The 141,116-nt window shown below is 43.0% G+C and overlaps 9 protein-coding genes and 1 long non-coding RNA gene across 27 annotated transcripts; 7 read left to right on the top strand and 3 right to left on the bottom strand.

Moving 5' to 3' along the window:
• The first annotated feature begins 12,836 nt into the window (after positions 1–12,836).
• On the top strand, positions 12,837–13,899 carry LOC139410034 (placenta associated 8, tandem duplicate 2). The gene is made up of 4 exons (XM_071155463.1): positions 12,837–12,896; positions 13,226–13,320; positions 13,512–13,631; positions 13,790–13,899. Exons 2-4 carry the CDS (start codon positions 13,233–13,235, stop codon positions 13,897–13,899), a joined length of 318 nt encoding a protein of 105 aa, XP_071011564.1. The 5' UTR covers positions 12,837–12,896; positions 13,226–13,232.
• Positions 13,900–16,057: 2,158 nt separating this feature from the next.
• LOC139408859 (COP9 signalosome complex subunit 4-like) lies at positions 16,058–22,662 on the bottom strand. Of its 2 annotated transcripts, XM_071153257.1 has the most exons (10): positions 22,481–22,662; positions 20,778–20,857; positions 20,479–20,630; positions 20,167–20,270; positions 19,734–20,038; positions 19,356–19,526; positions 19,136–19,251; positions 18,580–18,624; positions 17,104–17,188; positions 16,058–16,827 (listed from the first exon to the last, which is right to left on the bottom strand). In XM_071153257.1, exons 1-10 carry the CDS (start codon positions 22,552–22,554, stop codon positions 16,694–16,696), a joined length of 1,266 nt encoding a protein of 421 aa, XP_071009358.1. In that variant the 5' UTR covers positions 22,555–22,662; the 3' UTR covers positions 16,058–16,693. The 2 variants fall into 2 exon arrangements, with proteins under 2 accessions (XP_071009358.1, XP_071009359.1); XM_071153258.1 differs by lacking the exon at positions 18,580–18,624.
• A 20,870-nt stretch (positions 22,663–43,532) lies between these two features.
• LOC139408857 (lin-54 DREAM MuvB core complex component) lies at positions 43,533–56,136 on the top strand. 2 transcript variants are annotated; one of them, XM_071153256.1, is made up of 14 exons: positions 43,533–43,708; positions 45,956–46,738; positions 47,410–47,521; positions 47,738–47,850; positions 47,981–48,109; positions 48,789–48,981; positions 49,135–49,208; positions 49,511–49,699; positions 49,788–49,879; positions 50,595–50,666; positions 50,818–50,920; positions 51,133–51,270; positions 52,652–52,854; positions 53,721–56,136. In XM_071153256.1, the coding sequence occupies exons 2-14, from the start codon at positions 45,989–45,991 to the stop codon at positions 53,914–53,916; spliced, it is 2,364 nt and encodes a 787-aa protein (XP_071009357.1). In that variant the 5' UTR covers positions 43,533–43,708; positions 45,956–45,988; the 3' UTR covers positions 53,917–56,136. The 2 variants fall into 2 exon arrangements, with proteins under 2 accessions (XP_071009357.1, XP_071009356.1); XM_071153255.1 differs by lacking the exon at positions 43,533–43,708 and adding an exon at positions 44,738–45,004.
• A 1,197-nt stretch (positions 56,137–57,333) lies between these two features.
• Positions 57,334–58,870, top strand: LOC139408858 (uncharacterized). Its single transcript, XR_011634326.1, has 4 exons — positions 57,334–57,535; positions 57,828–57,880; positions 58,140–58,318; positions 58,723–58,870. It is a non-coding gene; the product is annotated as an uncharacterized lncRNA (long non-coding RNA).
• A 523-nt stretch (positions 58,871–59,393) lies between these two features.
• LOC139408854 (protein transport protein Sec31A-like) lies at positions 59,394–83,744 on the top strand. Of its 8 annotated transcripts, none has more exons than XM_071153246.1 (29): positions 59,414–59,595; positions 60,252–60,331; positions 61,490–61,613; positions 62,294–62,492; positions 62,773–62,868; positions 63,066–63,206; positions 64,024–64,166; positions 64,533–64,632; positions 64,767–64,928; positions 65,158–65,310; positions 65,534–65,764; positions 65,869–65,943; positions 66,066–66,107; positions 66,765–66,830; positions 67,353–67,970; positions 68,445–68,529; positions 68,641–68,819; positions 69,063–69,189; positions 69,622–69,767; positions 69,853–70,026; positions 70,143–70,355; positions 72,334–72,435; positions 74,207–74,312; positions 75,045–75,344; positions 77,069–77,127; positions 81,472–81,705; positions 81,905–82,024; positions 82,200–82,271; positions 82,367–83,744. In XM_071153246.1, the coding sequence occupies exons 2-29, from the start codon at positions 60,253–60,255 to the stop codon at positions 82,544–82,546; spliced, it is 4,326 nt and encodes a 1,441-aa protein (XP_071009347.1). In that variant the 5' UTR covers positions 59,414–59,595; position 60,252; the 3' UTR covers positions 82,547–83,744. The 8 variants fall into 8 exon arrangements, with proteins under 8 accessions (XP_071009351.1, XP_071009347.1, XP_071009346.1 ...); XM_071153245.1 differs by adding an exon at positions 76,079–76,120 and having other exon boundaries at positions 66,765–67,970; XM_071153249.1 differs by lacking the exons at positions 66,765–66,830; positions 67,353–67,970 and adding an exon at positions 76,079–76,120.
• A 438-nt stretch (positions 83,745–84,182) lies between these two features.
• On the top strand, positions 84,183–88,267 carry LOC139408856 (stearoyl-CoA desaturase 5-like). Its single transcript, XM_071153254.1, has 5 exons — positions 84,183–84,526; positions 85,923–86,053; positions 86,809–87,014; positions 87,491–87,723; positions 87,966–88,267. The coding sequence occupies exons 1-5, from the start codon at positions 84,280–84,282 to the stop codon at positions 88,187–88,189; spliced, it is 1,041 nt and encodes a 346-aa protein (XP_071009355.1). The 5' UTR covers positions 84,183–84,279; the 3' UTR covers positions 88,190–88,267.
• A 12,458-nt stretch (positions 88,268–100,725) lies between these two features.
• On the top strand, positions 100,726–104,682 carry LOC139408853 (transmembrane protein 150C-like). 6 transcript variants are annotated; one of them, XM_071153242.1, is made up of 9 exons: positions 100,753–100,825; positions 100,954–101,007; positions 101,787–101,901; positions 102,010–102,063; positions 102,152–102,184; positions 102,308–102,375; positions 102,680–102,807; positions 103,058–103,235; positions 103,469–104,682. In XM_071153242.1, the coding sequence occupies exons 3-9, from the start codon at positions 101,828–101,830 to the stop codon at positions 103,675–103,677; spliced, it is 744 nt and encodes a 247-aa protein (XP_071009343.1). In that variant the 5' UTR covers positions 100,753–100,825; positions 100,954–101,007; positions 101,787–101,827; the 3' UTR covers positions 103,678–104,682. The 6 variants fall into 6 exon arrangements, with proteins under 6 accessions (XP_071009344.1, XP_071009340.1, XP_071009341.1 ...); XM_071153243.1 differs by lacking the exon at positions 100,954–101,007 and having other exon boundaries at positions 100,726–100,825; positions 101,820–101,901; XM_071153239.1 differs by having other exon boundaries at positions 100,752–101,007; positions 101,820–101,901.
• Positions 104,683–104,796: 114 nt separating this feature from the next.
• LOC139408852 (enolase-phosphatase E1) lies at positions 104,797–117,285 on the bottom strand. Its single transcript, XM_071153238.1, has 6 exons — positions 116,963–117,285; positions 115,064–115,165; positions 112,495–112,697; positions 107,801–107,933; positions 107,382–107,505; positions 104,797–105,671 (listed from the first exon to the last, which is right to left on the bottom strand). The coding sequence occupies exons 1-6, from the start codon at positions 117,044–117,046 to the stop codon at positions 105,532–105,534; spliced, it is 786 nt and encodes a 261-aa protein (XP_071009339.1). The 5' UTR covers positions 117,047–117,285; the 3' UTR covers positions 104,797–105,531.
• Positions 117,286–123,747: 6,462 nt separating this feature from the next.
• Positions 123,748–128,924, top strand: LOC139408851 (heterogeneous nuclear ribonucleoprotein D-like). Of its 3 annotated transcripts, XR_011634324.1 has the most exons (9): positions 123,748–124,026; positions 124,773–124,941; positions 125,119–125,280; positions 125,512–125,643; positions 125,842–125,953; positions 126,200–126,361; positions 127,167–127,273; positions 127,698–127,801; positions 128,560–128,924. XR_011634324.1 is itself a non-coding variant. In XM_071153236.1 (8 exons), the coding sequence occupies exons 1-7, from the start codon at positions 123,938–123,940 to the stop codon at positions 127,235–127,237; spliced, it is 897 nt and encodes a 298-aa protein (XP_071009337.1). In that variant the 5' UTR covers positions 123,748–123,937; the 3' UTR covers positions 127,238–127,273; positions 128,560–128,924. The 3 variants fall into 3 exon arrangements, 2 of the variants coding, with proteins under 2 accessions (XP_071009337.1, XP_071009338.1); XM_071153236.1 differs by lacking the exon at positions 127,698–127,801; XM_071153237.1 differs by having other exon boundaries at positions 127,698–128,924.
• A 4,071-nt stretch (positions 128,925–132,995) lies between these two features.
• On the bottom strand, positions 132,996–137,916 carry LOC139410033 (vesicle-associated membrane protein 8-like). Of its 2 annotated transcripts, XM_071155461.1 has the most exons (6): positions 137,839–137,916; positions 137,684–137,754; positions 137,506–137,602; positions 137,001–137,102; positions 135,701–135,862; positions 132,996–135,501 (listed from the first exon to the last, which is right to left on the bottom strand). In XM_071155461.1, the coding sequence occupies exons 1-6, from the start codon at positions 137,914–137,916 to the stop codon at positions 135,358–135,360; spliced, it is 654 nt and encodes a 217-aa protein (XP_071011562.1). In that variant the 3' UTR covers positions 132,996–135,357. The 2 variants fall into 2 exon arrangements, with proteins under 2 accessions (XP_071011562.1, XP_071011563.1); XM_071155462.1 differs by lacking the exons at positions 137,001–137,102; positions 137,506–137,602; positions 137,684–137,754; positions 137,839–137,916 and adding an exon at positions 136,526–136,660.
• Positions 137,917–141,116: the final 3,200 nt, after the last annotated feature.

The raw sequence follows: 141,116 nt of genomic DNA, 5'->3' as shown, positions 1-141,116 counted from the left end.
TGTGTGCGTATGTAATAACGCAGAAATAAAGGTGTTATAATAGTGTAATAACATACACATGTATCATTGAACCTATCCATCAATGAATGAATAAATCAATCACTTGGTCTATATTTCAAACCAATTACCGGATATTCTTCAAGAAAGAGAGGGTCACTCACTCACACAGCTCATAAACGGCATGCCATACTTTTAGAACCAAGTCCAGGCGAGGTTCCAAGTTTACGTCCAAGTGAAAACGCGTAAATTCCAGTAATCACCTCTGATCTATCGGATGTGCGTAAAGACAGTATGGGTGGTTGTTATCTGTCTGTGGCTAGAATCCAGAGTTGGAAGCGGCGTGTTGCACCTTCTGTAAGCTCTATATAATGAACATCTAGCGGCACATATCCAGACAGCAGCGCTACATCTACTTGGCCACTCCGTCTGACCCAGACATTTGGCACCCAGCCCGAATACATCAGACAACACCGACCGAACGAAATAAAATAAAAAACTGGAACTGGAATATCATACCAACAGTTCAACACTGTTCCTGTGTTAGGGATTACCAAAAAAAAGTATGAAAACGCCGGGAATAATTATTGTTAGCTTTTGTAGAAGTGACAGACACTATCTCGCTCAAGTCATATGGGTTTGTTTGACGCCTTAACACACAGGCAGAGACGGACCGTTCTTGCAGATGTGGATCTGTTTCAGTGAGTTATACATTCTAACAGTGCAGATAAAGTAGGCTATGCCAAGTGCTTAGACATCAAACCAGTTTTAAGAGACACGTGATTTTTCAATAAACGCTGGAAGAAATAGTGGATCCAACTTTAACCAACATTTACTCACCAAACACTGTATGTGTAAGGAATTCCAAGTGCCTATAGGGTTGTACTTTTTCCACGTTTCAACTAGTTCTAATTTAGTTAAAATGACAAAAATAGGTTTTCCAGAAGATGTACGCTACAATGTGAAAGATAAATCATTGCATTTTCTGTTGTTTAAAAAAAAAAAAAAAGATGGTTAGCCTACATATTTGAAAGAAAAGGGATCTGTGGCGGCTCCGTTAAAAGTGCATGAGAGACACACAGCATTCTCTAGTTGTGTCTATGGAGTGCTGATAGACTACAAGCAGATAGTTACCGTCCTCATCTTCATTGTCAGCGGCAAAGCCCAACTGTGTAGAGTAGAGTAACGTTACAGAGTGCAGACAATAGACTTCGCCTGCGCTGAAATTCCGTAGTAGCCAGATGACTTCTCTCCTCTGTCCATCACTTTTCGGTTTATGCCATTTTCTATATCCTCATGATAGAGAAAACATAGGAACATAAATGTCTTAGCAGAAAAGTCTATCCCCAATAATAACTTTTAAACTATCTCCAAAATAAGGAGTCCTAATTCATAGCCCAACTGTCCTCTTTAAAATAGACTTGGTGTGTTTGCTGAGTTGTTATTTTGGATAACGCAGGTAGTATCTGCACAATAATAACAAATAGTCTACATCTAGGACAGTGTATGCAACAGCTAAATTGAGTTGAGGTAGCACCCTTTAATACAGTATACCCGGTCTGGAACCATAGCCAAGTTCTGAGCTGCTTCAAATTGGCAGCTTTTTCAGGCTGGGAGGTTCAGCTGACGTCATTGCAGATGTGCTTATTCTAACATCAGCTGTGCGCATGTTCCGATCTAATATCACGTGCGGGGGGGTACAAATAGGTTTCAGGAACTTCTCTTTTCCAGAACCTATAAGCCCAAAGTGTAGCATAATTGACTGTTTTTGCCAACTATCACAGTAGAAAAAAGTTTGGCATACTTAAAAGTGTTTATTGCAACGAAGTTATACACAGGTGTAGAAAAACATTATTTTTCTGTGGATGTTTGGTTATTAGAGACCTAACTAACATATAGTAGTGAAATTGGTTAACTTTAATAGCCTGCCCAAGACCTTGGCCTCTTATGGTATACCATCTATAGTGTACAATATGTAAAACTCTACAGGTCTAATTTTTGACAAAGCTAACAATATCCTATATTTGTTCTTGTTATGGAAAAATAGATATGGTTTAAATAAAATTATATTGTCTACCAATAAAACAATTATTTGCCCAGTGATGTTGCTGAAATGCAACAGTGACAGTTGGCCTAGGGAAAAATTAGATGAGTCAAATAGCAAAGCAATTTTGCAGAATGTAGTGTGTAACCTACTTAAGAAGGAGAATCACTCTGACGATGAACACAGAACTTTTTGAAGAATTGTTGCGCCTTCTTGTGTTCAAAAACGATATAGCAACTTTTACAATTAATTTTTTATTTCACCTTTATTTAACCAGGTAGGCTAGTTGAGAACAAGTTCTCATTTACAACTGCGACCTGGCCAAGATAAAGCATAGCAGTGTGAACAGACAACAACACAGTTACACATGGAGTAAACAATAAACAAGTCAATAACACAGTAGAAAAAAAATAGTCTATATACAGTGCCTTGCGAAAGTATTCGGCCCCCTTGAACTTTGCGACCTTTTGCCACATTTCAGGCTTCAAACATAAAGATATAAAACTGTATTTTTTTGTGAAGAATCAACAACAAGTGGGACACAATCATGAAGTGGAACGACATTTATTGGATATTTCAAACTTTTGTTTAGCGTTATGTTTAGCGTAAAAGCAGCGTAAAAGCAACACAGCTGAACACACCATCCCCACTGTCAAACATGGTGGTGGCAGCATCATGGTTTGGGCCTCCTTTTCTTCAGCAGGGACAGGGAAGATGGTTAAAATTGATGGGAAGATGGATGGAGCCAAATACAGGACCATTCTGGAAGAAAACCTGATGGAGTCCGCAAAAGACCTGAGACTGGGACGGAGATTTGTCTTCCAACAAGACAATGATCCAAAACATAAAGCAAAATCTACAATGGAATGGTTCAAAAATAAACATATCCAGGTGTTAGAATGGCTAAGTCAAAGTCCAGACCTGAATCCAATCGAGAATCTGTGGAAAGAACTGAAAACTGCTGTTCACAAATGCTCTCCATCCAACCTCACTGAGCTCGAGCTGTTTTGCAAGGAGGAATGGGAAAACATTTCAGTCTCTCGATGTGCAAAACTGATAGAGACATACCCCAAGCGACTTACAGCTGTAATCGCAGCAAAAGGTGGCGCTACAAAGTATTAACTTAAGGGGTAGGCCGAAGTTCAAGGGGGCCGAATACTTTCGCAAGGCACTGTACATTGTGTGCAAAAGGCATGAGGAGGTAGGCGAATAATTACAATTTAGCAGATTAACACTGGTCAGATAGCAGATGTTTAAAGTTGGTGAGGGAGATAAAAGTCTCCAACTTCAAAGATTTTTGCAATTCGTTCCAGTCACAGGCAGCAGAGAACTGGAAGGTAAGGCGGCCAAATGAGGTGTTGGCTTTAGGGATGATCAGTGAGATACACCTGCTGGAATGCGTGCTACGGGTGGGTGTTGCCATCGTGACCAGTGAACTGAGATAAGGCGGAGCTTTACCTAGCATGGACTTGTAGATGACCTGGAGCCAGTGGGTCTGGCGACGAATATGTAGCGAGGGCCAGCCGACTAGAGCATACAGGTCGCAGTGGTGGGTGGTATAAGGTGCTTTAGTAACAAAATGGATGGCACTGTGATAAACTGCATCCAGTTTGCTGAGGAGAGTATTGGAAGCTATTTTGTAGATGACCACGCCGAAGTCGAGGATCGGTAGGATAGTCCGTTTTACTAGGGTAAGTTTGGCGGCGTGAGTGAAGGAGGCTTTGTTGCGAAATAGAAAGCCGATTCTAGATTTGATTTTGGATTGGAAATGTTTGATTCTGAGTCTGGAAGGAGAGTTTACAGTCTAGCCAGACACCTAGGTACTTATAGATGTCCACATATTCTAGGTCGGAACCATCCAGGATGGTGATGCTAGTCAGGCGTGCGGGTGCACGAAGCGAACGGTTGAAAAGCATGCATTTGGTTTTACTAGCGTTTAAGAGCAGTTGGAAGCCACGGAAGGAGTGTTGTATGGCATTGAAGCTCGTTTGGAGGTTAGATAGCACAGTGTCCAAGGAAGGGACAGAAGTATACAGAATGGTGTCGTCTGCGTAGAGGTGGATCAGGGAATCGCCTGCAGCAAGAGCAAGATCATTGATATTTACAGAGAAAATAGTCGGCCCGAGAATTAAACCCTGTGGCACCCCCATAGAGACTGCCAGAGGACCGGACAACATGCCCTCCAATTTTACACACTGAACTCTGTCTACAAAGTAGTTGGTGAACCAGGCGAGGCAGTCATTAGAAAAACCGAGGCCACTGAGTCTGCCGATAAGAATATGGTGATTGACAGAGTCGAAAGCCTTGGCCAGGTCGATAAAGACGGCTGCACAGTACTGTCTTTTATCGATGGCGGTTATGATATCGTTTAGTACCTTGAGCGTGGCTGAGGTGCACCCGTTACCGGCTCGGAAACCAGATTGCACAGCGGAGAAGGTACGGTGGGATTCGAGATGGTCAGTGATCTGTTTGTTGACTTGGCTTTCGACAGGCAGGGCAGGATGGATATAGGTCTGTAACAGTTTGGGTCCAGGGTGTCTCCCCCTTTGAAGAGGGAGATGACCGCGGCAGCTTTCCAGTCCTTGGGGATCTCAGACGATATGAAAGAGAGGTTGAACAGGCTGGTAATAAATTGAAATAAAATAATTAATAAACCTGTTTGAAAAACTAAAATAGACTGAAACTATTATATTTGACTCCAAAACAAACTAAAATAAAATTAACCATGACTGATGTTCAGTTTTAGTTTTGGTTGGGGAAAAATCTAATGGGGTTTTCATTTTTTTTTTTTCTAATTGGGTTTTCAAGCTTCTGAATCTGGCATGTCACATTGAGAATGGACGTGTTTGAGAGCATCAAAACAACTGCAGGCGACTGCTGACTGACTGATCTACAAGTCACCTTGCGTCATAAATAACAACTCATTAGAATTTGAAGATCAGTCAGTCAGTCTAAATGTACCCATGAAACATTGCGGTTTTGATCATCTTGAACATAACCATTGACGTTATCATTTAAATGTAAACTCAACAAAATAATGTTTCTACAAGCAGCACCCACAGAGATACATAAAGGTATCATCTTCACATGCAGTGCATTGGGAAAGTATTCAGAACCCTTTCCCTTTTGGAAATGTTGTTATGTCACAGCCTTATTCTAAAATGTATTCAATTGTTTTTTTTACTCTTCAATCTACACGCAATACCCCCATAACAACAAAGCAAAAACAGGATTTTAGACATTTTTGCAAAAGTATATAAAAAAAAATACTGAAATATCACATACAGTGGGGCAAAAAAGTATATAGTCAGCCACCAATTGTGCAAGTTCTCCCACTTAAAAAGATGAGAGAGGCCTGTATTTTCATCATATGACAGACAAAATGAGAAAAAAAATCCAGAAAATCACATTGTAGGATTTTTAATGAATTTATTTGCAAATTATAGTGGAACATAAGTATTTGGACAATAACAAAGGTTTCTCAATACTTTCTCAAAACACTGTGTACCTGGCCACCTTGGTTAGCGCGCACTGCGCCCGGCCCACCACAGGAGTTGCTGGTGCGCGATGAGACAAGGACACCCCTACCGACCAAGCCATCCCTAACCCGGACGATGCTAGGCCAATTGTGCGTCGCACCACGGACCTCCCGGTCACGACAGAGCCTGGGCGCGAACCCAGGGACTCTGATGGCACAGCTGGCGCTGCAGTACAGCGCCCTTAACCACTGCGCCACCCGGGAACCCGGAAGGAGGTTTACACTCGAAATCTCACGATACATGGCCCCATTCATTCTTACCTTTACACGGATCAGTCATCCTGGTCCCTTTGCAGAAAAACAGCCCCAAAGCATGATGTTTCCACCCCCATGCTTCACAGTAGGTATGGTGTTCTTTGGATGCAACTCAGCATTCTTTGTCCTCCAAACACGACGAGTTGAGTTTTTACCAAAAAGTTATATTTTGGTTTCATCTGACCATATGGCATTCTCCCAATCTTCTTCTGGATCATCCAAATGCTCTCTAGCAAACTTCAGACAGGCCTGGACAAGTACTGGCTTAAGCAGGTGGACACGTCGGCACTGCAGGATTTGAGTCCCTGGCGGCGTAGTGTGTTACTGATGGTAGGCTTTGTTACTTTGGTCCCAGCTCTCTGCAGGTCATTCATTAGGTCCCCCCGTGTGGTTCTGGGATTTTTGCTCACCGTTCTTGTGATCATTTTGACCCCACGGGGTGAGATCTTGCGTGGAGCCCCAGATCGAGGGAGTTTATCAGTGGTCTTGTATGTCTTCCATTTCCTAATAATTGCTCCCACAGTTGATTTCTTCAAACCAAACTGCTTACCTATTGCAGATTCAGTCTTCCCAGCCTGGTGCAGGTCTACAATTTTGTTTCTGGTGTCCTTTGACAGCTCTTTGGTCTTGGTCATAGTGGAGTTTGGAGTGTGACTGTTTGAGGTTGTGGACAGGTGTCTTTTATACTGATAACAAGTTCAAACAGGTGCCATTAATACAGGTAACGAGTGGAGGACAGAGGAGCCTCTTAAAGAAGAAGTTACAGGTCTGTGAGAGCCAGAAATCTTGCTTGTTTGTAGGTGACCAAATACTTATTTTCCATCATAATTTTTAAATAAATTCATAAAAAATCCTACAATGTGATTTGTCCAGATTTTTTTTTCTCATTTTGTCTGTCATAGTTGAAGTGTACCTATGATGAAAATTACAGGCCTCTCTCATCTTTTTAAGTGGGAGAACTTGCACAATTGGTGGCTGACTAACATTTTTTTTTGCCCCACTGTATACATAAGTATTCAGACTCTTTACTCAATACTTTGTTGAAGCACCTTTGGCAGTGATTGCAGGCTTGAGTCTTCTTGGGTACGACGCTACAATCTTGGCACACCTTTCTTGGGGAGTTTCTTCAATTCTACTCTGCAGATCCTCTCAAGCTCTGTCAGGTTGGATGGGGAGTGTCGCCGCACAGCTATTTTCAGGTCTCTCCAGAGATGTTCAATCGGATTCAAGTTCGGGCTTTGGCTGGGCCACTCAAGGACATTCAGAGAAATAGTTCAATCTTGGTTTCATCAGACCAGAGAATCTTGTTTCTCATGGTCTGAGAGTCCTTTAGGTGCCTTTTGGTAAACTCCAAGCGGGCTGTCATGTGCCTTTTACTGAGGAGTGGCTTCCGTCTGGCCACTCCACCATAAAGGCCCGATTGGTGGAGTGCTGCAAAGATGGTTGTCCTTCTGGAAGGTTCACCCATCTTCACAGAGGAACTCTGGAGCTCTGTCAGAGAGACCATAGGGTTCTTGGTCACCTCCCTGACCAAGGCCCTTCTCCCTGGATTGCTCTGTTTGGACAGGCGGACAGCTCTAATAAGAGTCTTGGTGGTTCCAAACTTCTTCCATTTAAGAATTATGGAAGCCACTGTGTTCTTTGGGACCTTCAATGCTGAATAAATGTTTTGATACCCTTCCCCAAATCTGAGCCTCGACACAATCCTGTCTCGGACCTCTACGGACAATTCCTTCAACCTCATGGCTTGGTTTTTGCTCTGACATGCACGGTCAACTGTGAGACTTTATATAGACAGGTGTGTGCCTTTCCAAATCATGTCCAATCAATTGCATTTACCACAGGTGGACTCCAATCAAGTTTTAGAAACATCTCAAGAATGATCAATGGAAACAGGATGCACCTGAGCTCAATTTCGAATCTCATAGCAAAGGGTCTGAATACATATGTAAATAATGTATCAGTTTTTTTGTATAGATATAAACTCCACAAAAAAAGAAATGTCCCTTTTTCAGGACCCTGTCTTTCAAAGATAATTTGTAAAAATCCAAATAACTTCACAGATCTTCATTGTAAAGGGTTTTAACACTGTTTCCCATGCTTGTTCAATGAACAAGTTGATGAACATGCACCTGTGGAACGGCCGTTAGGACACTAACAGCTTACAGACGGTAGGCAATTAAGGTCACAGTTAAGAAAACTTAGGACACTAAAGAGGCCTTTCTACTGACTCTGAAAAACACCAAAAGAAAGATGCCCAGGGTCCCTGCTCATCTGCGTGAATGTGCCTTAGGCATGCTGCAAGAAGGCATGAGGACTGCAGATGTGGCCAGGGTAATAAATTGCAATGTCCGTATTGTAAGACGCCTAAGACAGCGCTACAGGGAGACAGGACGGACAGCTGATCGCCCTCGCAGTGGCAGACCACATGTAACAACATCTGCACAGGATCGGCACATCCGAACATCACACCTGCGGGACAGGTACAGGATGGCAACAACAACTTCCCAAGTTACACCAGGAACGCACAATCCCTCCATCAGTGCTCACATTGTCCGCAATAGTCTGAGAGATGCTGGACTGAGGGCTTGTAGGCCTGTGTAAGGCAGGTCCTCACCAGACATAACCGGCAACAACGTCGCCTATGGGCACAAACCCACCGTCGCTGGACCAGACAGGACTGGCAAAAAGTGCTCTTCACTGACGAGTCGCAGTTTGTCTCACCAGGGGTGATGGTCGGATTCCCGTTTATCTTCGAAGGAATGAGTGTTACACAGAGGCCTGTACTCTAGAGCGGGATCGATTTGGAAGTGGAGGGTCCGTCATGGTCTGGGGCGATGTGTCACAGCATCATCGGACTGAGCGTGTTGTTATTGCAGGCAATCTCAACGCTGTGCGTTACAGGGAAGACATCCTCCTCCCTCATGTGGTACCCTTCCTGCAGGCTCATCCTGACATGACCCTCCAGCATGACAATGCAACCAGCCGTACTGCTCGTTCTGTGTGTGATTTCCTGCAAGACAGGAATGTCAGTGTTCTGCCATGGCCAGCGAAGAGCCCGGATCTCAATCCCATTGAGCACGACCATTCTCCCCAGACATGTCTGGGAACTTGCAGGTGCTTTGGTGGAAGAGTGGGGTAACATCTCACTGCAAGAACTGGCAAATCTGGTGCAGTCCATGAGGAGGAGATGCACTGCAGTACTTAATGTAGCTGGTGGTCACACACTATACTGAGTGTTACTTTTGATTTTGACCCCCCCTTTGTTCAGGGACACATTATTCCATTTCTGTTAGTCACATGTCTGTGGAACTTGTTCAGTTTATGTCTCAGTTGTTGAATCTTGTTATGTCCATACAAATATGTACACATGTTAAGTTTGCTGAAAATAAACACAGTTGACAGTGAGAGGACATTTCTTTTTTTGCTGAGTTTGTATATATACACACATTTGCTACAATTTCAAAAAATCTGTTATCACTTTGTCATTGTGGGCTATTGTGTGTAGATTGATGAGGAAAATGTGATTTAATAAATTTTAGAATAAGGCTGTGATGTAACAAAATGTGGAAAAGGGGAAGGAGTCTGAATACTTTCCCGAAAGCACAGTATATTTATTAATTCCATGATTGTACTTTTAGATGTGTTTATTTTTGTGAATTGTTAGACGCACTGCACTGCTAGAGCCTGGAACACAAGCATTTCGCTACACCCGCAATAACATCTGCTAAATATGTGTATGTGACCAATAACTTTTTATTTTCCTTTCTTTTATTTCAAAACAAAATCTTAAAACTAATAGAAATAAAAACAAATATAAAAACACAAAACCATGAAGTCTTTAGTAAACATATGACATATCATTTATTTGGTTGTACTGCCTCAAGGCACTGTAAAACAACACATTTCACTGCCCCTAGCTGGTGTATGTGACAATCAAACATCAGATTTTACTGTATGTTGACCTTTGAATCACCATTGTTGACACAAGAGGATGGTAGCATAGCATACATAGTAAAACCCCTTTCAAGCAAAATGTGTGCAAACAGAATCCCTTCCTCCTCCTCTTTTGCTCCCTCTCTCTAACACACACACCTGTAATGAGACGGTGTGTATATATATATATATATATATATATATACATACAGTGCCTTGCGAAAGTATTCGGCCCCCTTGAACTTTGCGACCTTTTGCCACATTTCAGGCTTCAAACATAAAGATATAAAACTGTATTTTTTTGTGAAGAATCAACAACAAGTGGGACACAATCATGAAGTGGAACGACATTTATTGGATATTTCAAACTTTTTTAACAAATCAAAAACTGAAAAATTGGGCGTGCAAAATTATTCAGCCCCCTTAAGTTAATACTTTGTAGCGCCACCTTTTGCTGCGATTACAGCTGTAAGTCGCTTGGGGTATGTCTCTATCAGTTTTGCACATCGAGAGACTGACATTTTTTCCCATTCCTCCTTGCAAAACAGCTCGAGCTCAGTGAGGTTGGATGGAGAGCATTTGTGAACAGCAGTTTTCAGTTCTTTCCACAGATTCTCGATTGGATTCAGGTCTGGACTTTGACTTGGCCATTCTAACACCTGGATATGTTTATTTTTGAACCATTCCATTGTAGATTTTGCTTTATGTTTTGGATCATTGTCTTGTTGGAAGACAAATCTCCGTCCCAGTCTCAGGTCTTTTGCAGACTCCATCAGGTTTTCTTCCAGAATGGTCCTGTATTTGGCTCCATCCATCTTCCCATCAATTTTAACCATCTTCCCTGTCCCTGCTGAAGAAAAGCAGGCCCAAACCATGATGCTGCCACCACCATGTTTGACAGTGGGGATGGTGTGATGAGCTGTGTTGCTTTTACGCCAAACATAACGTTTTGCATTGTTGCCAAAAAGTTCAATTTTGGTTTCATCTGACCAGAGCACCTTCTTCCACATGTTTGGTGTGTCTCCCAGGTGGCTTGTGGCAAACTTTAAACAACACTTTTTTATGGATATCTTTAAGAAATGGCTTTCTTCTTGCCACTCTTCCATAAAGGCCAGATTTGTGCAATATACGACTGATTGTTGTCCTATGGACAGAGTCTCCCACCTCAGCTGTAGATCTCTGCAGTTCATCCAGAGTGATCATGGGCCTCTTGGCTGCATCTCTGATCAGTCTTCTCCTTGTATGAGCTGAAAGTTTAGAGGGACGGCCAGGTCTTGGTAGATTTGCAGTGGTCTGATACTCCTTCCATTTCAATATTATCGCTTGCACAGTGCTCCTTGGGATGTTTAAAGCTTGGGAAATATTTTTGTATCCAAATCCGGCTTTAAACTTCTTCACAACAGTATCTCGGACCTGCCTGGTGTGTTCCTTGTTCTTCATGATGCTCTCTGCGCTTTTAACGGACCTCTGAGACTATCACAGTGCAGGTGCATTTATACGGAGACTTGATTACACACAGGTGGATTGTATTTATCATCATTAGTCATTTAGGTCAACATTGGATCATTCAGAGATCCTCACTGAAGGGGCTGAATAATTTTGCACGCCCAATTTTTCAGTTTTTGATTTGTTAAAAAAGTTTGAAATATCCAATAAATGTCGTTCCACTTCATGATTGTGTCCCACTTGTTGTTGATTCTTCACAAAAAAATACAGTTTTATATCTTTATGTTTGAAGCCTGAAATGTGGCAAAAGGTCGCAAAGTTCAAGGGGGCCGAATACTTTCGCAAGACACTGTATATATATATATATATATATATATATATATATATATATATATATATATATATATATATATATATATATATATGTATATATATATATATATATGTATATATATATATATATATATATGTTATTATTTTTTTTAATTACTATGCTCATGGTAGATATGTTACCATGGTAAGTTGGTTTAACCCCCGTGTTGGGGAGTCATGTAGTTCAACTAGTAACTTACCTCCATTTTCAAGTAGTGGTAGTTGAACTCAATTCAAAGCTTGGTAGCGTTTTCAATAGTTAATTCCTTTTTTTTGCCGTGCAGAGGTGTAGCTAACTACTGGAACTACATACTACTTTTTTGCTAAAGGAAAATAACATGTGGGTGAAGTAGGCAATCATTTTCCTAAACGGCATCAGACCTGCCTAATTCTCACTTTTGTGTTTAATTGGCTAATAACACATTCCGTTAACAATTGACCCCGGAATGATCTGTCGTGCATTTTGTAGTCTGTGACATTTCAGATTTAGATATTAGGCTTTTTCATGAAGTAGTTTGGATGTAGTGAACTACTTGTTCAAAGTAACTTTACTTAAGTAAAATGATATACATTTTTTTAAGGGTAGCTTTAGTGTACCTTAACTTCTACTTAAGTCATTTCTTGGTAAACTATGTTTTAAGAGGACCTTCCCCAACACCATTTAACCTTACCAATACTACCAGATCCAAATGTTTATCACAGACACCATCACATGGGATGCAGTAGCTGTTCATGGAAAACTTTGAACCTTGGCGTTAACAGCTCATAATTGTGACTGAAAGATGAATACAGGGATCCATTATTATTGTATAATTATTATTATTATTATTATCAGTTTGTAAGATAAGCCCCCTTTACTTTTTGGGCCTTAAACTGGTGCTTGACCTCATGCCTATATAGGCGTTATACATGTGCATATATGTCTCAAATTGAATTTAGTTATGAGGTATAGAGCCATGGAATTAATGTACAAGAGATTTTCATCTTCATATTCACAAAGTGATTGTGGTTCACCTCCCTTATGGACAAGCCAACATAATAAAATCATTTTAATAATGTTTTTTATACATGAAAAACTGAATGTTCATTTCCTTGTTTGTGCATCTTCGTGTAATAAAGTTTTCTATTGGTAGTTAGTCCCTACTCTTAGTGGCTGTAAAGTATATGGCCATGTCAATCACCTGTCCTGAAACTGTATATATTATGTTCCTTCCCAGTACCTTCCCTCAGTTCTCCACCTGCCGCCACCGAGGATTCTCGCCTCTTCTTCTGAACAGTACTGTCATTCAGCTCAACTACATCATACCGGTGAGATTTATTTCACAATAAGTTATCACATGGCTGGAAATCCTGTTTGTAGGTGAAGTAATAAGTATAGAAACTGTTTTGACAAGGATTTTTCACGAGTCAGGTTTTATCATGTTTTCATGACAAATATGCATGAATTCTCCATGGGAGAATTCTCCATACATTTTGCTTAGGCTCCTGGTAGCTTCTCTTGCATGGTGCAGAGAACTGAGAACACGGTAATAGTACCACAATGTAGGAACCATTTAGGAACAATAAGGAACAGAACAGCTAAGAGCCATTGTTTAGGTCGTACTTAACGATGACCTGTGCCATGTTATCTTCCATAGAGAGACCATGGCTGCCGTAACTCGACAACCAGGGAGCTACCATCCATCAGACTTCCAGACGGGCCTCTGCGACGTCTTCAGTGACTGTGGGACATGTAAGAGGACAGAAATTCCTATTTAACTAAGAGCGGCTGTATATCTTTTGTGCCTCCAGTATTTTTTCTTCATTTCATCCATGACTGAGCTAGCAGAATGGACTTAAAAAAAACATTTGCTTTCTCCTTCTCTCCTGGACTGAGAGTTAGAAACAGTATAATGTACTTCTACCGTACTTTCTCTCTCTCAGGTTGTTATGGTTGGTGGTGCTTCCCTTGTCTGAGCTGTTCTATCGCCAGTGATATGGATGAGTGTTGTCTGTGTGGGCCAACCATGGCCATGCGCGCCATGTACCGTACCAGATACAACATTAAGGAGAGTTCCTTTCATATACTGCAGCAATATAGTTATACGAGGCTCTATAACTGTTACTCGGTCACATGAAACATTCTAACCAGAGGGACAGGCTCAGATGTCTGAGGCTCTCCTTGCCTCTCTGCTGCACTAACTGTCTTGTTCGGTTTGGTGTCCAGGGCTCCTTGTTTGGGGACTTCTGTTCCATCTTGTGGTGTAGGGTCTGCTCTACCTGTCAGCTGAAGAGAGACATAGATCTGAGGAAGGAGCAGGGGATCTTCTGAGCTCAGGTACAAGCACGATTCTGTCCATGTTTCACAGCACAGCTACTTGTTTTCCGATAGGAACGATCTCACCCACCCACACACCTGAGTGCATCTTTTAAACCTTTGTGCTACAGCCAAATAGCTTATTACAAGGTCCCTTGCACACATCAGCGGGTACTGAAAGAGCTGCTCAAATAAGAGACTGATGTAAATGATGCCGTGCCTCGAATTGATGGGAGTGCTGTCGAAACTGTAATGAAGCCATAATGCTCATTGGACCTACTGGCCCCTTCAACCTTATGTAAGCGTAACACATTGAGTCATTTGTGTTCTTTGTGGCATGGTTCATCCTCATACAGTAGAACAGGTGAAGCGTTTTAAAGACAAGATGTACTAGCGTTTACTGGTATTCGTGTCTCTTTTCCTCTAGATGGCGCCAGATGCCTGAAGAAAAAGATTTGAGCTCCACTTCCAGTCTTCTGAATTCGTTTTTGCATTTGAGACAAGAAACAGAAAGCAATAAATGTCCGGTATTCTTTTTACCAAACATAATTTGTCAATATAAATGCTATTAAAACGCTCCAATGCTACAATAGTAGGACATGTATTGTGGCTTGATTATTCACAAATTCCTAGAAATTGCACATCATCAGTCAAATATATATATTCTCTTATTTTTTTTTTATGTTTCTCCCCCTTTACTGCTGGTATGGACCAATTCTATGTTACATTATAATGAATAAAATAAAAAATGATTGTACACAAAACAAGTAAAAGATCATCTGAGCAGCGATATAACTCAAGTCAGTTAATAATTTCTCAGACACACCTCAGGGTGAAGCACTGTACACATGTACAGGTTAAACTGGTCATTAAACTTTAGACCTACGAGTTACCCATATTTTGCAATAGAGATAAAGGCAGTGACAAACCACAAGTCCATTGGAGATTATGGCAGGTAGATTAATCATGTAATTGTCAAACGGAGCCCTGCCATACAGGAAGTGTTCCCCTCTGTTCCCCTCTGTTGTGTGTGATATGCTCATTTATGATACCTGATAAATACACAACCTCTTGGATATCTGTGGTGATACTGTTTGAGATTTTGTGTGTCACTGTCAATAGAGCAGAAGGGGGACTTTGGCCAGACATGAGGTCAGGTCATTGATGAACTGGTTTCCCAAACACTGATAAGAGTATATAGACATTTATTACCAAGAGAATCACTCACCATTACCAGGAGAAATACTCACCATTACCAGGAGAATCACTCACCATTACCAGGAGAATCACTCACCATTACCAGGAGAAATACTCACCATTACCAGGCGAATCACTCAACATTACCAGGAGAATTACTCACCATAGCTGACTACTGCAGTTGTCAATATGCATGGTAAAACCTACTTTTCTCCTTCTTCTCATCTCACCCTGCCTCTCAAGTAAGCATAGCTCTTTACCATTGAAATGTAAATGGTTGTATGTATTGTAAATGTTGTGTCACTTTATCAACGTCAATGTTTTGTCCATCAGATGTGCGGGGGGGGGACTCTAAGAAGGTAATGTATCCAATTCTAGTTATTTTGATACGAAGAGTTGAATCAACTACTTTTTCTTATGCAACTAAACATATCGGCCAATTTAAACAAATTAAAACTCTGGGAGGAAAGACTCACAACATGCAACTCCTCATCATGTGCTACAACTACCAGCTGCCTGGCTGTCCCTTGTAGGTTCCAGCATATTGGACAGAGCTGTGTGTGGATCCAACGGAGTCACTTACGCCAATGAGTTGTTATACAGGGAAACAGTCTGTTTGGATCTGGATTATAGGGGGACTGTGTATAGAAAATGCATGGCTAAATCTGGTTATGTAAAGCATTGTTATTAATTACTACTGCAATTTATCATCCATAAACTATTTGAGTTTCTGTATCACGCTGTAGTCTAATCAAACTGGCACAATGTCATTCTTACTGACGGGGTGTAAGTAAATTGTGATTCAAACGTTCTCTTTCAGAGAAACCAGGGGGAAGACACTAAGTGTCAAACGTGGACCTTGCTGAAGAAGTCGGAATTTGCAACTTCAACCGGATAAAACATAGCAGGAACACAAATTGTGATGAAAAAGAGCAGATTATGCAGAATATATATATAATTTTTTAACACAAACTTCTTTTTCAACTTTTATTCATCTCTTTGTTGATGTTGCACTCCAGGTCTGACAAAATGTCTCCAAACAGAATGTAACAAGATCCTCGCACAAGAGCACACAGCAACAAATAAAGAGTGTCAGTAGGAATTGCCCGTGTGTCTTTCACATTTCAACCTGAATAACAAACACCTTCACTGTGGGACACCAGTGTCTGAATCAAAGTATTACACGAGATGGCAACAACTGGTAACTTGATGAACCAATGGATTCAAGCATCCATTAATTAGTCCTAGAAAGATGAATGGTAACCTCCAAGCATAATCAACAGTAGAGAAACATGCTGGAGAACCACCAGATTGGAACTTGTCTCCAGGGAGAGAGAGCGAGAGAGAGAGAGAGACGGGACACTCGGCGAAGCTCTATCAGCCCATGCCAAAAAAACATCTGGATCTGGCTTCAACTGAACAATTTGGAGTTTGCAGTCCACAGTAGAGTACGGCGATGCACGATCTGGCATACCTTTGCCCAGCCAACCAGCCAAAACCTCTAGGGGAAACAATTGGGGGCTTTGTCCAAAATGGCACCCTCCATAGGGAATAGGGAGATGGGGTGCCCCGGTGTGGGTGATGTGTTCCATGCCAGGGGGTGTCAGTCAGTCTACTGGGTCATCTGAGCCTCTATGGCCTGGGCTGTCCACTCAGGAGCAGCCGCAGTGATCTTCTCCAGCAGGTTGTTCACCTGGAAACACAGAGACTGGATCTGCTTGTCCCAGGTGGGCAGGGGCTCCCGTGCTGAAAGACAGAGCAAGAGAGGGGGAGGGAAAGAGCGAGAGAGAGTTAAGTATCTTATTTAAAAAAGGAATAATGCTGGAGAAAAAAATCTGACACTGAAAAAGACAGTCCTTCCAAAAAAGCAAGCCTAGGATTATAGTCGCTCCAGATAGGAGCCACGGGAACCAGGTCCTAACCTAGAGAGGGAGGCATCTCATCCTCCTAGAGCCGACTGGGCAGCGGGCATAGCCGGAGACTTCTTTCAATAGAGGAGTCTGGGCACAGCTAACTACTCACTCTCAAAGTGGACGATTCCATCGATCTGGTCGATGAAGCCGTTCATGCGTCCCTCAGTGATCATCTGGGAGGCGATCTTCTCAGCCTGGGGGACAGGGACAGAGAGGGACAGCTCACTGGCATCTCCATGCACACTCACACTACACTACTGCACAGGAACACGGCAAAAACAAGTTAATACAAAGGCCCTGGGCCAGAAACACACCCTAGCCCCTTGCCTCTAGCCTTGGTGGACTGCTAGCCATATTGCTTTGCGTACAATCCTCTCAGATCCCCATGAAGTGGCTAGGGGGTAGGGGTTGTTTTTGGACTGGGCCAGTGAAAGATGATCAAATTCATTCCAGGCCAATAGGAGTATGAAGTGGTGTTAGTCTGTGTACATAACTACTGTAATACTTAACCACAACACAGCCAATGGGTATGGCAGCTGTAACGGTATGCATTACCTACAAATTACAATGTATTTCGGTCTCACCCAGCCCAATGGAGAAATGTAGTGTAGCGTCTCACTCCTGTTATAATTCACTAACTCCATCCCACTGTTCTATTTAATATCTACACTGTAAGTCCACTGTAGCAAGACATGCAGTTCATGTTCTTTCAATGATATACACACACACACACACACAGTAAATCTCACAGATTTACTCCTTTTCTGAACGTGGTAGCCTAGTCCATTTACACGTAAACCAATGAGTAGTTCACACAACTCTACAATCCTTTCAATTCAGCAGTTGAAAAAGGGGGAGAATGGGGACAGAAACAGTTGTAGCAACACATACTGTGGGATATAAGATATGCCTGTAATGGACGACTGGGTAACAACAAGAACCCAAATATCCAACAGAGAGGGGAACTCAGATTGCACTGTTCCATGTAGATAGAATAGAAATACTTAGTTCAGGCAAGCTCAGACCGTTCTAATGCCTGGATCATTAAAACCTAAAAAACCATCTCCACTGCTTTCCTGTCATTCCAACATAGGTAATTTATTTGTACAGTACAACATCTTTCTTTTCATTCTTTAATAACCTTCATTTACTACTTACCACAGAGACAATACATGACAGATGTCTTAGGTGGCCCTAAATCAACTTGATCCTTAATCAAGACTACATTGTCACACGGCTATGAGTACTGCGTCCCCAATCCCACTACCTGAAGAAGCCTACCTGGCAAAATACGACACAATACGAGTCTTTAGAATGACAAAAACAGCTTTTACGTTCACAAAAACAGAGATGAATAAACAGAGACCACCGGTATCATGAGGGGAGTGCACATTCAGTTCTGATTCTTTCACGTCTTCAAGCGAGACATTTTGAGAAAGACAAGAAAGAAAGAAAGAAAGAAAGAAAGACGAGAGAGAGACAGAGAGAGACAGAGCCAAACAAGGCTTTTATTTCAATTAATTTTAGTTCTGTATTTTGGGTTTCACACCTCATTCATTAGTAAAGTAGTGATTATGTTCCCTACCAGATTGCATCTGTAACCAGGGACCTCACCATCGGGACAATCGTCCTGCACAACAACATATATATTCAAAATGCAAGCCTTCTACGTAATGCTGCTTCTTTTAAAACTGACACTTCAACGTTCATATTACAATACCTCAAAATATTATTGCATTTATAGTTTGGGATAAATACTGTATGTCTGTGTTAGGGTGTTTTGAAGAAAATACAGAAAATAATTGGGGTTATTTCCCCCCCACTTCAACCTGTCATACTAAAAGGTTCTGGTTATGCCCTCAAAACGCTACTTTAATCATAAATCACATTCCCAATTCTTTCACTAAAAAGTAATTGTTTTCCATCAGATACTAAATGTCTTGAGGAATAAGATTCCTACACAAACTGTCATCCTTGATCACATATTAAAGAACAGTTTAAAAATGGGCCTGATTTTCACCATTTACAAATATAGTAAGTAACAGAACACATTACAAAAACCCTATACATATCCCCCCCACCCCCCACCCAAAAGCAACACTTACACCTGTTGGGGTCTTGTATGTTGAAATTCATCTTACCTTAGCGGGAGGGATCTCCAAAAGCGCTCCTAGCTCTTCAAACGTGATGTTGTTGTAAAGTTTGCTAGCAGACAGTAGGTTGTGTTCAATAACAGCTCTGTCCAATATGCTGGAGCCTACAAACAGAAACCCACAGTCACGCAGCTGAGCATATTTTCTCATGACACAAATCGGTAGAATAACTTAAGGGCCGCGGAGAGAGGGCGAGGCAGAGACTGACCGTCTGCCATGGTGGCCTTCTGGTGGGGCATGAGCATGGCCGCAAACTCCTGCAGCTGGCTCCCCCTGATGATCCGGTCCAGGTACATCTTCTCTAGGATGCCGTAGGCCGCCAGCTGCTGACAGCGCTCGTCTTTAAACAGGGTGGCTAACATACGGGAGCGCTGCTGGCCTGGAGAGAGAGGAGAGAGAGAGAGAGAGGAGAGAAGTAACAAGTTACTACTTGCCGCCCCAATAAAAGGCCAAGGCAAAATCCGGAGTCCCAAAAAACAAAAACAACGACGTAGCAATGGCACAGTCAGAACTGCTTTAACGGCACGCCGTCTTATGACGCTGCGACGGACAACACACCAAACCGTGCAAAAACAGTGGCAGGTACCCGCTGATGCCAGGATGGTGCAGTGGAGAGCGTGCTTCAGGGCCTCCTGACGCTCGGTCTCGTGGACGATGGACTTGTAGGAGAGCTCGTTGTACCGCTGCGCCGCCTCGATAAACTTCCTCCTGTAGTCCAGCACTCTGGCGTAGCACACTTTGTAGTGGACCTGTAGCTGTTCGTTGGTGGACTCGTTCTGGAGCAGAGAGGCCCTGTTGATGTAGGCCTCGGCCTGGACAGGGTCGTCATCCTCCAGGTACAGACGGGCGATCTTCAGGTACGTGTCCAACTTATAGTCTACGTTGTACTGCCTGGACAAGAGGGCAAGAAGGTTGGTTACTTGAATCATACGTGTTAGTGCTGAGCTAGAACAAAATTGGACACTCCCGGCGGGGTCCCCCAGCAATATATCTGGAAACACTGGACTAAAGTGACTTACTTCTGTCCTGTTTCCAGAGGAATGCCCACTAGAACCTGAGCAGCGTTTCTCCAGTCCTCCTCCTTCTCATAGATGGTGGCTAAGTGCTGTCTGATGGAGGCCACCTGGGGGTAGACATGGGATTTAGACATAGGGTAGACATGGGATTTAGACATAGGGTAGACATTTGTATTATTTCTTTCCAACCAGTGTCTAGCCTAGATCTGGGACACCAAGTGTGTGCACTGTGCACTCTGTGAGCAATCAAGTGCCAGACAAAAGAGAAAACCAGCAGAAACACAGGCCCAATGAGTAAAGTATTACAGTACTCACCTGTTCTTCAAAAGAGATGACCCTGGGCTGTATCTTCTCTAGTGTGAAGTGGTAGACTGCCTTGGCTGTGCTGTCAGGAAGACTAGGGATGTTTGTGCAGAAGTCTGTCAGCAGCTGTCTAGAGATCACTAAGCTGACGTTCTCATTGACCACTGCAGGGCAGGAGAGCATTACAGTTAGAAAGGGTATACAGTCATGTGATTTATGAGCTATGGTTGTACAAAGGAAACGGGGGAATGTATGTAGCACCGGTGTGCAGCAGGATGTATTCTATCCTTCACTTTGTGCAGGACACTCACTTGCTTCGACAAATGCTTTTAACGATTCCAATTGTTCTGCATCTGTGAATTGGATGGCCTTCTCCAGAATCTGTCGATATCTACAATCAATAAAAGGGTGGGATTAGATAGCGATCTTAAGTTATAAATGATATTCATGACTTGAGAATTGAACATTATTTTCACAAATGCACTTCCAGAAATGACAAAACGGAAATGGAATAGCAAGCCTATAATCACCAAATAAGAAACAATACACACATTGAAATAACAAGCAAAATACAGTTAAGTGGGTTAACTATTGTTACATGATTTGGTCTATACTCGCCATGGCGCCCCAGTAGCAGCCTAAGCAGAGAGCTCCTGTAAATATATAGATATTTAATCAAGTTTATATTGAATTAAGTTTAAGTGTTTTTAATTGCGTGTTATTTTAAAATCAGCTGTTATGTTTTTGATAACATGGAGTTTTATTGCGTATTTATGGTGGTTTTGACACACAAATCTGCAGGTGGGCTAACTCTTCTTGGCCTGGCTACTTAGCTGGCTGGCTAATTGTTTTTGTTCAAATTATGCATCTGGACACTGTACCAGCTTTTTAAGTTTAACCTGGCTGCTGGTTCCTGATCTTTTGAAAACATAAAGAAAAGACTCACCTGAAGATTGAAAGGAATGGGAGGTGCAGTAAAGGAATGCCATACTGAGGCTGAGGGCTTGTAATGAGGATGACTGGCTAGTGCTCTTATTTATTTTTATTTTTATTGTATTTATTTCACCTTTATTTAACCAGGTAGGCAAGTTGAGAACAAGTTCTCATTTACAATTGCGACCTGGAATTGTGTGTGGTAAGAATTCTGGTGCCCAGAGCTGCTGAGGGCCTCTGAGGCATCACCCCAAGCGGGTGCCATGTGTACATTATGAAGGAGAAGTCCAGTAGCTACATGACTCAGGCTGGTTCCCAGAGTAGCCCTCTACATGATCCTCACCAGACTCTTTCTCACCCATCTCCCTGACCACCTTCCTCTGATCAAGCCATGAACTGTCCCTCTCCATCTTTGGAGGATGCATGCTCTAAAAGATTTGGACTCTATTGGTTGACCTAACTATACTGTTCCATAGCTAGACTACTCATGATAACCTATTACTTGTGTGTTTTATGCTTTTCTAGAGATTTGAGATTGTTATGAAAAGCGCTATAGAAATGTAATAAATTATTATTAAAGGCTAGCTAGCTGAAGTTTATTTACTGTCTGTAGCTAGCTGATCGACTAGCAGTGCACACTGTTGAGAACAAGACCTTTGGCAAGACTTTTAACCACCGATACTGTCTCGCTAGCTACAAACCGGTAAAAGGTATACAACAGAGACGGAAGAGAAAGCGAGACATCCCAACCCCTCGTTGTTTCTTGTACATATAGCATAGTCAGCTACAGACCAGACCCAGCTGCCAATGCATTGGTGCCTATGGAAGAACCACAGTTAAACAGACCGGAACTTACCATTTTTTAAATGGTAAACGGCCTGAGTGGGACATCTTAATTTATCCACCATCTTTGGGTATAGCTGTACCGGTAGCTACAGTTTTATGCTAATTTGAGAACTAGCATAGCATCGGCGGCCTGCTCATTGACGCTTTATAATTCACTCTAAACGTGACACTCGGGTTGAAAGTAATGTATATCTCCATTCACATATATTTTCAATTTTTTTTGCTCAATACATACTTTCCAGCGAGATCTTTGTGGGATCCGCTTGAATTCATAAGCTGTGCAAGCTCCTGTCTCACTCCGGCCGCCATTTCTCCGACGAAGTGTCAACAAGGAGAATTCTCAGCTGACAAGAGTGTATGTCCACTTTACCGGCAGGAAGGTCCTTCAAGACTGGCAACCGACCTGTACAGCTCTCGTTTTGGTTTCTAATCTGGTATTAGTTAGCTTTTTAGACTTTACTGATAATATGATACATTGTTTTATCTGTATGGAACAGTTACAATTCTAACAAAAGTTATACTAGCTTTAGATAATTTTTCACGCCTGTTTTCCAAATAAATATTTTTGATATTATGGTAGTGAGACCAAATGCACGTCTATACTGGAAATGGATTAACCTAAATGAAAATGATATTGTATGATCAGTCGAGTTTAATAACATATTATCAATAAGTTGTTCTTCGTGGATATTAGTTAGCATCAGCACCAATTCCAACACATCCGAAGTGGAGCCAAAATGAAATATTCTTAATATTGGTATGTTGATATTTGTTTCAATTCTATCTCTAACCCTTCGCTGGCCCTAACCCTTCAATGTTCGCAGATCTGTACGGTGGAATGGAAGGATATGGTAAATGCTTTGACACTACACTGCTATACACAGCATTTAGTGGTCTAGGCTACATACATTGAAGTTATAAGTTACATCCATTTTAATATTTTACTTTGGCCAGATGGCAGCATTTCTCCTCTTACCACCACGGTTGCTGAAATGGAAGACACGTTAACAGGTGTGATTCCAAAATATATTGGTCAACCTTGACACAACACCTTTAGATAGATGTAGCCCATACAAGCTACCTGAACAACTACATTTTAAAACATTTATTTTATTTAACTAGGCAAGTCAGTTAAGAACAAATTCTTATTTACAATGATGGCCTACCCCGGCCAAACCCCAACACTGGGCCAATTGTGTGCCACCCTATGGTGACACAACACAATTAGACCCAACCAAATCATGAGAAAACAAAAAGATAATTAATTGACACATTGGAAAGAATGAACAAAAACAGAGCAAACTAGAAGGCTATTTGGCCCTAAACAGAGAGTACACCTAGAGTACCTGACCACTGTGACTGACCCCAAATTAAGGAAAGCTTTGACTATGTACAGACTCAGTGACCATAAAATTGCTATTGAGATAGCCTGTCTTCTCTTGAGAGCCAGGTCTGTCTATGTGCACACTGCCCACAGAATGAGGTGGAAACTGAGCTGCACTTCCTAACCTCCTGCCAAATGTAGGACCATATTAAAGACACGTATTTCCCTCAAATTACACAGATCCACAAAGAATTTGAAAACAACCCCGATTTTGGTACTCCCATATCTACTGGGTGAAACTGTGTGCCATCACAGAAGCAATATGTGTGACCTGTTGCCACAAGAAATGGGCATCCAGTGAAGACCAAACACCATTGTAAATACAACCCATATTTATGTTTATTTATTTTCCCTTTTGTACTTTAACCATATGCACATCATTACAACATTACAACACATAATTTGATATTTTTTTATGTCTTTATTCTCTGGGAACTTCTGTGAGTGTAATGTTTACTGTTTATTTGTATTGTTTATTCAACTTTTGCATATTATCTACTTCACTTGCTTTGGCGATGTTAACATATGTTTCCCATACCAATTAAGCCCCTTGAAATGGCAGACATGAGAAAAAAATAAATATTCTTATTCAATGAGGTTTAACAGCGGTTGGTATCCAATAAATGTTGCATTACCGCCATCTACTAGACTGGAGTACAACTCCCTTATACTGTGTTTGAAATATATATATATATACAGTACCAGTCAAAAGTTTTTCTTTATTTTGATGATATTCTACATTGTAGAATAATAGTGAAGACATCAAAACTATGAAATAACACATATGGAATCATGTAGTAACCAAAGAAGTGTTAAACAAATCAAAATATATTTTATATTTGAGATTATTCAAAGTAGCCACCCTTTGCCTTGATTACAGCTTTGCACATTCTTGGCATTCTCTCAAGCAGCTTCATGAGGAATGCTTTTCCAACAGTTTTGAAAGAGTTCCCATATATGCTGCTTGTTGGCTGCTTTTCCTTCACTCTGTGGTCCAACTCATCCCAAACCATCTCAATTGGGTTGAGGTTGGGTGATTGTGGAGGCCAGGTCATCTGATGCAGCACTCCATCACTCTCCTTCTTGGTCAAATTGCCCTTACACAGCCTGGAGGTGTGTTTTGGGTCATTGTCCTGTTGAAAAACAAATGATAGTCCCACTAAGCGCAAACCAAATGGGATGGCATAATGCTGCAGAATACTGTGGTATCCATGCTGGTTAAGTGTGCCTTGAATTCTAAATAAATCACTGACAGTGTCAACAGCAAAGCACCTCCACATCCTCACACCACCTCCATGCTTCACGGTGGGAACCACACATGCGGAGATCATCCGTTCACCTACTCTGCGTATCACAAAGACACGGTGGTTGGAAGCAAACATCTCAAATTTGGACTCATCAGACCAGAGGACAGATTTCTACCGGTCTAATGTCCATTGCTCGTGTTTCTTAGCCCAAGCAAGTCTCTTGTTATTATTGGTGTCCTTTAGTAGTGATTTCTTTGCAGCAATTTGACAGTTGATGTTGAGGTGTGTCTGTTACTTGAACTCTGTGAAGCATTTATTTGGACTGCAATCTGAGGTGCAGTTAACTCTAATGAACTAATCCTCTGCATTAGAGGTAACTCTGGGTATTCCTTTCCTGTGGCGGTCCTTATAGGAGACAGTTTCATCATAGCACTTGATGGTTTTTGCGACTGCACTTGAAGAGACGTTCAAAGTTCTTGAAATTTTCCGAATTGACTGACCTTCATGTCTTAAAGTAGCGATGAACTGTCATTTCTCTTTGCTTATTTGAGCTGTTCTTGCCATAATATGGACTTCGTATTTTACCAAATAGGGCTATCTTCTGTATACCACCCCTACCTTGTCACAACACAACTGATTGGCTCAAACACATTAAGAAGGAAAGAAATTCCACAAATTAACTTTTAACAAGGCACACCTGTTAATTGAAATACGTTCCAGGTGACTAATCTGTCATCAAGGCGGCTACTTTGAAGAATCTCAAATAGAAAATATATTTTGAAATGTTTAACACATTTGTGGTCACTACATGATTCCATATGTGTCATTTCATCGTTTGGATGCCTTCACTATTATTCTGTAATGTAGAAAATTGTAAAAATAAAGAAAAACCATGGAATGAGTAGGTGTGTCCAAACTTTTGACTGGTACTGTATATAAAACAAAAATAATCAACAAATACCCTACCATCTAACCCTACACTCATTAAAAACCCACCACCCAACTCCACTATTTAAATCTATTTAGTCCTACCTCAGGCCAACAGCCTGAAAGGACAGGACACCACCACTCAACACACCCTGTAACTTTTCTGACGTCAAGTCTCGTTCACTCAAATATTTTTCTGCAGCTGCCACCACAACTTCAATTTTTCTTTGACTTACTTTCCATCCCTGCAGGACAGTTGATAACCATTGCTATAAACACTAAAAATTCAATCTTACTGAAGCAAATATCACTTGTTGGCCTATCCCTCTGTACTGGTACATATCTACCACTCATACCACTCCTCTCAGGATCACTCCACCTTGACCCATCTTCTTCTACTTTCTTCCCTGACTCAGCATACGACTTCTGCACTACTCTCGCCTGAAGTAGAGTATATTGTGATAAACTGCAGACCACACTACTTGCCTAGAGAGTTCTCAGCTATACTTTTTGTGGCTGTTTATTTACCACCACAGACAGATGCTGGCACTAAGACCGCACTCAGTCAGCTGTATAAGGAAATAAGCAAACAGGAAAGCACTCACCCAGAGGCGGCGGCGCTCCTAGTGGCCGGAGACTTTAATGCAGGGAAACTTAAATCAGTTCTACCAAATCTCTATCAACATGTTAATAAATGTGCAACCAGAGGGAAAACAATTCTAGATCACCTGTACTCCACACATAGAGACGCGTACAAAGCTCTCCCTCCATTTGGTAAATCCGACCACAACTCTATCCTCCTGATTCCTGCTTACAAGCACAAATTAAAGCAGGAAGCACCAATGACTCGGTCTATAAAAAAAATGGTCAGCTGAAGCAGATGCTAAACTACAGAACTGCTTTGCTATCACAGACTGGAACATGTTTCGGGATTCTTCCGATGACATTGAGGAATACACCACATCAGTCACTGGCTTTATCAATCAGTGCATTGAGGACGTCGTCCCCACAGTGACTGTACACACATACCCCAACCAGAAACCATGGATTACAGGCAACATTCGCACTGAGCTAAAGGGTAGAGCTGCCGCTTTCAAGGTGCGGGACTCTAACCCGGAAGCTTACAAGAAATCCCGCTTTGCCCTGCGACGAACCATCAAACAGGCAAAGCTTCAATACAGGGCTAAGATTGAATCATACTACACCGGTGTCATGACGTTGGCCTAGGGGGTAGGTTTATGACAGTCATAAATACCTCTTCCCCCCATTTTCCTCTCTACCCTACTGAGGTTACATTTGCAAAACCCTTGGTTAACATAGAGATTCGGGGAACATCAGAAGGTGGGGGGAAATGAACTATATTCTGGTAATGCGACCAATTGAACATATGCGGTGGTACTTAATGAATATGATGTCAGTTCGATTGTCATCTGAGACATTCTCATCAATGATAAGATGACATAAACTCTACAGTGGAAAGTCTACACATCACATGGAATTGTTGTTCAATTTAAATGTTTGAATATGAAATTATTTGTGATGGGATGAAATGTGAATTTAGCTTCTAAAATTAGAGATTTGGATTTTCATAAGATAGGGCTGCTCAATCAGTGGCCAGCCCTGTGAAGGGACATGGGCTATAAAACTTTTCAAACACGCCCTCCTCTCCCTTCCTATATAAGCCCTTGACGACAATATAACTTCCTGTTCCGAGGATGTGAGGACGACGGTCCTATGTCAGAAGGGTTCAAATAATAACTACAGAACGAAGCCAACATCGGCGTGAGCTTTGGTTGCGAATGGTATGAACTTTGAACTCTTAATCACTACAGAAATGATACCTCCTAGCCGTTGAGTTAGCAACAGCAGATACAACGAGGGTTAGGAAGGAACCGACAGAGTATCCCGTCTATCACCCAACGACGTTACTACAACGTATCCAATTGACAACCAGAGACATTCTTCAAAGGACTCGGTTTGGCAACACGGCCTTCCATCTACCACCAACCTACCGAAGCGCAGCTCAGAGTAAATATTTATTGCATTTTCCTTTTCCAAATGGGCGGTAATTTAGAATGCATCAGGTACTGTATTTACGATAGCACAGCTTCGCCTTTGTTCCTCAGTCTTCCCGCTCCTTCACTCAAACCAAGACCCTTTTCTTTTGTGTAACAAGCTGTCATATCTGTTCCGCCCGCTAGGGACGTTTTCCTTTATGACGTAATTTGTAATCAAGTTATGATTTAATTATGTGTATGTGTAATTTTGTGTGATTAGTTAGGTATTTGGTGAATAAATGATTAAATCCAATTTTGTATTGCTGATTCAAATTGTTAACCAGGGTTCGTGCAGATAACCAAGAATTTACAACTTTCAGATGAGACTGAATTAAGGTGACGATTAATGCTGACTGCTATTGATGTAAAATATTACTAGGTCTTTAAGAGTTTATTCGGAAGATAACAGCTCTATAAATATTATTTCATGGTGCCCCACTCTCTAGTTAATTACATTTACATGATTAGCTCAATCAGGTAATAGTAATTACGGAGAAATTATTTTATAGAATAGCATGTCATATTACTTAATCCGGCATAGGCAAAGACATGACACCAGCAGGGCTTGCAAACTATTACAGACTACAAAGGGAAGCACAGCCGCGAGCTGCCCAGTGACACGAGCCTACCGGGCGAGCTAAATCACTTCTATGCTCGCTTCGAGGCAAGCAACATTGAGGCATGCATGAGAGCATCAGCTGTTCAAGACGACTGTGTTATCACGCTCTCCGTAGCCGACGTGAATAAGACCTTTAAACAGGTCAACATACACAAGGCTGCGGGGCCAGACGGATTACCAGGACGTGTGCTCCGGGCATGTGCTGACCAACTGGCAGGTGTCTTCACTGACTTTTTCACCATGTCCCTGATTGAGTCTGTAATACCAACATGCTTCAAGCAGACCACCATGGTCCCTGTGCCCAAGAACACAAAGGCAACCTGCCTAAATAACTACAGACCCGTAGCACTCACGTCCGTAGCCATGAAGTGCTTTGAAAGGCTGGTAATGGCTCACATCAACACCATTATCCCAGAAACCCTAGACACACTCCAATTTGCATACCGCCCAAACAGATCCACAGATGATGCAATCTCTATTGCACTCCACACTGCCCTTTCCCACCTGTACAAAAGGAACACCTATGTGAGAATGCTGTTCATTGACTACAGCTCAGCATTCAACACCATAGTACCCTCAAAGCTCATCACCAAGCTAAGGATCCTGGGACTAAACACTTCCTTCTGCAATTGGATCCTGGACTTCCTGACAGGCCTCCCCCAGGTGGTGACACATCTGCCACGCTGATCCTCAACACTGGAGCTCCCCAGGGGTGCGTGCTCAGTCCCCTCCTGTATTCCCTGTTCACCCACGACTGCATGGCCAGGCACGACTCCAACATCATCATTAAGTTTGCAGACGACACAACAGTGGTAGGCCTGATCACAGACAACAACGAGACAGCCTATAGGGAGGAGGTCAGAGACCTGGCCGGGTGGTGCCAGAATAACAACCTATCCCTCAACGTAACCAAGACTAAAGAGATGATTGTGGATGAAAAGGAGCACCGAGCACGTCCCCATTCTCATCGACGGGGCTGAAGTGGAGCAGGTTGAGAGCTTCAAATTCCTTGGTGTCCACATCAACAACAAACTAGATTGGTCCAAACACACCAAGACAGTCTTGAAGAGGGCATGACAAAGCCTATTCCCCCTCAGGAAACTAAAAAGATTTGGCATGGGTCCTGAGATCCTCAAAAGGTTCTACAGCTGCAACATCGAGAGCATCTGGTTGCATCACTGCCTGGTACGGCAATTGCTCTGCCTCCTGCCTGGTACAGCAATTGCTCGGCCTCCGACTGCAAGGTACTTCAGAGTGTAGTGCGTAAGGCCCAGTACATCACTGGGGCAAAGCTGCCTGCCATCCAGGACCTCTACACCGGGCGGTGTCAGAGGAAGGCCCTAAAAATTGTCAAAGACCCCAGTCACCCCAGTCATAGGCTGTTCTCTCTACTACCGCATGGCAAGCGGTACCGGAGGGCCAAGTCTAGGACAAAAAGGCTTCTCAGCAGTTTTTACCTCCAAACCATAAGACTCCTGAACAGGTAACCAAATGGTTACCCGGACTATTTGCATTGTGTTCCCCCCCCCCCCCCAACCCCTCTTTTACGCTGCTACTCTCTGTTGATCTTATATGCATTGTCACTTTAACTATACATACTACCTCAATTGGGCCGACCAACCAGTGCTCTCACACATTGCCTCACCGGGCTATCTGCATTGTGTCCCATCACCCTCCAACCCCTCTTTTTACGCGTCTGCTACTCTCTGTTCATCATATATGCATAGTCACTTTAACAATACCTACATGTACATACTACCTCAATAAGCCTGACTAAAAGGTGTCTGTATATAGCCTTGCTAATGTCTTTTTACAGTTGTTTTATTTCTTTACTTACCTACACACGCACACACACATACCTTTTTTTTCTTAGAGCCTGTAAGTAACTATTTCACTGTAACCTCTGGTATTCGGCGCACGTGACAAATAAACTTTGATTTGATCTATCCCTGGAAACCTGAACCTGTCTTTCTCGCACCAGACATTTGTGATCCCCAGCCCCATGGCACCCCTACAATTAACACATACCACTTCTTTCCCCAATACTACACATTCCTTTGTGTTATTTCCTTCTGCACGCTTCTCACACCTAAGAACCTCCCTCCTACACACTGCTGCCACTTGCCCATAAGCTTTACACCTGTAACAATGGAATGTATTCGGCACAAAAGCTCGTAAGGGATAACTTATGTAACATCACTTTGTCGGGCAAAGACCCAACATCAAAAAAATCAAAATAACAAACACTTCTCTTTCACCACTCACGCCCTCCTGTCTGCGTCGCCCCAAATGACAAGCATCACAAACACTGGGAATCTTCTCCTTCAGTTGGTCAACTTTCACATTTACTGCTACCCCAGAAATCACTCCTTTCAATGGAGCCCAATTCACATCTCTTGTCCCCATTTGTTTGACATGGAGTGCCAGCTCCCTCTAACCAGCAGAATCACAAACAATTATCAGAAGACAACTTCTGGTTACCTTCACCGATTCCACAGCACCCAACTGTTTTTTACCCACCCTGAAACCAAAAATGGATCAGCCAGAAGGCAAGGGTCCACTTTTTCCTAAAATGTCACTCCTACTGTCACAGACTTATCTTTATCCTGACCCTCGGTGCAAGCTGAGAACTACACAACACCTGCCACCTCCAGTCTTCGATCCGGCGTACAGCTCACTCTGCTTACACTTTCTACCATTCTTCTTTAACAAACCATCTCCCTTTTTGTCAGCCATTCTTAACCGATTCAAGCTCACCCTCTTCCTCCCTCTCTCTCTTCAACCTCCTCTGCCTCTCTTTTTCCCTCCATTCCTCCTCTGTATTCGAAGTATACGTCTCCTTATGATAATATTGTACTTCCCCTAACATGCATCTCGTTCTTGCCCTCTCAAGGGACGTCATTCTACTCGCTACCTGGGGAGCCCAAGTCAAATCGTCTCCTGGTTTAATATTAATATTTGTTGATAAAATATATTTTGGAGCCGGGTGTTCTCTGTATGAAAATGTCTTGTTGAGTTTCTTCAGAATACGGATTTTGTTGGGGTGGCAAAGTCAAATAATGATTTTTACTAAGGTTCATGTCTGTGGGTTTTATTTTGGTATGATTACCACTTATCAGAAGTAGCTAAATATGGTTATCGCATTATATGTTATGACCCTGATGCAGTGGTGTTGTTATGCACGTGAGTGAGGACCCAAAAGCGGTTTAACAAAAACAGAGTCCTTTAATGTCAAAACACAGGGAAGACATAGATCCTCTTCAGATGTATATAATGGCAAAATAGACAACCCGCAGAGAGGGCGACAAATGAATCATAAAGTCCTTCTGATATTTACAGAAGAGTCCCCCTTCTTAGCAGCAGAGGAGAATAGCTGGGTTAGCGGCGACAGACTGCTGGTCTCTCTGGGTAGGCGCGGGTCGTAGAGGACAGAGGTACCTGATCACACGTAGCATCAGATGAACAGGCAGATTCCGACAGGACAGGACAAGGGTGAAGCAAACGAGACGATAGTTTGGTTCTGGCATGAGAAACTCAAACGAGAATCTGACAAAGACAGAAGCAGGAACAGAGAGAGAAATAGAGACCTAATCAGAGGGAAAAAGGGAACAGGTGGGAAAAGGGTGAACGAGGTAGTTAGAGAAAATGAGGAACAGCTGGGGGAAGGAGAGGAAGAGAAGGTAACCTAATACGACCAGCAGAGGGAGACGGAGTGAAGAGAAAGAACAGGAACAAGACATAATATGACAATACATGACAGGTGTAAGGTACTTAAGTACAAATATTGCTGCTTAAGTCGTTTTTGGGGTCTGTACACACACACATACACACACACACATTTTGGTCCAAGAACATCCCTGATCTTCTCTACTGCCTCTGATCTGGCGAACTCACTAAACACAAATGCTTTGTTTGTAAATTATGTTTGAGTGTGTAGTAAAAAAAAATCTCAAGTGCCTTCTGGTTTTCTTAATATAAGGAATTTGAAATGATTTATACTTTTTATATATTTTAGAAATTCCATTTGCATTTGATACTTAAGGGTATTTAAACCCAAATACTTTAAGACTTTTACTCAAGTAGTATGTTACTGGGTCTCTTTCACTTTTAGTTGAGTCATTTTCTATGAAGGTATCTTTACTTTTACTCTCAAGTATGACTTTTGAGTACTTCTTCCACGACTGCCCTTATTCTGTTACTTGGACCAACAGTTTTGTAACCGTTTCGAATGTATTACATTAAAACACGTAAAAAATGTTTTAGAAGCATTCACTGAAAATTATATGCAATATGATTCTATAAATTGTGTTAACATCAAGAAATGTGATTCAGAAAGTATTAGGAACCCTTTACTTTTTTCACATTTTGTTACATTACAGTCTTATTCTAAAACAGTTTTTTTACCCCTCAGATGCACATAATACTCCATAATGATAAAGCAAAATTAAAATTGGAAATCTTGGCTAATTTATAAAAAATAAAACATGTAAATAGACCATTTACATAAGTATTCAGACCCTTTACTCAGTACTTTGTTGAAGCACCGTTAGCAGCAATTACAGCATTGAGTCTTCTTGGGTATGATACTACAACCTTAGCACACCTGTATTTGGGGAGTTTCTCCCATTCTTCTCTGCAGATCCTCTCAAGCTCTGTCAGGTTGGATGGGGAGTGTTGCTGCGCAGCTATTTCCAGGTCTCTCCAGAGATGTTCATTCGGGTTCAAGTCCGGGCTCTGGCTGGGCCACTCAAGGACATTCAGAGACTTGTCCCGAAGCCACTCCTGCGTAGTGTGGCTGTGTGCTTATGGTCGTTGTCCAGGTCTCTGGAGCAGGTTTTCATCAAGGATCTCTTAGTACTTTGCTCCGCTCATCTTTGCCTCGATCCTGACTAGTCTCTCAGTCCATGCTGCTGAAAAACATCCCGACAGCATGATGCTGCCACCACACGTCACCGTAGGGTGACTTGACACTTGGCATTCAGGCCAAAGAGTTCAATCTTGGTTTCTTTCATCAGCCCAGAGTATCTTGTTTCTCATGGTCTGAGAGTCTTTAGGTGCCTTTTGGCAAACTCCAAGCAGGCTGGCATGTGCCTTTCACTGAGGAGTGGCTTCTGTCTGGCCACTCTACCTTTAAGGCCTGATTGGTGGAGTGCTGAAGATATGGTTGTCCTTCTGGAAGGTTCTCCCCAGAGGAACTCTATAGCTCTATCAGAGTGAGCATCGGGGTCTTGGAGTCTTGGGGGTTCCAAACTTCTTCCATTCAAGAATGATGGAGGCTACTGTGTTCTTGGGGACCTTCAATGCTGCAGAAATGTTTGGGTACCCTTCCCCAGATCTGTGACTCGACACAATCCTGTCTCGGAGCTCTACGGACAATTCCTTCGACCTCATGGCTTGGTTTTTGCTCTGACACGCACTGTCAACTGTGGGATCTTATATAGACAGGTGTGTGCCTTTACAAATCATGTCCAATCAATTGAATTTACCACAGGTGGAAACATCTTAAGGATGATCAATGGAAACAGGATGCACCTGCACTCGACAGGGTCTGAATTCTTATGTAAATAAGGTTATTCTGTTTTTATTTTTTAGACATTTGCAAAAATGTTTTTTAAAAATAAACTGTTTTTGCTTTGTCATAATGGGGTATTGTGTGTAGATTGCTGAGGGAAATGTTTTTTTTAATCCATCTTAGAATAAGGCTGTAATTTAACAAAATGTGGAAAAAGTCAAGGTTTCTGAATAATGTATATGAAATTCCATAGGAATGCATTTGGTCCAACGTAGAGGTACAGGTAAGTCATTTTCACAAAATGCCTTCATAATGAGTGCACCAAACTTTACATAAAGCTGGAAAAAGTCTAAATAATAATGCCTAGCTATTGCTGTTTTAACCATAGGCTACACAGTTTCCAATATTTCCACCAACAGGCTCCATTGGTTTTAATATGATTGGTCTGACATTGCCACGACTCTTTCAATAATAGATGGAATATGCCTAATGATAATTTTAAAAATATTATAGTTATGCAGATAACGTAACCAATTTAGTCAGGTTTGCAAAATATATAGGCTAATATTTGTAAAATACTAGCAAAATTGTTCCCAAAATTTGTCAAAAACACTATTCACATAACTGTTTTTGGTCAGTATTTGCATCCATAATTTCTACATTTTATTTTAAAACAATTAAAAATGTATCTATAATATTCCTAAAGGGATCTTTCACTGGTTTGTAGTGATTATAATGATATACAATATTATGCCATATTGTTAAATATGAAATCTATGTCTTGAATCCTGTCATATACACTGCATTCCAACATAACATTCTAACAAATCGCCTGATGATGAGGGCATCAACTTAAATAGCTGGTGAATTATTAAAGCCTTAGGTTTACAGCCTTTATAGATGGTGTCTAGTTACAATATTATGTAAAAAAAAAGTATATTGTAATACAGGGCCTACTGAAATACAGTATGTATTGGTTAGTGACTGCTGAGGGTTGTCGAAGGCAGGCATCAGCAATGGTCTAATTGCTTAAAAGCTACATTTCTTATAACCACCAATTGCATAATTTCAAATACCTTTTTCAACCAGCCACTTAACTAATGACCAGAAAATGATTAGGTAACATATTTCATTAAATAACTTGTAAGGTTAGAGTGCATCATTTTAGGATGGTCAGGGACAGAAGAGTTTATAATCAGCAACGTGCCTTTATAGAGAGAATTTGTATTTACCTAAATCTTTGTGTTAACTTGCTGGGACAACTCAACAAATGACAGAACACCCCTTTCATCTTAGCATGCCGAGTATTGCAATGGAAAATACTATTAGAGGTGGCATCTATCAAACCGAAAACTCTACCTGATTTGGGTCTCTTTGACTTGTATTATTGAGTTAGTCTAAGTAAATCATTGGATCTGATACCAAAGATGTACCAAATACAATGGTTTTTAAGACAAGATCCACCCAATAAAATGTTCCATTGTTGTTTGATAGAGTCACTCTCAATAAGCAACTCCCAACATTCCTTTAATAGCATGTGAACATTGTATTGCATTTACTCCCATACCTTCAGAAAGTATTCACACCCCTTGACTTTTTTCACATTTTGTTGTGTTACAGCCTGAATTTAAAATAGATTAACTTGACATTTCTACACACAATACCACATAATGTCAAAGTGGAATGATTGTTTTTAGAATTTTGAACAAATTAATTCAAATTGAAAAGCTGAAAGGTCTTGAGTCAATAAGTATTCTAATTAAGTTCAGGAGTAGAAATGTGCTTAGTAAATCACATAATAAGTTGCATGGACTCATTCTGTGTTCAATAATAGTGGTTAACCATATGTTTTAATGACTAGCCTATCTCAACTACATAAACCAGGGAGGCTTTCCAATGCCTTGCAAAGAAGGGCACCGATTGGTAGATGTGTAAACAAAACAAAAATAATAAAAAATCTGACACTGAATATACCTTTGAGCATGGTGAAGTTATTATTTAGGCTTCGGATGGTGTATCAATATACCCAGTCACTACAAAGATACAGGTGTCCTTCCTAACTCGGTTGCCGGAGAGGAAGGAAACCGCAGAGGGATTTCACCATGAGGCCAATGGTGATTTTAAAACCGTTACAGAGTTTAATGGCTGTAATAGGAAAAAACTGAGGATGGATCAACAACATTGTAGTTACTCCACAATATTAACCTAAATGACAGAGTGAAAAGAAAGAAGCTTATACATAATTGTTAATGTAACCTTTATGTGTTACATATGTTTTATTGTAACCTTTCTTTAACTAGGCAAGTCAGTTAGAACAAATTCTTATTTGCAATGGCGGCCTACCCCGGCCAAAACTGGACGATGCTGGGCCAATTGTTTGCTGCAACATTGGGACTCCCAATCACGGCCAGATGTGATACAGCATCCTGTTTGCAACAAGGCACTTAAGTAATACTGCAAAAAATGTGGCAAATAAATCAACATTTTGTCCTGAGTACAAATTGTTATTTTTGGGGCAAATCCAACAACACATCACTGAGCACCACTCTGCCTATTTTCAAGCATGGTTGTTGGCTGCATCATGTTATGGGTATGCTTGTCATCGGCAAGGACTAGGTCGTTTTTAAGGATAAAAATAAATCCTATCGGAAAATCTGGTTCCGTCTGCTTTCCAACAGACACCAGGAGACAAATTTACGTTTCAGCAGGACAATAACCAAAATCACGAGGCCAGATATACACTAGAGTTGCTAACCAAGACGACATTGATTGTTCCTGAGTGGTCTATTTACAGTTTTGACTTAAAACAGCCTAAAATCTATGGCAATACTTGAAAATGGCTGTCTAGCAATGAGCAACAACTAACTTGACAGAGCTTCATGATATTAAATTGCAATCCAATTACAATCTTGCCTCATCGCTGCAACTCCAGAACTGGGTTGGGAGAGACAAAGGTCGAGTCATACATCCTCCAAAACATGACCCGCCAAACCTTGCTTCATAACGCTTAACCCAGAAGCCAACCGCACCAATGTGTCGGAGGAAACACAGTTCAACTGACGACCGAAGTCACCCTGAAGGCGCCCGGCCTGCCATAAGGAGTCGCTAGAGTGCGATGAGCCAAGTAAAGCCCCCCCGACCAAACTCTCCCCAATCCCGGACGATGTTCGGCCAATTGTGCACTGCCCTTTGGGACTTCCGGTCACAGCCGGTTGTAACACATCCTGGGATCGAATCCGGGTCTGTAGTGACACCTCAAGCACTGCCCTAGGCCAGACAGAAAAATGGCTGCCCCTACTAGAATAGTCCCAGTAAACAAAATGACGTTGAAAAGACATCTAAATTATGTATTTTTCCAGATGTTTAAGTCAGTGGCGGCTCCTCTGAGGAGGAAGGGGAGAAACATCCTCATCGCTGCAACATTGTAAACTGCTTACTGCACAGTGCATAAAATGTGGTGAGTAGTTGACTAAAAAAGAGAGAAAAACAACAGTTGAACAAATTTTAACAAATCAATTTCTTCACAAAATGAAGGAGAAGCAAAAGAGAGATAGAGCTTTGTAATTTTTTTCTCTTTCATGTTCACTTACTTAGCTAGCAAATACAGCTAGCTAGTTTAGCCTACTCAAACACCTGGCTCAAACAGATGGATGCTATGTTAGCTAGCTGGCTATGACTATCCAACACAACACCGGAACACTTCCAAGTCAAGGGAAGCTTTTGGTTTTACAAATGTATTGCCACTGTGTACCGCCAGTGTAACTGCTAAACTGCTTACTGACTGTACACTGTAACTTTACTTCACGATTGCAGCAGGTTTACTAACGTGATAGTTCTGTTAGCTATGTTGACTATGACGTTACTTTAGCAAATATGGTGACAACGATGTAGGCTGTGTGCATCGGTTATTATATGATTTGGCTTGGAAAGTTTTTTTGCCTGTTCTTATACAGCTGATGTATTTTGCATTGAAGTCCACAAGCGAAGGGGAAAGGTGAGAGGAGGATAGAGCATACAGGCGGGAAGGAATACAACGTGGCTTCTATGAAAGTGAAATGTGTTTACGTGTGATCAGGGGAGTATTCATTCCACCGATACTGTTGAAAAACGCTTATTAAACGGAACAATAGAACAATAGAAATGCTTGTTTGCAACTGTGGACTAATGACTACACCCTATATTAGCTAGATGCGGGCAGAGGGTGCACAAGTATTGAATGTGTCACTGTCTGTCCATGTCTGTCACCTCAATTTGTATTTGAAAACTCTGTGTGCACCTACGTTGTAAACTTTCATTCATAAGCTAGATTGTAGCAACCTCATGATGGGTTTAGGGAAAATTTGAGTATCATGTAGTGGCCTAAACCTATCGATGTTAAATTGAACTGGGTGAATGGAATATGAATGACAGTCATTCAATATGCTATAATAGAAATAAGGCCATGCTCATTAAAAAAAATTGTCCTCCCTCATCTTAAACGTCAGCGACCGCCACTCGTTGAAGTTAAGTTCAATTTAGGTTCTGAATGAAAGTTGAAAAAAAGTATTTCCCGGATGTTGAAAATGCGTATGGTATCCAATTGGTAGTTACAGTCTTGTCTCATTGCTGCAACGGACTTGGGAGAGGTGAAGGTTGAGAGCCATGCGTCCTCCGAAACATAACCGAACCAAGCTGCACTGCTTCTTGACATAATACCCAATTAACCTGGAAGCCAGCCGCACCAATGTGTCAGAGGAATCACTGTGCACCTGGCGACCGTGTCAGCATGCACTGCGCCCGGCCTGCCACAGGAGTCGCTAGTGCGCGATGGGGCAAGGACATCCCTGCCGGTCAAACCCTCCCCTAACCCAGACGACGGGGGAATAGACGTTGGGAATAGACGTGCTAAATATTTTTGTGTCTCTGCCTTTAAATTGTGCACGGCTTATTTATTTATTTTATTTCACCTTTATTTAACCAGGTAGGCAAGTTGAGAACAAGTTCTCATTTACAATTGCGACCCGGCCAAGATAAGGCAAAACAGTTCGACACGAACAACAACACAGCGTTACACATGAGGTAAAACAAACATACAGTCATCAATACAGTAGAAAAATGTGTCTATATACAATGTGAGCAAATGAGGTGAGATAAGGGAGGTAAAGGCAAAAAAGGCCATGGTGGCGAAGTAAATACAATATATCAAGTAAAAAATAAAAAATAAATAATAATAACACTGGAATGATAGATTTGCAGTGGAAGAATGTGCAAAGTAGAGATAGAAATAATGGGGGTGCAAAGGAGCAAAATAAATAAATACAGTAGGGGGAGAGGTAGTTGTTTGGGCTAAATTATAGATCGGCTATGTACAGGTGCAGTCATATGTGAGCTGCTCTGACAGCTGGTGCTTAAAGCTAGTGAGGGGGATAAGTGTTTCCAGTTTCAGAGATTTTTGCAGTTCGTTCCAGTCATTGGCAGCAGAGAACTTGAAGGCGAGGCGGCCAAAGTAAGAATTGGTTTTGGGGGGGACCAGAGAGATATACCTGCTGGAGCGCGTGCTACAGGTGGGTGCTGCTATGGCGACCAGCGAGGTGAGATAAGGGGGGACTTTACCTAGCAGGGTCTTGTGGATGACCTGGAGCCAGTGGGTTTGGCGACGAGTATGAAGCCAACGAGAGCGTACAGGTCGCAGTGGTGGGTAGTATATGGGGCTTTGGTGACAAAACCAATGGCACTGTGATAGACTGCATCCAATTTATTGAGTAGGGTATTGGAGGCTATTTTGTAAATGACGTCGCCGAAGTTGAGGATCGGTAGGATGGTCAGTTTTACAAGGGTATGTTTGGCAGCATGAGTGAAGGAAGCTTTGTTGCGAAATAGGAAGCCAATTCTAGATTTAACTTTGGATTGGAGATGTTTGATGTGAGTCTGGAAGGAGAGTTTACAGTCCAACCAGACACCTAGGTATTTGAAGTTGTCCTCATATTCTAAGACAGAACCGTCCAGAGTATTGATGTTGGATGGGCGGGCAGGTGCAGGCAGCGATCGGTTGAAGAGCATGCATTTAGTTTAACTTGTATTTAAGAGCAATTGGAGGCCACGGAAGGAGAGTTGTATGGCATTGAAGCTCGTCTGGAGGGTTGTTAACACAGAGTCCAAAGAAGGGCCAGAAGTATACAGAATGGTGTCGTCTGCGTAGAGGTGGATCAGAGACTCACCAGCAGCAAGAGCGACATCATTGATGTATACAGAGAAGAGAGTCGGTCCAAGAATTGAACCCTGTGGCACCCCCATAGAGTCTGCCAGAGGCCCGGACAACAGGCCCTCCGATTTGACACACTGAACTCTATTAGAGAAATACTTGGTGAACCAGGCGAGGCAATCATTTGAGAAACCAAGGCTATTGAGTCTGCTGATGAGGATGTGGTGATTGACAGAGTCGAAAGCCTTGGTCAGGTCAATGAATACGGCTGCACAGTATTGTTTCTTATCGATGGCGGTTAAGATATTGTTTAGGACCTTGAGCGTGGCTGAGGTGCACCCATGACCAGCTCTGAAACCAGATTGCATAGCGGAGAAGGTATGGTGGGATTCGAAATGGTCGGTAATCTGTTTGTTGACTTGGCTTTCGAAGACCTTAGAAAGACAGGGTAGGATAGATATAGGTCTGTAGCAGTTTGGTTCAAGAGTGTCCCCCCCTTTGAAGAGGGGGATGACCGCAGCTGCTTTCCAATCTTTGGGAATCTCAGACGACATGAAAGAGAGGTTGAACAGGCTAGTAATAGGGGTTGCAACAATTTCGGCAGATAAATTTAGAAAGAAAGGGTCCAGGTTGTCTAGCCCGGCTGATTTGTAGGGGTCCAGATTTTGCAGCTCTTTCAGAACATCAGCTGACTGGATTTGGGAGACAGAGAAATGGGGAAGGCTTGGGCGAGTTCCTGTGGGGGATGCAGTGCTGTTGACCGGGGTAGGGGTAGCCAGGTGGAAAGCATGGCCAGCCGTAGAAAAATGCTTATTGAAATTCTCAATTATAGTGGATTTATCGGTAGTGACAGTGTTTCCTATCCTCAGTGCAGTGGGCAGCTGGGAGGAGGTGTTCTTATTCTCCAAGGACTTTACAGTGTCCCAGAACTTTTTTGAGTTTGTGTTGCAGGAAGCAAATGTCTGCTTGAAAAAGCTAGCCTTGGCTTTTCTAACTGCCTGTGTGTATTGGTTTCTAGCTTCCCTGAAAAGTTGCATATCACGGGGGCTGTTTGATGCTAATGCAGAACGCCATAGGATGTTTTTGTGTTGGTTAAGGGCAGTCATGTCTGGAGAGAACCAGGGGCTATACCTGCTCCTGGTTCTAAATCTCTTGAATGGGGCATGCTTATTTAAGATGGTGAGGAAGGCATTTAAAAACAATAACCAGGCATCCTCTACTGACGAGATGAGGTCAATGTCCTTCCAGGATACCCCAGCCAGGTCGATTAGAAAGGCCTGCTCGCTGAAGTGTTTCAGGGAGCGTTTGACAGTGATGAGTGGAGGTCGTTTGACCGCTGACCCATTACGGATGCAGGCAATGAGGCAGTGATTGTTGAGATCTTGGTTGAAAACAGCAGAGGTGTATTTAGAGGGCAAGTTGGTTAGGATGATATCTATGAGGGTGCCTGTGTTTACGGCTTTGGGGTGGTACCTGGTAGGTTCATTGATAATTTGTGTGAGATTAAGGGCATCAAGTTTAGATTGTAGGATGGCTGGGGTGTTAAGCATGTTCCAGTTTTGGTCGCCTAGCAGCACGAGCTCTGAAGATAGATGGGGGGCAATCAGTTCACATATGGTGTCCAGAGCACAGCTGGGGGCAGAGGGTGGTCTATAGCAGGTGGCAACAGTGAGAGACTTGTTTTTAGAGAGGTGGATTTTTAAAAGTAGAAGTTGTTTGGGTACAGACCTGGATAGTAGGACAGAACTCTGCAGGCTATCTCTGCAGTAGATTGCAACACCGCCTCCTTTGGCCGTTCTATCTTGTCTGAAAATGTTGTAGTTCGGAATGGAGATTTCAGAATTTTTGGTGGTCTTCCTAAGCCAGGATTCAGACAAGGCTAGAACATCCGGGTTGGCAGAATGTGCTAAAGCAGTGAATAAAACAAGCTTAGGGAGGAGGCTTCTAATGTTAACATGCATAAAACCAAGGTTACAGATGTCATCAGAAGAGAGCGCCTCGGGAATAGGAGTGGAGCTAGGCACTGCAGGGCCTGGATTCACCTCTATATCACCAGAGGAACAGAGGAGGAGTAGGATAAGGGTACGGCTAAAAGCTATGAGAATTGGTTGTTTAGAACGTCCGGAGCAGAGAGTAAAAGGAGGTTTCTGGGGGCGATAAAATAGCTTCAAGGTATAATGTACAGACAAAGGTATGGTAGGATGTGAACACAGTGGAGGTAAACCTAGGTATTGAGTGATGATGAGAGAGATATTGTCTCTAGAAACATCATTGAAACCTGATGATGTCACAGGACGTCATCAGCGCTCACCTAAAAAGCCCATATGCCACTGGTTGAAAGAAATTCTCGTTGGTTTGGGGCAGAATTATGTGTTGTTGGATGTGCGTTTTGGTCAACTTAGCTCAGAAAATCCATCCTCGTCAATCTGCTGACCATAGGCGGCCGCCTAAACCTGCCTTATGAGTAGGCCGGCCCTGTGCCCATCTCTCTATCTCTGTCATAGGAGCAGTGTGGTACAAAGAGCCTGGAGGGCTAACAGGGAAAAGAGGTCCCAGAGCTGCAGTGTCAAATATGGGGGTATAGTGAATTCAGTGTTTGAGATTTAATGATTACATTAAGACTACTCTATTTACATGTTGTCACATCAGCGGAAAAATGTGACTAAATACGTAATTGTTCCTTTATATTCCAAAATCTTTTATTTTTGTGCACTTTGCAGTCTTGCTGAGGGTGTGTTCGTAAATTCACTTTAGAGTGACAGAGTGCGCTCAGAGTGCAGTCTGGGCATTCATAAATTCAGAGCATTGCCAAGATTGTACATTCCTAAATTCAGAGCGTTTCGCACACTGGACTCTCTGGCAGAGGAGTAGGGTTGATCTGAGTGATCCCAGCACCCAAGCTAACTGTACAAAGTTGGCTAGCTTGCTAGCTACTTCTTACCAGCCCTAGCAGAGCTGGTTAGGCTGTTTTGATGTTATCCAGAGCGCTGGTGACCGTAACTGTGCTGCGGGCAACAATTTAATTAGCATTTTTTGCGGACGTTTACGGACACCAGCTATATTCAACGGGTGTTCAGCGTTCATAAATGCATGTTATTCTGCGCTCTGGCACACTCAGACGAAAGTTGTCTGAAATCAGAGTAGATCGCCACATTGAATTTATGAACACACCCTATAACGTTGGTGACTGTAAATGTGCAGCTAGCAGCAATTGAATTACGTTTTTTGTCTAATTTTACTGAAACCCGTCATATTCAACCGGTATTGCGCATTCGTAAATTCATAAATTACTCTACGAACGCACTCCTTTGTTGTAGCGCTATCGATGACGCGCGGTGTGGTTGTCAAGGAGGGCGTGACATTATTATGGGATGTTAGGGGTGAAATGGTGCTACGCGCGGTATTTTGAACAATCGTCTACGTTTCTGTGGGTTTTACCGAGATGTTGCTCCGCCTGTTTGGAACGGCGAAGGAGTGTGTGCGTTAACACGTTTCGTGTCACCAAAAGTGTTGCACCCAGGGGGAAAACAAGCCACGTAAGAATCTATTCGCTGTGTGAAAGGGGCAAAATAATGTTAGCCAACATGCTAATGAGTTAGCTGATGGCAAGGCTTGCTTGCTAACAGCTGATTATGTCCAATTGGCCAGTTAGCTGCATAGGAAGATACCTTATTCTAACTAGCTAATTTAGCATAGAACTGCTGTTGTAGACGCGACAGGAAGTTGGAAAACATGCATAGGCACATAACACATTTATTTACCATTCATTCAAATAAAGGTGACTATTATCAACGTTACATGGCTGCATTTGCTGATGTTTGAGAATGACATTGATTATTCAGACTATAACTTTGTGTGATTTCATATTTAATGACATCAAATGCATTAGAAATGCAGCTTGCTTCCAGCACCCTGACAAATGGAGAGTAATTTTATGATTTCGCTTGCCCAGTTTGCCATTAGGGCTTAGCTTGCAGGGGGGCTTGCCACTGCAGTTATCCTGTCTATTCAATTTTGGCTAGCCGGAAAAATACCCTCCTGGTCTGTCTACTGTCTGCTTGGGGAAATGGCTTGAAAGCAGCTGGGGCTTCGACTGTCAAATGGTCTGATGCTGGCCTCGGGCTTGGTTCCTCTAAGGTTGCTTTTTTTCCCCCAAGGAAGGTCATATCCCCCTTTTTTATATCAAGGTTTCTGGGGTGTTGTTCTGTGACAAATGCCTGTAAAAAAGGTTGTTCTAATGACATTGGATTATTTTACATTAGAATTGTTTTTCTTCCCAAAAGCACAAAATAACAGTTCACCACAGTTGATTACCAATGGACAATAATGTAGATGTATCATTCGTGTCGTTCACTGTGTAGTTCTACACAGAGTACCATGTAAATATTTACAATATCACATGGTTTGTAACGTTATGGTGACAACCCGGAGTACTCTTTTAATATTACTGTGTTGCACTACCCGGTTAGGATCAATTGCAAACGGTACCACCATTACTTCATTGGTAAACAAGATCCATGGCATGGGCGTTCATCTCTATTGCTATATCTTCCTCTCGTCTATTTAGTTAACTGATGACGAGGTGAAAATGGCGGATCTTTCGAAATCCAACCCCGGCCTGAAAATAGAAACGTAGCTAGCTAGCTAGCTGGTCGTTTTCATAGTGCTGCTCCTGTCACCAATGGATGATTTTGACAGGCTGCTTAGTTGAGAAAACAAGAATCGGCCCCCAACCATATATCTTATAGAAAATTGAGAAGATGGAACATCGATACCCCGTAGTTTATCGACTTGTATAGTGTACCATCTGTCTTATTTGGACTACGGCGGAGGTAGGACAAAGATTGTTATTCTCCTGGATGCCCGAAGCGGCCTAGCCAAGCTAGCTACGTTAGCTAGCCACACAATCGATGACATGTTAGTTAGCGAGCTAAATTCTCATTTATACCGTTCGAAATCAGGTGGGCTTTGTTGCAAAGTAAGCGTTTAATGTAGTATTGCAATCAAAGAGTTCGGGTCATAATGTCGTTACATAAACAACAAAAATGTGGTGTTCTCGGTGGCTGGCTACACTACCGCATTTAACTCAACTAGCCAACATTTCTAATGCTATTTAAATAGATACTTTATGATTTTATATTTTTGTAACGTCAGTTACTCGATGTTCCATTGCCTATGTGTGTACCAACTTTTTAATTTCTTATGAAATTCATCGCTGTCTTTGAAACTATTTGGTGGATTTGCTATTGATTCTTGCGTTATTGATAGCAGATCTGTGCATCTTAATATATTTACTGATGTCACACACTACCGTTACATGATTTGGGCTGTATATGACAATGACATCCTTCAAATCAATAGTGATGGGTTTGCACCTTCTCGTGTCGTTGCAGTAGTGTGTGTGTGTGCGCAACATCCACACCGTTATATGCAAACATCAACACATGTTCATATGCAGGAATTGGAAAAAGGTAATTCAGTTTTAGGCATCTCACTTTATTTAACTTTTTTTCCAGATATAAAATACTTTTGCAATTACTCTTGGTTGCCTATCAATTGCTTATTGGCACCAAGCAGGATCTAAAAACCTCTGTTTGGAACTGCATGTTTTGACTCTATCCCAAAAGTTGCTGCAGCTATTTCTGTCGTTTATTTGTGTACGGGTACTTTCCTTGATACGAAAGGAAAGTACCAGAAAAGGTGTTTGATGCTTCTAATAAATTATTTGGACTGCCATTCTTATTGGACTGACATTCTAATGTTCCCCGTTTTGTCTCCTGTAGCGACTGTTTTGAGCTGAGTGTAAACCTGGAGACATGGACGTGGTGTCGCCAGAGCTGAACATCCTCCTCCCTGACGAGATAATGGACACCGAGGCCATCGTCATGGATGACGACCCACCCGCCGAGTCCCCTGCGGCGTCTGGCCAATCACAGCCCAGCGCCGATGCACCAATCCCCATGGAAACAGATGTTCTCGCCGTCCCAGAGATCGTTAGCCTGTGTTCGGATGCCCCGCCGACCCAGCGGACTCAGGCCCTGACCACCTCCATCACCACAGACTCCACCCTCTGTAGCACCACCTCCGCCACTCAGCTCCTCCTCACCCCATCCATAGCTTCATCCTCCCCCCTTACCCTCCGACCCGCCACAGCCTCCACCCTCACCTCCACCACCCCCAAAACCACTACCAGCCTGGGTGGGGTCAGTCTCACCACGGGGGGCTTACAGAAGCTCTCAGCCAACCACCAGATCATCCTCAATAAGGTGGCCTCATCCCCGGGAGCAGACACCACCAGGTCCCCAGGCACCACCACTATCACTCCAGGGGGCCAGAAGTTCATGGTGACGGCCATAGGCAAGTCAGGCCAGTCTATTGTGCTGCAGCTGCCCCACACGGGCTCCAAGCCTGGCTCAGGGCAGGGGGAGGCCAAGGCCAACCCGCAGCATTTCAAGGTGCTGACGATAGGGGGGAGGACAGACCTGAAGCCGGTCATGGTGGGGCAGGCGGTCAGCTCGGCCAGTCAGATGTCCACCCTGCAGGCCCAGCAGCTGAAGACTGTTCAGGTGAGACCTGATCATTTTTGTAATTTTATTAAATTTTTCTCCCCAATTTCGTGATATCCGATTGATAGTTAGTCTTGTTCCATCGCAGCAACTCCTGTACGGACTCGGGAGAGGCGATGGTTGAGAGCTGTGCGTCCTCCGATCACGATCCTGCCAAGCCGCTCTGCTTCTTGACACAACGCTTTCTTATCCCGCAAGCCAGCCGCACCAATGTGTCGGAGAAAACATCGTACACCTGGCAAGCTTGCACTGCGCCCGGCCCGCCACAGGAGTTACTAGAGCGCGATGGAACAAGGACAACCCGGCCGGCCAAACTCTCCCCTAACCCGGACAATGCTGGGCTAATTGTGCGCCGTCTCCTGGGTCGCGGCCGGCTGCGACACAGCCTGGGATCGAACCAGGATCTGTGGTGACAGATTGCAATGCAGTGCCTTAGACCGCTGCATCACTCGAGAGGCCCGAGGCCTGATTTGTTTACTTGTTTGTTGACCTGTTTACTTGTTTGTTGACTTGTTTGTCTGTGCTCAGCTGTGTACACATTTTGTAGTGAGGAGATGAATTTAGCCACGGGTTACCTTTTTGAAGGTTTGCTGGTGATTTGGCCAGCTTCATGTGTAGGTCTCTTTGCTGTAGTTCGTACAGTGAAGGTCAATGAATGTATTTGCCAACAGATTGCAAAGAAAACGCAGGTGTCGTCAGCTGGACCAATCAAGTTCATCATCACTAAAGCTGTCAACAACAAAGGTCTGACCGCCCAGACATCAGTATCCAATGTCATTACAGGTAATCACCGTCACGTGTTTGTCGTATTAACCCCTTCATAGAATTAATGCTTGGTTTGTAATGTGCCACACGCTCAGGGATAAGCTGTGTAATCATTGAACGTACAGCCTGAGTTATAACTGTGTCATAGCCGCTTTGAGCCATAGAAAACTATGTAGACTTTGATCCCTGCTTCTGACCTCATCGTTGTGATTCTCCCCCGACCCCACTTCCCAGGTCGAGTCCTGTCCACGAGCAGCCCAGTGACCCCCCCGCGGACCATCACTCTCTCTGAGACCCTCAGCTCCAACAGCAAGATTGCCATCTCCCCCCTCAAGTCACCTAGCAAAGTCAGACACGCTGCCACTCAATCCCTCTGACCCCACTTTGAGCCAGGGAGAGAGAGACCCATTGCAGTTTTCCCCATTTTCCGTTTGGATTTCATGACTAAACCTATACTGTTTTCTTTTTGTGTAACAGTTGACGATGGTGTCGGTGGCCTCCCAGGTACCCAACTCCCCTCAGAAGTCAGTGTCTCTGCCGCTCAACATGGCCCACCTGGGACAGCAGATACTAGTACAACAGTCTACAGCCACCTCTCCAGCCAAGGTAGTCTCCAGCCATTCTACGGCATAGGTAAAACTAACCTCTCTAACAGTTTCTCTGGCCCTCTGGGACCCCAGCCTCAGGACTGCACATTTTTTTTGTTCTATTCAAGCACTGGATCACCTGATTCAACTAGTCAACTAATCACCAAAAAGTAGCCTTCCGGAACTGCTCATAGGAGCATGAGCCTAGTGTCCTGTCCATTACTCCCCCTGGACAGGACACTAATCTATCGCAGGGCCATCTTCTTAATGCTGTGTGCCAAGCGGAGACGCATTGCTTCCTATCTTAACTTTGGTATGACTCAGTCCGGGGATCGTACTCCTAACCTTCCAATCTCACGGCGGATACTCGGTACTACGGCCTATTTATCGCCTTACCTCCTTACTCCGTTTGCACACACTGTATATAGGTTTTTCTATTGTGTTATTGACTGTACTTTTTGTTTATCCTATGTGGTAACTCTTGTGTTGTTTTTTTGTCGCACTGCTTTATCTTGGCCAGGTCGCAGTTGTAAATGAGAACTTGTTCTCAACTGGCCTACCTGGTTAATTAAAGGTGAAATGAAAATAAATAAATACTCTAACCACAAGGCCGCCAAGTTAATCACCAAGCCCTTGATAATTTGAATTATGCATGCTACTGCTGACCCTGACCAATTCCCCCCCCCCTCTCCTCACAGCCCATGAAGCCGGTGCAGACTGTGACGGTGGGCGGCCCCCAGTTTAAGACCATCTTCCCCCTGTCCACCTCGTCCAACGTGCAGCAGATCCAGGTGCCCGGCAGCCGCTTCCACTACGTCAGGCTGGTCACTGCCACCACGGGCAGCAGCACGGGACAGGCCGGCAGCCACTGCACCAACTCATCCATGACCGGTAGGAGACAGACATCAACAGATTCATTCAGGATTATCTGCAATCATGGTAGCATCCTGTTGATGTAAAATTACGATTATCCATAGAGACTGGCAGGTCCAAACAGGGCCATAATAGAGCTGGTATTTCATATGACTTCTCTTCCTTCCACAGCCAAGCCCATGGTGGTCAACACAGCCCAAGTCAGGATGTCTGTCCCCATCATCCCAGCACAGACCATGAAGCAGGTGAAACACACACACACACATTACTTACAGATGGAATTGTTCCCTTATTGATTCACTCGGCCACAACAGCTACAGACATGCACTCTCAATTAATGTAGTGTAATTTAACAATTTTATTTTACCTTTATTTAACTAGGCAAGTCAGTTAATAACAAGTTCTTATTCTCAATGACCGCCAATGAAGGGGCAGATTGTCAGCTCAGGGATTTGAACTTGCAACCTTTCGGTTACTAGTCCAATGCTCTAACCACTAGGCTACCCTGCCGCCCCAACTAACCTTCATTCCTCTTCCCCTCTCTCAGGTGGTGCCCAAGCCCCTGACGTCGTCGGGCCAGGTGCTGACAACTCAGACCCAGCAGAGGTTGATCATGCCCGCCACTCCGCTTCCCCAGATCCAGCCCAACCTCACCAACCTACCCCCGGGCACCATGCTGGCGCCTGGGTCTGGGAACATGGGCTATACTGTGCTGCCCGCACATTATGTCACGCAGGTATAGGGCTGGGTTGTGTGTTGGAGGCATTTTAAACGCGTGTGTGTGTGTCCCCCCGTGTTCTCACGTCTCTCTCGCTCCCTTTCAGCTCCAACAGTCTGCGTATGTGACTTTGGCCAGCAGCTCTGGGTTCCCCACCTCTACAGGCATCCAGACTCAGGCCAGACTGCCTCTCAATGGGTGAGCACAGCACCCAAATTTGTTGGGTGCATTTGCTGTTTATTTTGGTTGTGTTCCAGATTATTATTTTTTTGCCCAATAGAAATGAATGGTAAATAATGTATTGTGCCATTTTGGAGTCACTTTTATTGGAAATAAGAGTATAATGTTTCTAAACACTTCTACATGAATGTGGATGCTACCATGATTGCAGATAATCCTGAATGAATCGTGAATAATGATGATCATACCACCAAGACATGCTAACCTCTCACCATTACAATAACGGGAGTTTGGCATATTGTTTTAGGGTGGGGGGGAGGTGTATGATATTTGTGTGTGTAACTTTTTCACTCTTCATTATTCAGGATTATCTGTAATCATGGTAGCATCCACATTCACGTAGAAGTGTTTAGAAACATATTATATTCTTACTTAGAATTTAGTCATTGTATCATTTCAAATCCGAAGTGCTGGAGTACAGAGGCAAAACAACAACAAATTTGTCACTGTCCCAATACTTGTGGAGCTCACTGTATTTCAGGTTTTGTTGTCACATACGCTGGATAGGTGCAGTGAAATGTTGTTTTACAGGGTCAGCTGCAGTAGTACGGCGTCCCTGGAGCAAATTGGGCTTAAGTGCCTTGCTCAAAGGCACATCGACAGATTTCTATGACCACGTTGTTAATAAACTCAATGCGCTGACTAATCGTACGCGTATTCCTTCCTCCCACAGCTTATCAACATCAGACGCTGCCTCCAGACCACGGAAGCCCTGCAACTGCAACAAGTCTCAGTGTCTCAAACTGTATGTGCTACAACTTACAGGGAGCTCCTACCCACTCAACTGTTCATGTGTAACAGAATTCCCGCTTTAAAAAAAAAAAAAAATCCTGTATTTAGAGTGTAGACGTCATGGAGATGGGCATAACCTCAATGTGGTCTTGCTCTCTCTGCAGGTACTGTGACTGCTTTGCCAACGGGGAGTTCTGTCAGAGCTGTAACTGTACCAACTGCTTCAACAACCTGGAACACGAGACCGAGCGAGCTAAAGCCATCAAGGTGAGGAACGGTCCGCCACCACAAGACGAATCCGATTTGACTCAACTCTGTCAGCTTATCTGTCTTGGTTTTTGTGTGGAGAAAAGCTTTGCGTGGCTAATGTACTCCTTGATTAGTGTTATCATTTGGTCTTGTGGTAAAAGTAACCATTTAGTTGTATCCGACTACTTGTGTAAAGAGTTGTTTTAAGAGGGGTGGGTTATTTCCCCCAGGCGTGTCTGGACCGTAACCCGGAGGCATTCAAGCCGAAGATCGGTAAAGGTAAAGAGGGCGAGTCGGACCGCAGACACAGCAAAGGCTGCAACTGTAAACGCTCGGGATGTCTGAAGAACTACTGCGAGTGTTACGAGGTGGGCCTCCATCTCTCTCTCTCTCTCTCTCTCTCGCTCTCGCTCTCGCTCTCGCTCTCTCTCGCTCTCTCTCTCTCTCTCTCTACAGGTGGACGTTAAAGTTGTATTCTATACTGTTCTATTCTATCTTACTTTCACTTGTCCAATCTTTTGATATCACTGTAGATAAAAGGTAGGAAACGATGTGAAGACTAGGACTGTGGCGATCATGACATTTTGTCAGCCTTTAACTGTCATGCAAATAACTGCCGGTCTCACAGTAATTGACCGTTAATTAACATAAACGTACTTAGCATCTCCAGGCTTTCACGCATAGCCTACAAGCCACCGATGCTGACCTTTAGAACATATACATTTTAAAAAGTTGTAATGTTTTCTTTTGGGGGGGGGGGGGGTTGCATGAAAGGCTCTGCTCTGTTTCTTGCGCAAGCCGCACACACTTCATCAGTCTCTCATTCACAATTTGACAAGCACTTGATAATATTCACACCCATCAGACTATTCTTAATTGAATCTATTCTTATTTTTTTATTTATTTAGAATTGCCCACAAAAAAAAAAGATAATCCGTAGCCTGCAAATGGAGGTTACGTCTTTAATAAGCAGATTTATGTGCTTAATTTTAAGAGTTGAGCAATAAAAATAGCAGCACGAGAAAGCTGGGATCCTCTTTTAAGTAGTGGCCAGTCAAAACTCTGTTTTCACACACGATTGGGTGCTTATAAGATCACGTTTCACTAGGCTTTGGGCTCTCCAACTCTGTTTCAGAGGTCCTGCGCAGCAGGTGATCCTATTCCACTCAAACTCTGAATGCCAGGGCTCTCATGAAGTGTTTGGTTTGATATTCGATGGCATTTGCATTGATGTCAGAGTGATTCGATTTTTTATTGAACCTTTATTGAACTAGGCAAGTCAGTTAAGAACAAATTCTTATTTACAATAACATCCTACCCCGGCCAAACCTGGACGACGCTGGGCCAATTGTGCGCCGCCCTATGGGACTCCCAATCACGGCCGAATATTATACAGCCTGGATAATGGAGTGCTGAGTACCAGACCATTAGCGACTGGCCGTTAGCAAGTTTGGTAGGCTACTAATGACCATCAGCGGCATCAAGTGCGCCTTGGAGAAGCCTGGTTATCGTGACTCAACGGTCACATGGAATTTAACTGTGGTCACGACTCGTGACTGGCGATAACACGGTCACTATAACAGCTTGAGTGAAGACCTTACTTGTCCGTAAGGGTTCGGTGTGGGAGCATGGCTTTTGTTCCAGCCAAGCAGTAAAACCAAGCCGTAACACACCTAATTCAGCTCATCGTCCCCAGCCCTGGTTGACCTCATTGAGACTCAGCCTTGCTGTTTCTTCTCTCTCTGCCAGGCCAAGATCATGTGCTCGTCTACCTGTAAGTGTGTTGGCTGTAAGAACTTTGAGGAGAGCCCTGAGAGGAAGACTCTGATGCACCTGGCCGACGCAGCTGAGGTGAGAGTTCAACAGCAGACGGCAGCCAAGACCAAGCTGTCGTCGCAGATCTCGGACCTGTTCACAAGGACCACCCCGGCCATCACCAGCGGAGGGGGGAGGTAAAGACTCACTCTCTCCAGCCTCACCTTCCGAGATTCACCCTCTCGCTTCTCACTTGGGTTGCAAAGGAAGGGTATTTTACTGGAAAATGTCTAAGTTTACCAGTAAAATACCAGATTTTTGTCTCCTTTCAAGGTTTTTATGTAATCTATCGAAAAACATCTAGTGGCCCTTTTTGCTACTTCAGACTATCGTAGTCTGTAATAGTCTCTGACCCTATGTGTAGTTTTATTAAATGTAAAATATATGAAATAAGATAATTATGTACAGTACCAGTTAGACCTTTGGACACATCTACTCATTCCATGTTTTTTTTTGTATTTTATTTGTACTATTTTCTACATTGTAGAATAATAGTGAAGACATCAAAACTATGAAATAACACACATGGAATCATGTAGTAACCAAAAAAGTGTTAAACAAATCAAAATATATTTGAGATTCTTCAAAGTAGCCACCCCTCACTACATGATTCCATATGTTATTTCATTTATTCTACAATGTATAAAATAGTAAAAATAAAGAAGAACCCATGAAAGGAGTAGGTGTGTCCAAACTTTTGACGTGTGTGTGTGTGTGTGTGTGTGTGTGTGTGTGAGAAAATAATGTTCCTGTATAAATTACCAAAGTTGTTGCTATAGATTTTCTCTTTCCCAAATGACTGACTATTCTGATAACTTTGGTAAATTACTGTTAGCTTTGCAACCCTACTTCTCACCCCCTCTCCTCCACCCATCCTCTCCAGATGGATTCTCTGTAGCCTCAACCCCTCTCATTTCTTCAGCCTATCCTGCTTTGTACTCCCCCCTCTATGCTGTGTATCTTGTAGGTAGAACAGTCGCTGATCTCATCCTCTCTCCACCAGGATGCCCTTTACATTTGTGACGAAGGAGGTGGCAGAGGCCACGTGTGAGTGTCTGCTGGAGCAGGCTGAGCAGGCAGAGCTGATCCAGCAGCCCCAGGCCACCGCAGAGAGGATGATCCTGGAGGAGTTTGGACGCTGCCTCATGAGGATCATCAGCTCAGCGGGCAAGACGGACTGTCCCTCCATCAACTGCTAGGCCAGGTCCCTCCATCAACTGCTAGGCCAGGTCCATGGGTTCGCTGTCTGTATGTCTCTCACCCAGCCCAGTGAAAACTAGTGCTGGGAGACTAGAAGGGAATAGTGGCCTCCTCTCTCCCCCAGCTTGAGAGCTAAACATTAGGACTGGTGAGTGGTAGTGGTCCTTCGTTTCTCTGCCTCCCGGGCTGGCTAGCTAGCCGCCCAGTCTCAGAGATGAGCAGTGGGTCTGGGAGATGAGGGGAGTCGGCCCTGGGCGCCGTCTCTCTCGCCCACCCTCTGGGAAAAGCATTGGGAGAGGAGTGGACTGTCTGTCTGTTCCACTTACTGCTAGCCATGCCCATGTGCTTTCTCTCCCATCCCCATAGTGCTAGCATTGGATAGGGTGGAGAGTGGTGCACAGTCCCATCAATTGTTAGCTAGCTAGACACAGCCAGCACCAGGAGGCATGGACAGTCCTGAGCACTGCTCACCGTTTACCCACCCTCATAGATCTAGTGTTGGGAGGACATGCATTTCTCTGGAGCTGGTGCTTCTCCTTCACAGTTAGTGGGAATAGCCTTTGCATAGCCTTGGCTGAAGGAAGGGGCTGTCCCCATGCCCCCAGCCTCCCTGAAAAAATAAGGATTGTGGGAGAGACTCGCCAGAGAAAGAGGTGCAAGGGGGAACAGACAAATGTTTGTTTGTGTTTTGGGAAGGGGGGGGTTTAGATCATAGGATTTATTTTATTTTAATCTTTTTTTTAATCACATTTATTTTCTCGATCTTATTATGGCTCTGTTTGCATATGTCCCTCTCTTTCACCCTCTCGCTCTGTTTTAATCATTTCTGAGGGTTCTGGATGCAGATGAGGAAAGAAGGGTCACATTCTGACTGCCTTCTACAGGTAGTTGCCCAGGTTCTAATCATGACGGCCATCTCTCTTCAGTAACTAGCGTATTACTGTAACCCAACAAGATATGCTCACGTTACCCACTATTTATTTTCTTCAACCTCTGTTTCAGCTTGTGCTCAGAGCTTTGCAAAGTATCTAGGAACAACTAACATATTCCCACTTTGACTTTTATCACAGATTAGGATTCCATTTGCCATTTTTAATTTTTAAACAACTAAATAGTATGTATTTTGGTATGGGGGGGGGGGGGGGGGGGGGGGGTGTACTGTTTCTGACACATTCAGGTAGGGTAAGGTTTCACAATATCAAATCCAAGTTATTTGCGCTACTTAAGTGCTCATGGCTTACGGTACTCTAAATTCATTGTCAGGGTATGAAAGTTGTCCACTTTATTAGGGATATATGAATATTGGATGCTTGTTTCCCCTATCTTTTTTTTTTTACCACTTTGTGAATATCAGTTTGCCTCGTTCCAAATACATGGAGAACAGCACGCACGCACACACATACACGTTGGATAACCGTCAAGAACCAGCGGTAGATTGTTCGATTGGATAATGAATCTAGTCATAGTATCTCTATATCCGAAGCACTGCAACTATTTGAGTGCCTTTATGCTACAGTAAGCTGTTCCTTGGTAGCTTTGTGCTTTACTAAGTCATCACGGATTACCAGGCAACACATGATTTGGCCTCTTGTGTGTCGCACTGTAATGACACCCATCAAGTGTGTGTTCAACAGCATTTGGGTAGTGTTTTGAATAAAGAAAGTGATGTTTTTAAGACCCTTTTGGGTCTGTTATTTCCCTACTCACAAAGCCAATCCCTTTCTACATGTATTGAGTGTAAACAAATACTGTTATTAGTTATTGTAGCCTTACCCCCCCCCCCCCCCCAGGATACCTTTGCCTTACGTTCTCCACTCTGCTCAGGGCATCGAAGGACTTTTACTACGTTGTCTGTCTATTGTTCTTTCCTGCAATGTTATTGAAGACACGCGTGTTTAAAAAAAAAGAGGAAGAGAAAATAACTTCCCAGCAGGCGTTTTGACAAATGACCCTCGTCCAAACAGAGGGCCTTTGTGCGGGTCATGTTTTTCACCATAAGAGATTGAGTAAGACCGTGTTATACACCATCACGCATGCTTTTCAAAGTTGTAATCATCCCTATGCACTGAAAACGTTGTTTATTGCATGGGTGACCTTGCTAGATGCTGAAGTGTTGCAAAATTGCTGTGCAGCAGCATCAACAATTGGTCTGTGTGTTTGAATGACATGATGCATCCCAAATAGCTTTATTCATACTAGAAAATAAACATTTCTCTGCGGCCTGTTCAGGAGGGTGCAATGTTACAGAACGTTCAGATAGAAATGGATCGCGTGGAAACGATACAATGGTATTTTAGGTAGAGGATTGGAATTGTATGCTCTGTTTTACATGTCTATCTGCAACATTTGTCTCACCTCATTGAATACACCCTTTGTATCCGTTGTCATCCCACAAAGTGGGACATTTTCAAAGGGCTTCCAATAGAGGAGCACAACCAGAACCCCGTGATGGTGCTAAACTCACTACGTCAATCTGATGGTGAATGTTAGGGAATTTTTCTTTTTTAGATTGTCTTCTCACGAAGTGAGACATTTAACAGAATTAATCAATCAATAGCAATCAAGCTAAACTGCTAAATTGTGCTCTGTTGGAGAACAGAAAAGTTTTAACAAATCTAGATATTTCAGGAGAAACTTAACCTAACCCATGAAACTTGGGTACACTAAACAAAACAATGGACCTTCTCAAAATGTTTGCAATAACAGGCTTTTTTTTACTGCAGTGGTCTGTACTGAATTTAGTCTTTTTCGAGACTATATTGAACTGATCTGTGTAAATCTGCACCTCCATGTTTCAAAGACCATGTGCAATGGCTCTGTAGTACTCTGTATTCCGGTTGGTTGATTGTATATGTTACGTGACCATTGCCTGTATTACTTTCTAGGTGAAATCAAGTTCTTTTTTTAAAAACGTTTTTTTTTCACCATTCTTGTAAACATCTTTCTGTCAAGAATTATTTATCTCACGTTATCCTCATGATTATAAAACAGAATTAAAGTACTTTTTTTTCCTTCAGATTTTCAGATGTATATTCAGTAAAGAGTATGTAAGATGTTGACTGTAATGTAAGCGAAGTACGAAGCAAATTAAATTTATACATTTAAGTATGAATTTCTTTCTCAATTGGTAAACTAAATTGCATTAATATTTTACAAATGCATAAGCCTGCTGGATATTATGTGAGATCTCTGATATATGCCTATTCTGATTTCAGATCAGTTTTTTTTTTTTTACAGGGAAATTATGTTGATTTAAACCTCCTATACATTAACACGTTTGTAATTGTAACGCTATTACAGATGTCCATATTTGATATATGTATTTATTTTAGAAGTTGCCAGCAGACATTTTACTGAAGTCCTGCCTTTCTCTGGTTTTTCCCACATTGCTTTGCGGTGTACATAAAAGGCGTGCGCAAATTACCACCACGAGGTCTGTTCATTTCATTTGATTAATAGTACAGCGAAAATCTAGCAAATCGTGTGACATCGATGCAAAAAAAAATAATCTTGAAGAATGTTTTGATAAAGAAATTACTTCGTCATTTGTTGGCGAGATGATGACTGGGTATTTGATGCAGATCTGGCAGTGACTGGGTATTTGATGCAGATCTTGCAGTAAGTTGTCTTCAGTCCTCTAATAGCATAGCTAGTTACTGCTAACACATGCTGATAGTTAGTAGCTTGTTATCTTTAGCCAGTATTGACTATCAATATCAGAGATTCTTATTCCTTGTCCGATGATTTTAAATATTTGCTGTTCACATCATGAACCTCTGTGATTACATTTTTTTTTACAACTATGAGGACTCGTAACTAGCTTAAAATTATTTAAGTCTAGTCTGCACGTGGTCTGACCTATGCCTGACTCGAATGTTGTAACAATGTATCAATTTGTTGCCTTTTCTAGTGTCTCCCGATGCAATGTTGCAGGATGGATGACACACTGATACAGGACACATGGTAAGATATCAAATTGGCTAGTCTTGTCAAACAACCTATAATTCTGAACAGTAATTTGAAATTGCTTGAGGAATTCATGGAGTCCAACAGACCATTTCCTTGTCCTATGATTCAAATCTGTATCTGCTGTTCACATCATGAACCAAAGTGATTATTATTACATTAATATGAGGACGTGCATTGGCCTATAATTGGTATTATTTTGACTAGCTTTGATTGTGCTGTATTTTAAGCTTATATTTTGGTGCTTATCCAACAGAATACTGTGGGTGGTGGAAAGGATGTGACTTGGACCAGGAGGTCAGTTCAGTACTTTTCCCTGATACAACATGGAGGCCTGCGTAGGTCATAGCAACCGTGGAGAGGCTCTTGATTTCTTCAGTGCTGTGCAACAACTCACTCTGTGGGTATTGGCTGACAGCCGTGGTATATCAGAAGGTATACCAATATTTTTACTGCTCTAATTATGTTGGTAACCAGTTTATAATAGCAATAAGGCACCTCGTGGGATATACCACGGCTAAGGGCTGTGTCCAGGCATGTGGTATATTGGCCATATACCACAGCCCCTAGTGCCTTATTGCATAAGTATGATGCAGGTAATCCTATAGGGTAGATTTTTTATCTGGATATGCCTGCAGGCTGTTTTAATGGTTACTACCAATCTGACCTAGTCTTCCAAGCCTGGGAGATTGTATTATTGAACTTGAATGAGAGTAGTGTCTTCGATGTTTCAGTTATATGGCCAGGTTGCAATTGTTATTTAGTATGCAGGCATGTTTTAAAATGTCTGTCAAATGACATCCCTATTCACACTAACCATGAGTTTGTTTTTTCCCCAGGCTTCAGCAAGAAGAGTGCCCGTGTTTTTCCCGGTGAAATTAACTACAAAGATGGCACCTTGTGAAATTGCAGCACAAATTGATATAAGCATTTACTATCCCTTGTCCAATTCCAATAAATGTTTTGGGGGAAAAACCCTACAAAGTATGTTAATTTGAATGACCATTTCAGAAATGTGTGTAATGTCTCTCATAGCCCTTTCTTGGAAATAGAACTTTGGAATGACATTTGAAGGTGAAGGTTACACAAACTCGATTGAAATGCATGTAGGGAAATTGATTAACCTGGTTGTTTTACTAGAATAGCTAAACCACGGTAGCATCAAGTTCTGGTCAGGACCTAAGCTTGCATGCCCAATACTGTGCAATGAGAGGAAATGAAGATTCCCGTACAATGATACTGAGGGATTTACTCACTTTATTCAGCAGTTGGACATTTTGCCTGATGCAACAAGATGGAATGGGTTTAAGTGTCAATGTATATCCTATAATGATGACACTTGCGGCAGAGGGTGCACTCCCTAATGAAATATGCAACCTATTTGTGTTCGCTACAAATGACATGTACAGTAGGGCTGCAATGAATTGAGTACATGTATGTACATACGGCCTACGTTCAGCACAGTGTTCAAAGCCGACGTTCACCGGAAGTGCCTGGAGGGGAGGAGGAGGAGGAGGAGATTATTGTGCCACGTTGATGGAGCCGAAGACCAGTGCGGACGTGGAATTTCATTGAATGTGCATTCTGCAGCGGAGAGCTGTCGGCTTGTTAAGTCTTGCACAATAAGAAAAAGGAACTTGCACGGGTGATCAACGTTTTTTGACGCATATCAACTGTGTGTATGTGTTATAGGAGCGAACAGACCTGAGAAGGTAAGTACTTTTTTGGATTAGCTAGATGTGTGACCCTGTTGGACAGTATTTCGCTTAGGTCTAGCCATGTTGCTAGTTTCTAGCTCACAGATTGCGCTATAACTGTACTGGTTAGCTAGCTACTGAGTTCATTGTGTTAGGACAGAAACCATTTATTTGCAGCTGTCGGTTTTCTTTTCTTACGAATCAAGTGCTACTATCAGAACCATAGTCTCACTGAAAGGTACCTACGCATTTTTAGCATTAGCTGCGTGGCTTCTTATTTTAGATAGCGTAACATCTAGGTTACTTTGCTGCACAAACAACTTGTCTGTATCATCTAATTTGAATGGAAAGTTCCTTTTGTGTGACTTGGCTATCTATTCAGTTAAAATGGAACGGTAACTACACGAAATCCATTCAAAATGTCTGTTTCATTTGAATGCACCTTTGCCCTACCTACCCTATTTACAGCCATATAAGTCTATACCCAGTTCGGATACACCATATCCAATCCCCTTATTCTGTATTTGTGCACGTTGATTGTCACATCAGCTTTTTTTATTGTGACTGTGGGGTAACTATTTTCAGGACCATTTCATTATCAATTGTGATCCGTTATTTCTGTGCGCTAGAAGCTTGATTAATTCTTGTTTGGGTTGTTTTCTCCCCATCAGAATGAAGCTCAAAGAGATCAACCGCACGGCCATCCAGAGCTGGAGCCCAGCACAGCACCATCCTGTGTACCTGGCAGCAGGTATCTTTTGTACACTTTACTGAGAATCTCGGACATATTTGACGACCGGAAGTAGGTATTTTCTGCATATGCGTTCTTTTGAAGGCCAACTCGGGCGTTCGTGTGCGTGGCCAAAGAGCTCTATTTTCATGTCATCTGACCATAGCACTGCCTTGAGTTTGCTCAACGGCATTGGCACTTGGATTGAAATCGGTGCTATAGTCATAAAAAATAAAGGTATTTGGCCACGCACACCAGCGGTGTTTGACTTTTGAAAGAGCAATGCAGAAAATACCTAATCCCAACTGTAAAATATGGGGAAGGATCTTTGATGTTATGGGGCTATTTTGCTTCCACTGGTCCTGGTGCCCCTGTTAAGGTCAACAGTATCATGAATGATACCATAACATTTTAGCCAAACACCTTGCGTGCCTCTGCCAGAAGGCTGGAGCTTGGCCTCACGTGAATCTTCCAGCAAGACAATACCCTAAGCACACAACAAAAATCATCATTTTTCAATGGCCATCTCAGTCTCCAGGCTTAAACTCGACTGAAAACCTGTGGTTTGAATTGAAGAGGCCAGTCCATAAGCACAGACAAAGGATATCAAAGATCTGGAAAGATTCCGTATTGAGGAATGGTCTAAGATCCCTCCCACTGTGTTCTCCAATCTTATTAAACATTTTATAAAAAGGCTCAGTGTCGTTATCCTCGTAAGGGGAGGGTGCTGGAATATTGAAAACGGGATCCAATCATTTTTAACCCCCCCCCCCATTATTATTTGTTACACAATCTATTTCTCTGAGCAATTTTTTGGTATTAAATATAATTTCCCAGAATGTCTTTCCATACAATATAGCTCAGTATTTGTGTTATTTATTTTATACTTTATTTTTTGCTTATCATCAAGGGATCCCATAATTCAAGACCCCCAACTGTACATGTTGCACTGACAGGGGTGATGCATCAATTTTCCAGATGAAGTTTCAGAAAGAGTTAAGCTGCAGGAGCAGCTATTCTCCTCTCTATGTTGGAGTCATAGTCTCGTCATGAGCCACAAGTTTTTGAATATCCTTGAAAACTGACTCGTTGAATATTTTTTGTCTGAACAACTGTCCTGTTAGTGCGTCTACCTGGTCAGGTATTGCTGACCGCTCACCCGTCTGTCTCTGTGTCCAGGTACGTCAGCCCAGCAGCTGGATGCCTCCTTCAGTACCTCCGCCTCTCTGGAGATCTTTGAGCTGGACCTGGCCGAGCCTTCTCTGGACATGAAGCTCCGTGGAGCATACTCCTCCTCTCACAGGTAGTGAAACCTCAGCACTAGCTGTAACCCAAACCCAGTTTTTTATTTTTTATTTAACTAGGCAAGTCAGTTAAGAACAAATTCTTATTTACAATGACGGCCTAACCCGGACGACGCTGGGCCAATTGTGCGCCACCCAATGGGACTCCCAATCACGGCTGGTTGTGATACAGCCTGGAATCGAACCAGGGTCTGTAGTGACACCTCTAGCACTGAGATTTTTATTTGACCTTTTATTTAACTAGGCAAGTCAGTTAAGAACAAATTCTTATTTTCACATTTTTATTTATTTTTTAATCTTGTCAGCTCGGGGATTCGTTCTTGCAACCTTTCGGTTACTAGTCCAACGCTCTAACCACTAGGCTACCTGCCGCCCCAAAAGATGCAGTGCCTTAGACCGCAGCGCCACTCGGGAGCCCCCTTTCTTTCAACAGGATTCTTAGTAAATTATATTTCTTCAGGTATCTCAGGTAGTATAGTAAACCCGGGTAGGGAATCGTAGTTGTGAAAACTGTAGTGGTTAAAGCTCAGGTTACTGGAAAAACAACAAGTATAGTCAATCAACAAAGATTGGTGAATGGTTCTGACAATGGTACAACAAGCATCAGAGCAAGTCAACTCTTGGGTAGGTTTAGAAAACATACGTCAAAGCTCAGACTGCTCTTATCACACTCAATCAGATACCACAAGCTGGCGTGGGGTCCCCACGGCATGGATGCACAGGGTCTCCCGTCTGGAGTGCTCATCGCAGGGGGAGAGAACGGCGACGTCATCCTTTACGACCCGGCCAAGATCATTGCTGGACACGGTGACGTTGTCATCGCTCAGAGTAACAAACACAGCGGGCCAGTTAGAGCCCTTGATGTCAACTCCTTCCAGGTAGGTACACCGAACTAACTGTAACTATGCTCTCACTAACCGCTTTGGCATGATACTTTTCTGTGCATAATATGCACGTTGAGATATTGCTCAAATCACTTGAGAACGTCTTGCTTTTGTTTTATTGGAATACTAACGTTTTGGTCTACTGACCTTTGTTGACTGTTCCGCCAACTCTGTCAAGTGTATCTCGTTGTGTTCGTTACTGTACTTTACATTGCCCCCCCCCCCCATGTTAGCTAGTGATGATAAATCATTACTTCCGTCTCCCCTTCCCCAGGACAACCTGGTGGCTTCCGGAGGTAATGAATCAGAGATCTACATCTGGGACCTAAACAACTTTGGCTCTCCGATGACACCAGGCCCTAAAACTCAGGTAAGACCCAATGGCACCAGAACGTGTCTCTGCGTGGTTAATTAAGGAAACCATAAGTAGTCACAATTTACCTTTTTTTTTTTTTTTTGAGTGCTTTCCTTAAAAATGTTCATGTTATCTTGTCTACGAGGATCCGGCACCCAGGTAATTTGATAGTAGAGGAACATTTGAGTGAGCAGGCTTTTTGTTTATTTCAGCCTCTAGAGGACATCAGCTGTGTGGCGTGGAACAGGCAGGTCCAACACATCCTGGCCTCAGCCAGCCCCAGCGGCCGCGCCTCCATCTGGGACCTCCGCAAGAACGACCTAATCATCAAAGTCAGCGACCACAGCAACAGGGTACGTACCGGAAAGCACGTCTGCTGTTTAGGGCTCAGTCTGCCACTTTCATCTCCAGTTTAAAAGTCCTCTCCCTGGCCTGCAGCTTTCTGTAAACTTTGGGGGTGGGAAGTATTCCTAGCGCCTTCAGTTAAAAGCTTGCCACTTATTTTGGGACAGACACAGGATTGGCAACCGAATCGGTCTATGGAGGAACTTTGAATATCTTTCAACATCGGCGTTGGTTTAACGTTGGACCAGAGCAAACGTTAACTAGCTTGTGTTTGCAGAGCAGCACTGGAATTAAAAACACGCCTTGCCTTTTTTGTAGTTAATAAATGCCGTGTGAAACGGGATAACTGTAGTATCCTTAACTAGCGTTGAAAAAGTAAATCCATTCTTCTCTAATTAAACACCTCTCCCTAATTTCTGAATTACGCTTGCAATGTCGTCAGTAGGCTACAGTAACTTATGCTTCAGAGGGCAGGTGGCCTACACGCGCAGACACTGGCAAAGATTTTCAGCTGGCGGGCACTGGAATACATTTGAGTGACAGAGTGAGGGCTTTGCATAGGCACTTTGTTGTGATTTTTGTGAAACTGAAAAAAAAATGCCCTGAACGTTGCTTTTAAATGAACGGTTCTGTTCCGGAACAGTATAGATCACTTTCGGTTCGGGTTCTGTTCCTCAAATCATAAAATTGTTTTTGGTTCTGTTCCCTGAACTGATTCCAACCCTTGGTACAAACATAGTATTAACACCACGTGACAGATGGGCAGAAAGAGAACCACACATTCATTATAATAAGTCAATTAATAGATAACTTGTGTGTGTTCAGATGCACTGCTCTGGGCTAGAATGGAACCCCGAGGTAGCTACTCAGCTGGTGCTGGCCTCGGAGGATGACAGGATGCCAGTGATCCAGATCTGGGACCTGCGTTTTGCCACCTCCCCTCTCAAAGTCCTGGAGAACCACACACGGTAAATTATGACTTCAAATGAATCTGGTATCCAGTCTTGGAGAAAGTCATGTCAAAACCACTGACTGTCACAGTCCAAACTTTTGTATTGGATGGAATCATGTTCAGCCGTTGAGGCTGAACTCTGTGAGAAAATCATGTAGGAATGTGGCTGCGGTATGAATCTGTTCTTGGTTACTAGAGGTCTCTGGGAGATGGGGATGACTGCTATTTAAGGAGTGATCAGAACACGCTAATCTGGTGTGACTGTTAACAAATGGGCACACCCAAGGCATGTCAGAACTAATTGCAAGTGTTCATTAGATCGGATGTGATCGGATTACATTATGCTAATTAAATCTGCGGGGGGGTTGTGTGTGTTCGTCAGGGGTGTCCTGGCCATCGCCTGGAGCCTGGCGGACCCTGAGCTGCTACTGAGCTGCGGGAAAGACAACCGAATCCTCTGCTGGAACCCCAACACCGCCGAGGTGAGTGTGTGTGTGTGTGTGGTCTCGCTATTCTTAGCATGGTCCCTAACTACAAACTACAGTAAACTGCTAATAATTATCATTACGGAGACATGTAACCAGAAAGGCATTCCTGTCTGCTGTTTCATCTCCAGGTGCTGTATGAGCTGCCTACCAGTACCCAGTGGTGCTTTGACATCCAGTGGTGTCCCAGGAACCCGGCGGTGCTGTCGGCCGCAGCCTTCGACGGACACATCAGCATCTACTCCATCATGGGGGGCAGCAGCCAGGCTTTCAGCCAGACACAGGCAGACACGGTGGGTAAACAGTTTCACATATGAACACTGTTGAGGTTGGAAACTGGCCTCCATGTTGGTCATTTCGGGTTACATACGCGGTTCCAACGAATTCTGAGATTTGGAGTGGAAACTCGCTTCAATTGTAGCCCATCATTGGAGACACTTGGTGTGAATGAATACAATCTATTTAAAAAAAGAGGAGAAAAAAAATATATATTTTACTTTCTGTGGCATGTCTATGTTCTAGATCAGCACGTCATTTGGCAATATGGATCCATTTGGGATGGGTCAGACCCTTCCCCCCCTGCAGCTTTCCCAGGCCCCGCCCGCCTCCACCACCATCACCCCCCTCAAAAAGCCCCCCAAGTGGATCCGCAGGCCCGTGGGGGCCTCCTTCGCTGTGAGTCACTACCTTCTCTGCCTTAATTTCTCTGCTATCTTTGTCAAGCCGTATGCGTGGATGTATGATGATACCGCCCAGTGACACACTACATCTCACCCCCTGGCAACTCTTTGCTGCTGGTTCCTGTCTCTCTCACTAAAGACATTCTATCGATATGTTGAAATGGTGCTAATAAGTTCACTTCCTGCCCCCCCCCCCCCCCCCCTCCGCCAAAATCCAGTTTGGTGGTAAGCTGGTGTCGTTGGAGAACATCAAGCCCAACCCCCAACAGCCTCAGCAGCCCACGGCCCATGTGGTTCACATTAGTCAGGTGATTACGGAGACAACCTTCCTGGAGCGCTCTGCCCAGCTGCAGGCCACACTGGCTGCTGGCAGCTTCGTTGACTTCTGCCAGGAGAAGATGGACTCGGCCCAGAACGAGTTTGAGAAGACAGTCTGGTCCTTCCTGAAGGTAAGGATGGGGACTTGTGGTGTTAAAACGAAGTTGTTTGTTGTTGTTGCTGTACTTCACAGTATTGCGTGTCTTTTACTACCAAAGTTAAATGGTGTTTTCAGGTGAACTTTGAGAATGATGCTCGTGGAAAATACCTGGAGCTTTTGGGATATAAGAAGGAGGAGCTAGCAGCAAAGGTGATGTTTTGAAATAAACCGTCACTGAATGTCCTCAGGCCATGTCAGTCTGTTGTCTGTCTGGTCCTAATGCGGTCTGTCAGCCTGGTTTAATTCCGCTGGGGTTGTTCCTTTGTTCACAGATTGCAGCAGCATTAGAGGGAGAACCTATTCAGCCTGAGGAGGTAAGGACTTTGTGTGTGTGTGGAAGAAACGTATAATTCCTTAGTTGTGACAATTCGATGAACAACATGGAATACGGTTCAGTATGCGGTAAAGTTGATGGTAATGCAGAGCAAACATATCTGCTCATTCACTCTCTGTAGCTTTGGTCTCATTGCTCAAACAGGGAAGTGGTAGGGGCATTGGGAAAGTGTCCAACTTCACTAACTCTAGGTTTCACAATACAGTTTCTGTGAAGTAAGAAAAGGATGCGTTTCTTATTCATGCGCTGAACATCGTTGAATTGCTTTTCCTGACTTTTGTCATAGATCATCATTGAATATGATTTGGAGAACTTCACCTCACATATTTCAATTCTACCTTTTTATATATATATATTTTTTTTATCTGCAAGACAATGCTATTTTCTCATCTGATTCTTAATGCTATTGTACTGCTAAAATGAAAGGATATTTTGTAACATTGCTTAACCCGGGCTCAACGGTACTAATATCTCAAAGGACACAATCAATGACGTTTTATGAATATTGTTGGGTTTCCAACATGTCAGTGATTCTGTTAATAATTTATCTACAACTCTCAATTGAATGGCTCTGCTGAACTCTGTGTGAATCTGGCTCTCCTCTCCTACTCCTTTCCTGCTGTATGAATGTATGCAGCCCTCCACTGCTCCTGCCCCCACCTCTGTGCCTGAACCTGAGGCTGATCCTGGACCAGAACCAGAGGTAGTGCCTTTTCCCGCTCCCCAGCTCAACACGGAGCCTGAGGTCCTTCCTCCCGTGCCTGAGGCTGCTACTGTTGAGCCCACCCCCGAACCGCCGCTTGAGCCCGCCCTCCAGCCCGAACCTGGACCCCAGCCAGAGCTTGCTCCCCCGCCCAGCGGTGACCTTTCAGCTTCTGATCCTATGCCTGTCCTCCAATCGGAGCCTGTTCTTACTCTTGACCTCAGCGCAGAACCCCAGCTTCTTGCCCCTGTTGCTCCCGTTGCTCTCCTGTCAGAGTCTGACCCTACTCTGGCCCCCCCAGCTCTGGCCCCCCCAGCTGACCTGCAGCAAGCACCCATGTTTGATCCCACTGCCCCCTTTTCCCTCCAGCCTCCAACAGAGTTCAACCAAGTGAACTCACTGCCTGTATCTGAATTTGACCAGGTAGCTTTGCAGCATGTCTTAGAATTTGACCCGGTGCCCTTGCAGCCTGTATTTCAGTTCAACCAAGTCGACTTACAGCCTGTTTCTGCGTTCAACCAGGTGGACTTACAGGCTGTACCCGGCTTCGACCCGACATCAACAATGCCCAGTCTGCAGTCGGCAGTCCAGCTGGACCTGGCTCCTCCTGTCTCCACCTTGCAGCCTCTAGCAGACCCTGGACTCCCGCCTGAAGACGCATTTGACCTCATCGCTGCTGCAAACCTCCAGCCAGCAGCAGAAGTGGAACTCTCACCTGCTCCAGAAGCGGAAGATCCATTTGACCTCATCGCTGCTACAAACCTCCAGCCAGCAGCGGAAGTGGAACTCTCACCTGCTCCAGAAGCGGAAGATCCATTTGACCTCATCGCTGCTACAAACCTCCAGCCAGCAGCGGAAGTGGAACTCTCACCTGCTCCAGAAGCGGAAGATCCATTTGACCTCATCGCTGCTACAAACCTCCAGCCAGCAGCAGAAGTGGAACTCACACCTGCTCCGGAACCAGAAGCGGAAGATCCATTTGACCTCATCGCTGCTACAAACCTCCAGCCAGCAGCAGAAGTGGAAGTGACAGGACGTCTGGAACCATTGGCAGCAGAAGTAGACCTGACAGAAGCCCTTGGAGCTGAGCCCATCGCCCAGGAAGAGATGCCAGTAAATGAAGAGATTCCTCTGGAGGAGGTACCTTCTTCTCATCCCGTCAGTCCATCCCAGAGAGAGAGTGGCGCATCGTACTATTATTGCTTTGTCGTTATCGTTGTTCATCGCTAAAACTGTAAACCTATTACATTGGTGCTGCTATGTCATTATATTGCTCCGGTTATGTTGTGACATTGCTTTCACATAGTGTCTCATCTCTAACTATAAGTAACTCGCCCAATTTCTTTTACCCCCCCCCTATTTTCCTTCAACTTCAACTTTCTCTCTGGGGTAGACTCACACCTGTTCATTTAGTTTCCCTTTGCTGTTTTATGGTTATATGTAAAGCTCTGAGTAGATGGTATGGCGGTACGGGATAACACTTGTTATGCTTCCGAGGAAATCTCCCGTTGACATCAACAGATTTACGCAGTAGTTGGAGTTGTACTGACACTCCAGGGACGGTACTACTCTCGGTCAAATAACATTTGATCAACTCCCCCTCTGGTCTGTCAGGAGGCAGCTCCACCAGCAGAGGCAGAGGCCAGCCTGCCAGGGGAGGCTCCAGTCCCAGAGGGCATTAAACTCCGCGTCAGTCAAGGTAACGATCCGTTAATATCAATCTGAATCTCTTATTTTTAGGTTGACTGCGTGCTGCTGTTTTTTTGTCAAAGTTTTAAAAAGCAAACCGTTGTTGGTTTTGTCCCGTCAGGTGTGGATGGCTTGATCACCCAGGCCCTGCTGACGGGTGACTTCCATGGCGCAGTGGAACTCTGTCTCCATGACAACCGCATGGCTGACAGCATCATCCTGGCCATCGCTGGAGGGGCGGAGCTTCTGGAGAAAACACAGAGGAAGTACTTCACCAAGACTCACAGCAAGATCACCAAGGTAACCCAGCACCGTGACCATGATGTCAGTCAGTGTCACGGTCATGTGATCAGGTAGTTGATCTGTGGTATTTGCTACTGTTCTGCTACTGATTTACTTTCAGTGTCTCCTGCAGCTGATTGGTGGGGTTGAGGAACTGGCAGAGGGACGTGAACAATATTGATTATGACCGTTATTGGGTCTCGCAGCTGATCAGAGGGAGGTCTACAGTATTGACGATTTAGATTTTTTTTTGATTAACAGCTGATCAGTGCGGTGGTGATGAGGGACTGGCGTGACGTGCTGCAGACCTGTGAGCTGCAGAACTGGAAGGAAGCTCTGGCTGCAGTCATGACCTACGCTCAGCCCGAGGAGTTCTCCTCTCTGTGTGGTAGGAACAGACACTTTCTCTCTCCCTCTTTCACACACTCTCCCTTAAAGCCAATTTATGCTTGCTCCTGCATCGCCGTGCGCCTCCCAGATTTTGTACATTTGTAACAATGCGGAGGGCTCCGTATAGCTTTGCGCTGTACATGATTGGTTGGGGGCGGGAGGTCCTGTATAAACACAAGCTCACTTCCTTCACAATTGTGCTCCTCAGCGACGCGCAAGAAGTATGAATGCCCTGACTTCTGCAGAGGCCGTATCACAGTAAATGCTGCATGATCAATGCAGACGACAGATTGACCATGCGGGGCCTTTTACGGTCTCTCTTAGCCTTTCACGCTCTCCCTCACTGGCCTTCCCTTTCAAAGTTTCTTTCCATTGCTGCCGTGTGAACCAGTTGTGAATTTTGAACCCAACTGTGCTGCTGTCTCTGTAGACCTGCTGGGCTGCAGACTGGAGGCTGTGGAGGACTGCACGCTGCAGGCTCAGGCTTGTCTGTGTTACATCTGCGCTGGCAACGTGGAGAAACTGGTGACCTGCTGGACCAGAGCACAGGACAGACACTGCCCTCTCTCTCTGCAGGTACGCGGGTGTGTGTGTGTGTGGAGTGTGTACGTCTGGTTTGTGTGTGTGTGGGTCTAACTCTGTATTGTTTGTATTGCGGCAGGATCTGGTCGAGAAGGTGGTGGTGCTCCGCAAGGCGGTAGAGCAGAACCAGGAGTCTGATCCCTCTGCTGTGGGGCTTCTACTGGGGGAGAAGATGAGTCAGTATGCCAGCCTGCTGGCCTCCCAGGGCAGCCTCACCAACGCCATTGCATACCTGCCCCAGAACACAGAGCAGGTGAATGATATACACAATACATTTGCCCCACAATCTGCCTCGGGTTACTCGTTCAGAGCCGGAACGTAATGTCCATTCTACTGCTTCTAATTCGGCTGTATTTTCTCCACCTCCAGGTTGCGGTGCAGCAGCTGCGTGACCGTCTCAGCAGAGCTCTGGGTCAACAGGCTCCAGCTGCAGCCCCAGTAGCCCAACTCCCATCCCCTCAGCCCACAGCTGCCCAGCCCAGGCAGCTCTTCACCCCTGCCCAGCCTTCTATGGTGACCCAGCAGCCCGCTCCGGCCCCTGTGCCTGCCGCTGCCACCGCACCGCAACAGTATTACCAGCCGGTAAGTGACAGTCACTCACACAGCCTCCTCATTAGCCCCTAAGTGGTTGATGATCCTCTCTTGATTCTGATGCTGTCTGGGTGCCCTTTTGGTCTTGTTCCCACATGTTGTGTGGCCGACGGCCGCTGACTCTGGTGTTGAGTAGAGGTCGACCGATTATGATTTTAACGCCGATACCGATTATTGAAGGGCCAAAAAAAAAGCCGAGACCGATTAATCGGCCAATTTAAAAAATATATATTTATTTGTAATAATGACAATTACAATAATACTGAATGAACACTTATTTTAACTTAATATAATAAATCCATAAATCAATTTAACCTCAAATAATGAAACATGTTCAATTTGGCTTAAATAATGCACAAACAAAGTGTTGGAGAAAAAAGTAAAAGTGCTCAGAACATGAGAACATATGAAAGCTGGTGGTTCCTTTTAACATGAACCTTTGACTATTGGATGTTCTTATAGGCACTTTAGTATTGCCAGTGTAACATTATAGCTTCCGTCCCTCTCCACGCCCCTACCTGGGCTCGAACCAGGAACACATCGACAATAGCCACCCTCTAAGCATCGTTACCCATCGCTCCACAAAAGCCGCGGCCCTTGCAGAGCAAGGGGAACAACTACTTCAAGGTCTCAGAGCGAGGGACATCACCGATTGAACCGCTATTAGCGCGCACCCCGCTAACTAGCTAGCCATTTCTCATTGGTTACACCTGCCTAATCTCGGGAGTTGATAGGCTTGAAGTCATAAACCGCTCAATGCTTGAAGCACAGCGAAGAGCTGCTGGCAAACGCAGGAAGGTGCTGTTTGAATGAATGCTTACGAGCCTGCTGCTGCCTACCACCGCTCAGTCAGACTGCTCTATCAAATATCAAATCATAGACTTAATTATAACATAACAACACACAGAAATACGAGGCTTGGGTCGTTATGGTCAAATCTGGAAACTAATTTCGAAAACAAAACGTTTATTATTTCAGTGAAATACTGAACCGTTCCGTATTTTATCTAACTGGTGGCATCCCTAAGTCTAAATATTGCTGTTACATTGTACAACCTTCAGTGTTATGTCATAATTATGTACAATTCTGGCAAATTAATTACGGTCTTTGTTAGGAAGAAATAGTCTTCACACAGTTCGCAACGAGCCAGGTGGCCCAAACTGCTGCATTTACCCTGACTGCTTGCACTGAACGCAAGAGAAGTGACACAATTTCCCTAGTTATAAAAAAGTTATGTTAGCAGGCAATATTAACTAAATATGCAGGTTTAAAAATATATACTTGTATTGATTTTAAAGAAAGGCATTGATGTTTGTGGTTTGGTACACATTGGTTCAACGACAGTGCTTTTTTTCGGGAATGCGCTTGTTAAATCACCTGTTTGGCGAAGTAGGCTGTGATTCAATGATAAATTAACAGGCACCGCATCGATTATATGCAAATGCAGGACAAGCTAGATAAACTAGTAATATCATCAACCATGTGTAGTTAACTAGTGATTATGTTAAGATTGTTTTTTGTAAGAAGTTTAATGCTAGCAACTTACCTTGGCTCCTTGCTGCACTCGTAACAGGTGGTCAGCCTGCCACGCACTCCTCGTGGAGTGCAATGTAAGGCAGGTGGTAACCAGAAGGTTGTAAGATCGAATCCCTGAGCAAATCTGTCGTTCTGCCCCTGAACAAGGCAGTTAACCCACCTTTCCTAGGCCTTTATTGAAAATAAGAATGTGTTCTTAACTGACTTGCCTAGTTAAATAAAGGTAAATAAACTTTTTTTTTACATTTTTTTATCAGCCTCAATCGGTGTCCAAAAATGCCGATTAGCGATTATGAAAATTAATCGGCCATTCCGATTAATCGGTCGACCTCTAGTGTTGAGCTGGGGTTGTTTTTGTCGGGGCTCCTCCATTGTGTGTTCATCATTGGTGTGTGTGTGTACCATGCGGACTGTGTGTATGTGTGTTCTCCAGGTGAGGTCTGCCTCTACAGTTACCTCCTGGAGTAACCAAACTCCCACAGCTCTCCCCAGTGTCCCTCCTCCTCATCTAGGCCCTGCCACCACAGAGCCCCAGGTACACACACACACACACACACACTAGCCCTGACGATGGCTGTGACCACACACACGTGTACCACACCAGCAACTGTGCTTCAGCTTTTTGGGCTTATGTTCAATATTCCTCAGTTTGACTAACTCTGAAATCTAATTGTAGCAGCTAAATAAACAAACAGACCACTACCTAACAGATGTTGTGAACTATTTCCCCTGCTTTCTTTGTCGGTCACTACCTGCTGTAGTTAGTACCAGTAGCTCTCTTTCCTAACTCTTTTCCCTGAATGTTTTTATACGTCTTTTTTCTGTTATCGCTTTGATCTTTCCTCTGACTATCGTCCCATTTTGGTTGACAATTAATTGATTTAATTACATTGATTCAAATGGGATTTAAACCAATAAATTGATTTTCCAATGGTCTCGTTACTAAGGTTTTTTTTGGGACATGCTGTGGTTCTACTATGGGTCAATACGTTGCTACTCTCTTCTGTTCTTCTGTTGCAAGCGCTGCTCTTGCTATTGTGGTACGACGTAGACCTGGCACGTATACCAAGCACAGGGTCACAGCCATGTACCCCTGACCTCTCACCTCAGGGCCACTGAACCCCCCCCCCCCCATAACTGCATGACCCTAGTCTGTCTCTCTACTTGACCCCCGTTGTCGTACGTCAGACAGCGCGACGGCTTTCTGCGCCGCTCCTTGCAACACGCGTCGCGTCATGACTCCCGTCTGTTGGAAGACAAATCTCCACCCTGTTCCCATGGTCCCCACACCAGCTGGTCACTTACTGTTCATACCCCAACCCACCATGGATCCATGTGTGGTTTGTCATGCACGTCCGTGTGGAGCACCTGATCCAACCGTGTTTCTTAACTCTGGTCCTGGAGACCCAAAGGGCTTTGTGTTTTTGCCCTAGTACTACACAGCTAATTCAAATGATCAGCCCATCGTCAAGCTTTAATGATTTTTAAATTAGGTTTGTATTGCATCCTTTTGTGTCCCCAGGACCGGATTTAAGAGGCACTGCTCTAAAACATGTCTCTTTCTCCAGTCCGTGTCCCGTTTCTCTCTTGTTTCTGATTCACTCACAGCTCTTGTTACACTATTTTGTGCATCTATCTAGTTGTCTTGAATATAACTGCCCAATGTTTCCCGATTTTTCTATGAAATATTACTTACAATATGAGTGAAATATATTTTTCCCGCGACTAATTGTAATTATGTTCAAATGCAGCTTTTCTGTGTTTGGAAGGTGTGGGCATATATCGGTCACAAAAAAATATTTGTGCTAGTAGATAATTCTGCCCTAGACCAATGATTGGCCATTTCATCCCCCTTGGGGAGATGACATGTTCTATGAGGAAATGGCAAGCATTTTTGGAACGTTCTGAGGTGGGGTTTTTAAGTGTTTTTGCCTTTTTTTTCCCTCCAATTTATGCTTTGGCCACACGAGTATAAATACAAAAACAGTATTTGGATATGAGTTAAAGTTCATATTCTGTTTAAAAGTGAGATTATTACTGGGCAGTTACTTTAAGATCTGTGAAGGGGAGTGAACAAGACCTGACGAGAGGGAGATTCTCTCTGGAATGAAACCCAGCCCTAGTCGTGGTTATGATCCTGGCTGCTTCCCAAATGGAAGCTTATTCCTTATATAATGCACTTTATAGGCCATGGAATAAGGCTCTGTTAAAGAGTAGTGCAATATATAGGGATTAGGCTGCCATTTGGAAGGCAGCCATTGAGTCTGTGATGTCGTCTTTTGTGTCTGTCCTGTCGATCATTGCAGGTTCAGCCGACACCCCCCATGTATGGGATGCCTCCCTCTGGGTCAGCTGCTCCCCCAGCCTCCTCGTCTGCTGCATACCCCCCCATGTACTCACATCAGTACCAGCGTAAGTGTCTCAAACATCACTACCACTTTCAGGTTATAGGTACTCTCTTCTTCGTGTAGGAGGGAAATGGCAGCCTGAACACCTAGAAGTGTGTGTGTCTGCCGCCACCAACCGGTTTGGAGGATACACTGCGTAGCGTCGAGCTAATCGTGGCTTCACACATACAGATGGGAAAGGGGGATACCTAGTCAGTTGTACCACTGAAATGTGTCTTCCGCATTTAACCCAACCCCTCTGAATCAGGTACAGGTGCTAGCCTTGGGTATTCTACATACAGATAGTCTGACTTCGATGCCCCGTTTTTCTAAATTTAAACCAAGCATTTTCTGGCGGAGAATGTTTGCCCAGTGTTCTCTCTTTCGAAAGTTCTTTGCTAATTAGCTCGGCCTTGAGCCTTCTATGGCCATGTTTTCTAATTGAGAATGAGAATGTTTGGCTGTTAACTCTCTTGCTCTCTGCATGATGTCCTGTTCTGAATAACAGATCTTTCATGCCTGATAGTCTATCTATAAACGTCTACATACTTTTGAATGAAGTTCTAACACAGTTGAAGCATTTTTCTGTAATGTTACCAGATTGTAATTATTAAGAGGAAATGCTTCCGTTTCACATTTCCTGAACTGCTAAGAATTAGAATGCATGTTACTACTCCTAAAGGACCCCAGAGAGCACTGTTCCAGTTAGTCTTTAATGTGACTAATGCATGCTGTTCTCTTTCCTGTGAACCCCCAGCCTACCCTCCGGCCAGCCAGTACAACCTTGGCACTGGTGGCCCAGCTATCTATTCACCTCTCCAGTACTCTGCTCCTCCTCCTCCCTCCTTCTCTTCCTCCTCACCCCAAGCCCCAGCCCCAGGCTTCATGCCCCAATACACCCAACAACCCCTCTACCCACCTCCTTTCATGGGCCAGCCTGTGTCCTCCGCTCCTCCTTTCTCTCCTCCTCCGCTGTCATCTGGAGCGTCTTTCCAACATGGCGGACCGGGTTCGCCTGCCTCGTACATGCCGCCGCTCCCACCAACCGGATCCTCAGGTACACAGCCTGATCCGGGCCTCTGGGAGAACAGGTGTGACTGGATCTGTTCGAAGGATCCACACTACAATACCCCTCCGAAAGAAGCAGTGTATTGGACCTGTATTCTAAAGTGGTATGCTAGTGTGGGTGTTGGAACATAGCCATAGTTCTGTTTGAATGGCCGGGCCAAATGTGGACAGGGAATGTCAAGTGTCGGGTCAGAGACCCGCATAGGAAGCTAAAGGTGGATATTAAACTGGTCTGAATGGAGTAAGTGACCGAAAGCAGCTGTTTAGACGGTGTCCAACTGTAAGGGCATAGCGGAGCCAGGAGAGTGTGTGTGCTAGCTATCTGCTTAGTGAGCACAGTGCAGCCGAGCACAGACGGCCTTCAGATTTGTCAACGGCTGCTGCTGTTCCATGCCTCTTTCTCGCACCTCTCTCTCTCCCTGGGTGGGGAAAGCGGAGGTAACAATTCTCAACTGAGACACTGTTACTCCTCTGAAATATGGCGGTTCCTTATTAACAGGGTCACGTCCGAATTGTGCGAGGGGTGTTAATGTTAGCATTAGCGCATTGTTAAATGAAATGGGACTTTATTAGTTGTAAACATTTACAGGTACAGTAAAACTCGCTAACGACACATTTTGAGTATGCAATTAGTTCCCTAGCTATCAACTCCATTAGCATCTCTCACATCAGCTCTGATGGCTCGGTGAACTGTTCTAGAGTTGTTGTTTTTTTCGTCCACAGAGGGATATAATCCAGACACTACCTGTTTCATGGAAGGTGAAGGTGAATTGAAAGACCGCTCTGCTACCTTATGCAATTACTGCCTGTAAATGACCGGCCTGACCAGATCATACAAATCAATTTAATCAAAAGCACTCGCCAATATCCCCGATGATCAACAATATGATGCGTTGCCGCTTCTGTTTTCTGGTGAATGTTCAATCAAGGAATCAGCAGGATTTTTTTTTTTTAAAAACAGCTAATTTCTAACGGGTGCTATCACATAATCAACTTTTTCATAGACCTGAAGTACCAAGGACATAATCGTCATCGTTGCTGTTGATAGAAAGGTAAACATGGATATGAGTGTCAGTTGGTTGACCCAGATGTGTGGTGCTCTGGGCAGGAGCGTAAAGCGGGAATGATTGGGTTGGTAAGTTAGTCAGATTGGTCTGATTCGGAGCTTTGCTTGGCTATCTAGGGCAGGCAATATCCTGATGAAAATTGCAGGCAGGGGGGGATCATGGTGATTATATTTAGGGGTCAGCCCAGGCTACGCTGCACTCAAATACCAATACAATCAGCCTGAAAGTGCTGTTTTTGGTAATTTGCTCAAATGGCAAGAAAATTATCCAACCGTGGCAGGTAGCCTAGCGGTTAAGAGCGTTGGGCCAGGAACCGAAAGGTTGCTGGTTCGAATCACCAGGCCGACTAGGTGAAAAATATATTGATGTGCCCGAATTGCCCCTGTAAGTACCTCTGGATAAGATGGTCTGCTAAATTACAAAAAGAAAACATTCTTTGCTCATTGTCTTGCTGATGCAGTATGAAATATGTAGTGTTGTGCTGTGAGTAGCCTAGGTGCCAGTCGAACTGTGGTTGTTTCTTGCCCAACTAGCGTTAGCAAGGCTAGCTAACAATGTAGCACGTGTGAGTGCAGGGACCGTGGCACCCAGACTGTAGTGAAGAGACAGGTGTGTGTGTGATGGGTTTTTCTCTGCTTGTCAACAGGCCCACAGAATGGCTGGAACGACCCGCCTACCCTGAGCAGAGTGCCAAAGAAGAAGAAGGTGAGACCTATCACACAATCAATTACACTTATACATTGTCATGCTGTGGTCACTGAACCTTGCTCTATAGCTCTCCAGGACACAGGAGCCGTTGATTAAAAAAAAACAATTGTCCATTTAAATAACATCAAATTGATCAGAAATAGTGTAGACATTGTTAATGTTGTAAATGACTATTGTAGCTGGAAATGTCTGATTTAAAAAATATATACACTGCTCAAAAAAATAAAGGGAACTAAAATAACACATCCTAGATCTGAATGAATTATATATTCTTATTAAATACTTTTTTCTTTACATAGTTGAATGTGCTGACAACAAAATCACACAAATTATCAATGGAAATCAAATTTATCAACCCATGGAGGTCTGGATTTGGAGTCACACTCAAAATTAAAGTGGAAAACCACACTACAGGCTGATCCAACTTTAATGTAATGTCCTTAAAACAAGTCAAAATGAGGCTCAGTAGTGTGTGTGGCCTCCACGTGCCTGTATGACCTCCCTACAACACCTGGGCATGCTCCTGATGAGGTGGCGGATGGTCTCCTGAGGGATCTCCTCCCAGACCTGGACTAAAGCATCCGCCAACTCCTGGACGGTCTGTGGTGCAACGTGGCGTTGGTGGATGGAGCGAGACATGATGTCCCAGATGTGCTCAATTGGATTCAGGTCTGGGGAACATGTGGGCCAGTCCATAGCATCAATGCCTTCCTCTTGCAGGAACTGCTGACACACTCCAGCCACATGAGGTCTGAGCATTGTCTTGCATTAGGAGGAACCCAGGGCCAACCGCACCAGCATATGGTCTCACAAGGGGTCTGAGGATCTCATCTCGGTACCTAATGGCAGTCAGGCTACCTCTGGCGAGCTCATGGAGGGTTGTGCGGCCCCCCAAAGAAATGCCACCTCACACCATGACTGACCCACCGCCAAACCGTTCATGCTGGAGGATGTTGCAGGCAGCAGAACGTTCTCCACGGCGTCTCCAGACTCTGTCACTTCTGTCACATGCTCAGTGTGAACCTGCTTTCATCTGTGAAGAGCACAGGGCGCCAGTGGCGAATTTGCCAATCTTGGTGTTTTCTGGCAAATGCCAAACATCCTGCATGGTGTTGGGCTGTAAGCACAACCCCCACCTGTGGACGTCGGGCCCTCATACCACCCTCATGGAGTCTGTTTCTGACCGTTTGTGCAGACACATGCACATTTGTGGCCTGCTGGAGGTCATTTTACAGGGCTCTGGCAGTGCTCCTCCTGCTCCTCCTTGCACAAAGGCAGAGGTAGTGATCCTGCTGCTGGGTTGTTGCCCTCCTACGGCCTCCTCCACGTCTCCTGATGTACTGGCCTGTCTCCTGGTAGCGCCTCCATCCTCTGGACACTACGCTGACAGACACAGCAAACCTTCTTGCCACAGCTCGCATTGATGTTCCATCCTGGATGAGCTGCACTACCTGAGCCACTTGTGTGGGTTGTAGACTCCGTCTCATGCTACCACTAGAGTGAAAGCACCGCCAGCATTCAAAAGTGACCAAAACATCAGCCAGGAAGCATAGGAACTGAGAAGTGGTCTGTGGTCACCACCTGCAGAACCACTCCTTTATTGGGGGTGTCTTGCTAATTGCCTATAATTTCTACCTGTTGTCTATTCCATTTGCGCAACAGCATGTGAAATTTGTCAATCAGTGTTGCTTCCTAAGTGGACAGTTTGATTTCACAGAAGTGTGATTGACTTGGAGTTACATTGTGTTGTTTAAGTGTTCCCTTTATTTTTTTTGAGCGGTGTATATTATTATAATAATTGTAATGGAATATCTACATAGGCGTACAGACGCCAATTATCAGCAACCATCAATCCTGTGTTCCAATGGCACGTTGCGTTAACTAATCCAAGTTTAACATTTTAAAAGGCTAATTAATTAAAACCCTTTTGCAATTTATATTTGCACAGCTGAAAACTGTTCTGATTAAAGAAGCAATAAAACTGGCCTTCTCTAGACTTGAGTGGCCATCAGCATTTGTGGGTTCGATTACAGGTTCAAAATGGCCAGAAACAAAGAACGTTCTTCTGAAACTCGTCAGTCTATTCTTGTTCTGAGAAATGAAGGCTATTCCATGGGAGAAATTGCCAAGAAACTGAAGATCCCGGAGTCGCCTCCTCACTGTTGACGTTGAGACTGGTGTTTTGCGGGTACTATTTAATGAAGCTGCCATTTGAGGACTTGTGATGCGTCTGTTTCTCAAACTAGACACTCTAATGTACTTGTCCTCTTGCTCAGTTGTGGACCGGGGTCTCCCACCTCTTTCTATTCTGGTTAGTGCCAGTTTGCGCTGTTCTGTGAAGGGAGTAGTACACACCACCACAGAAAGCACTTAGCTAGGCTGCATTTTGGAGCTGCCTTACTCAAGAAAACAAAGAGACTGTTTGTATGCATCTTTATTAATTCAATGATATACATTTTTATTTACATAGTTTGCAAACTGATGTGACACGTATTAATGCCAAAATAACATGAAAAAGTAAATAGTTTTATATACAGTGGGGCAAAAAAGTATTTAGACAGCCACCAATTGTGCAAGTTCTCCCACTTAAAAAGATGAGGCCTGTAATTTTCATCATAGGTACACTTCCACTATGACAGACAAAATGAGAAAAAAAAATCCTGAAATCAAATTGTAGGATTTTTAATGAATTTATTTGCAAATTATGGTGGAAAATAAGTATTTGGTCTATACCCTTTGTTGGCAATGACCGAGGTCAAACGTTTTCTGTAAGTCTTCACAAGGTTTTCACACACTGTTGCTGGTATTTTGGCCCATTCCTCCATGCAGATCTCCTCTAGAGCAGTGATGTTTTGGGGCTGTTGCTGGGCAATGCGGACTTTCAACTCCCTCCAAAGATTTTCTATGGGGTTGAGATCTGGAGACTGGCTAGGCCACTCCAGGACCTTGAAATGCTTCTTACGAAGCCACTCCTTCGTTGCCCGGGCGGTGTGTTTGGGATCATTGTCATACTGAAAGACCCAGCCACGTTTCATCTTTGCCCTTGCTGATGGAAGGAAGTTTTCACTCAAAATCTCACGATACATGTCCCCATTCATTCTTTCCTTTACACGGATCAGTCGTCCTGGTCCCTTTGCAGAAAAACAGCCCCAAAGCATGATGTTTCCACCCCCATGCTTCACAGTAGGTATGGTGTTCTTTGGATGCAACTCAGCATTCTTTGTCCTCCAAACACAACGAGTTGAGTTTTTACCAAAAAGTTATATTTTGGTTTCATCTGACCATATGACATTCTCCCAATCTTCTTCTGGATCATCCAAATGCTCTCTAGCAAACTTCAGACAGGCCTGGACAAGTACTGGCTTAAGCAGGGGGACACGTCGGCACTGCAGGATTTGAGTCCCTGGCGGCGTAGTGTGTTACTGATGGTAGGCTTTGTTACTTTGGTCCCAGCTCTCTGCAGGTCATTCATTAGGTCCCCCCGTGTGGTTCTGGGATTTTTGCTCACCGTTCTTGTGATCATTTTGACCCCACGGTGTGAGATCTTGCGTGGAGCCCTAGATTGAGGGAGATTATCAGTGGTCTTGTATGTCTTCCATTTCCTAATAATTGCTCCCACAGTTGATTTCTTCAAACCAAGCTGCTTACCTATTGCAGATGCAGTCTTCCCAGCCTGGTGCAGGTCTATAATTTTGTTTCTGGTGTCCTTTGACAGCTCTTTGGTCTTGGCCATAGTGGAGTTTGGAGTGTGACTGTTTAAGGTTGTGGACAGATGTCTTTTATACTGATAACAAGTTAAAACGGGTGCCATTAATACAGGTAACGAGTGGAGGACAGAGGAGCCTCTTAAAGGTCTGTGAGAGCCAGAAATCTTGCTTGTTTGTAGGTGACCAAATACTTATTTTCCACCATAATTTGCAAATAAATTCATTAAAAAAACTACAAGGTGATTTTTTTCCCCCCTCATTTTGTCTGTCATAGTTGAAGTGTACCTATGATGAAAGTTACAGGCCTCATCTTAAGTGGGAGAACTTGCACAATTGGTGGCTGTCTAAATACTTTTTTGCCCCACTGTATATATTTTTATTACAGCCTGTAATCAAACCCACAAAAAAAAATGTGGGGCTCAAACAGGTGGGGCTCTGCCTTATCTTGGCAAAGGAGAAATTCCTCTCTAACACAGATGTAAACAAATGTGTGCACAAAATATGAGAGAAGCATTTTGTGCGTATGGAACATTTCGGCTATCTTTTGATTTCAGCTCATGAAACAGGACCAAAACTTTACATGTTGTTTATATTTTAGTTCAGTGTACATTACACACTCTTTCCACTGTTGCAGGTTCCAGAGAACTACACGCCTCCTTCCCCCATCATGGCCCCCATCTTTTCTCCCCTCGGTGCTGGGGACCCCCAACAGCCCCCCTACATGCCTCCAGGCCAGGCCCAGAACCAGGCCCCCTACCAGGGCATGCAGCAGCAGATGGCCCCCCCACCCATGAACCCTGGCATGCTCAAGACGCGTGGAGGAAGTGTGGAGGGAGCGCCCGGAGCCCCGACTGGAGATACCATACAGGTGCTGGTCTAGTCCTACATGCATTTGGTGTATTCCTCATTGAAATTATGAGAAACATATTGCTAGTGGATTACATTACTGGTAGTGAAATATGGCCTCAAAGCTCTTAACGTGGTACTATTTGCAACTTAGAAAGCTCTACAACAATTCCTAAGAGTTAGTCTAAAACCCATGTGCTGTGGTTCTGTTAACCTTCCAGCCGCTGCAGTCCATCCCTGCTGAGAAGATAACCATGAAGCCCATCCCCGATGAGCACCTGGTCCTGAAAAACACATTTGAGGGCCTCATCCACAAGTGCTTGGCTGCTGCCACTGATCCTGTGAGTGCGGCGTGTCTCGAGTCAGATTATCTCTGGAGTTCATAAATCGTCACGTACAACTACTTTTCCTTAAGTTATATCATTAGTGTAAAATTGTTCACACTTCCTCTTCAAACACTCCCTCAGCTTAGGGCTGTTGATATGCACGTCTCATCATATTTCTCTCTCCCCACAGCAAACCAAGAGGAAGCTGGATGACGCCAACAAACGCCTTGAGGCCCTCTACGACAAGCTACGAGAGCAGACCGTGAGTTGGAACAATTCAAAAATTGTGTGTCACCGCACATCCCTCTCGATTTCTCTTTCTCACACTTTCTCTCTCTTGTCTCTGTTTCCTTCTAGCTCTCCCCAGCCATCATAGGGGGCCTGCACAACATGGTGCAGTGCATCGAGTCTCGATCCTACGTGGAGAGCCTCAACATCCACACACACATAGTGAGCAGCAGCAACTTCAGCGAGACGTCTGCCTTCATGCCTGTGCTCAAGGTGGTGCTGACACAAGCCAACAAACTGGGGGTCTGAGCAGGAGAGACCCTCCCCCACTCCTCAGAGTCTGAGGTGAGATGGAGAAGGATTGGTCAGAGATGTCATAAGAGGCCAGGTGTTTTAATCAGTGGGAATTCCATGTGGCTCCCAGTGCAGATATTATACTTCCTGTAGAATCATGAGATTTTATGACAACTGTCCGATCAACTTCTTCATCCCATTCCGGACTCGAGACCCCTCCCCCTTCTATTTTACAACTCAAACACAAGCCATGCCACCAGTATCACTACAGTATAGTAAATACATGCGGGACATAGGACCAAGATGTATTGATATTGCCAGTCTTATCGTTGTCACTGGGATAATATGTTAAAAAGCCAAACAACCCAGTTTTGAGGATCATATTTTGTTTTCTTGTTCATTTTTAGTGTAATCATGATTTTCAGACAGAGCAGAGTGCAATGGGGGTTACTCCCCTTTTAACCAGAGACTGTACTTTAAAACACAGGAGGAATCCATGCTAAGATAATATGCCTGGGATCATCATCAGACTGTTTTAATTGGGTATTATTGTCAGGTTTAATAACGAGGGAACTAGCTTTTTATAATGGTCCGTCATGCCATGAATTTCACGCGACAGCGTCCATTTTCTTTCCCTCAGTTCTTGTCTTCAGTATGATTTAGGCTTTTGATTAAACAGTCTATTTGTCTCTTCATCCTGGTAAGATCAGAAATACACTTGTGTTGCAAATGGGACATTTTTTAAAATTGACAACATGCAATATTTTCAATAAATAGTATTTATTTAAAACCTGCTGCTTCATTGTTTTAATATCAGTTGCTTTCAGATGTTACTAATTTAATGTTTGTCATAAACAGCTTGGATGTCATGTTTTAATAGACTAATTGTCTTTCCGTTTACAAATACTGGCCAATTAGTTGGTACTGGACATTTTACCTAATCTGATACTGGATGCAGTGTCTGAATGCAATGCGAGTGTGTTGGAAAGGAGAGTGAAACGTATGTGTCTTGACTGTCTAGCTCCATCTTCAGCCTTGACCTTGGAGTTTTTAGTATCTTGAATTTGTAATGTTATGTATTTACAAAATAGAGCCCCTATTAGCTTTTATAACAATCTCTGCCTGCCCTCCCTCATATGTACTAGGCCTAATATGTATGTACATTAGATTTAACTATGTAACTTGTAAAAATAATAAATGCTTTCACAAATCATGTGCAGTCTATTTTTCCTCAGCTCTCCAATATTCTATCATGATACATTAGGACCGTAAGGTATTGAGCTGTAGAAATGGACTTTCACTCACATAATATTTTCACACACCTACTTTGATCGTCTTGTGGCAAATATGCTCTTCTACAAACAGTCCTGTTGCTTGAAAACCTTTCGGTAAAAAGCTCAACTGTACAAGATAAGTTATTTTCCTAGATCATCATCCTTGCACTCAGCTGGTCCTGATTCAAAGTGTTCTGACATCAGGACCACCTCAGCTGCGGCACGCTATTGGCTGCGCCACTGCAGCTCCCGTGCGCGCCACAGTAGGGCTTTCAACGCTCTCAGCCAGCGCACTTCATCCTCACTGGCATTGAGGTCAGAGCAGAGGAAGGCGAGAGATTCAGTGAGAGCTTTTACCTGGAAATGTACGCGTTTTTGCTACATAGTTTGTGACTTTATATTTTCCATTGGGGTAAATTCGTTTTAGCCTAGTCGGACTGATCATAGACCATATTCCCACATTGCGCAGTGGAGATGGTGAGTGTTCCAGACGCAGTTGTTCTTCACGATGGGGAGACTGTAGTCAAGGAGCAAATGGAACCTGAGGACTGCAGCGAGATGGCGATGGAAGCTCGGTGTCGGGCTGGAGATGAGAAGGCTGACCGGTGGCGGTCTCTGGGAATCGTATGGAGAAACGTTATCCTCATGGCCCTTCTGCACATCGGGGCGGTGTATTCCATCCTTGTTATGCCCAGAGCGAAGCCCCTTACCTGGGTCTGGTGTAAGTCTTATCTGCCGGAGATAACTTGCCGTGTGGAGGCTACCACTCATAGCGTGCTTGTGCAACTTCTGGAAATTACCATTGCAGTCGGTCGGTGCAAGCAGATGCCACTGAATACGTGATGAGATGCATGTTATATGTAGCCTACCTGACTCCCAAAGTGTATGCTATTGATGTTAACACATTTATGCGTAAACAAAGGAGATGCCAGCACTATAAATAATGATTAGTATTGCGCGTGTGAATTTAATTACCCCTTAATGCTTCTGTGAATTTAATTTTACCTAAAAAAAAAGGCATTGTGTTTTTTCAGTATTATAGAGCAGAGTAACCTGTCGTCTTACTCTGTAACCAACTATTTTAGAGACAGTAGTTCCTCTGATTTCATAACTGGAAAGGTATTGTCTTATTAGACGTTTAATTCACGCCAGCTAATATGTAGATTTTTTTAGAGTACATATATTTTTTTGCTGTGAGAGCTTTCAGTGAGATAATTGAGATGACAATTGAACATCTTGAACAGATTGTTCCTTCAAAATGTAGTGGCGTCAAGTACGCACCATGTCAGAAACAGCAGGCTTCGTGTTTTATAAGGGTTTCTAAATTAAACCTGTTTAAAGGTTAAGTGAGAAAGTGTATTGATGACCTAAAACATGAATATATGGTAGGTAATATCCGAAACGAATTAAAAATAATCATTTAAATCAAGTGTTGTCATCTACCAAATTACCATGTTATAATTATTAGCTACATCATTTTGAGCGATTAAGATATGAATTGAGGGATAACCATAATCTGTCATTTGTTTATTTTCTTGGAAAACTTTGAAGCTGAACCACATCCAGTCACAGTGTGTCCAGCCCTGTATGGACAGTGTCTGTGCCACTCTGGGTGGGTGTTTACCATGCCCCAGTCAGTCATCACAGTGATCCACTGTTCCTGGAATCAATTCCACAGAGACGTCAGACAGCACAGCTCTCCCAAGTGGAACCCTTTTCATTAGTCTAGTAATTTATTGTTTGAACAAGGGGGGGGGGGGACACACTATTTATAGCTGCACAGCCTCCGGTCTATGAGCCCTCATTATTCAAAAGCACCTTTTTTTTTGTGAACTGGGTGCCAAACAGGGAGATTTGGATGAGAATAAACTCTCAGCCTGGTATCCACCTGTAACAGTTACTAACCTGCTGCTATACTGGACCAGACCTCTCTTGCAAAAGAGATTTCATCTCACTGAGAATAACCGAGATAGATGAATGTCAAATAAAAGAGAGGAATGTGTTTTTTTAAAGATGAAACTGTTGTGTGCTCAGGTGTGTAACAGGAGGGTATTCACCTATATGTTTATTCATTTTTTTTTAAAATGACTGTCGTCTCTTCTGGTGTGTTGTTGCAGCCTACGTGTGTTTCATCGTGACAGCCCTGGGGGTGACAGCAGGGGCTCATCGGCTGTGGAGCCACCGCTCCTACAGGGCCAAGCTTCCTCTCAGAGTCTTCCTTGCAGCCGCCAACTCCATGGCCTTCCAGGTTAGTTAATGTCCTCCATTCCTCTCTCTCTCCCTCCGAACTGTTGACATCCCCTGAAGATATGTGTTAATTAGTTCAGGTGGGAGTCACTCATTAGAGAACCTTCATAAAGCACAGGGGATAAATATACAACTTCAATGTAGTATCGTATTGCTGGTCTTTATGCCCTTTCAGACACATAAAAGACGTCAGAGTTTTTGAAATACATTTCAAAAACAGGTAGATATTAATTGTTTAATATCTACTTGTACAAATCAAAAGCTATTTCTTCCGAAGTCTCTGAGGCTCTGCTGTGTCATGTCAGCATTACCTCTGAGGAAAGGACCAAAACACAACCCAACAGACAAACTGGCAGCTATAAACCTGAGCTGAGTTTCATCCCTCTGGAACCCATGACCCCATTTGATCTGAGTTTCAGCTTAATGAATCTAATTAAGTGGCTGACCGTTGTGCTCAGTCTCCTCCCAGCACCTGAAATATATTACACCACTGGTTTCTAAAGCAGGGAAACAATGACTGCTGTGGGAAGTCTCCTGGACAGAAAGAATAGTGGTGTCGTCATGATTATCCAGGTGCACTAAGAGACTTTTCTAGAATAGCAAACTGTAGATTATGTCATGTCTCTCTTCCACAAATAAATCATGAATGTCCACCAGAAACGGAATGTCCTCTTTATGTAAAACTTGCCTGAATGCAGGATTCAAAATGTTCACTTCGCACATTTTCACACATCGTTTTCCTCCTCTCTTCCCCAGAATGATATCTATGAGTGGGCAAGAGACCACCGTGTGCACCACAAGTTCTCAGAGACAGATGCAGACCCCCACAATGCAACACGAGGCTTTTTCTTCGCTCACATTGGCTGGCTGTTTGTGCGTAAACACAGCGATGTCATCGAGAAGGGAAGAAAGCTGGACTTCACTGATCTCTTGGCTGACCCCGTGGTCCAGTTCCAGAGAAGGTGGGTCCACTGCCCCATTTCACATGGACCCTTAGCCCTAGCTCTAGCCCCGTTTGATTGACCAGAACACGACACCCTAACGCTGCGCTTGTTTTACTGTAAGTTGAATACAGATATCACAAGTTACTCTGAATAAGAGCTAAGATATACTGTCCTCTACTCTTCCCTCTCTACTCTTCTCCTCTCGTCACCCCTCCTCTCTACTCTTCTCCTCTCATCCCTCTCTACTCTCATTCCTCTCGTCACCCCTCCTTTCCTCCCTCTCTACTCTCCTCCTCTCGTCACCCCTCCTCTCCTCTCTTCCCTCTCTACTCTTCTCCTCTCATCCCTCTCTACTCTCCTCCTCTCGTCACCCCTCCTCTCCTCTCTTCCCTCTCTACTCTTCTCCTCCCCTCTCCTCCCTCTCTACTCTCCTCCTCTCGTCACCCCTCTCCTCTCTTCCCTCTCACCTCCTCTCCCTTTCTACTATTTCCCAGGTATTATAAGACCTCAGTCCTGATCATGTGCTTCCTGGTTCCCACTGTGGTTCCCTGGTACTTTTGGGGTGAGACACTGTGGAACTCCTACTTCCTGGCATCCATCTTGCGTTACACGGTCTCGCTCAACGTCACCTGGCTGGTGAACAGCGCCGCCCACATGTACGGGAACCGGCCGTACGACCAGAACATCAGCCCCCGCGAGAACCGCTGGGTCACCTTCGGAGCAATCGGTGAGTCTGGCTATGACCTGTTATAACATGTTATAACTCCTATACGATGTCTTATACTGTAGTGACTGATAACGTTGCTGTATCTAGGGTCACTCTTCATTACTGCTTTGACTTGTCTGATATATTGTCTGATATCGTATGATTCAGATGAATGGACAGAAATGACTGGAACTGTATGCAAAATAATGCATATAACATTTGTACTTCCACTCCCCACCTATCCCCTATACACATACTCCTAGGTGAGGGTTTCCATAACTTCCACCACACGTTCCCCTTTGACTACTCTACCAGTGAGTTCGGCCTGCGCTTCAACCCCACCACCTGTTTTATCGATCTCATGTGCTGGATGGGCCTGGCCAGCAACCGCAAGAAAGCCTCCGTGGAAACAATACAGTCCAGGAAACTAAGGACAGGGGATGGGAGCTACGAAGCGGTCAACAGCACACAAGATAAAGAAGCATGAGTGGTGGTTCTCACTGAACCAAGTCGTGGTTGAGAAGTCCATGGTGAGACGTCAATATATTCTTAGACCGCCACTGCATTATGGTTTCTCATTTGATTGATTGATTTATTTTGGGCTCATTGAGATTTAAAATCTCATTTTCAAGAGCGTCCTGGCCAAGATAGGCAGTGCCAAGTCATTACAAAAATTACAGACAAACAACATGAAAAACTACAAGTAATCTAGTAAAAACCATAGAATTCACAAGAGTATAACAAAATCATAAAACAGCAAATTAAAAACATTGACAGGTCAGGGAATCCGTCTCAAGATCATTCATCAGTAATTTAAAAATACCCATCGGGACAAGTTCTTCCAGTTTAAAAGTATTTTGTAAGGCGTTCCAAGACGATGGCGCAGAGTACATAAAAGCCCTTTTAACCAAATTCAGTTCGGACACTTGGAACAGTTAGCAGGATAAAGTCCAGCGAATGAAGAGAGTACCTACCACATTTCTGAACAATAAAAATGCCCAAATAAAAAGGTAGTAAACCCAAAATGGCTTTGTAAATAAAAGTATACCAGTGACTGAGCCAACGAGTGACTAGAGAAGGCCAGCCAACCCTGGTATACAAAGTGCAGTAGTGCATAAGGGTTTTGCAGTTTAAAATAAATCTCAAAGTGCCATGGTAAAGAGTGTCAATTAATATCAAACACTGAGCGGAAGCATTCATATATAAAATATCCCCATAGTTTAGTAAAGGCATGAATGTAGCTGATACTAGCCCCCTGGCTTCAAAAGAAAAACAGGCCTTATTCCTAAAATAAAATCACAATTTCAGCATCAATTTTTTGTAAGATGTTGAATATGCAATTTAAAAGAGGCTGTCATCAATTAAAATTCCAAGATATTTATATGAGGTTACAACCTCAATCTCCTTGCCCTGATAGGTAGTAATAGGTGAAAGGTTCAGAAGTCTATTTCTTGCTTTAGAAAACACTATTAGTTTAGTTTTGTCAGTATTGAGGATAAGCTTCAATTGACACAAGGTATGTTGAACAGTATAAAAAGCAGTTTGCAAGTTCTGGAAAGCTTTTGTAAGAGACGAGGCACAACAGTAAATAACAGTATCATCAGCATAAAAATGAAGTTGCGCATTTTGGACATTTTTGTCTAAATCATTTATATAAATAGTGAATAAGAGAGGATCAAGTACATAGCCTTGGGGCACAACATTAAAGACAGACAATTTAACAGACATAAGCCCATCAAATTGAGTGCACTGAGTTCTATCAGACATATAGTTGGCAAGCCATGCAACTGCATGCTCTGAAAGACCTACACTCGACAATCTCTGTCTTAGTATAGCATGATCAACTGTACCAAAAGCCTTAGAGAGATCAATAAAAAGTGAGACACAGAGCTGTTTTTTGTCAAGGGCTTAAGTGATATCATTTAAAACCTTAATGGCTGCTGTAATTGTGCTACGCTTCTTCCTGAAGCCAGATTGGTACATTTGATAAAATATTTTAGCTGTTCACTCAAGTATTTTCACCAGGGGAGACAGCTTTGAGATTGGCCTATAATTATTTAAAAGAGTTGGATCTCCCCCTTTTAAAAGTGGTAGGACAAATGCTGATTTCCAGATTTTCGGAATTTCATTACATTCCAGGGTTAGATTGAACAGATATGTAAGTGGTTCAGCTATGAAATCAGCTGCCAGATTTAAAAAGCAGGGATCCAGAAGATCAGGACCTGCAGGCTTTCTCTGATCTAAGGATTTCAGGGCTTTATGTACCACCTTTACTGAGAATAGCAAAAAGCTAAAGGTTTGACCAGCTCTCACTGGTTCATCCACTCAGGGTTGTACAGAGACAGAGAATCACTGAATCAAACAGCCTACCAGATGATAAAAGTGCTCATTCAGTTTTGTCATATACAGCAACAGAGTCCTTCAAAACACATGACGGTAATTAATTAACATTACTGTTACCAGACATAGACTTAATAGCCTTCCGAAACTCATGTTTTGTACTTTGGTCTTTTGGATCCCCGAATTGTACATTATGTTCTGACACAAAGGTGTCGTTTTTGACTCACTGGTTAGTTAATCCAAGGTTTAGTCTGGAAACCAAGACAACCAGACACCTTTTGAAATCAGAAAATCAAATCCTAGCATTGTTACTTACCTGTTGCATGAGCTTCCACAAGCCAGGCTCTGCAGTACGTTAATATGTGGAGAAGGGTTTCTAGTGCAGGGTGACTGGTGGGGAGGCATTATAAAAGATGACCCCTGCATTCAGGATACACATGCTGTTTATTGTCAACGTTTTGATTGTCGTGTCTTGAAAAAGGTCACCGACCGAAACGTGGACGGTAAATGTCAGTCACATGCAGAGGTAATGGTGTATGGGGGTTAACTTTAATATGTTTCAACATGTTTACCAGAACGTGGCGTAAGGGAGAGAGGAAAGGTCCCTGGTGTGTTCCCTCTAGCGTGGAAACTCACGTCACCTGTACCAAGTCCCCACCCCCCTTCAATCCTTCATCACATTGAGATGTCCTTAGGTGATGTGAAATAGGGCCACTGGTTGCGGGGAACGTTTATTTTATTCCCTTGCCTTACCATCAATCAGAATGTATCGCCTGTGATGTATAACTTGTCTGTTTCCCTCCACGTTCAGCTTGTCTGCGAGACACAGACATGTGGAATAAAGAAAAGTCTAAGTAGATGTCTGAGAAGCAGATAGATGACTGAGGAGGTCAGATAGATGACTGAGGAGGTCAGATAGATGACTGAGGAGGTCAGATAGATGACTGAGGAGGTCAGATAGATGACTGAGGAGGTCAGATAGATGACTGAGGAGGTCAGATAGATGACTGACGAGGTCAGATAGATGACTGAGTCAGACTGAGTGGATGAGTATTACTGGTCTCTGACTGATTCAGTCTTTAATGATCACAGTTCACGTCTATGCTTTCAGAGAATCTAACGGACCGTGGAAGAAGTGGCGGGTAGATATTCAATATATCAGTCAAAGCAAGGCCGTACTGCAGCTTCCATGGCGACGAATTAGTTGTTTAAAAAACGCTCTCAGGAACATTTCAGCGTTATCCACTCACTATGCTGAAAGTTCAGTCTCCACATTTACACGACACCACACCACTACTCTCAGGTATAAAACAGAAGTCTCTCGGTCATGATGTACTTCGTAGTGGGAGCGATTCCGATTTGAATTCAATACAAGACAGAACATGAGAAAAAGACGTGAGGTTACGAGAGCATGTTCCTGAACTTTGATCTATCCCTTTGATGAATTGATTCCACTCTATTATCATGTGTAAGGAGTGATAACATTACCATAGGACTTGTATTACTGCTCTACTGTACTTTATAGTATTGTTGAGAGATGAGCTCATCTGTTGTAAGCCTGTGTTTTCCTCCCCCAGTGGTGGAATGGCTGTATTTGTTTGTATTCTGTACCTGTCTTGTGTGGGTTTTATACTGTGTCGATATCAATAGCCTATATACTTCTGGTTTAGTTCTAATTGGACACACACATACAGTTGTGTTTAGCTAACCTTGTGGGGACACACAATTAATTCCCATTCAAAATCCTATTTTCTCTAACTCCTTACTCTAAACTGAACCCTAAATCTAACCCTTACCCTAACCCGAAAACCCAACTCCTAACCCTAACCTTTAACCCCTAACCCTAACCCTAATTCTAACCTTAACCCTAAACCCCTAGAAATAGCCTTTTTCCTTATGGGGACTAACAAAATGTCCCCAGTTGGTCAGTTTTTTTCTTAGTTTACTATTCTTGTGAGGACCCCTCGTTAAACTCATACACACACTCATACACACACACACACACAGTCTTGTATAACTAACCTTGTGGCGACACACAATTCAGCCCCATTCAAAATCATATTTCCCTAAACCCCTAACTTGACCCTAATCCCAAAACCTAGCCCTAAAACTAAACCTAGCTCCTAACCCTAATTCTAACCCTAATTCTAAATTTAACCCTAAACCCCCTAGAAACAGCATTTGTGGGGACCAGATAAGTGAACACGTCCAGATGATGGAGTTTCCTTTGTAAATGACTGAATCCGGCTGAGAGGATACATATGATTAAACTGACGTGTGGGTATCTGAATGTCTAATCGTGCCATTATCATAGCTAAGAGAAATTATTTAATACAGATGCTTTATGTGTGTGTTTGTTGACTTTGTGCCATGCGTTGGAGAGGGCTTTTTCAAGAATCAACTATCGTATAGGGGAGAGTGGGGTAAGTTGAGCCATTTTTGACATTCAGCATCACTCCATCAAGGGAAATATAGTATTGTTTCTAACAAAGATACCACTGAGTATACAAAACATTAAGAACACCTGCTCTTTCCATGACATAGACTGGCCAGGTGTATCCAGGTGAAAACTGTCACTTGTTAAATCCACTTCAATCAGTGTAAATGAAGGGGAGGAGAAAGTTTAAATAAGTATTGTTAAGCCTTGAGACATTTGAGACATGGATTATGTATGTGTGCCATTCAGAAAAATGTAAGTGCCTTTGAACAGGGTTTAGGTAGGTGCCAGGCGCACTGGTTTGTGTCAAGAACTGTTTTTCACACTCAACAGTTCCCCGTGTGTATCAATGGTCCACCACCCAAACGACATCAAGCCAACTTGACACAACTGGGGGAAGCACTGGAGTCAACATGGGCCAGCATCCCTGTGGAACGTTTTTGACAGCTTGTAGAGTCCATGCCCTAACAAATTGAGGCTGTTCTGAGGGCAAAAGTGGGGGTAAGGATATTGTGTATCTTTGGAAAAATCTGAATTAATTTTCAACATTAGTTTTCAAAGCAAAGCTTGTCCAAAAAAAGTGGTATCTTGACACAACTTACCCTGGGTATGAGGTAAGTTGAGCCGCGGGACAGGATAAACTACAAACTTCTGTACTGAATGAAATATGACCACTACCTTTTTAAAACCATTGTCTTTTAATAATTTTAAGCAGGTTTTAACACAGGCTTAAGACTTAACGAAGACTTTGTACTTTAAAAAACAACACTTTTAACATAGGCCAAGCCCTGTTGTTACCTCATATCCCAGTGATAATGTCTTGCGTTAAGCCTGGGAACAAAACATTTCAATTGGCTCAACTTACCCCATAGCCATTAGCTCTACTTACTCCAAGGCAAACCGTTTCATGCTGGTTTAGGACCTCATATTGAAGCTTAAAGAGAGCCTAACTGAGGTATAGAACAATCTTTAAATGATCTACTTTACTTTAGATACAAGCATAATTAAACCTCTAACACAATAAATTCATTTGACCTAATGAAAATGTGTTTTTTGGACCAAACTTGCTCACCGCTTTTTCCATTTGGTTACAACCTTCAGACTTCATGAAACGATGACCTCTTCCTAGAGCATTGGGTCCAATGATACATTTTGTGTATGGTTTTTGAGAACTTTAACGCAAATCTCCCCCGTTTTTATGTTTATTGTCTGGAAAAGCAGCTGATGTCCCTCCCAAGTCCTCTGAGGATGGAGGAATGTTTGTGTGCATTTTCTTTTTCATTTCAAGTACAGAAGATCTATTATGGTTTTGCTCTATAGCCATTGGCAACATGCCAACATAACACAATTCCATTATAATAGCATAGTATGCATTAGCATAATTGAATACAGCAGAAACCCACATACTTGGGAGACGCACCACAGCAGAGCAGCTCCAAGTGGCCTGCTCTCACGTCACACAGGCTCTAGTGTAGGATAGGACAGCTTGCGTGCTGAAAACAAGAGGCGTATTGCTGGAAAAGATGTGACACGGGGTTGACAGGTCAATACTTGTGACACGGGATTGACAGGTCAATCATCAAGTTTGAGGACGACACTACAGTGGTAGGCTTGATTACCAACAACGACGAGACGGCCTACAGGGAGGAGGTGAGGGCCCTCGGAGTGTGGTGTCAGGAAAATAACCTCACACTCAACGTCAACAAAACAAAGGAGATGATTGTGGACTTCAGGAAACAGCAGAGGGAGCACCCCCCTATCCACATCGATGGGACAGTAGTGGAGAGGGTAGTAAGTTTTAAGTTCCTCGGCGTACACATCACAGACAAACTGATTTGGTCCACCCACACAGACAGCGTTGTGAAGAAGGCACAGTAGCGCCTCTTCAACCTCAGGAGGCTGAAGAAATTTGGCTTGTCACCAAAAGCACTCACAAACTTCTACAGATGCACAATCGAGAGCACCCTGTCGGGCTGTATCACCGCCTGGTACTGCAACTGCTCCGCCCACAACATTAAGGCTCTCCAGAGGGTAGTGAGGTCTGCACAACGCATCACCGGGGGCAAACTACCTGCCCTCCAGGACACCACTAACATTGAGTGGCTGCTGCCAACACACTGACTCAACTCCAACCACTTTAATAATGGGAAATTATGGAAATTGATGTAAAATATATCACTAGCCACTTTAAACAATGCTACTTAATATAATGTTTACATACCCTACATTACTCATCTCATATGTACAGTGCCTTGCGAAAGTATTCGGCCCCCTTGAACTTTGCGACCTTTTGCCACATTTCAGGCTTCAAACATAAAGATATAAAACTGTATTTTTTTGTGAAGAATCAACAACAAGTGGGACACAATCATGAAGTGGAACGACATTTATTGGATATTTCAAACCTTTTTAACAAATCAAAAACTGAAAAATTGGGTGTGCAAAATTATTCAGCCCCCTTAAGTTAATACAGCTGTAAGTCGCTTGGGGTATGTCTCTATCAGTTTTGCACATCGAGAGACTGAAATTTTTTCCCATTCCTCCTTGCAAAACAGCTCGAGCTCAGTGAGGTTGGATGGAGAGCATTTGTGAACAGCAGTTTTCAGTTCTTTCCAAAGATTCTCGATTGGATTCAGGTCTGGACTTTGACTTGGCCATTCTAACACCTGGATATGTTTATTTTTGAACCATTCCATTGTAGATTTTGCTTTATGTTTTGGATCATTGTCTTGTTGGAAGACAAATCTCCGTCCCAGTCTCAGGTCTTTTGCAGACTCCATCAGGTTTTCTTCCAGAATGGTCCTGTATTTGGCTCCATCCATCTTCCCATCAATTTTAACCATCTTCCCTGTCCCTGCTGAAGAAAAGCAGGCCCAAACCATGATGCTGCCACCACCATGTTTGACAGTGGGGATGGTGTGTTCAGCTGTGTTGCTTTTACACCAAACATAACGTTTTGCATTGTTGCCAAAAAGTTCAATTTTGGTTTCATCTGACCAGAGCACCTTCTTCCACATGTTTGGTGTGTCTCCCAGGTGGCTTGTGGCAAACTTTAAACAACACTTTTTATGGATATCTTTAAGAAATAGCTTTCTTCTTGCCACTCTTCCATAAAGGCCAGATTTGTGCAATATACGACTGATTGTTGTCCTATGGACAGAGTCTCCCACCTCAGCTGTAGATCTCTGCAGTTCATCCAGAGTGATCATGGGCCTCTTGGCTGCATCTCTGATCAGTCTTCTCCTTGTATGAGCTGAAAGTTTAGAGGGACGGCCAGGTCTTGGTAGATTTGCAGTGGTCTGATACTCCTTCCATTTCAATATTATCGCTTGCACAGTGCTCCTTGGGATGTTTAAAGCTTGGGAAATCTTTTTGTATCCAAATCCGGCTTTAAACTTCTTCACAACAGTATCTCGGACCTGCCTGGTGTGTTCCTTGTTCTTCATGATGCTCTCTGCGCTTTTAACGGACCTCTGAGACTATCACAGTGCAGGTGCATTTATACGGAGACTTGATTACACACAGGTGGATTGTATTTATCATCATTAGTCATTTAGGTCAACATTGGATCATTCAGAGATCCTCACTGAACTTCTGGAGAGAGTTTGCTGCACTGAAAGTAAAGGGGCTGAATAATTTTGCATGCCCAATTGTTCAGTTTTTGATTTGTTAAAAAAGTTTGAAATATCCAATAAATGTCGTTCCACTTCATGATTGTGTCCCACTTGTTGTTGATTCTTCACAAAAAAATACAGTTTTATATCTTTATGTTTGAAGCCTGAAATGTGGCAAAAGGTCGCAAAGTTCAAGGGGGCCGAATACTTTCGCAAGGCACTGTACATTGCAATTAAAGCAACAAGGTTGGTGATACAGCTTGATAAATTGGTGAAAAACTCAGACAGACAGAGAATATCCTCTTCAGAATTAATTCTAAGAAGGCTCTTAACTTCTAGAACTGCAAGACCATTGTGTCCAATGGAGGTCAAAAATGCTATTGGGTTGATTGACTTCAAATTTCATATGCCAGGTCATGACGGTCCCCTAGTCACAAATATGTCAAATTTGAAAAGATTCAACCGCTTCAAGTCTTTACGTTAAGAATTGACTGTCCTACAGAGGATAGAAGACAGTGTTTTAGTGAAACTTCAGGGAGAGTTTAAGGCACCATGTTGAGGATGAATTAAGCTATTTCCTGTTGCCATGGTAAGCTGTGCCTCGACACAGGGCATCCCTATAAAGTCGCAATGGGTTGTGCGGAAGGACGGTTAGCTTGCGCAATTGCAGACCACGGGTGAGTCATGGTTATATGAGGGCTGTAGGAAATGCTTTCCTCTATGGAAGAAAGGCCTTGTTCTCCTGGGAACAAAGTTTTCACTGTTGAAGAGTTCCTTTCACATGGTCCGGCTTGCAAAAATATACATCTCACACTCATGGTTATGGGCTTAAAAAAATAAAACAACGCTACCATGTCAGATATAGAGTTGAAATGTATTCAATTATGAGTGTTCATCCCGATATTGCACATCACAGAAGACTGAAATATAACAAAACCGTTCAACATAAAAACACTGGATTTTCATCAGTATTTATTCGTTATGAAAAATATGAATAACATTCCACCCATGAAGCCAAAGAGGGCGCTTTTGGTCTTTGACTGCAGGAACGGGCTACATAGAATACAGTGTTTTTGTGAAACTTCAGGGAGAGTTTAAAGCACTGTGTTGAGGATGAATTAAGCTATTTCCTGTTTTTCCAGTTATGTGTAGGGTTAGTGGACAAGAAGTTAGGGTTATGGCTCGGGTTGAGACAAAATGTAGAGATGAAGCAAAAGTTTAGGGTTAGGGTTGAAGCATAAGGCTTGAGCAAGTAGTAGATATGAAGCTAGGGTTAGGGTTGAAGCATAAGGCTTGAGCAAGTAGTAGATATGAAGCTAGGGTTAGGGTTGAAGCATAAGGCTTGAGCAAGTAGTAGATATGAAGCTAAGGTTAGGGTTGAAGCATAAGGCTTGAGCAAGTAGTAGATATGAAGCTAGGGTTAGGGTTGAAGCATAAGGCTTGAGCAAGTAGTAGATATGAAGCTAGGGTTAGGGTTGATGTATACTAAAGTAGCAGGTGTTAAATACATACCTAAGCGAGGTTGAATATTGGGGGAAAAGGAAGCTAGGTTGAACATACTACATCCCTGAAAACTGTCTGCCTGTCTATCTGTCGGTGTCTGTTTGTCTTTGTCTGCCTGTTGGTCGGTTGATCTGTCCGTCTGTCTGCCTACCTGCTTCTGTATGTCTGCCTGTCTTCTGTCTGTCTGCCTGCCTGTCTGTGAGTTTTTCACCAATTTATCCATTGCAGCTGTATCACCCAACTTTTTTGACTGGAATGCAATGTATTGACTTGTGCGCGAATATCCTGTCTGTGGAGGTGGGAGAGAGGAGGGAGAGGGAAAGAGAGATGAGAAGATGGGGAGGGAGGGAAAGAAGGAGAGAGAATGGAGGGGGGAGTAGGGAGAGAGAGAAGGGGGAGAAAGGGAGAGGGTGAAGGAGGGAGAGGGGAAGAGAAAGAAGGGAGGGGAGAGAGAGAGAGGGAGGTAGGAGAAAGAAGGGAGAAAGCGAGAGATAAAAGAGAGAGGAGGAAGGCGAGAGAGAGAAAGGGGGAGAGGGTGTAAGAAGGGGAAGGGAGAGAAGAGGAGGGGGGATAAAGAGAAGGAGATGGAACGAGTGTATGTAGGGGTGTGTGTATTGACATAACCATCAATTGGTTGACACTCATCTTTTCCCATTGAATGCAATGTACTGAGATAAGCGTCAACCTTGTGACACTCTTATTTTCCCATTGAATGCAATGTACTGAGATAAGCGTCAACCTTGTGACACCCTTATTTTCCCATTGAATGCAATGTACTGAGATAAGCGTCGACCTTGTGACACTCTTATTTTCCCATTGAATGCAATGTACTGAGATAAGCGCCGACCTTGTGACACTCTTATTTTCCCATTGAATGCAATGTACTGAGATAAGCGTTGCCCTTGTGACACTCTTATTTTCCCATCTAATGAAATGTACTGAGATAAGCGTCGACCTTGTGACACAAATGTTCCCATTGAATGCAATGTACTGAGAAAAGCGTCAACCTTGTGACACTTATTTTCCCATCTAATGAAATGTACTGAGATAAGCGTCGACCTTGTGACACAAATTTTCCCATTGAATGCAATGTACTGAGAAAAGCGTCAACCTTGTGACACTCTTATTTTCCCATTGAATGCAATGTACTGAGATAAGCGTCAAACTTGTGACACTCTTATTTTCCCATTGAATGCAAAGCATTCATCTAGTGTGTCAATAGATTGACACTCATTTTTTCCCATTGACTGCAAATTATTGCTGAGCGATTAACCAAAATGTAGGTTATTTTTTCAGTTTTTTAAACAACTAATTGACCAACATCGGTTCAATTATTTTAATTCCATGTTGTTCATTTTTTCCCCTGTGACCTGCTCAGTTTTTTCTAGAGATAAATGAGATCAAGTCAACTGTGCGATGTAGTAGGGAGTTGTATTTTCCTACAGGCCAAATTTATACATAGTTTAGTGCAGAAAACATGGTAATTAACTATAATGACCATAATCCATTAGGCGCCGGTCTGTTAGGCGCTGGTCTGTGTGCGGCACACCGGAAAGGGAGAGAAGAGACAGAAGACGCACGATAGAGAGCAGTTGCTTCGGGAGGTATCTCTACCTGAAAATACATGAAGTGATTGATAGTTGGTATTCAGCAGTCATAAAAGTATACATGATTTACTTTGAAGAACTACTAAAATAGTGATTTTGTCAGACAGCATAGGCAGCAGCTCTATAGAGATGAGATGATGACTTGCGCAACAACTGAAATATTTTAAAGTAATGTGAATAAATGACGGTAATGCGGTAATGGGCAGTCACTGCCATCATGGGATTTTTATTCATTGTTTTATTCTGTGTTACAGCATTCAACCCACATAATGCATTTAATCAAAAAGCACTAATCGCTCAGTACTACTGTAAATGTATTGACATAAGCGTCTATCCTGTGACACACATCTTTTCCCATTGAATGAAATGTATTGACATCACAGGATGTTTGTGGCAATTTAATTGGGGAGGACGGGATTGTGGTAATGGCTGGAGCAGAATCAATGGAATGGTATCAAATACGTCAAACACATGATTTCCAGGTGTTTGATGCCATTCCATTTGCTTCGTTCCGGACATTGTTATGAGCCATTCTCCCCTCAGCAGCCTCCTGTGATTAACATAAGCATCAATTGGTTGAGAGACATCTTTTCCTATTGACTGGGATGTATTGACATAAGCATCAACATTGTGACACTCATCTTTTCTCATTGAATGCAATGTATTGACAGAAGAGTCAGTTGGTTAATGTTTTATTTTCCCAATGACTGCAATGTATTGACATAAGCATCAGTTGGTTGACGCTCATATTTTCCCATTGGCACCGCAAAGCCTGCTGGGAGCATAACCAGTTGACATAGGCATCAATTGGTTGAGGCCTAACTTTTTGCAAAAACGTGATGGGATGACATTTTGAAGCAGATAATGGGCTGATAACAGAGAGAGGATCACCTATGACCTGGTGCATGTTGGGGACTGCACTTTCTATCTCACTATCTTTGGATTTAGTGCTCTCTAGCGCGTGTTTATCCGACGCCAACGTTTTGTCTTGGTGGCGTCCAGATTGGCCTTGATTGCAACGTCCACAAATTTTGATTTAAAAGAATAGATGTCTATGTTTAGTTCAGATTTGGTCCGGTTTCAACGTCCCGGTCCGGACCGACTTGTATTTGGCCCAAACATAGACGTCTATAATTGATTCAGATTTGGTCCAATCACAGACATCTGTTTTTCATAAGCTTGGACATCACAGTACAGGACAGTACATTATAGTTATGAAAAGTAGAGTATAGTACATACAGTAGAGTACAGTAGAATAAAGAAAAGTATAGTTCAGTAGAGTATAGTACAGTATAATGTACTGTATTTTACCCTACTTTACCCTAATGTACTCTGCTCTACTAAACTGTACTGTATTCTACTGATTTAAACTTTACCGTACCGTAATCTACTAAACTCTACTGAACTGTGTCGAACTGTAGCGTGCTGTTATAAATTGTGAAATTTAGCCTAGACATCTATAATTCGTTCAGATTTGGTCTGGTCAAATGTGTACTTGTTGGGTGCGGAGCTCATTGGAATAATACCCAGCATGCTTGGCAAGTATTTGTTTTAACATTTACATGTTGGACATTCAGCAGACGCTCTTATCCACAGCGACTTAGTCAGTGCATCCAAATAAGGTATACCTCTTTTCAACTTTCATTCAGAACCTTATTTCTACATCTGGAAAATACTTCTAAAAGACGTCTTTTCAACGTAATTTCTCTCACTGGGGACTATGCCTGATAACAAAAACTGCGTGTTTCAGTCAAATATGAAATGAGAAGACATCATATAAATCCAACAGGCGCCGGCTGACGAGGTATTTCATGTTTGTGGCTGACGATTAAACAGAGACCCCAATCATATTAGGATTGGTGAAGCCAGTTAGTGAAGGCATCCTCCATTTTATATATAAATTGTGGGGAACCACAAAAGAAAACACTTGTCAGGGAAATTGAACTGTTGTCACTCACCTACATGTGAAGTTGTCTCTGTTGTGGAAGCATAATGTCAGACATGACATAACAGCATATTGACAGGGTGTTACATTCCAATTCCCAGCACGCCAGCAATAGAATGGAAAGCGTTGCATGTTAGCTACGTCGTTTTTATTCAAGGCTATGCCCGAGACAAAAACATCCAACTTTTATCTCTGCCTCTAAATATACATGCACCTGTCTGTATGTCAGTTAATTCAAGGTTATTTTAAGTGCAATTATGTATTGGACTGGAATTACTGCCTTACGAGAACTAATTATTGAAGCAGCTAGCAGGCTATTGGAGTAGGCTACTAGCCCTAGCAGTTCAGTCCTCCTCAATGGAAACCTAACATTACTCCGGAAGAGGTGACTGCAGTCTTTTACATTGTAAAATTCAGGGAACAAAGCATCATTGTATTTTTCTTTTGTATATCTGACTTTGTCTTGGTCTCACTATTCGGAAGTGTGGCATCTGAACAGCATTCCTGTGCTTCTATTTTGAGTTACAGTAATTCCCTCAAACACACACCAAACAACTCAGGGATAGGTTCTACCCGTTTTGCCTTAGTTGGTTCTAAAACAGTTCTACCTCCTTCATTTCCCGTCTTACTGTTGACAGACTGGAGATGTTTGAAACGGTCTTTGTATACAGGAGACGCCATGAGGAAGTGCAGTCCCTGGACGTTTCTCCCTGCCATGTACTCTCTCTTCACAGCTGCTGGACTCTGGGTTGTGTAAGTACACATTTTTAAAAACACGATGTTTTTGCTATCTCACACACCATTTGGCTTTACAGCTGTGTGTGTATGTGACATTAACAAAATGGTTCTCATTGGTTGCAGGTATTTCATAGCTGTTGAAGATGAGAAGATAACACCCCTGAGTTCAGAATACAAGTAAGGATGGTTTATAACGTAGCAATATGTTATTCCAGTTATTATGACCACGCACCAGTTTCTAAATATTACATGTAATTTTTCACAGCCGATCTAGCCTTAAATCCCCTCCATATATAAGGTACAGTACACACCCTATACTAGTACCAACCTTACTGGTTACTAATCTTTACCTAGGTTTGGTGATTCCTGTCAATACAATTATATCTTTCTCTGTCCCCCATCTTCCCCCTCCATTTCTCAGCTTTGCAGGCAATGCTCCCCCGGCCAGCTGTGTATTTAGCCAGGTCATGAACCTGGCTGCCTTTGTAGGTAAGCATGTTCTTCTGTTTATCTCCTGTATGAACATGAAAACGTAGTCAACATTGACCACTGAACCAAAAACAAATGGCAGGATAGACACACTAATAGAAACAAGGGGATGCACATTATAAAATGGGGAAGTGCTGTCTATTGCTTGGCATGCATTTAGTCAGTAGTTCCAATGGCAGACCATGTAGTGCTCATTACAAAACAGTTGTTGAGGATGTTAGTATTGAGTTGGAACAAAAGCCTGCACATCCTGTGGGTCCCCAGGCCCAGGAATGAACCCCCCTTATGGGGTTTCTCCTTTCAGGGTTCATCATTGGTGTCCTCAGATACCTGCAGCTGAAGCCCCAGGTCCACAAACCCTGGCTCAACATCAGCAGTCTGGTGGCCCTATCCCTGGCCTGCTTCGGCATGACACTGGTAGGAAACTTCCAGGTAGGAGTCACTGACCCTGTCCTAGACACTTCCCCCTAACTCCTAGACTGTCACTAGCCTACTTCATAGGAGACTGACAACTCCTAGCCCCTACTGCCCAGACCCAAGACATTTAGGAACCACTGATAAAATAGCCAAAAACCTCAACCTGGTTTGCAGTGATAATCAGATGTTTGCCAGAGGTTGTAGGGTCACAGTAAACATGAAACAGATAAGAGCCATGTCTGTTTTGTCTTTGTGTCTGGTCTAGTTGTCAAATGACAAGGAGCTCCACAACATTGGGACGTACATGACGTTTGGCCTGGGAACGTTGTTCTGCTGGGTTCAATCTGTCATCACCCTGAAAGTCAACCTTAGGAGCGAGGGTCGGAGGGCAGGCATCCCTCGCTTCGTGCTGTCTGGGGCCCTCACCGCCTGCATGCTTTTCTGTATCCTTCCTCTGGCTTTGGCTTGCACCAGGGACTCACCCTTGTCACTTAGCAGACGCTTTTACACAGTTAGTATAATATTATGGGTATGTGGGCTGGATACAGCTGTAGAGGTGGAAACCTTGCTTTCACTTATTCAACAGTTCAATCAGTGTTTACCTCGAAGGAAGCAAGGAATTAGGCATTTTATGTTTTGTATAGTGTTCGTTTGATCCTTAACTCCCCTGGTTCAGACTTTGCCCTGATTGCGCAGCGTCTTCACATGCATGCGGCGCGAGCGCAGTGGGCGCTGGTCATGTTTTTTCTGAGCTTCCTCGCAACCTTCGCCATCGAGTTCAGACACTGCCACTTTGAGATCGTCTGCACCGACAACCGCGACCAGCCTCTCAGCCTGTCAGCAACTTTCTCAGAGGTGTCCGAGTACCAGTCGGACCAGCTATAGCTTTGGAGTGCTACAAAACAGTTAAGTTGCCTGTGGTTGTGTCGGGGGGGGGGGGGGGGGGGGGGGGGGGGGATGAACATGAAGTCTTTAGGAGGTCAAAGGCTCCAGTGGGTGTCATTTACTGAAGAGTTAGTCAACCACTACAGCATGTCGAGGTGATCTTTCAAAAGCAACAAACTCTTTCCATAAGCAACCTTTGTCATCTCATCAGCAGGGGTGTTCACTAAAATATGCTAAACGATGACATGGATGTTTATCATGTAGCTGTGAGTTGTTGGAGAACTCATGTCTCAAGATTAACAGTGACGCCATGCCTCACTGACTTTCAGATGGATGTATAGTGGGGAGAACAAGTATTTGATAACACTGCCGATTTTGCAGGTTTCCTACTTACAAAGCATGTAGAGGTCTGTCATTTTTATCATAGGCACACTTCAACTGTGAGAGACGCAATAAAATGCTACTTAATTACTTAAAAATCATACAATGTGATTTTCTGGATTTTTGTTTTAGATTCCGTCTCTCACAGTTGAAGTGTACCTATGATAACAATTACAGACCTCTACATGCTTTGTAAGTAAGAAAACCTGCAAAATCAGCACTGTAGCTAAGTCCTCAAAATGTGGGAGTCCAATCACCCTCTCCCAGTTTGGATTCTACTCAACTTCCTCTACCGGCATGAGGTTTTCTGCTGCATTCGCTCGCTTTCCTGTCTACCTCTATTTTCAGCCTGACTTAAGACAGACCGTTTGTAAGGAAGTCTCAGCTTCTGAAGATCAGTACAGTGGTATTACTTTTTAGGTCATCGCCCAGGTACAATGATGCCATTCTGAACCATATCACTGTTGCTCCCATTAAACAAGTCACGGGAATCCTTTTCAGTGTTCTCTCCCACTGCATGTGATTTAGTACAACAATTGGCTGTCGTTCGAGCATAACTGACACATGCATCTCAGTTTTATACTGCTGTTTGTTAGAACATTAAAATGATTTTACACAATAAAACCTGTCTTTGCATTCTGATTAATGTACTGTACAGGATTGGGCTATACTCAAAATGTGACTCACAATGGAAACAAACAGATTTTGAACCACATTAGTTAAATACAAATAAAGTGATCAACTTAAATATGTTTTTTATTTAAAATGCTTAAAAAAGGTGAAAGAAACCCTGGGAGGTCCCTTAAAATGTGCAGTCTGCAGACTGGTACGACTCTTGGTACCCTGGGTGTAGCCTAGATACCCGACTGTTTGTGTTCAACAACGCTACACTGTTACCTGGCTAAGACAACGACATGTTGGCTAGAGCAGAAACAGACTGGCACCCAGGCTCCCCTTTTAGTGCACTCCCAAAATCCTTGGATCAATGGCCGACCCTCCCCTTGGACAAACAGTTCTTATGAGTGGCCCAGTTCAATTTCGGGTTAGTAGCTTCTTCCCATAGCCCACTCCCCTTCAGAGTCTGTAAGGACCAGATAGGGGAAAGCAATAGCTCCACCTGGCTCTCCAATAGGCTTAAAAAGGAGCGTCAATCACTTTGCTTTTACCATTCCAGTCCTTTGATAAGATCCAAGGGGCAGTAGGTGCTAGGGGAAGAGGCTAGGGAACATGATTGAACGGGGCTAGTGAGTAAGTGTTCTCCCTCTCTCTAGCTGTGTTCCGATTCTCACCCAAGTGTACACTCATTACTCCCCCTCATGTATTTAAAAACAAAAAAGGTGTTGGATATATTTGGCAAAACCTCCCATGCGTACACTTATCCAGTACCTTTACATCCACAAGATGGGAGTCAATGAGTGCACACTGAGGAGGAAAAGGGCAGAATTCGAACGGCAGCATCTCTCCCCTCCAGTGTTAAACGCCGCCCGTCACTTCCAGTTGGCTGAAAGTTGTAATGAGGTTATAGTGTGACCTCTCCTCCTCCGTCAGCTCCATGTTCCCCGGCCGCACCACCAGCGCCACGTTCACACCCGCATCCTCCGCTGCCTTGGCCTCTGCAGGGAAAAACAAACATCCTCCTCTCGATCATGCTCACTGAGTCACACTAGGATCCCAGGACAGCAGGCTCACCCAAGTCCCAGTGACGGTGAAACAGAGGCACTAACCCAACAACCTACACAAAGGAAGGTAGAACATTAAAGGTGATTGTGGGGCCAGCCTGAGGCAGCCGTGTGGCTCTCCATGCGATGGCATCCGCTTCCCCTCAGGGTAGGGTGGCCACATTTAAAAAATACCCAAATCAATGAGTTTGAGGGACATTCACACCCCTCCACTAATGTAGCCCATTGGATATCTTTATACAAAACACGTCCTCCAACTGCAACATCTGCCTATGAAATTAGTATTTGTAATACCCTCAAAACACCAAGTCAGGCTACCTAATATGGACAATTCTTCACGTTTTATGGTGAAATGTCCAAACTGCATGCCAATCATTTGATCTCAAATCAGTTTCATTGGAATATTAATTTAGATCTTCTTGAATTACTGTTTTGTGAGAAAATGAGAAAAGATGGTGTTACACTATATAGCCTTAGTTTTTTTTTTCTCCAATCAAAATCCCATTCTGCCTCGTGGCGCACGCTGTGGAGTTTTGATTGCATTTGATTTTTTATAAATGTACTATTCAGCTAACCATTTTAAAATCTCAAGAAATTAGTAACAGTATCACATGTGGCTGGTTTTATGAAAATCTGGGAGTGTGTGGCCAAGGAAACATTTCTGGTTGGTCTCAGGGAATGTATAACGGGATTGAGTGAAGTAGTAGAAAATATGATGAATGAGCAACTAATGAGCATAGAGAGCCTCAAGTTTGACAATCACCCTATAGCCCATCTTTCAGTCTAATACGGCTGTGGACTTACTCTTCATCAGCTTTTTGTAAGTAGTTAGGCCTAACCGCCCTCTGAGTTTAGCTGGAATTTAGCCCGAAAGGATTTGAGAAATGTCATTGGTTGATATTGGCCTGTCTCGTCTTGCACAGAATATCAGATCTCAGCAACGATTGGAGAAGTGTTCAACACCCCTGTACCAAATCTTAATGATATAGGCCTACATCTTTCCATAAGCCTAACTGCAAGAGACCGGTTTGAATGAAAAACGGGACAAATGTAAAATTTGTTTGAATTTGTTGATAAAATGCAGGACATAACAGTATAGTTGCGGGATGGGGGACAACGGGCCAAACTGCTGGACTGTGCCGCGCAATCCGAGACATGTAGTCGCCATACCTCAGGGGGAGGCTCGCACTCTGATGCAGTACAGCATATAGCTAACACTGTACTGATTTAACGCTGATAGAACAGCCTTTCCAAGTGCTATTCTGCTCTAAAGCAGGGCTAGCTACATGGCTTCAGTTATCAGTTATCTGGTAAACGTATCATCTTCCTTCATGTTACCCAGTAGGTTATTGAGAACATGCGTGTCCATAAAACAGTCCATAAAACAGGAAAATAAATACAAGTTAAAATATGCCCATTTGATATTCTATGAGCAGCATATGTACTTGTCTAATGCAGGCTGGGTTGTTGTAGTTTAAAGGACAAGCCCTTTGACAAGCAAGTGGGAAATTCCACTGTGGAATTCAGTCATAGCTAAGGTTGGCAAAGCTTCGGAGGCTGATCCAGCTAGGTAGAAAGGCTCTGGCCCAAACAATATGTAAAGAGCATTCACCGTTGAACTCATTTGCCTGCTACAACACTTACCCCGTGTGATATCTGTCAGGAACATGATTTCCTCAGACAGGCAGCCCATTCTCTCCGCAATTCTCTCATAGCTTTTACTTTCTACTTTGGCGCCTATGTTGGTGTCAAAGTGGCCATCAAATAGCTGAAAGGATAAAGAATCTGAAGTTATCTGGGAGCAGGACTACAAAATTCCTTCAAATTACACAACTTGGCGTTATAGCCTAACTATTGTCTAGTTAGGCTATAACACAGAAAATAAAAATTGTGATAACTGCACTGTGAATTTCATTTTGTGAGACCCACCCATTTTTTATCGATTTACTTTTTCTAAACGTTAACAATCCCAACTGCGTTTAAATATTCACACCCCTAATTACAATGAACCAGAGAGATTAGTGTGTGTTCTAAAAAGTTTAGAAAAGAGAAGAGTTCCTTACATCTAGGACATCTCCCTCTACAGAGTATCCAAACAGTAGTTTCTGGGCTTCCACGCTGCCAGAGGAGTAGATATAGACCTTCAGGCCCTGCCGTCTCCACCTCCTGATGGATGGAACCACATCCTGGTACAGCCTGGTTCACACACACACACACACATTAGTAATACTGTCTGGATGAGTCAACAGGACTCCAGACAATGATGGTTTGAAGGTGACATATGGAAGAAATGCAGCAGTGCAATAGGACTTGATCCTCTCACAGGCAGTTTAGAAACAATTAGCATTAATACCACTACATAAGACTAAACACAACCTGTAGATCTCCATTCCTGCAGGAAAAAATAAATAAAATCTCTCAATCTGTGCACAGATACAGTTGTGGCCAAATATATTGGCACCCTTGTCCTTCCCTTGAATAATTTCCCATTTCTTCTAAAATAAGTTGAACTGGAAAATAAACCAACGACATATGGCAACGTAGTATAGAGCGTATCCACACAATTTTACACAAAAGTATGGGCTCATTCAGATCAAAACGTGTTGCACCATTTCCATTACTCAGGCTGGCAAGAATCTATCCAAATTTCAACCCCAAGTGTTTGTGATGGTGAGGAATTTCCTCACCTTCCGCCCCGTTCAAAAAATGCAGAACTAAGAACAGATCTAATAGCCCTTGGTTCACTCCAGACCTGACTGCCCTTGACTAGGACAAAAACATCCTGTGGCGGACTGCAATAGCATTGAATAGTCCCCACGATATGCAACTGTTCAGGGAAGTCAGGAACCAATACACGCAGTCAGTTGGGAAAGCAAAGGCTAGCTTTTTCAAGCAGAAATTCACATCCTGTAGCTCTAACTCCAAAAAGTTTTGGGACACTAAAGTCCATGGAGAACAAGAGCAGCTTCCCACTGCACTGAGGCTAGGTAACACGGTCACCACTGATAAATCCATGATAATCGAAAATTTCAATAAGCATTTCTCAACGGCTGGCCATGCCTTCCTCCTGGCTACTCCAACCCCGGCCAACAGACTTTCTTTTTTCTACAGTGTCATTGACTTGTTTATTGTGTTATTGGCTTGTTTATCATTTACTCCATGTGTAACTCTGTGTTGTCTGTGTCACACTGTTTTGCTTTCTTGGCCAGGTCGCAGTTGCAAATGAGAACTTGTTCTCAACTAGCCTACCTGGTTAAATAAAGGTTAAATAAAAAAATACACAAAAAATGTTGGAGCTCAGAGGCTTAGATTTTTACTGCACCCTGCAATCACACCTGCAACCCTGTACATGTGACCACTGAGGCTGTCCTGCTTTACGTTAGTTTTAACAGTGGCCATGTAGGCTACTTGATTATAATGTAGGCCTACCAGTGGCCTACCATCAAAAACAATGGAGAAAATGCATCTCATAACATTTTAACATGGAAATATCTGTTCTATCATGCAGCCAGTATGTGGTGTTCAATGTAGGCCTACATTCCATGAGACTTTTGAAAATAAACATGCAGGGCTTGACATTAACCTGTTTATCCACTCGTCCTTCAGACGAGGTGACTGAAAATGTTGTGCTTGATGCAAGAAAACACTTTACAAAATAAAATGCATTATTCCCATACCATTATTACAGAGAATCAGACAAATGATGCTACCCTCTGCCTCCACTTAGCTTATTCAAGCCTGTTTCAAAATCTCTTTACCTGACTCACTTTTCAAAGAGGTCTAGAAATGTATACGTTTTGTGCCCTTGTAGGAAGCAATCACTCCCTTAGACTACAAATCATCTAACTGGGCTAATAACTCACTAACTAGCAAAGGATTTGAACAGAATGTGCACACGTGGCTACATGCAGCTCTCGCTTAAAATCTCAAAACAAGCTCATCTACTCACGACCGCTCATGCTCTAAACACAGTCCAGTTCAAAGTAAATGGCACAGATCCATATGTTCTACTTGCATAAAGGCCTACTGCAGCTCAGATTGTTTATGCCGCACCGGTCTGTGTACACTAGAGTATGGGCGGAGTCGTATCAATGCAATAGAATCCTACTCTGATGCGTTCTGCCTACAACAAAATTTGTTTTGGTATGTTGCATTGAAAGCGGCTAATATTGTGTTGATTTAATCACAATTGCCACAGTAAAGGGAAACATTGATATAGTGTTAACAGGGAAAACTCTAGAACAGTGGTCACCAACCTTAGAGTCAAAGTACAAGCCAAGATCTATCTACCACTCACATTTTTTTATATATATTTTTTAAAACATGGCCTTAATTTTTTTTTAATGCTACATTAACTAATTAAAAACAGAACTGTGGCAATGAGGTTTGTACAGTAAGCTATAGGCCCAATACATTATCACCGCATATTGGCTTTGCTTGAATTGCCCTGCCAATGCATTGTTGGTCAGGTCATTTTTAGGCTATATGATCACACCAGTAATAGATCGGTTGTATTACTTGTATGCTCACTCAGCTGTGCTTCATATTTAAATAATTTGCTTTTTATTTTTATTTTTTAACTATTGGGCTGATGGTGCCTGTATCTAATGGTCAGTCAGTGGAGGGAGAGAGCATTAGACTGAGGATCCACCTCAACATATCTCCGTTCTCCCTTACCATAAAAGGGACACCGTCTTCCAGATGGTGAAACTCGAGTTGCACCGCATTATTTCTGCCTCATGCACAAATTCATGTTGTTACTCCTATGAACAGAGAATGAAATATTCCTCAATATTAGAAAGAGACCCAAGCCGCTAATAATACAAGCCTAAAAAAAAAAAAAGAAAGTGGCATGGACAAAATGATTGACACTCCGGAGGTAGTACTTAGTTGCACAGCCTTTGGCCAAGATAACTGCCGACAAATCCAATGAGCTAGCTGCACCTTTAAAAAATGGGCAATTTGGCACTCTTCAGCAGAAAAGCAACCCCACAGCATTATCAAACCTCACCCATGTTTGGATTGTAGGGAGGGTGTTCTTTTCTTTGAATGCTTCCTTTGGTCGTTGGTAAACATACGAAGAACCCACTGCTGAAGGAGACAAGAAAGCCTAATTGAACTTCTCAAAAACCCAACTAAACAAGCCCAAATCCTAGGAAACTGTTCTGTGGATCATTGAAACAAAATTAGAGATCTTTGGCTATACAGATCAATGATGACCAAATGAAGTGTTAAATGAAAACATCCTCCCTACATTCAAACATGGGAGAGGTTTGATAATGCAGTGGGGTTGCTTGCTGGGACTCCCTAAAAACACACCACTTCGATACAGCGTCAACCGGAAGAAGCTTTTCATAGCAGGTTAGGAAAGCATTTTCACTAATCCTAACCTCATCCCAATTCTCCTAAACTGCTGCGTAAGTCACTTCCGGTCGTAGCTGTATCGAAGTGGCGTGTTTAGAGGATCTCTTGCTTGGCTGCCTCTGGTACTGGGGTCCTTGAACGTGCACAATGCATCATGAAATCAGCAGATTATCAGGTGTTTTGGAGTCTAATGTTCAACCCAGTGTGCAAAAACTGGGTCTCCATTGAAGTCTGTTGTTCTTACAGCATGACAACTCCAAACACAAATCAAAAAGCACCAAGTAATGATTCAAGAAGAAAACGCTGAACTGTTCTGGAGTGGCCAGCGAAGAGATGTAAATCCCATCCAAAACCTATGGTGAGATCTGAAAACAGCAGTTGGTCGAGGGAACCCCTCAAACACTAAATAATTATAGCAGTTTGCTGCTGAAGAGTGGCCCAAATTGCCAGTAGAAAGGTACAGCAAGCTCATTGATAGATATAAGAACCAAAGGCTGTGAATATCTGTAACTAACAAGTTTGCCAAAAGGCACCTTATGACTCACACCATGAGAAACAAGATTCTCATGATGAAACCAAGATTGAACTCTTTGGCCTCAATGCCAAGCGTCACATCTGGAGGAAACCTGGCACCATCCCTACGGCGATGCATGGTGGTGGCAGCATCATGTTGTGGGGATGTTTTTCAGCGGCAGGGACTGGGAGACTAGTCAGGATTGAGGCAAAGACGAATGGAACAAAAAAACAGAGGTCCTTGATGAAGTCCTGAGCACTCTGTCCAGGTTCACAGACTGGGGTGAAGGTTCACCTTCCAATAGGACAACAACCCGAAGCACACAGCCAAGACAACGCAGGAGTGGCTTTGGGACAAGTCCCTGAATGTACTTGAGTGGCCCAGCCAGAGACCGGACTTGAACCCGATCGAACATCTCTGGAGAGAACTGAAAATAGCTGTGCAAGCAACGCTCCCCATCCAACCTGACAGAGCTTGAGAGAATCTGCAGAGAAACTCAAATACAGGTGTGCCAAGCTTGTAGCGTCATACTGTAATCGCTGCCAAAGTACTGAGTAAAGAGTGAATACTTACGTAAAATGTGATATTTCCGTATTTTGTTTGTTGATAAATTCGCAAAAACTTCTAAAAACGTGTTTTTGCTTTGTCATTATGGGGTACTGTGTATCGATTGATGAGGGGGAAAACGATTTAATCAATTTTAGAATAAGGTTGTGACGTTACAAAATGTGGAAGGAAAATGTGGCAGGAATTGCAGCTCTGTCTTATGTTAACCACGAAATTATATCTATGGGATATTTGCACTAAAATCGATTTAGGATTCATCCCTCATACAGTAGTACCCTCAGTGCAATAGAAGGAAAACTTCTGGCTACTTACTCGCCTTTGATTCTCCCAGCAGCGTAGGCCGCCCTCCACATGTGTCCCTGCAGCTGTTTCAGGGCCGTGGTCTTCCTGTCCGAAGCCATCTGCCACAGCACGTTGTCCACCACCTCTCCGATGGCTTTCTCCTCATCCGTGTGCCCAGACTGGTCCAGGGCGTGCTGCGCACATGCTCGATTCAGACGCAGGTCCTCCTCAACCTAACATGATGAAAGGGTCAGCACAGGGTCAAGGGTTAATGGGGGGTCATGTTCATTAGGGAGCAGGGTTTGAATTAACCATCGACAACTCTTGGGGTTATCCAACGTTGAAGACAGACCGCTCTTGGCCGACAAAACTGTTAATTCCAGTAAATTAGATATGGTAGCCGCCACGCTATTATGACAACTTCACTGTTCTGCAAATCAATAAGCTCATTGGAGGAGGAGAACTCATTAGCTCCAGTCACAGACCACCTGGCTGCATCCCTTATTGAAGAACCCAATGTTACAGAATTTACTGTAGTCAAGTGTTTCTCGGATGTAGATAGCTTTCCATGAATTATGTCAGTGTTCCTCAACAACCCCCCCCCCGTTCTGGTCCGTCAAATGACCGATCTAGTCAGATTTCAAATGGTAATTTTGATCTAAAGCAGTCAAGTGGCCCTCAAAGGAGTTCAACCACCCTAGTTTGCCAGTCCTTCCCTGGTGTAAAAAAAACAAAAAAACAAAGAGCTTCCTGCAGTAGGTCTGCTAGACTTCAGCAGCCAGTGAACATGAGTGCAGCTCTGATCGCTTGTCTCATCGCTTGCCCTCATGTCATCCCAACTGACAGGATGCAGGGCACTTATGGCCCGGCAGCTAATCAAATACACCCATTAATCTGTGACCTACATAGCTATACTCAGGGGGAAAAAAAGAAACGTCCTTTTTCAGGACCCTGTTTTCAAAGATAATTAGTAAAAATCCAACTAACTGGCTAACTATCCAACTATCTTCATTGTAAAGGGTCTAAACACTGTTCCCATGCTTGTTCAATGAACCATAAACAATTAATGAACATATACCGGTGGAACGGTCGTTAAAACACTAACAGCAGATAATTAAAAAGTCACAGTTATGAAAACTTAGGACACTAAAAAGAGAGGCCTTTCTACTGACTCTGAAAAACACCAAAAAGAAAGATGCCCAGGGTCCCTGCTCATCTGCGTGAACGTGCATTAGGCATGCTGCAAGGAGGCATGCAGATGTGGTCAGGGCAATAACTTGCAATGTCCGTACTGTGAGACGCCTAAGATAGCGCTACAGGGATGGACAGCTGATCGTCCTCGCAGTGGCAGACCACGTGTAACACCACCCGCACATCACACCTGCAGGACAGGTACAGGATGGCAACAACAACCGCTCGAGTTACACCAGGAACGCACAATCCCTCTATCAGTGCTTAGACTGTCCGCAATAGGCTGAGAGGCGCTAGACTAAGGTCTTGTAGGCAGGCCTGTGTAAGGCAGGTCCACCAGACATCACCAGCAACAATTGCGCCTATGGGCACAAACCCACCGTCGCTGGACCAGACAGGACTGGCAAAAAGTGCTCTTCACTGACAAGTCGCGGTTTTGTTTCACCAGGGGTGATGGTCGGATTCGCCTTTATTGTTGAGGAATGAGCGTTACACCGAGGCCTGTACTCTGGAGTGGGGTCGATTTGGAGGTGGAGGGTCCGTCATGGTCTGGGGTGGTGTGTCACAGCATCATCGGACTGAGCTGGTTGTCATTGCAGGCAATTTCAATGCTGTGCGTTACAGGGAAGACACTCTTCCCTCATTTGGTACCCTTCCTGCAGGCTCATCCTGACATGACCCTCCAGCATGACAATGCCACCAGCCATACTGCTTGTTCTGTGCGTGATTTCCTGCAAGACAGGAATGTCAGTGTTCTGCCATGACCAGCGAAGAGACCGGATCTCAATCTCATTGAGCACGTCTCGGACCTGTTGGATCGGAGGGTGAAGGCTTGGGCCATTCCCCCCAGAAATGTCCTGGAACTTGCAGGTGCCTTGGTGGAAGAATGGGGTAACATCTCACAGAAAGAACTGGCAAATCTGGTGCAGTCCATGAGTTAGAGATGCACTGCAGTACTTAATGCAGCTGGTGGCCACAATCTAGATACTTTTGACCCCCCCCCCCCCCCCCTTTTGTTCACTGACACATTAATATATTTCTGTTAGTCACATGTCTGTGGAACTTGTTCAGTTTGTTTCAGTTGTTGAATCTTACGTTCATACAAATATTTACGCATGTTAAGTTTGCTGAAAATAAACGCAGTTGACAGTGACAGGACGTTTCTTTTTTTTGCTGAGTTTATATATTTGGGCCAAACCCACTGTAGACACCCAACTCTGAACTGCTGATTCATTTAATGTACTAATCTGAGGCATACCACATAAGCAATCATTAACAGGCTCAACAAAGAACAAGGTACATGTTTTCACCCAGAATGTATGCATGGGTGTTGCATATTCTGTCTGATGTTGTGTGCAGTCACTGCTGACTGCTCATCATTGTCCACAGTTTTCAGAAAACCAGTTACCTGTTTCTTCAGGAGATGCACATCTTGTTTGCATTCATCTTCTTCCCAATGCGCAGACAGATGCTCTTCAAGATTATCTTTGATGTATGGGAATAAAATGTCCTACAGGAGAAAATAGCACTATTAGCATATAGCTAGCTAGCTGTCATTCATTACCTAGTGTGCACCATTCGACTCCCCTTGTTCATGGATGTTGAAAAGACAGAAATTTGGTTTGTCCACAATGTCCTTGATTTCAAGGTCTACATGCGTTTTTGGACGTCTAATTGGTTCAGCTTTGGTCCGGTCCAAATCATAGACGTCCATCTTTCACAAGTTTGGAGTGCACAGTACAGTAGAGCACAGTACGGTTGAATATAGTTCAGTACAATACAGTACAGTAGAGCAGCTATCGTAAAATACAGTATAATGTACTATATTGTACTGTAAGGAATTAATCTGTGCTCTACTGTACTTAGCTCAAATTTAGACACCTTTAATTATTTAATATATTAATAAGCTGGGTCTGAAGGGCAATCCATAGCAATAGCTTGCGAAATATCACGAAACCCGTTGCTGTACCCGTTTTAGCAGCACGTGCCCAGTGTTGGGGATGCTACCCCCACCAATCCAATTGAACGATTCCTAAACTGTGCACTCGCATGGCACGCTTTCACATCTAGACAGGTGAACAGACTGCCTGCAATCATACCAAATCCTGCCTGTGGTTTACGAGCACAAGCCAGAGGCTGCGATATACATTGATGTTATTTTATTGACTGTATCAAATCGATGTAAAGCAAGCAAGCTACGCTAACGGTGTTAATTTTGGCAGCTATTTTAGATTTAATCTTAAAATACCTTTTAGTGTTACGTCACCGTTTGATAATGTCATCCTTCGTTAGTTTTAGTTCAGTCGACTAAACCTCTGGACAATTTTAGTCTAGTTTTAGTCAGCCATTTTTAGGTCACAATATAGTCCGTGCATTTTTTTCTATTAAATAATGAATATTTAGGCAACCTCTAACTTCCATCATGTGCACATTCAGATAGGCCTAGATGGACAAGGCTACTATCCCCTTGTATACCTTAGCTGGCAACATTGATATTGTGTCAGATTGTAACCAATGCCAGCCATAATTAACCATGTAGGGTATAAAACCTACAGGTTACACAATTTACAACTGATTTTCTCCCCATCATAACCATCAAGGGGTTAAACAGTGGTTTCCTTGAAAATTTGAGAATTTTTGCTTTCCAAAAATGCCAGAAGTATTACTGTACTACTAATATCATTAATTTTTCCCCATTGGAACCGCAACTCGCTTTTGTCAACTGCGGCCACACAGATGAATGCAAAATAGCCTACGTTAAAGTAAGAGCGAGAGAGCGTAAACATTGGTTCTAAATTGAGTTTAGTTACAAGTCAAGTGTCTTGGCTTCAGATCAGTTCAAACGATTGACGAGTAACTGAAGTGACCACCTGGGAGCTGTTTGGGAGACCACGCAACTGAATTTTTAAAATTTTGCCAATGAGAGGATTGCATGAAATACTCTGCATGCATGAAGGTTTAGGAATAGACAAAACAGATGAGAAGGAGCTTGATGTCAAATTGATTGTCCATTACTGTCACATGGAATTTGTCTCGTCACTTTTGTTGTCAAATAAAATGAAAAGTTATTAGTAATAGTTTGTCAAGAAAAATAGGTCGATGAGTAGTTGTTGATAAAATTAACACTACACCAGCGAACTACCTAGCTAGCAAGGATAATTGTGGCTAATTAACCAAATTAGCCACAAGACGTATTTTCCAACGTCAATTTGCTCATTGGGTAGCAATCGGTCTAGCAAAGAATGTAACTTGCGAGCTACAATACACACCTCAAATGCCATATATTAAACTCAGCTCGTTGTCCTACCTTCACAAACGTTATTGGTGTCGTGGTTCCTTCAATATCCAGCAAAAGTGCGGTAGTGCTTGCAGGGATTAAAACCGTAGCCATGTTTCTGTCTAAATGCACCAAGTATAGCGATTGTTAGTTTAGCTATCTACTCAGCTATCCAGGTTGGAAAAATACGGTAGCCAACCTAAGAAAGAGGACAACCAATTCCTTTCCAAGTCTTGTTAGGTTCCTTTTCAATTAGCTAATGTTGGGTAGTGAAGGCTCGTCACGTCAGCAGACCCATTTGAACGTTCTCAACACATGAAGCGTGCATAATAATAGCCGCGTGCCCAGGAAGTGTTCTGCTTCTTTGGCATCTTCTTCTTTGATGAAGCTTAACAGCGGTTGGCATCCTATACATGTTGCATTACCGCCACCTACTAGACTGGAGTACAACTCCCTTATACTTTGCTTGAAAATAAATAAACAAATACCATACCATCTAACATTACTACACACACACACACAAAAATACCACCCTACCATTATTCAAATATATTATTCCTACCTCAAGCCAAAAACCTGAAAGGGTTGGACACCACCACTTAACACACCTTGTATCTCCTCTGATGACAAGTCTCTCACACTCAAATACCTCTCTGCAGCTGCCACCACAACCTCAATTTTCAGCGACCTACATTCCATTCTTGCAGTACAATTGATAACCATTGCTATAAATGCAAAAAAATCCAATCTTACTGAAACATCTACAGTTGAAGTCGGAAGTTTATATATACTTACGTTTGAGTCATTAAAACTCATTTTTCAACCACTCCACAAATGTATTGTTAACAAACTATAGTTTTGGCAAGTCAGTTAGGACATCTACTGTGTGCATGATACAAGTAATTTTTCCAACAATTGTTTATCGACAGATTATTTCACTTATAATTCACTGTATCACAATTCCAGTGGGTCAGAAGTTTACGTACACTAAGTTGACTGTGCCTTTAAACAGCTTGGAAAATTCCAGAAAATTATGTCATGGCTTTAGAAGCTTCTGATAGGTTAATTGACATCATTTGAGTGAATCGGAGGTTTACCTATGGATGTATTTCAAGGCCTACCTTCAAACTCAGTGCCTCTTTGCTTGACATCATGGGAAAATCAAAAGATATCAGCCAAGACCTCAGAAAATAAATTGTAGACCTCCACAAGTCTGGTTCATCGTTGGGAGCAATTTCCAAATGCCAGAAGGTACCACGTTCATCTGTACAAACAATAGTATGCAAGTATAAACACCATGGGACCACGCAGCTGTCATACCGCTCAGGAAGGAGACGTGTTCTGTCTCCTAGAGATGAACGTACTTTGGTGCGAAAGCACAAATCAATCCCAGAACAACAGCAAAGAACCTTGAGAAGATGCTGGAGGAAACAGTTACAAAAGTATCTATATCCGCAGTAAAACAAGGCTTATATCGACATCCTGAAAGGCCGCTCAGCAAGGAATAAGCCACTTCCAAAACCGCCATAAAAAAGACAGACTACTGTTTGCAACTGCACATGGGGACAAAGATCCAACTTTTTGGAGAAATGTCTTCTGGTCTGATGAAACAAAATAGAACTGTTTGGCCATAATGACCATCTTTATATTTGGAGGAAAAATGGGGAGGCTTGCAAGCTGAAGAACACCATCCCAACCGTGAAGCACGGGGGTGGCAGCATCATGTTGTGGGGGTGCTTTGCTGCAGGAGGGACTGGTGCACTTCACAAAATAGATGGCATCATGAGGACGGAAAATTATGTGGATATATTGAAGCAACATCTCAAGACATCAGTCAGGAAGTTAAAGCTTGGTCGCAAATGGGTCTTCCAAATGGACAATGACCCCAAACATTCTTCCAAAGTTATGGCTTAAGAACAACAAAGCCAAGGTATTGGAGTGGCCATCACAAAGCCCTGACCTCAATCCTATAGAACATTTGTGGGCAGAACTGAAAAAGCGTGTGCGAGCAAGGAGGCCTACAAACCTGACTCAGTTACACCAGCTCTGTCAGGAGGAATGGGCCAAAATTCACCCATTTTATTGTGGGAAGCTTGTGGAAGGCTACCTGAAACATTTGACCCAAGTTAAACAATTTCAAGGCAATGCTACCAAATACTAATTGAGTGTATGTAAACTTCTGACCCACTGGGAATGTGATGAAACAAATAAAAGCTGAAATAAATAATTCTCTCTACTATTATTCTGACATTTCACATTCTTAAAATAAAGCAGTAATCCTAACTGACCTAAAACAGGGAATTATTACTATGATTAAATATCAGGAATTGTGAAAAACTGAGTTTAAATATATCTGGCTAAGGTTTATGTAAACTTCTGACTTCAACTGTATCAGTTGCTGGCCTATCCCTCTGTACTGGTACAGATCTACTACTCACACCACTCCTCTCAGGATCCCTCCCCCTTGACCCTTCTTCCTCTACTTTCTTCACTGCCTCAGCATATGACAACTTCGACACTACTATCCTGAAATCCTCAACCTGCCTCTCTTACACCTGACATTTCTGATCCCCAGCCCCATGAGCACCACTACAATTAACATATACTGTACCACTACTTTCCCCAATGCTACACATTCCTTTGTCTCATGTTCTTCTGCACACTTCTAACACCTAGGAACCTCCCTCCTACACACTGCTGCCACATGCCATATTCAGCACAAAAGCTCATACAGGATAACTTATATATCCTAACAACACTTTGTCAGGCAAAAACATCAACATTTCACCACTCACGCCACCCTGTCTGAGTCGGACCAAACAACGAGCATCACAAACCTTCTTTGGTATAATGGCCTTTTCAACAATGATATGTGCATTCCGCCACCTACTGTGCGGCTGGATAATAAAGATCCCAAAAAGGAAATAATGCAGGGTTAAAAAACGTTTTTAAAGGTATATATATATATATACTTTTTAAAACTGTATATATATACCCACACACACACACAAGCTATCAATAACGAAATTTAAATCAGCCTTTTCTCACAACATTTTAATCAGGTCCCTAACACAGGCTCAGACGGATCCTGTGAGGACGGGACATTTGAGGCCCAAAAACGTATCGGCTGCAGATATAAGGATGTCCAGTTTCTTGTAATTCTTAGACATGTGCAGTACAATTAATAACTGTGGCTATAATTCTACAAAATCCACCTTCACAGTAAGTGTATCCAGATTACTTGATTGACTTATAACATTTGCAACTGGTTGTGGTGTATTCCCCACCATATCTCCTTCAGCACTGTGGCCTCTTGCCCCTTCAATGCTATCACCGCCTCCACACAGGACCTTTACTTACAAGACCTTAACAACAATGCACTTGTAATAAAATAGTATTAAGAAAATATTTACTAAATTAACTAAAGTCGATTTAAAAAAAAAAGTAACACTATAAAATAACAACGATGAGGCTATATACAGGGGGTACCGAGTCAATGTTCGGGGGTACAGGTTAGTCGAGGTAATTGGTACATGTGGGTAGGGGTAAAGTGACTATGTATATATAATAATACTTTTTTGAAGGCAAACCGCTATTTTCACAAAGGTGATTTTATGATTATTTGTGGGTGTGGGACTGGCATGGGGCATGCGCAATTAAATGTCCCATCCCAAGTATTCCACAGGCCACATATTGTAGAATGCGTTCTTTTCCAATCCAGCCAAGCCAAAATGTGTAAACCATTGCATAATTAACCATATCAAGAGATTATCTGCTCTGGCGTATCTAATTATGAGGCCAGAATACTTGAAGAGATCACAAAAAGTGAAGCTACAGTGCTTCAGCATCTTTGGTACCACAGAGTTTCTAAACCCATAGGTACAACATCGCGAGATTTCCGGGAACGCTTGTAAAACAGACCAAACAGAAGTGAAATATTCGTCCTTAGTTGTTCCTTTTCTAGAAATCTAAACGCACAACCTAGATTCGGGATAATGTCTTAAGTAGCTGAACATGTTACTACTCCAACCTCGTAAAAGTGACAAACTGACACGTTTTCGTTTTCGTAAGAAATTACTTTATATCGAAGGAGTACCTTTGAGTTGACGGCTTGCACATGCGCAATTTGGCGCTAGACGACCGTTTCGACCTGATGACATGTTTCTACGCATGAGTTTAGCAAGCCAACGTCGCCATGACATCGCCTACAAGTGTGAGTGGGGATTTCTATTGGATTAACAGTTTTAGCCTATCTTCATACTGTACTGTATTTATTGGTACTTGTATGAGGTCAAAGCGCATGTGAGGTCTGAAAATAAACACTATATGGCGACAGAAATGCTTGCTTTGGCTATCTCCAGCTGTGCATATACTGTATCTCCAACTGTGCTCCTCCATGGTGCTGCTCCTGGAGAAATATTACAGTATCTGTCTGGCTGTTGCAGAGATGTTTGAAACTTCTTTTCAGTTTCTTTGGTGTATGTTGAATGTTGATTACAATGGAAATCATATGCAGCATTTCGTTTTGACGCAACAAAAAATGGCATTTACTGAGCTGACAATTTTACCACAAAACCTCTATTTTGCCAAAATCTGAGATTTTTAAATAAATTGCATTTGGTAAAATTAAGAAATATTAAAATCAGGAAGTTGTTTGTAATGATGATGATCTAGGATCAGCTGTAACATTCCCAATCATAACCATAGTCCTTTACGTAAAAACTCAAAGCTGAGGTAGGACCAGTACTTGTAGCAAAGATCACAGCGCCTCCCCCACTGAGAACGGTTGTGATTTGATTTATTAGGATCCCCATTAGCCAACGCCAATGGAGACAGATAGTCTTACCGAGGTCTGACATATAACGAAAAAAACATTACAAACAAGACTTTACAATTTACATAATTTAAAAACATGAACATGTAGTGTGTGTGTGTGCATCTATCAGTTACACATACATATCAGTACATACACACAACAAGTAGATCACATGGGGGAGAGGCATTGTGCTGTGAGGTGTTGTTTTATCTGTTTTTTGAAACCAGGTTTGCTGTTCGCTTATGAGATGGAAGGGAGTTCCATGCACTCATGTCTCTGTATAATACTGTAGGTTTCCTTGAATTTGTTCTGGACCTGCGGACTGGTGGCATGTCTAGTGGGGTGACTGTGTGTGTCAGTGCTTTGCGTAAGTCTACCATGCAAACAATTTGACATTTCCAACACATGAATGGTTCTTATAAAAACAAGAAGTGACACAGTTAGTCCGACCTCAAGTCTTAGACAAGAACGACTGGTATGCATAGTGTTAATGTTAGTCCTCTGATTATGAAGATGAAGAGCAAGATGTGCTGCTCATTTCTGGGCCAGCTGCAGCTTAACTAGGTCTTTCTGTGCAGCACTTGACCTTATGGCTGGACAATAATCAAGATCAGATAGAACTACAGCCTGCAGGACTTGATTTGTGGGGTGTGGTGTCAAAAACGCAGAGCATCTCTTTATTACGGACAGATCTCTCCACACATTTACAATCGTTGAATCTATATGTTTTTACTATGACTGTTTACAATCTAAGGTAATACCAAGTCATTTAGACTCCTCAACTTGTTCAACAGCCACACCATTCATTACCAGATTCAGCTGAGGTCTAGAACTTAGGGAATAATTTGTACCAAATACAATGCGCTTAGTTTTAGAGATGTTTAGGACCAGTTTATTACTGGCCACCCATTCCAAAACAGACTGCAACTCTTGGTTAAGGGTTTCAGTGACTTCATTAGCTGGTGTTGCTGATGGTTGAATCATCCGCTTACATGGACATACGTGCTTTATTTAATGCCAGTGGCATGTCATTGGTAAAAATAGAAAAGAGTAGAGGGCCTACTGGTACACCCCACTTTACATGTTTGACATTAGAGAAGCTTACATTAAAGAAACCCCTCTGTTCTTTTAGATAGATAGTTCTGAATCCACTATATGGCAGAGGTTGAAAAGCCATAAAACATACATTTTCTCAACAAATTGTCAATAATATCAAAGGCTGCACTGAAATCTAACAGTATAGCTCCCACAATCTTCTTATTATGCATTTCTTTCAACCAATCATCAGTCATATTTAGTAAATATTTTCTTAATAGTGCAATATGTGTTGAGTGCCCTTCTCCATAAGCATGCTGATACTCTGTTGTTAGTTTGTTTATGGAGAAGTAGCATTGTATTTGGTCAAACACAATTTTTTCCAACTGTTTGCTAAGAGCTGGCAGCAAGCTGATAGTTCTGCTGTTAGTACCTCTTTACAACTCTTGGGTAACAGAATGACTTTGGCTTCCCTCCAGACCTGAGGACAGACTTTCCTCTAGGCTCATATTAAAGATATGACAGATAGGAGTCCGATACCATCCTCAGTAGCTTTCCATCTAAGTTGTCAATGCCAGGTTGTCACTATTGATCAATAACAATAATTTTTCCACCTCTCCCACACTAACTTTCATTTTTTTTGAGTTACCACACCCACAGAGTCAAATATTGTCTATAGCGTAGAAATGTATGAACACCAAAAATAGCTTTTTTATATTTTTACTTAAGGTTAGGCCTAATGTTAGCAGTGTGGTTAAGGTTATGTTTAAAATAAGGTTTTAAGAGGATACATTGTGGAAATAGGCGGGGTTTAGGCATAATTTGGACTTTGCGGCTGTGGTAACTAGTGATGACAAACTGATGTCGCGTTCAAGTAATAGTCGGAACTAGGAAACTCTATTTCCGACTTGCCGACTTGTTCCAAATTCCAAGTCAGAAATGTCCGAGTTTCGTAGATCCAACTAGCATTTGAACGAGGCACGAGCCCCCACAAACAAACCACATCATCTGCGTCATTCCCCGCCACCCTGGCCGCCCTAGATGTCAGCCATTTTACATAGCAATCGCGACTGAATTCGTCCCAAAAAAGTAGCTAGCAATCAGGCCTAAATACAAATTTATATTTACAGCTGACAACCGCCTGAAGTGCAAAAATGGAAACCGAAGGCCAAGTTGACTTCAGCACAGACGAGTTTCCGGAGGGCTCCAAGATAAACGCAAGCAAAAACCAGCAGGATGACGGGTAAGCGACGAACCAGCTAATGTTAGTTAAGTAACATTACAGTAGCTAACTTACTTTTAAGCGTAACTAGTTACTGTTATTTTGCCAGCTGGAGACTAGTGGTTGGAGTGGTAACAAGCCAAAGTTTGCTAGCTAGCTAACGTTAGTCCCTGTTGTGATCGTGCATAGCTAGCTAACTAGTGATAGCTAACTTGTTAACTATCTTACCAGCGCGTCATATCTGGCCAAGTTGGCTGACGACGTTAACTTGACTAACCCAAGTTGTCACTGCGATATTTATAACTTTCGAAAAGCATTGATTTCTATTATCAGATTGTCATTGGTGTAACGTTAGTGTTAATGGTCTTGTTGGTTATTGCCGCACTTCCCCCTCCCCCTCATACACTAAGTTGCTGCTGGTTTAGAATCCTGACATATACAATACAAATCCTGTCCTGAGCATACACTCAGTGGCCCACCGAGACTAGAATCAGAAGTGTGACGAAGTTCACTGTTCAGGATACAATGACAAAGCTGTTGCCTTTATAGTTAACCGTTCTAAACAGCTCGAATCATTTAGGCCTAATCAGCTTGCAGGTGATAGCTATCAAAGCTTGTCCTAATGTAAATATGAGTCATAGTTAGTGACTCCGCTTGTTAGGGAGGTAATTTCAAGATCATTTTAGTCTAAAATATCAGTAGCAGTAAGGATGTAGTATGACTGTCTGATGTCGCCTGTATTAGTCTCCTTCATTCTCCATTCACAGCAAGATGTTCATCGGTGGGCTCAGTTGGGACACCAGCAAAACGGACCTCATGGATTACCTGTCGAAGTTTGGAGAGGTTCTAGACTGCACCATCAAAACAGACCTGATGACGGGCCGGTCCCGGGGCTTTGGCTTTGTCCTCTTCAAAGACGCAGAGAGCGTAGACAGGGTAGGCACTAGAACAGACTGAGGACAGGGCATGATGCCTCTACTTGTCTTGTTTTCTTAAATCTGCACAGATGTGAAATAACTAGATAGGTTTGAAGACATACATAGTTGGCATCCACTCACTTTACTTGAACAATCACACGCACCCAGTTTCACTGACACTTTGTCCTGTGTGCAGGTTTTGGAGCTGAAGGAGCACAAGCTGGACGGGAAGCTGATCGACCCAAAGAGGGCCAAAGCCATGAAGGGGAAAGAGCCGCCCAAGAAGGTGTTTGTCGGAGGCCTCAGCCCAGACACCCCGGAGGAGGAGATCAGGGAATACTTTGGAGCTTTTGGAGATGTGAGTGAATGCTTGTACTGTCCAATATATTCATGTTTTATATATGGTAGACCCATGCTTTTAGGAAGTTGTATGTCAACTGAGTAAGTGTTGGTGCAATGGAGCTAGAGCTGATGCTATTGTATGATCAACTATCCTTTTCACATGGTACAAAGACTGGGAGATTTGCAGAGTGTTATGATTACTGTCTTCATAGCAGCTAACTGAGAGAAACTCTTGTGTTGTTTCCAGATTGACAGCGTCGAGCTTCCCATGGATACCAAAACCAATGAGCGGCGCGGTTTCTGCTTCGTGACCTACTGTGAGGAGATCCCTGTCCAGAAGTTGTTGGAGTGCAGATACCACCAAGTCGGGGGCGGAAAGGTAGCTGGAGTCCGCTTATTCACAGTGAACCCTGTTACCCAGCTTGCGCTGATAGGCAAAGCTATTCTTTCTATGCTATTTAATCAACTTAGTTTAGACAGTGATTTTGAAGAATTATGTTTGTAGTCAAATAACTTCAAGAAAATGTCAGCAGTGTTTTTCAGAAGTGTTTTGGTTCATGGTGTGTTTTCTCTGCAGTGTGAAATCAAAGTGGCCCAACCCAAAGAAGTGTACAGACAGCAGCAACAACACAGAGGAGAGAGGGGGGGCTACGGTGGAGGCGGAGGATACAGGGGCCGGGGACGAGGAGGTATGTACAGCTACATCTAGCCTATGGCACTGAAGAATGCACATCAGAAGAATACGTTTAAATTCAATCAACTTTATTCTTCCACGAGGGAATTTCTTGTGTGGCATTTGACACATGCAACAATGACCATGCTGATGACCGAACAGGGCATGCATTGCAGTATATTGAAAAGAAAAAGACATACAAGTGTCTTTGAAACTACAATACAGACTTGTCACACTAAACCTTTCCATTGTCTCTGTGCAGGTCAGAGTAGCTACAACCAGGGTTACAATGGCTACTATAGCCAGAACTATGGTAGCTACGGCAACGGATACAACCAGGGATACAATGGCTACACAGGCTATGACTACTCTGGCTACAACTATAATAGTTATGGTTATGGACAGGGATACGACGACTACAATGGTAAGCTACACTGTTGATGGCAACTATCGAAACAAGCAGTGCCTTTCAGCCCCCAGCAACAACTCTTGTACCTATAGCTAAGACAACAGGTGGAAAAATGTCTTCTTGTATGTACTCAATAGCTCTGGAAAAAAAATAATAAAACGGATGTCTGTAATGCTGCCTGCCTTGGGTCTCTTTGCTCTGGTGCATGTTTGTGAGGGGTCCTCCATATCCAGGCAGTGCACTTTGTTATTTTATAGGGAACACTTGCAACATTAATGATCATTGAGCCCATATACAGTTCTATAAGATTACATTTGTATGGCACACACAATTAAGAGTACTTGTAGTTACATTCCTGGGTATATAGAGTAAAGCACACCTTAATGTACAGAGTCTCTTTAGCACATTTGAATTGTTTTGTCATGTACACCAAATAGGCGCAGTGAAATGTACAGGGTCAGCCATAGTAGTATGGTATTGACCTTTTGGCTAATGGCCTAATGCTTGAACCGCTATGCTACCTGCTGCCCAATCTTGACACATAATTGCATCTCAGTACTGATACAATAACATTCCATTTGAAAGTCAAAAAAAAAAAAAACAATTAGGTACACAAACACTACAGACTACATCCTACTGATTATTTATGATTTCTTGCTGCCATTTACCCCATAAAGGAAAGTGAACTTAAACTCTCATGTCAACTGAACTTCAATTGATAACACCTTGATAGGATTTCCTCCTACAACTGTTTTGTTTCTGTGAAGTTCTCCTGTGACCCGTAATCTTCCTGACCTCTAACCCTTGACCTTCCCCATAGGCCAGCAGAGCAGCTATGGGAAGGCCTCTCGAGAGGTCACAACCCACCAGAACAACTACCAGCCTTACTGAGCTGATCTAATCCAACAAGACCTGCTTAGACCTCTGGTAAGGCCACACTCTCACCTTCACATTAGGCCTGACCTACAAAAAAATAAAAACACTTAAAGATCAATAGACACTAAACAATTACTCTAAAACCTATCAATAGAGAAAGCAAGTGGTTTCTATTACCATGCACCCCCCTATTCTGACAGATAAATCTAAAGAGTCATGTCTATAGATCTTTAATGGAAAAAATGCTTCTGTAGTGGTTTGCCTTTTTTATTAAGCTCTCCAGAAAAAAACGTTTTTCTGTAGATTGTCCTTTTCCCCCTTGCTTTTTAACAGGTGTTCATAAGGAAATAACATAAAGAGACTTGATAGCATTGTTAACAGGTAAAGTACTGCTAACGGTACAGAGTAAGGACCTATCCTAAGTTTTCCTTTTCTTTTCCTAACTCTGATGTTGTACCTTGTTTGTACCTGCCAGCGGGGACTTCATTGCAGGCCGTGTGTCACCTGACCATGACAATCTCTGGGCGTCGCACATAGCGGGCAGAGAGCACGGCATGCACAAGAAAACGCTGTCCTGCGGTATGGTCTCTTCACACTTCCTGTAACCAGCGATTTTAAACAAAAAGAAACATAAGAAAAAGGACAAATTAATCTCTTTTTCAGTTTAAGTGTTTGCTTTAACGATTTGTCAAATTGATTTTTTTACAGGATATTAATATGAAACAGTACAAATGTACCTCGACTTGTATTTATGCATTGTCTTAATTTTAGTGGTCTTGTGTTTCAGTTCTGGAGCTTCAGTGGTTTTTTTGTTTGTTTCTATAATGAACCCCTTTCTTAAACTCAATGCTTGCTTTTTCTTTATAGCCCTTAGAGAACTTCACTTGATAAACACAACTTTTTTTTTAAAACTTAGGTGTTAAAGATCATATGTAAACCAGCTTTATGATGCCATAAAAAGCTGACGACTCAAAATGTAATATTTGAGCCATTTGTGTAGCTGGCTTGAAACTTCCACCAAATGTTTTGACCTTTTTATAGTTTAGATATGGGCATGTTTGGGCGTGCTCCTTAATGGTGAAATTGAGCCACCAATTCATTGGAGCTGAAGCTTTTGCTGGCCGGTGAGCTGTTACAGAACAGGCTACAGAACCTTGGTGAAGCTGCGAGTTCTACATATGATCTTTAAAACGGAATGGAGAGAAACAAACTATTAATAGTTTAAAGTTGACAGCACAAGCAGAAGTTAAACAGTGAAACATGGACGTGCAAGGTTCACTGTGCCCTACAGAGCTCCAGAGTTGGTAACACCTACTGTGTTGTGTCCTTGTTTGCAGACGGACTGGGCTGACTGGTGGACTGGAGAATGACCCTGTACCCATGTGGCAGCATTGGGGGATGAATCCTATCCTGTCCTCAGATCAGCTCATGTTTTAAACACCAGAATCCTCTTCCTGAGATGAAGCTGTCATGAAGACATGCAGCGCTTCTGACTTTGTAAATAGCGAGGTTGACATTTTTGGGGGTTCTTGTCCCCCCCACTTCCCTTCATCTTGTACTGTGCTGAGGTTGTAGGTCTAGGTTTCATCATGATTTAATGTGTTCTTATTACCTTGATTTAACTTAGCCTGTTTTTCTGTTTTAAACTTGGATTTTTCTGCAGTGTTTTGGATAAAGGTATTATTAAAGAGGGTACAAAAGAGATGTGCTTGACTTTGTACTTGATATTCTGTTCTGCATTTCATAACACCAAACCATAGCTGCTGCTCTAGTCATTGACTTGAACATTAGGCCTGTTGGTACGACTTCAGCCTAGGTGCAATAATCATTACACGTGAAATAATGTTTTGATTCACACAACATTTATGTACTGAGAATAAACACTGCCTTATTTTTTTCTAGGATGTCATAGTTTTTGACATCCGTGCATGGAACCTGTGAGTTGGATGACAACTCCCCTGTCATCCAAACTGTTGTGACCGCAGTGCGATTCAAAGCATATAATTACATTTGTGCTATTTGGTTTTAAGAGGTCTAGAAAAATGAGCACCTCCCTCAAGCTAGTTTCCACCATTTTATACATGACGCCATTTATGTTTACGTAGCTAGCGAGAAAGCAAGCTGTCAACTGCCGTTATCTTGCAAAATATACTAGATGAAGTAGGACCGTCGGTAATAGTCAGCGAAACCAGAAGGATTGCTCATCCGTGGTGCCTAATATTTGTTTTGTGTCTGGTCTTTAGCAAGATAATGTTACTAACCTGAGGGGAAAACATAACGATTTCCGATTCGAAAGCAATTCAGACAAGACGAAACACGCTCGCTAGCACGCATCATCGACAGCAGCTGATCAACTAGTTATTTGAGCAACACCAACATGTCGGAGGGTCTTGAAACCCGCGAAGATCCAACTGTGGGGGAAATTGAGCACGGACGGACAGGCTAGCAGCGAGGAGCAGATACCAACGGTTGCAGAGAGCGGTCAGTCAGGAGAATCCAAGGGATCAAAGATTGATGCCAGCTAAAAAACGAAGAGGATGAGGGGTGACTGAGACCTCTAGCTAACGTTGGATAACTGATATTACCTATATTGCTAGTTAGCTCAGCGTCGAATAAGTGACAAGTAGCTATTTTGTTGAATACTTTTGGTATTTCCTCGCATCGTTGGGTAACTTCTATGGGGAATCACTTTTTTTTTAAATGCCAGTACCTAGCTAGCTAAAACTCACCTTTAGAGTAGATCGGGTAACTATTGTGGCTGTCGCGTCCATCAGCTCTTGTTGGATGTAGAGTTGTGTATGTGTATAATGCTATTAGTTACACCCGTCACCACATAATAAACGAGAATAGAATCAATGTGTTGAAAATTCCAAATGGTTTGCATAGTCAACTTACAAACAGCACTGACACACACACTTACCTCATCAGACATGCCACCAGGGGTCTTTTCACAGTCCCCAGGTCCAGAACAAATTCAAGGGAAAGTACAGTATTATACAGAGCCATGAGTGCATGGAACTCCCATCTTATATAGCACAAATGAACAGCAAACCTGGTTACAAAAAACGAATAAAGCAACACCCCAAAGAATGATGCCTCTCCCTCATGTGAACTACTTGTTGTGTGTATGTACTGACATGTATGTGTAACTGATAGATGCACACACACACACACACACACTACATGTTCATGTTTTTAAATGTATGTAAATTGTAAAGTGTTGTTTGTAATGTCTTTTTCGTTATATGCCGGACCATAGTAAGACTAGCTGTCACCATTGGTGTTGGCTAATGAGCATCCTAATAAATCAAATTTTAAAAATCCTTTACATCTTGTAAAAGCTGCTGTAGCATTATCCAAGCATGCTCTTGTTCATTATCATAATCATATCTCTAATGATAACATTGACCCAAATCCAAGACTCTGGCTGTGTTCCCTCTCTAATGTAATGGCTTCAACTCCTTTCCCTCTTTCCCACTGATGGGTGAAAGGAAAGCAGATGAGAAAGGGAATTGGAACACAGCCAGAGTCCTTGTGTTGGGAATTGGTATTCAGAATTTAACATGTTTGTATCTGCACTATCTTTAAATGCAGGAAAATGTGTGTTGGTCTGGAGCTGGCACACAACAAAGAAGAATTTGAAGGATTACTTCAAGTTTGGGGAGGTGGTAGACTGCACCCTGAAGCTTGACCCCATGACAGGTCGGTCTCGGGGGTTTGACTTTGTCCTGTTCAAAGCAGCTGACAGCGTTGATAAGGTATTCCTGATTGTATATGTTGTGAATATGACATGGCAGCAATGGGATGTGAGTCTTTTCTGCCCAATCAGTTTCTTTATTAACTGATTGTATACAGTGCCTTGCGAAAGTATTCGGCCTCCTTGAACTTTGCGACCTTTTGCCAAATTTCAGGCTTCAAACATAAAGATATAAAACTGTATTTTTTTGTGAAGAATCAAAAACAAGTGGGACACAATCATGAAGTGGAACGACATTTATTGGATATTTCAAACTTTTTTAACAAATCAAAAACTGAAAAATTGGGCGTGCAAAATTATTCAGCCCCTTTACTTTCAGTGCAGAAAACTCTCTCCAGAAGTTCAGTGAGGATCTCTGAATGATCCAATGTTGACCTAAATGACTAATGATGATAAATACAATCCACCTGTGTGTAATCAAGTCTCCGTATAAATGCACCTGCACTGTGATAGTCTCAGAGGTCCGTTAAAAGCGCAGAGAGCATCATGAAGAACAAGGAACACACCAGGCAGGTCCGAGATACTGTTGTGAAGAAGTTTAAAGCCGGATTTGGATACAAAAAGATTTCCCAAGCTTTAAACATCCCAAGGAGCACTGTGCAAGCGATAATATTGAAATGGAAGGAGTATCAGACCACTGCAAATCTACCAAGACCTGGCCGTCCCTCTAAACTTTCAGCTCATACAAGGAGAAGACTGATCAGAGATGCAGCCAAGAGGCCCATGATCACTCTGGATGAACTGCAGAGATCTACAGCTGAGGTGGGAGACTCTGTCCATAGGACAACAATCAGTCGTATATTGCACAAATCTGGCCTTTATGGAAGAGTGGCAAGAAGAAAGCCATTTCTTAAAGATATCCATAAAAAGTGTTGTTTAAAGTTTGCCACAAGCCACCTGGGAGACACACCAAACATGTGGAAGAAGGTGCTCTGGTCAGATGAAACCAAAATTGAACTTTTTGGCAACAATGCAAAACGTTATGTTTGGCGTAAAAGCAACACAGCTCATCACCCTGAATACACCATCCCCACTGTCAAACATGGTGGTGGCAGCATCATGGTTTGGGCCTGCTTTTCTTCAGCAGGGACAGGGAAGATGGTTAAAATTGATGGGAAGATGGATGGAGCCAAATACAGGACCATTCTGGAAGAAAACCTGATGGAGTCTGCAAAAGACCTGAGACTGGGACGGAGATTTGTCTTCCAACAAGACAATGATCCAAAACATAAAGTCTACAATGGAATGGTTAAAAAATAAACATATCCAGGTGTTAGAATGGCCAAGTCAAAGTCCAGACCTGAATCCAATCGAGAATCTGTGGAAAGAACTGAAAACTGCTGTTCACAAATGCTCTCCATCCAACCTCACTGAGCTCGAGCTGTTTTGCAAGGAGGAATGGGAAAAAATTTCAGTCTCTCGATGTGCAAAACTGATAGAGACATACCCCAAGCGACTTACAGCTGTAATCGCAGAAAAAGGTAGCGCTACAAAGTATTAACTTAAGGGGGCTGAATAATTTTGCACGCCCAATTTTTCAGTTTTGATTTGTTAAAAAAGTTTGAAATATCCAATAAATGTCGTTCCACTTCATGATTGTGTCCCACTTGTTGTTGATTCTTCACAAAAAAATACAGTTTTATATCTTTATGTTTGAAGCCTGAAATGTGGCAAAAGGTCGCAAAGTTCAAGGGGGCCGAATACTTTCGCAAGGCACTGTATAAAGCAGGCAGACAGGCATCGAGGCATTCAGTTACTGTTTGATTGAACGAGTGACCTAAGTGACTGAGCGTGGTACAATCATTGGTGCCAGGTATGCGAGATCCAGAATCTCAGAAATGGCTGCCCACCTGGGCTTTTCACACACGACAGTGTCTAGGGTTCACTGAGAGTGAAGCGACAAACAAAAAACATCCAGTCAGCAGAGTTCCTGTGGGTGAAAACAGCTCGTTGATGAGAGGATGTATGAAAAGTGCAAGAATCGTGCAAGCTAACAGGCGGGCCACAAACAAATAATGTCACAGTACAACAGTGGTGTGCAGAATGTAATCTCGGAACGCACAACTTATTTGTCACGGCTGGGTTATTGCAGCAGATGACCACGCGTTCACTAAAGCTGGACAATTGAGTGGAAAAACATTGTCTGCTCCGACGATTCCTGGTTCTTGTTGTGTCATGCTGATGGCAGAGTCAGGATTTGGTGTAAGCAGCATGAGTCCATGGACCCATCCTGCCTGGTGTCAACGGTACAGGCTGGTGGCATTGATGTACTGGTGTAGGGAATGTTTTTCTGGCACACGTTAGGTCCTTTGATACCAATTGAGCAACAAACGTTTTTGACACCTTGTAGAATCAATTTCCTGAAGAATTCAGGCTGTTCTGGTGGCAAAGTGGGGTCCGGCCAGTTACTAGATGGATGTACCTAATAAACTGGTCGGTGACTGTAACTCATTGCTAGTGGAGTGTAACTACACGGTAATGGAGTGAACTATTATGGCTGCCAGAGGTGGCCACCATTTACAAATATGAAAATCATCCAGTTTAAGGAATTCAACACACCTTTAAACTGTGGGATGAGGCCCCTAAAACTGTAACGTTAGTGGTGAGAAATATTCTAAACTCTTTTTTCAGGACCCTGTCTTTCAAAGATAATTTGTAAAAATCCAAATAACTTGACAGATCTTCATTGTAAAGGGTTTAAACACTGTTTCCCATGCTTGTTCAATGAACCATAAACAATTAATGAACATGCACCTGTGGAACGGTCGTTAAGACACTAACAGCTTACAGACGGTAGGTAATTAAGGTCACAGTTATGAAAACGTAGGACACTAAAGAGGCCTTTCTACTGACTCTGAAAAACACTAAAAGAAAGATGCCCAGGGTCCCTGCTCATTTGCGTGAATGTGCCTTAGGCATGCTGCAAGGAGGCATGAGGACTGCAGATGTGGCCAAGGCAATAAATTGCAATGTCCGTACTGTGAGACGCCTAAGACAGCGCTACAGGGAGACAAGACGGACAGCTGATCGTCCTCGCAGTGGCAGACCATGTGTAACAACACCTGCACAGGATCGGTACAACCGAACATCACACCTACGGGACAGGTACAGGATGGCAACAGCAACTGCCCGAGTTACACCAGGAACGCACAATCCCTCCATCAGTGCTCAGACTGTCCGCAATAGGCTGAGAGAGGTTGGACTGAGGGCTTGTAGGCCTGTGTAAGGCAGGTCATCACCAGATATCACCGGTAACAACGTTGCCTATGGGCACAAACCCACCGTCGCTGGAGCAGACAGGACTGGCAAAAAGTGCTCTTCACTGACGAGTCGCGGTTTTGTCTCACCAGGGGTGATGGTCGAATTTGCGAATATCGTCGAAGGAATGAGCGTTACACCGAGGCCTGTACTCTGGAACGGGATCAATTTGGAGGTGGAGGGTCCGTCATGGTCTGGGGTGGTGTGTCACAGCATCATCGGACTGAGCTTGTTGTCATTGCAGGCAATCTCAATGCTGTGCGTTACAGGGAAGACATCCTCCTCCCTCATGTGGTACCCTTCCTGCAGGCTCATCCTGACATGACTCTCAAGCATGACAATGCCAACAGCCATACTGCTCGTTCTGTACGTGATTTCCTGCAAGACAGGAATGTCAGTGTTCTGCCATGGCCAGCGAAGAGCCCAGATCTCAATTCCATTGAGCATGTCTGGGACCTGTTGTATTGGAGTGTGAGGCGTAGGGCCATTCCCCCCAGAAATTTCTGGGAACTTGCAGGTGCCTTGGTGGAAGAGTGAGGTAACATCTCACAGCAAGAACGGGCAAATCTGGTGCAGTCCATGAGGAGGAGATGCACTGCAGTACTTAATGCAGCTATTGGCCACACCCGATACTGACTCTTACTTTTGATTTTGACCCACCCTATGTTCTGGGACACATTATTCCATTTCTGTTAGTCACATGTCTGTGGAACTTGTTCAGTTTATGTCTCAGTTGTTGAATCTTCTTATGTTCATACAAATATTTACACATGTTAAGTTTGCTGAAAATAAACGCAGTTGAGAGGCCGTTTCTTTTTTTGCTGAGTTTATATTGTGTATTTTTTTTAAATAAAAATAGACAAACAAACATTATGAAATGTATCTTATTAAATATCAAATGAACAGATCCATATAATCCAAAAACAACCAAACAAATTCCAGGAAGCTTATTTGCAGAAGTCGTAATGTGAAATGATATTTTGTCACGTTACTATGCACAATCCACCTTGAATCCGCCTTGGAGGAGACTAAAATAAAATTCAAAAAAATGACTCTGTGATTGTGGTTCGTCCTTTTCCTCGTGTTGATAATGTAGTACTGTAGGAGTCTGTGAGGTGATTTAACTGGGGATGACACCTGTGGCAAACAGGATGATGAGGATGAGAATGATCAGAACTATCACTCCAATGATGATCATCATCTTGGCGTTCTTCCACCAGTACTTCCGGGCTACCCGCGTGGATGTCCTCTGAAAGGAGTCTGCCTGAAATTGGGAGGAAATTATGGAAAGTTAACTCGAATATAATTGTGTTTCAAGTAAGCTTAAAGAAGGAAGAGACAGGAAAGCAAATGCAGCATGGCTGTTTAAAGCCATTCTCCAACCTACAGGAACCGCACTTCATTATCACCTTGACAGGATAAGAAAAGAAAAAAAACACAATTGTCTTTTTTAGAATACTTACGGTTGCTTGTAGGTCATGTGTCTTGTCAACCAAGTCATCTAACCTCTCTCCCCTCTCCAGCACTTTGTTAATGTTGTCTTTGAGTATAACTTTGACTTCGTTGACTTGGCCTTGCACCGAGTCCAGCTTAGAGGAGGCTGGCTGTTGAGAACTGTAGTCAGCCTACAGAGAGGAGGAGGAAGGGGAGAGAATCCTCTCTGAATAACATCAACATATTAGGTATGGCATACTGTGTAAACATTGTCGTCAGAATAACATGACACGTATCATTACTGTAGGAGAACCATTTTTATGACCAATTTCACACCACACATTTGTTCACAGTGTGGAAATTTGCATCTGACTTAGCAATGATAACAGTAGCAACATTAAGAGGACTCGTCAATATCAATTAACTTAAAGAAAATGTGCAAAATATAGGAGCCAATACATGATGGGGCAGAATGCAATTCCATGACATTCCAGGACACATCATATGAACATACTGTATCTGAAAGCAGGGCCAAGTGAATGTTGCTTTAGCCCTCAGCCTCAACCATTCCTTTATTGACGCTCTCCTGACAAGAAAATCCTCCTCACAGCTAGGTCACCGATTTGTTTAGTCCAAAAGCTTCTTGCAATGTTACGAGATCACTGGACTCAGACATTTACTGACACATGCAAGTCACATGTAAATAATTGTATTCAGTCTGTTGTTCCTAGTCTCCCGAGTCTTTAACCACTAATGCGCTGCTCACCATAGTGCTAACAGTTCAGATCATTAGTGTGCCCTCAAGGCATAGAACTGCCCCACAACCTCCACTTGACAAAAGTCAAACTACTTACCATGTCAGAATAGTAGAACACAATTAATATACATCCACAACCACTTCAGAGGGTAACGGTTTCACAAAGACGTTTTATCCAGACTGACGACAAGCATAGTAAATAAAGTCGAGACAGGTATAGTCTGTCTCAGGCAGCTGTAGGTTGAGACACAGGTTTCATAGGGCGCCTCCCCTCCCTGTAGTTACACATTAACTACTGCTGCTGCACCGGGGCGCTACCATTGGCCCAACATTAGTCACTTATCTCTTTACATAGAACTAGGATTAGTAGAAAAGACATTGCTCTTAAACCCACCCCATGAAGATCTTCATAACGTTATATATTTCTATGGCACACCCAATATTGCACGTAGAGCACTTCAGATAGAAAGAGGAAATCTGACTGAGACGATGTGATAAGAATGTATGTCATGTTGTTCTGATTAGGAATTCTCATTCTACAAATTCTAATTCTATGTGTCTTTAAGACATACCATCAGCTGTCCAAGCACCTGATACAGGTCAGAGCTGAATTCATACGGCTGGGCAAAGGCTGCTTTCTTTATCAGGGGGCTGTTAGCAAAGAAACTGCAGATCTGGAAGGCAATAAGAAGTGAAGTCGCTTGGTACATAAGCTACACCTGATTTCCATGGCTAGTCACGTTCAGAGCTTTCTGTTCAAAACATGAGGCTAGCACCAGGAAGAGCAGGGCATACACTATATTTATGGAAATAAGCTCTGCTCTTGTTATTTTAAAGACACATATTTGATCTAATTGTTTTGACATGCTTAAGTGTTACTGTTTAGGTATCACAGGATGGTTTAGAATGAATTGTATAACTTAGTGACTTCTGTAAAGAGGGTATAACTTGAAGAAAATAAAGAAACAATTTCTTTGGCCATCAAACTGTACCAGTACCCTATGTCTTGTGGTGGACTCTGCCATTGTAACTCGTTATGTAAGACACTACAGTAAAATATTGTACATGTAAACTGACCTGGTTAAGGAATTCATGGGCCCTCCTGGACTCATAGCTGAGCTCTGTGACACAGACGTAGGACACGCCATCCTCTGACAGGATGTGGTATCTGAACCTGATTGTTAAAACAAACACATTATGGCCAGCACTTGGAGTTACATTTTGCAATGATGTAGTTTGGTAATTGTTATCTTACCCATCCAATTGTATGGACCTTCGATAGAGAGCTCCAAACGGAAGCGGTCTCAGAAAACTCAATGCTGCCTCCTACAACCCAGAAATACATCTACAGCTGTGTTAGGAATAATCCCCCTCCCTCTTACACACACACACTGACACACACTAGCCTACCTGAAACCTTCCACCTCTGAGCGCAAGATCAGCAAGGATGATGTTGCTTCTTTCCACACAGCAATACACTATTGGCATGGTCTTTGGTTGGTTACAAATAGTCACAATTACTCATCTGTGCTGCAGTGTTCTTGTCGGTAAATCTGTCATTTGAGGAGAGTAATTATTTCTTGGTTAATCACCAATGAATTTATGATACCTTAAACTCACAAGTTGCATAGGTTTGCAGCAATTTCACTTTGTTGCTACGGTTATCTTTGTCCGTCTGATGACCCTACCTTGTAGCCTGTGCGCTTGTCACTGTTACTTTGTAACACTTTATTTTATATAATCTAGCTAGGCCTATGTTGGATTCAAAAGCATATGTAAAAGCATAACGTTAGCTAGTTTAAAACAGAAATAGTAACGTACATTTTGTTAGCTAGCTAAATGGCTAGACCGTTCCGTTTCCAGGTGACGTTAGAATGTCACGAGACATTTTACTCAGGATTCGAAGGCACATCCATCATCAAGTTGATCAACAGCTGGATGCATGCACATCATATCATGGCCAGCAGACGGCGCTATTTTTATTTTGTATTTTATTTTTGTATCTTTATTTAACTAGGCAAGTCAGTTAAAGAACAAATTCTTATTTACAATGACGGCCTACAAAAAGGCAAAAAGCCTCCTGCGGGGACGGGGGCCTGGGATTAAAAAAATTAAATACAATATAAATATAGGACAAAACACACATCACTACAAGAGAGACAACACTACATAAAGAGAGACCTAGACAACAACATAGCAAGGCAGCAACACATGACAACACAGCATAGTAGCAACACAACATAACAACAACATGGTACAAACATTATTGGGCACAGACAACAGCACAAAGGGCAAGAAGATAGAGACAACAATACATAACACGAAGCAGTAAGAGTGTCCATTATTGAGTCTTTGAATGAAGAGATTGAGATAAAACTGTCCAGTTTGAGTGTTTGTTGCAGCTCGTTCCAGTTGCTAGCTGCAGCAAATTGAAAAGAGAAGCGACCCAGGGATGTGTGTGCTTTGGGGACCTTTAACAGAATGTGACTAGCAGAACGGGTGTTGTATGTGGAGGATGAGGGCTGCAGTAGATATCTCAGATAGGGGGGAGTGAGGCCTAAGAGGGTTTTATAAATAAGCATCAACCAGTGGGTCTTGTGACAGGTATACAGAGAAGACCAGTTTACAGAGTAGGATAGAGTGCAGTGATGTGTCCTATATGCAGTGAACTTCCAACTGTCGCCTACTGTAGATGTATAAATGTAATAATCATTCATCAATAGTATGTATGGCACCTGTTTCCGTTCTAACCTCAAATCCAAGTCAAGCTTTTGATTGAAGCACTTGTTTAACCGACCAACTGAAGATGAATCCCAGCAGCAACAGGTCCAGTGTGATAACACCTCAACATTACCAAACTCTTTGTGCACTATAACCTGTTATGAAGACGGGTATGGTTATGTTGTGAGGAGAGGTCACCTCCAAGGCTATAGTGGCTCTCGTGGAGGTGGTCAGGAACACCGCTAAGAAGATTGGTTACATTCGCTCCTCCACAGGTACAGTTATTCACAGAGCAGAGTTAGCCTCAGCCAGGGTACCAGACTGTTTATGCATTTAGCAATGGTACATCTTTGCAAGACAACATCGGTCCACAATTTAATTTGAAAATATAGTAAATTGGTTTCTAGTGATAGCCTACATCACGAGGTCAATGTGTACGTGAAAGTGACAGTAATGTAAGGCGGCTGTGTCTTCCAGGGTTGGACTGTAAGAGGTGGAACTGTTTCCTCCGGGGTTTGACTATAAGAGGAAACTGTGTCACTGTCTTTCTCTATTTGACTACTGTCTCCTATACTGCATGGTTTGACTTATAACATGGTTTGACCTCAGTGGCGATTTTAGCATGTAAATCTTGGTGGGGCAAAAAAATACTAAAGTGGGATGCATGCCAGCAAGCCACTACACAACACTAAACAATACATTAATTACACTATAACGGTGACAAACGGTGCCCACAAACTGTTAGGGCCTACATAAAGCTGTCTGGCAGCGAAACAGATCATTCAGCCTTATTTACTGCCTTTTAAAAAACATAGCTGATATGGCTGACTTGCTAAAACAAATGTGGCTTCTAATGACAATTGAGATGTACAAACTATGGTATAAGGGGACGACAAGCGGATAAGAGGCAATCCGTGATTTCGATTAAGACATTAATGAGCGAGCTAGGACAGACGTAGTCAATATAACTATTTGTTTAGCACTTTTGTAATGTACAGCGATAGAATTCAGAACATGGGCCCTTCTTACAGTGTTCTCCCTGTACACCAAGTCAGAACCATAGGATAAATAATGGGGGCACATAAGCAGACAATGAAATCTCTTACTATATTCGATGATTACATTTCTCTAAAACAGGTTATAGGCTACATGTGCACCACCAAGTCAGAACAGTAGGCAAAATTATTAGGGTGAGGCTCATGTGCTACTAACATCTTACTACACAATATACACTTAGTATTACTTTCTTAGCTACAGTACACATATCTCCCTGGCATATTACAACATTTATGCAGCAGTATACAATACATTTTTGGACACACCGTGTTGTACTGTGCTCACTTGAACAGGAATGTGGAGTGGCGGTCCTTCGTGGACAAATTTTGATACAACATTTTGAACAGAAATACAATGGTTCATTAGATCAGTCCAAAACTTTGCACATAAACTGCTGCCATCTAGTGGCCAAAATCAAAATTGCGCCTGGGCTGGAATATACATTATGGCCTTTCTCTTACCTTTTAAAGATGATGGTTTTAAAAAAATACACAAGAACGGTTGTTTTTTTTCTTTGTATTATCTTTTACCAGATTTATTGTGTTATATTCTCCTACATTCCTTTCACATTTCCACAAACTTTAAAGTGTTTCCTTTCAAATGGTACCAAGCATATGCATATCCTTGCTTCAGGGCCTGAGTTACAGGCAGTTAGATTTGGGTATGTCATTTTGTGCGAAAATTGAAAAAAAAGGGGAGGATCCTTAATTAAGCAAGTCAGCCATATCAGCTATGTTTTTTTAAAAAGGCAGTAAATGAGGCTGAATGAACTATTTCGCTGCCAGACAAGGCTCTACTGAGGACTGCTTAGGACTGCTGTTGGGACAGCTTTATGTAGGCCTTAACAGTTTATCACCGTTATAGTGCAATGAATGTATTGTTTAGTGTTGTGTAGTGGCTTTGCTGGCATG

Source organism: Oncorhynchus clarkii, chromosome 5 (genome assembly GCF_045791955.1).
Source record: "Oncorhynchus clarkii lewisi isolate Uvic-CL-2024 chromosome 5, UVic_Ocla_1.0, whole genome shotgun sequence".
Classification (NCBI taxonomy): Eukaryota; Metazoa; Chordata; class Actinopteri; order Salmoniformes; family Salmonidae; genus Oncorhynchus; species Oncorhynchus clarkii.
Note: the sequence above shows the minus strand (reverse complement) of the source record. Positions and strands in the feature narration are given on the sequence as shown.

What these genes read in the sequence shown, in the direction of transcription:
- LOC139410034 (XM_071155463.1), top strand. Translation starts at nt 13,233, where the DNA reads ATGGCTGCCGTAACTCGACAACCAGGGAGCTACCATCCATCAGACTTC. An exon ending in CTTCAGTGACTGTGGGACAT is followed by an intron (nt 13,321 to 13,511) that starts GTAAGAGGACAG and finishes TCTCTCTCTCAG; the next exon opens with GTTGTTATGGTTGGTGGTGC. An exon ending in GTACCGTACCAGATACAACA is followed by an intron (nt 13,632 to 13,789) that starts TTAAGGAGAGTT and finishes TTCGGTTTGGTG; the next exon opens with TCCAGGGCTCCTTGTTTGGG.
- LOC139408859 (XM_071153257.1), bottom strand. Translation starts at nt 22,554, where the DNA reads ATGGCGGCCGGAGTGAGACAGGAGCTTGCACAGCTTATGAATTCAAGC. An exon ending in CACCATCCTGGCATCAGCGG is followed by an intron (nt 19,527 to 19,733) that starts GTACCTGCCACT and finishes CTCTCTCTCCAG; the next exon opens with GCCAGCAGCGCTCCCGTATG. An exon ending in GAAGGCCACCATGGCAGACG is followed by an intron (nt 19,252 to 19,355) that starts GTCAGTCTCTGC and finishes TTCTGTTTGTAG; the next exon opens with GCTCCAGCATATTGGACAGA.
- LOC139408857 (XM_071153256.1), top strand. Translation starts at nt 45,989, where the DNA reads ATGGACGTGGTGTCGCCAGAGCTGAACATCCTCCTCCCTGACGAGATA. An exon ending in CACCAACTCATCCATGACCG is followed by an intron (nt 48,982 to 49,134) that starts GTAGGAGACAGA and finishes TTCCTTCCACAG; the next exon opens with CCAAGCCCATGGTGGTCAAC. An exon ending in CCGCACATTATGTCACGCAG is followed by an intron (nt 49,700 to 49,787) that starts GTATAGGGCTGG and finishes GCTCCCTTTCAG; the next exon opens with CTCCAACAGTCTGCGTATGT.
- LOC139408854 (XM_071153245.1), top strand. Translation starts at nt 60,253, where the DNA reads ATGAAGCTCAAAGAGATCAACCGCACGGCCATCCAGAGCTGGAGCCCA. An exon ending in CTCACAGCAAGATCACCAAG is followed by an intron (nt 68,820 to 69,062) that starts GTAACCCAGCAC and finishes TTTGATTAACAG; the next exon opens with CTGATCAGTGCGGTGGTGAT. An exon ending in CGACTGGAGATACCATACAG is followed by an intron (nt 81,706 to 81,904) that starts GTGCTGGTCTAG and finishes TTAACCTTCCAG; the next exon opens with CCGCTGCAGTCCATCCCTGC.
- LOC139408856 (XM_071153254.1), top strand. Translation starts at nt 84,280, where the DNA reads ATGGTGAGTGTTCCAGACGCAGTTGTTCTTCACGATGGGGAGACTGTA. An exon ending in CCAACTCCATGGCCTTCCAG is followed by an intron (nt 86,054 to 86,808) that starts GTTAGTTAATGT and finishes TCTCTTCCCCAG; the next exon opens with AATGATATCTATGAGTGGGC. An exon ending in GTGGTCCAGTTCCAGAGAAG is followed by an intron (nt 87,015 to 87,490) that starts GTGGGTCCACTG and finishes ACTATTTCCCAG; the next exon opens with GTATTATAAGACCTCAGTCC.
- LOC139408853 (XM_071153243.1), top strand. Translation starts at nt 101,828, where the DNA reads ATGAGGAAGTGCAGTCCCTGGACGTTTCTCCCTGCCATGTACTCTCTC. An exon ending in CCCCTGAGTTCAGAATACAA is followed by an intron (nt 102,064 to 102,151) that starts GTAAGGATGGTT and finishes AATTTTTCACAG; the next exon opens with CCGATCTAGCCTTAAATCCC. An exon ending in GAACCTGGCTGCCTTTGTAG is followed by an intron (nt 102,376 to 102,679) that starts GTAAGCATGTTC and finishes TTCTCCTTTCAG; the next exon opens with GGTTCATCATTGGTGTCCTC.
- LOC139408852 (XM_071153238.1), bottom strand. Translation starts at nt 117,046, where the DNA reads ATGGCTACGGTTTTAATCCCTGCAAGCACTACCGCACTTTTGCTGGAT. An exon ending in CACCAATAACGTTTGTGAAG is followed by an intron (nt 115,166 to 116,962) that starts GTAGGACAACGA and finishes TTTCTCCTGTAG; the next exon opens with GACATTTTATTCCCATACAT. An exon ending in TGCATCTCCTGAAGAAACAG is followed by an intron (nt 112,698 to 115,063) that starts GTAACTGGTTTT and finishes TCATCATGTTAG; the next exon opens with GTTGAGGAGGACCTGCGTCT.
- LOC139408851 (XM_071153236.1), top strand. Translation starts at nt 123,938, where the DNA reads ATGGAAACCGAAGGCCAAGTTGACTTCAGCACAGACGAGTTTCCGGAG. An exon ending in AAAAACCAGCAGGATGACGG is followed by an intron (nt 124,027 to 124,772) that starts GTAAGCGACGAA and finishes CTCCATTCACAG; the next exon opens with CAAGATGTTCATCGGTGGGC. An exon ending in ACCAAGTCGGGGGCGGAAAG is followed by an intron (nt 125,644 to 125,841) that starts GTAGCTGGAGTC and finishes TTTTCTCTGCAG; the next exon opens with TGTGAAATCAAAGTGGCCCA.
- LOC139410033 (XM_071155461.1), bottom strand. Translation starts at nt 137,916, where the DNA reads ATGCCAATAGTGTATTGCTGTGTGGAAAGAAGCAACATCATCCTTGCT. An exon ending in TCAGAGGTGGAAGGTTTCAG is followed by an intron (nt 137,755 to 137,838) that starts GTAGGCTAGTGT and finishes TCTGGGTTGTAG; the next exon opens with GAGGCAGCATTGAGTTTTCT. An exon ending in AGGTCCATACAATTGGATGG is followed by an intron (nt 137,603 to 137,683) that starts GTAAGATAACAA and finishes TTTAACAATCAG; the next exon opens with GTTCAGATACCACATCCTGT.